General features: G+C 44.7%; 4 protein-coding genes, 1 long non-coding RNA gene and 2 pseudogenes across 9 annotated transcripts; 4 read left to right on the top strand and 3 right to left on the bottom strand.

The window, feature by feature from the left end:
* Positions 1–709: 709 nt before the first annotated feature.
* Positions 710–14,204, bottom strand: LOC110350933 (butyrophilin subfamily 2 member A2-like; annotated as a pseudogene). Its single transcript, XR_015439046.1, has 4 exons — positions 14,120–14,204; positions 3,069–3,349; positions 961–981; positions 710–867 (listed from the first exon to the last, which is right to left on the bottom strand). The product of XR_015439046.1 is annotated as a butyrophilin subfamily 2 member A2-like (transcript).
* A 13,780-nt stretch (positions 14,205–27,984) lies between these two features.
* Positions 27,985–60,565, bottom strand: Flvcr1 (FLVCR choline and heme transporter 1). 3 transcript variants are annotated; one of them, XM_087181865.1, is made up of 12 exons: positions 59,691–60,169; positions 58,455–58,536; positions 54,673–54,817; positions 54,038–54,163; positions 47,513–47,653; positions 42,847–42,914; positions 41,611–41,714; positions 39,730–39,840; positions 38,954–39,059; positions 38,623–38,734; positions 30,895–30,962; positions 27,985–30,732 (listed from the first exon to the last, which is right to left on the bottom strand). In XM_087181865.1, the coding sequence occupies exons 1-12, from the start codon at positions 60,029–60,031 to the stop codon at positions 30,658–30,660; spliced, it is 1,479 nt and encodes a 492-aa protein (XP_087037991.1). In that variant the 5' UTR covers positions 60,032–60,169; the 3' UTR covers positions 27,985–30,657. The 3 variants fall into 3 exon arrangements, with proteins under 3 accessions (XP_087037991.1, XP_004853604.3, XP_087037990.1); XM_004853547.4 differs by lacking the exon at positions 58,455–58,536 and having other exon boundaries at positions 59,691–60,565; XM_087181864.1 differs by lacking the exons at positions 54,038–54,163; positions 58,455–58,536 and having other exon boundaries at positions 59,691–60,470.
* Positions 37,410–47,747, top strand: LOC147826253 (uncharacterized). 2 transcript variants are annotated; one of them, XR_015439397.1, is made up of 4 exons: positions 37,410–37,948; positions 38,923–39,001; positions 42,152–42,230; positions 42,378–42,805. It is a non-coding gene; the product is annotated as an uncharacterized LOC147826253 (long non-coding RNA). The 2 variants fall into 2 exon arrangements; XR_015439396.1 differs by lacking the exons at positions 42,152–42,230; positions 42,378–42,805 and adding an exon at positions 47,578–47,747.
* A 15,779-nt stretch (positions 60,566–76,344) lies between the features above and the next one.
* On the top strand, positions 76,345–76,912 carry Spata45 (spermatogenesis associated 45). The gene has a single exon (XM_087181080.1). It carries the CDS (start codon positions 76,616–76,618, stop codon positions 76,910–76,912), a length of 297 nt encoding a protein of 98 aa, XP_087037206.1. The 5' UTR covers positions 76,345–76,615.
* Positions 76,913–80,380: 3,468 nt separating this feature from the next.
* LOC101711058 (dopamine receptor-interacting protein 1 pseudogene) lies at positions 80,381–83,950 on the bottom strand (annotated as a pseudogene).
* LOC101699096 (cyclic AMP-dependent transcription factor ATF-3) lies at positions 82,159–84,565 on the top strand. Its single transcript, XM_021260487.2, has 3 exons — positions 82,159–82,167; positions 82,879–82,986; positions 83,936–84,565. The coding sequence occupies exons 1-3, from the start codon at positions 82,159–82,161 to the stop codon at positions 84,131–84,133; spliced, it is 315 nt and encodes a 104-aa protein (XP_021116146.2). The 3' UTR covers positions 84,134–84,565.
* LOC147826251 (Golgi-associated RAB2 interactor protein 4-like) lies at positions 84,140–90,718 on the top strand. Its single transcript, XM_087181079.1, has 3 exons — positions 84,140–84,223; positions 89,416–89,578; positions 89,963–90,718. Exons 1-3 carry the CDS (start codon positions 84,140–84,142, stop codon positions 90,589–90,591), a joined length of 876 nt encoding a protein of 291 aa, XP_087037205.1. The 3' UTR covers positions 90,592–90,718.
* Positions 90,719–106,878: the final 16,160 nt, after the last annotated feature.

Here is a 106,878-nt window from a genome sequence, read left to right as displayed (position 1 = left end):
GATGCTCAGGCTAGCCTTGAACTCACTGCTATCCTCCTGGCTCAGCCTCCCAAGTGCTGGAATTACAGGTGTCCACCACCACTCCCAGCTACTGGCTACTTTTTTGGGGAAGGGGGGTTGAGACATGGTCTTGCTTTGTAGTTCAGGCTGGCCTTGAACTCAGTATGTAGCTCAGGCTGACCTCGAACTTGTGGTGGTCCTTCTGCCTCAGTCTGCTACTTTTCTTACTCTGTTAAAATGATTTCCAAATTAAAAATAAAGAAAAAAAAAATAAAATGATTTCCTCCTTTCCCCCAGGGTGATATATCTGATTGTGACAACTTGGAATGGTGTCCCAGGTTATTTTGACAATTTAAAATTTTCCCTAAAATAGAAAAGTCCACGTGGCATGGTATCTGGTAAAACATTTATTCTTTGGTGCTTTTGGCAGATGATGACAAATTTTAAAATGCAAGATGGTCATTAGGAGTAGGCAGATGGATTATGTGTCTCTCTTGTGCATGCCTTGCCTTCCCCAAAGACTGTTTATGGAGTACCAGTGCTCTCCTGGGAGCAGGAAGCCATTTTGAGACAGCTAATTATATACCCTTGAATCAGACTTAGGGATACTTACTGTCGCCCTCCCCCCTCCCATGCGTCTTCAATTGAGCAGAGTCTACACCACCTTCTAGGTTATAACTAGCTAAGACACTATTGTCTTTTTTCAAATCTGCTCCACTCTTCCCCACCTCCCCAACCCACCCCCACCCGAGCCAAGCCTTAGCCTCCTGTTTATCTCCTCTAGATGGCTTTCTAGTGGAAAGAAAGCTCAGGATCTGAGGGAGTGTCAAAGGCACTCACTAGCATGTACAAGGGTTCTTCTCCATCCTGCAAGTGACAGAGAGGTGAATGTCATGAGACAATGGCTACCCAAGAGGAACACAAATTGTGCATGGAATAGTTCAGGGAACTATTACTTACGTAGTTCTTCTTGAAGTTGCTCTGAAAAAGAAACAAAGTAAAGTCCTCAATAGAAGGAAGATAATTTGGATTCATATTAAATGATGTAAGGATTGACCCTTTGTCTAACATCAACATCTTCATCCCTTGAATTTAGGTCTTTTTTTTTTTTGGTACCGGGGATCGAACTCGGGTCTTTGTGCTTTTGCAGCAAGCGGCATCCCTTGAATTTAGGAACCAGAAATGATGTGCAATTGGGTGGCTGGATAGTATCGGTCCTTTTTTAGGCTTGCTTTAGTCAAATAGTACAGTGCCTCAGCCATCCTCAATAGTGAGTGAACTCAATAGTGAGTAATTGTATGGGGGTAAAGTATGGGGGTCATCTGCAAGGCTGTAGTTTCAATCTCTGTGCTGACTCTGGGAGGTTCCTCTCTGCTCCCCATGCTACTGCCTGCCAGAATGGAGCTCTCTCCATGACAGTGAACCGTCTCCCTACCCTTTTACCTCTTATTTGCTGTTCTTTCTCTTTTTCCACATGTTCTTGCCCTAGTTTCTTATGTGCAATTTCTCTTTCATCATATTCAGTATCTTTTTCCTCTGACAGACTCTTTTTCCCCCATGGAGTTTCTTAAGACAAATGATCCCAAACATGAAGAGTTATCAGAATAGGTAGGCTGACAGCCAGAGCCACTGCCCAGGGAGACAGGGTGGGTGTGAAGGATTCTGAAAAGGAGACCAGAAAAGTCCCCCTAAGTGACAAACAGGATGCCAGCGTCTGAAGTGCCCCCTTGGGTTCTCCCTGTGTGGTTTCTCCCCCAGAAGCTCCAGATTGGACAGAGAGGTGGGCTCAGCAGTAGCAGAGCCCAGGAGGCAGAAGAGCAGAAACACCAGAGTCCCTGTGGGGACTGTCAGTGAGTGTCCCTTAACTGCCACACTGAATCACCACAACCACCACCCTGGTGTGAGCCACCATCCCTCTTTGTCTAGAATAATCCCATTGCCTTCCATGTACAGACTATTCTCCATGGAAGAGCCTGACATCATGTCAATATTTTACTAAAACCCACTCAAACACTTTCCATCTCATTCAGACTAAAAGCCAAAGTCTGTTTCTGGCATGGTCTCACTGCCTCTCTGAAGTCCTCTCTTCTTACTTCCTGTACTCACTGGATTACAGCCACACCAGCATCGCTTCTAGAGATTCTTGCAATTGCCAGACACACTCCTGCCTCAGACCATTTCACACATTGTTCTGTTGACCCGGATCACTCAATCCTCAAATATCTGAAGCCTCGTTCCCTTGTTTGTTCAATTCCCATCTTTACAGCAAACTCTCTCTTGACCAAGCTGTTGATAATTGAAACATCCCACCTCCTTGGGATGTTTCAATCCCCTTTCCCCTCCTTGTTTAATTTTTCCTACAGTATTCATCATAGTCTCATATAACATACAGTTTAATTATTTAATCACTTGCTTTAATTAATCATTGCACACATTGCTCTCTGTCTCTCTAGAATATAACTTCTGTGAGTGCATGGATCTTCATATGTTGTGCCCAATGATTAACCCTCAGTTTCTAGAATAATATTTTGAAAATAGGCGATGCTTGTTGAGTATTTGTTGGTTGTTTGTTTTTGGTACCGGAGATCGAACTCCAGTCCTTGCCTTTTTGAGCCAGGCGGCGGAACCACTGAGCTAAATCCCCAGCCCCTGTTTAGTATTTGTTGAATGACTTTATGAGCATATGTAAATCCTTGAGAAATCCCCAGAGCAGGAAGAGAGGCCTTCAGCAGACAGCACGAACAAGTGCAGAGACTCACAATTCTTCTTTTTTTTTTCTTATACTTAATGATTTTTACTTACGATCAAAATTTGTTGCAGTACCAAGATCTTATTAGGGACAAGAGGGTCAGATTTTCACTGAGAGAAGAGGTTCCTACTCATATATTTTGAGAGTACTTCATTTTCTCTTTGTGACAAGGGAAGAGGGCTCAGCTTAACTGTGTCCAGCTCTTTAGGGCCCATGTCCCTTCCACCCACACTTGCATCCTCCACCCTGCTACAGGCTCCCCTCTGTTTATTAGGATCCTACCTTCATATGATGAGTCCCCAGAGAGCAAAAAACAAACCTGGGATGAAAATCACAGTTTTCACCTCCTGGCCGAGCAGAGTGTTACTGATGGAGCAGGTCATGTTCCTCACTGAAGAGTCTCTAATAATCACAACCATGGTGACTGTGAAGAGGCCTTCTCTGTCCACAGTGCAGGCCTCCTCCAAGGCAGGAGTGACATTACCATAGGGCTCCCTCCACACTGCAAGGGGCTCTGGATACCATCCTGAAGAAGTGCACTCTAGCCGGAGGCCCCGTCCTCATAGCCCTTCATTTCAATGAGGGGCTTGGAGCCCAGGCCTGGGGAGGGAGAACAAGGGCTCAGGTAAAAAGGCAGTGCTATGTCAGCCATCATGTCTTAGAAAATCAGTTTTCCTTTTTTTGGTACCAGGGATCAAACTCTCAACCTTGCACTTGTGAGGCAGGCAGTGGAACCACTGAGCTAAATCCCCAGCCCCTGAAAATCAGTTCTTTTTTTTTTGGTACCGGGCATCGAACTGAGGTCCTTGTGCTTGCATAGCAGGCAGCAAGACCACTGAGCTAAATCCCCAGCCCTTGAAAATCAGTTCTTAATGGTGGGACCACTAAGGGAAAAGGAGGAGAACCAGAGGCAGCACCCCGAGGGACTGAACACACACATTCCAAACATTCCTGCGGGACCCTTCTGTGAGGGAAGAAAGAGGAAGAAAGAAGCAGGAAGGAGGAAAGATGAAGGGAAAGAAAAAACCTTGACGTTGAAGAGACCAGGAGATCAGTATGCCAAGTAAACCTGAGATTTCTGAGAGCAAAGGATGATCCTGACTCTGCCCTCCACCTGCCCATCACAGCACCACCTAGCATTCATTGTCTTCTGTAAATGCTTGTTTTTTGGTTCATTCTACGAGAAGCTCTAATTTTCTCACTTCTCAGTGGTCCAACCCCAACAGGCAGACATAGGACTGTGCTTTTTGCTCCCAGGACTTCTCAGGGGCCTTGTCCTCCTGAGTTTCTAAGATAGAAACATGCTAAGCTGTCACATCTTTTTTTTTTTTTTTGGTACTGGGGATCGAACTCAGGACCTTGTGCTTGGGAAGCAGGTGAAGTGCCACTTAGCTAAATCCCCCGCCCAGCTGTCTCAATCTTAAGAAGCTTTTTGACCTCAAGACACTGTGTTTCTCTTCTGGTTCAGAGATTCCTGTCACAGTTTCCTTCTCTTGGCCAAGAAGAGTAAAAGAAACTCTGCAGAGCTGTTCACCATTAGAGGTGACTGCTTTTAGGAGTGAGGGTAACAATCATGCAGAGCCAACCCTTAGCCCAATTCAGAGATGTTTACCCACTAAGGGCTCAGTTCATTAGGTGATTTTTGTATCATGCCTCCTACAAAATACAACAGTGATCTATTGGAAAGATCTGAATGCACCCAAGATACTTAAAACAGCAATCTCATCTCATTGTATGTCATCAGAAAGCGTCCTGAAAAATCCTGTGAATCCAGATTCCTCTCATCCTCATGATCCAGCCATCTCTCCCAAAGTCTCTTAATGCAGTAAAGTTGACAAGTAAGAGTAACTGGCACTCTGATCCAGAGTGTTTTACGTGAGTAATATCAAACATTGAAGAAACAAATCTTATACAAAATATTTGAGAAAATAGAAAAAGAAAAACAGTGGTGTACAAACTGGTAAAATTTTGGTATGCAAATAAGACAAGAAAAGTATGAAAGGGGCCGGGGATTTAGCTCAGTGTTTCCGCCGCCTGCCCGGCAATCGCAAGGACCTGAGTTTGATCCCCGGTACCAAAAAAAAAAAAAGAAAAGTATGAAAGGAAATTTAGTAGCAATCTCTATTTTGAACATAAAGGAAAATATCCTAAACAAAATATCCGCAAGTTGAACCTAGCAATGTACAAGAGCTATTGTACACATCTTTTTTTTTTTTTTTTTTTTTTTTTGTTACCGGGGATCAAACTCAGGACCTCATCCTTGCAAGGCAGGCAGCGGAACCACTGAGCTAAATCCCCGGCCCTATTATACACATCTTAATCAAGTTGAAACTAGACTCCTGCTTCCCACTGTATAGAAAAATTATTGCCGTGTTGAGTTCATCAGTCTTAACATCACTGCTATGATTCTTTACTTGTTCTTTTTTTTTTTTTGGTACCAGGGATCGAACTCGGGTCCTTGCACTCAGGCAGCAGGCGGTGAAACCACTGGGCTAAATCCCCGGCCCACTGCTATGATTCTTATGGTGCCATGCTGTGGTAAATCTACAGCTGTATCCAGGAAGTATGCTTGCTTCAAAAAATTGAGCCTGACTGTTAAATCTGTGTGTTGACAGAGCAAGTCTTAGAAATGACAAAGAGTTTAAAAAAAAAAAAGTTAATTGACATCACAAGGAAGCAATTAGTAAAATCCAGAATGTAGGACAAATGATATCCTGCCTCTAACAAACCAATGGCAAATTAATGGCAATAAAAGTAGAATAAGGTAGAGTAGGAAAGAACCGGTAGAATTAGAAAGACAAGATATTTAGCAACTAAAGGCAATATGTTTATCTTGCTTTGAGTCTCTTTAAAATAAACAATTATAAAGCAGAAAACAAAAAAAAACCTGTTTGAGACAATTAAGGCAATCTGAATATAGATCTAGACATTATGTAATATTAAAGAGTTGTCATTTTGTCAGGCTTGATAGCAATATGGTGGTCATACCCATGTCTTATCAGAGACAGATAACAAAGTATGAGTGAAATGATACAGTGTTTACGATTTGCTTTATAATATTGATGTAAGAAAATTTAGCATAATTATTGAGCTGAAAGATGGGAACAGGCAAGTCATTAAGTTATTTTTTCAATTTTTGTGAGTGTTTGAAGTTTTCCATATAAATGAAGACATGCACCGAATTAGTAACATATTAATAGATGGACACATCTCATATCCACCTCACATTCCTTAGACCTCACCTTTCTCCTGGAACCAACATCCATCTCCGTGGCCATCCTCATCTGTGTAACTAACCAGCCACCTGGGACCCAGAAGTATTGGGCTGTCCCTCCAGGCTGTGGCTCCAGAGCCAGGCTGGCCAGCCACATGCTTCTGATTCTCCACCACCACTGGGCCCAGATGAAATACCACACCCCAGGATGTGGGCTCTGGCTTCCCAGCAGCCATCAAAGGGGCTCAGTGACACAATCTAGGGAAATCACCCCCATGGAGAGTATTTTGACAGATGAGAAGCAGGAAATGGCAGGGAACTGGGTGGAGAATCATTTCCTCTTCCCTCCGATGGACTGTTCCAATTGAGAGTTTTCCAATATGGTGGTCTGGAGATGTCCTGCATGGCCGAGCACATTCCTACTGAGCGGCCTGCCGGCCTCTTTGCAGTTGGGGATGAAGTAGTTGGCTGCCTAACACACCACCTTGCATTGCTTCTCATCTTATCTAACCTCATTTCCCTTTTTACTTATTCTTGCTGTCTCCCCCAACCAGCACTTAATCTCTGTTTCAGGTTCCGTTTTTAGGGAAATTTAGCTAAGACAACTGGTTCCACAAGTACCTCTAGAAAGCAAATCCTCAAGATGGGTTTTGGGGTTGTATTGCCCATCTACATAAGATCAGTAGAAACCCCTTTGCTAGTAGTAAGTGGGATGGTAATAACCCTGATGTGCAACAGCACCCCAGCTTTCACTAAGGTTCAGTTGGGTTGAATTGGGTAGCGAGCAAGACATTAGGACATTAATTAGTTGTTGTGTTTTTCTCAGTTTGGAAACGATAATTATATGGTACTAGGGAACTTTTTTACCTAGGTGGTGCTGAAAGTGAAGAAGGAAGCTCCCGTCCCTCCCAAATCCTAAGCCAAGGCAGAGGCTTTGAAGGCCACAAAGGCAGGGCTGAACAGTATCTACAGCCACACACAAAAGAAGATCCTACTCCTGGCAGCCCAGGACACTGAGGCTCTGAGCAGCCCACACATCCTGGCACCCTCAGGAGAGACACAGGTGGCCACTATGCCTTCATCCAGGTCCCCTGACCACAGAGTTGGCCCCGATGAAGACCGAAGACAAGAACACACTTGGCGGTCACCGTAGGTGTCAAGGCTGACAAGCACCAGAACAAGCAGGCTGTGAAGAAGCACTGTGACATGCAGGTGGTCAAGTCCATGCCCTGATCAGGCCTGGCAGAGAGAAGGAGCCTATGGTCCACGGGCTCCTGACTGTCATGCTTTGAATATTGCTAACAAAATTAGGACCATATAAATGGAGTCCAGTTGGATAATTCTAAATATACATTTCTTCACTGTGTTAAAAAAAAAGGAGAAGGTGTGAGATACCCAGGAAACACAAAATGACAGGCTCAGAGCAGTTAATTATCAACTCCCGAAATGCTCTGAAAGCCAGAGAGGCTATAGGGCAAGTTTAAAGGAGAGCATTCTTTCCTGCAGTCATAGGGTAAAGTCTTAAAATCAAACCCAAGCTCTGATCACAGTGGGGTGGGACAGCAAAGGAGACTAAATGCATGGCCCTCGCAAGCTGCCATGTCATAGTCAGAGCCCTAGGGGTAGGGAAGGCGTGGGACCCTTCAAGCTGGGATTGGAATATCTTGGTGGATGAACATCTTGCCTTCGAAACCCCTGAACTCTCCTGCTCTACCCGGACCCCTTTATTCATGACTTCCTCTCCTTATGACCTGGCCTGCCCACTTATCCCCTCTATCATTGCCCAGAGTCGTGTTGCAGGACAGCCTATATAGGGGAGCAAAAGTCCTGCTGCAGAGAGGAAAGACACAAGTGCCAAAGGTATGGGGGCCTTGGAAGTGAGCGCTGGCAGGAGCTGTGGACAGGTGTGGGAGGGCCCCTGAGGATGTTACGTAGTGAGCAGGGAGTGCAGTGGGGCAGAAAGCTCAGCTTGGAGGACTCACTGATTGGGGAGTACTCATGCAGAATTCAGGGTTTAATGTGTTAGCAAGAATGCCCAGGGCTCGTTCTAAATGTTGGCCAACATGGTAGTTTGAATCCTGGTCTTAACAATGGCCACAAGCAAGGTAGAGGAGCCAGACTTTTTGCATCGGGTTGAAAAACTCCAGAAGACTTGATCTGAAATATTAAAAGGGTTTATTCTGTAGGGTTCTAGAACCCACTAACTAGTTCCTTGAACCTTCCCAGGACACTGCCTTCACTAAGGCAAGAAAGAACGCATTTAGGAGGAGGCTTTCTGAGGACTTTACAATGACCATCCTGGTAGCCCAGAGTCGAAGGTGGGGGAGGGTGCTAAAGAGCTGGGCTCCTGTGGCTAGTGGAGATAATAAAAGTCCCAGAATTGTAGTGCCAGGTGGGAGCACATAGCTATAAAGGATGAGGTGGACATCTTACCACAGTGGACAGCCAGGTGGAGGGTGACTTTCTTTGCTGGGACTCACAGTGCTGGCTAATATGTCATGCTGTTCCTAGGGGAAGGGTAACCATAGAATTCATTATTCAAATTGAGCTACTTCTGAGAGCAAAGAGGAGTGCTAAGAATGATTACATGAGGAAGGTGGGTAACACCAGGAGTGCCTCAGTCAGTGGTACCTCTAGCCATCCTACCAAACTGTGAGATACAAATACAGGGAGCAACATATACACATATACATTAATATAAGTGCAATATGTTTGTTTGTTTCCCTCCCCACATAATATCAAACATCTGAAAGCTTTCAGAATATTTTCTCCATTGACATGTGATATAGTTTGGGTCTAGATATTCCCCCAAAGCTTGTGGTCATAGGCTTGATCTAGAGTGTGAAGCTGGAATTTATTCATGATGCAGTGCTAGGCTCAAGGGCACAAGGATGAAGGGTGTGAGTGCTCCCTGTCCTAAGTAGACTGGATAAGATAAAAGGGGCAGAAAGATGCTGGTAACACCTCCTGTTGCCTTTGCTGCCTTGTGTGCACCATGTAGTTTCTCCTCTCCAAAGCCTGTTTGTCATCCCTGCCTTGGAGCCAGCTGATTATGGACTGAAACCTCTACAAACTGTAAGCTAAATAAACCCTTTCCTTTCCAACTTTTGGTGTCGGGTATTTTGTCTCAGTAATGAGAGAAAAGTAACTAATACAACATGTTACCCCATGTTTCCTCAGAACAAAAGATCTACTTTACAGCTAAGGGGGGCGGTAATGATGGGCTCGTGACTGTGGCCTACTGGTCTTAGCATGTACCACATGCCTCAAAAAAGCAGCTGACCTGATAATATAGTAGAAAATCTCTTTGAAACTCAGATTCAGAAACATCTGCAGCTTATAATATGCTTTAAACAAATGACTGCTATATAGGCCTAAACTTCAATAGCTAGAAAAAATGAATCCAAATCCAAAGGATGGAAGTAGAAGTGACTCCTTTTACTCTAACGCTCAGTGAGCCACTTAATGAATTTGTGTTGGTTTTTTGTCTCCAGAACTTTGGACTCTGTTGTTAGAGGTTCTGGTTTCTAGGAAGATGTCTCTGCCAGTCAGATTCCACTGACCTGGAAATGGGTTACTACCTGGCTGCTTTGGACATTTCAGACCAAGGGCCAAAGAAAAGAGTTAAAGTATAATAATTATAATTTCCATGAGGAGCCTGGATTGTTCCTTCTGGATTCCAAGGATTCACTGGGGAATCTAGTTCTTCAATGCCTGGTGTTACTATTATTTAGATCTAGAATGTCCCTCAAAAGGTTCTCAGAGATAAAGGTGCTGTTGGGAAGTGGCACCTGGTCAGAAGAGGTGGGCTGCTGGGGGCATAACCTGGAAGGTTATATCTCCCTCCCCAGCCCCCACTTTCACCCTCTGCTTCCTGGCTGCCCTGGGATGAGCAGCTGTCCTCTGCCTATACCCTTGTGCCGTGTCCTTTCTGCTTCACTCAACCATGGACTGAATCCTCTAAAACTGGTGAGTCAAAATAAACCTCTCCTTCTTTAAGTTGTGAGTTTTGAGAATTTTGTCCCATTGATGGGAAAAGTAAGTAAGACAGGTTTTTTTTATACCAGAAAAGTGGGTTTATTGCTGTGACTGTACTTGACTATGTAGTCTAGAGGCTTTTGGAACTGGTTTGTGGGGTGAATTGGGAAAGTTTTGGAGATGATAGCTAGAAAAGACCTAAAATGCTATAAATTGAGCTTGGTGGTAGATTCTGATCAAAACTCAGAGAACCAAAATACTGATAGATATGCACACAGTAAAGGCCAGGCTCAGGCAATTTCATTTGGGAACTAGGACTCCATTAGCAGCTAGATTCAAGACCATCTGTGTTATGCTGTGTTAGAAAGTTTGTCTACATTCCGCTCATATTCTGAGATTTTGAGGGAAACTGAGATTAAGGGTGGCAGACTAACTAATCTGGCAGCAGTAACTTCAAGGCAGCACAATGTTCAAGATGTGGCATGAGTACTACCAGCTGCTTTTAGCCAGGTCTACAGAGAAACAAATATTAGAGACAAAAGAAGTGAAAAATGTAGTTTCAACAGAGAGAAAGTGCCCACAAAGCAAGGGCCATGGAGCCCATGGTTGCTAAAAAAATTAGCATTAAAATGAGCCAAGACAAGTCTTCTGCATCAGGATAATAGGAAAGATGGCTTCAGGGCATGCCATGAATCAGCAAAATCCCACTCTTTGCAGGCTCAAAGATGCAAAAGTGGAAGACTTTGCATTGAGAAGAAAGCACCAGGGAGCCCACCACATTTGGGGCAAAATAGGAAAGAGATTTCAGAGTTCAGCCATCTAGGCACGCAGAGGCCTCTACATCTACGGTCCTAAAAGGCTTGGCTACTGCTCAAGTTGACAGCAGACCTTGGTGTCAACAACATGGTGCTCATTTTTCAGGCATGCAGAATACAACATTTGTGCAGTCAGCAAGACTTCTCCTCAAATTTCAGAAAAGGCATGGGAGACCAGGCAATGTATCCCTGAGAGCAGTGCCTGAATCTGTGAGTGTGAAGTCAAAAGTGCATTGGAGACCCCAGGAAAATGGAGTTACCAGGAACATGGAGCATCTGTTGAGAAAAGCCCCAGGCAGTGAGCAGAGCTACCTCAAGAGAGTGGCTGTGAATGCTACAACCAGCAGTGCTGTTGGGTGGGGCTGCTCAAGTCCTTTGGAGCTCACATCTTGCCACAGCTTGCCACAGGTGCTGCAGGATTTAATATTCGCCCTGCTGGGTTTCAGTCTTGCTTTGGTCACATTCTTTCCCAACCCCCCTGGAGTGGTATGTTTACCCTGTGCCATTGTATGTTGGCAGGGTTTTACTTCCCTTTTGACTTTTACATGGGCTCACAGCTAAGAATATGCCTTGAGTCTCAGAGGAGACTTTGGACATGGATTTTTCAGCCATGCCAGAATGGTCAAGATTTTGGCAGCTCTTGAGATGGTCTAAATGCATTTTGCATAATGCACTGAACATGAGTCTTTTGGGGACCCGGGGTGGCATGTTATGGTTTAGATATAGAATGTTCCCTAAAAGGATCATGTGTTCAGAGGTGAGGTTTTTGGAAGGTGAAAGGGTCATGGGGGCACTATACTCACAATAGACTAATCCATGGGTACTAAAGGTCCTGGTCGAAAGAAGCAGGTCACTTGGGGTGCAACTGGAAGGTGTATCTCCCTTCCTAGACCCGTCATTCTTTCTTTCTTCCTGGCTGCCATGGGGCGAGCTGCTTTTCTCCACTATGCCTCCCACCATACCCTTTCTGCCTTAGACGTGGTATGAACTGAATCCTCTAAAAGCCATGATCCAAAATAAAGTTCTCCTCCTTTAAGTTGTGGGTATTGAGTATTTTGTCCCAGGGAGAAGAAAGTGACCAAGACACTTGGTAAAGCAATAATTTGGCAATGACAGCAATTACAATTTGATAAGGGCAGTTCAGCTAAGAGCTTCAGACCCATCTGCTCCAATCCCCAAGTAGGAAGATCATCCAGTCAGGCACCAATAGCAGCACCATAGTCTTGTACAGGAGCCATATACTGGAAGCACACACCTTCTAGCCTGGAAGGGGTAGTGATTTGTCTTTCTAGCACCCCAGTTCAAATGTTAATCTCTTCTGGCAGCACCCTCACAGAAGTTCCCGGAAATATTTTAGCAGGTGTCTAGGCATCCCTTAGCTCAGTCAAATTGACCCACAAAATTAACCTTTACAATCTTATTATGTCAGAAAGTAAGTTTTTTTTACTGATGAGAGCATTGCACAAGAACACAAGGACAAGGAGTTATCTTGAAGGGCTCCCACTGAGAGACCTAAATTAGCTTAGGAGACTCCATTTTGTCTGAACTGCCCCAGTCCTGATGGGAAAACTGTCCTCTGTACAAACTCTGAAAAGGGAGGAGAATCTTATCTCCCATTTGTACTCCTGTGTGATGTCTCAACACATCAGATGTTCTTATCTCGAGCCTATACTCCTGCTTTTAATTGATACTTAAGGGTTTAGACAAACCACCACAAGGGTGCACATGGAACCCACCCATTGTAAATAATGGGATGTGTGTTTACATTTTATAAGGGCTGGTTTTACATTATGTATCTGGTAAGCAGAGGTGCTAACCACGCATTCTTTCTCACTTTGGTAGATACGCTTACTGCAGGGCTAGGGAGCGGGGAGGAGGAAAGCGTTTTCTTTATAAAAACTGACCAAAAGTTCAGTCTGGGGCCAGTCTCCTGGCAGGGGATTTGGTCCTGGCCGGAAATAAAGTTCTCTATGGAATTTACATCGTCTCATGACTCGGGTGATTATTGCTGTTGGGGACTTAGGCCCAACACCACTGGTCAAATCCGGGACAATTTCAGTAACAAATAATTAACTTTAGTAATGAATTACAAAACCATTGGGAAAATGGAATCCATGAATCCATGTTGATTGTAAATACATAAGGAAGGAAGGGAGGCTTTAGTTTAGTGTCATGGGAATGTGGAGAGAGCTAGGATTAGAAAATCATCATTTGACAATCATGACAGTAAACATGAATTCAGGTAAAAACCGAACACAGATGCTAATTCTAGAGGGGAGTTTTGATGAGTAGGGTGTGCATGGTCTGAAAGTGTTTTCTAGATTTATTAATAGTTGCAAGGGGGAATATAGTAACTGATTGATGGCAGAATGTTGAGTAGGTGATCAAAATGAACATTGCCAGTGATGGACAAATGGGCGTCATGGGTGTTCAGAATTCACGTCCTGAGAAGGACACAACATCATCTATGCAACATTCTAGCCTAGAATTGTAACGTGAATGTAATTACGAAGAAACAGCAGACCAATCCAAACTAAGAATCTACTTCTAAAACCTTCATAGTTTCTAAACTGTGATTGCAATAAAAGATATAAGAGAATATCCTTAGCTTCAGGAAATACACACTGAAAAGGTCCACGGTATGTACAACTGGGTGCTCTTTGCACTATTTTTACTCTTGCCACTTTTCTGTAACCTTGAAATTGTTTCCAAATTAAAAGTTTAAATGAATAACCAGAAAATGCAACAAATTTCCATTATAATAACCCCATGAGAGAGGTATCTATATTTCTATTTCACAAAGGAAAAATACTGAGGTTTGGAAAGGTTAGGTAATTCGTGTAAGGTGATCCAACTGGTAAGTGTTGGAACTGGGAATTAGACCTAGATTCCCTTGGTCCAAGTCTTTCTCTTTCCTTTCTTTTTAACAGCAAAAAGAACAGGACGTAAATGATAATCACGGACACTTCCCAGAGGCCTTGCGATCAAAGGCCTCTGTCCTTTTACTGTTCTTTTATTGTCCTTTTATTGTCCTGTTGCTTCAACCTTTTACCTCCCAGGGAAGTGCCTGGAAGTTCACATTCACCCTTTCCTCTCACCCCTCCCTTGCAGAGGGGATGCGGCAGACTGGAAGAAAGTTAGAAACTAAATGACGGAGACCAGGGGAAAGGACCAGACCCAGGCCCAAATAATCTCCCAGCAGCACCTCAGGCCCTGGGCAATCCCCCTTCCTGAAGGCTCAGGGTTCTAAGGTGCTTTGAGGACATTTGGCCTGAGGAAGCAGAAATGTAAACCTTTCTTGGAGGAGGACTCCCCTTTGGCCAGAGACAAGGGTCCCATGTGTAAAATGACTGCTCCTCTTACCATGGCAGCCTGGCAGAAGCCTGTCACCTCTCTCCGCGGGGCACTCGCAGGCCTTACAGCCACTTCTTCCCTGGGAAGCAGCCATCTTGCAACCACAGGTGCTCCTTGGCTTACGATGAGGGTCTGACCCAGTCAGCCCATCCTAAACTGTAAACACTGGAAGTCAGAAATGTGCCCGAACCTATGGAACACTCACTCAGCCAAGCCTGCCTTATATATGCTCAGAACACTCTATTAGCCCACAGTTGGGCAAATCGTCCAACACAAAGCCTATTTTATAATAGGATATTGACTAACTCATGTAATTTATTGTCTTTTGCAGGTGGATTTTTGAGATAGGGTCTCACTATGCAGTTTCCCACTGGCTTTGAACCACTATGTAGCCCAGGCTGGCCTGAAACTCATGGTGAACCTCCTGCCTCAGCCTCCCGAGTGCTGGGATTACAGGTGTGGACCGCTCTGCCCAGTAATTTATTGAATACTATTCTATACTGCAGATTGTCAGTTGTTTACTAAACTGAAGAGCATTGGTTATTTCTGCTATTGATCAGCTGACTGAGGGCTGTCAGTTCACACAAGAATACAAAATGCAAAGTTCAATGTATAGTTTCTACTGAATGCATATCAATTTTGCAACTTTTTAAAGTTGAAAAGTTGTAAGTTGAACCATTTAAGTTGCAGACTGTCCTTGAGTTTGGCCTCTGCTGGGGTTTTCTGAAACGACACACAGAGAGAAGCAATTGCGCAGGCCCCTGGGGACAGCCAGGGTTGTGTGGGAAGCTCCCTTTCTGGCTTCCCAGCACTTTCCATGAAGTGCATTGAACAAAATAGTGTTGACGTCCCAGAGGAAAATGGGAACCCGTGGACACAGGCCTGCCCAGCAATGGACAAGACCTAAAGTGGTTGCCATGGAGGCACATGACTGGGATGGTACCCCAATTGCACAGGGACTTTCTGATGGTCTAGGAAACCATTTGCTATAAAGGGATTCTCACACCTGCTCAGCAGCCCCTATGTGGTGAATGCCAGAGGACCTGTCCCCTGGATGTTCATGGACTAGAGCTGCATACTCCTCCCTGAGCAGGATGGATGTGCACCCATCATTTAAGGCGGGTCAATCCCCCCATCTGTCTAGAGAGGGCACTGTGAGCGCTAAAGAAAGACTATAATAGAGCTGGAATTTCAAAGTACAGAGGGGGCTGGGAGGTCAGCGCCACAGTGGGAAAAGACAAGACACTCTGAGCTGGTCGCTATTTATTGGGCACACACAATAATTGGAGTGAGTATCAGTGACTCAGGGCAGCCATGATCTTATGCTGATGAGGGTTTTAGGTTGAAGAGGACAGTAAGAAGAGAAAAACATTCTTAAAATAGTAGGTGGGGCAAGGTGGCAGGCTAATAAGGAATTTGTCCTTTGCCCAGGTGAAACCTTTCTCTTTTTTTATTACTACTGGATTCTCAAAGAGCCAAGATGTCTTCAGCTGATGTAATGTTGCCCTTGAGCATCACAGCATCACTGAGGCCTCAGCTTGTGCTTCTGTGTACCATAGCCGGATCTTGGGCAAGGTGACATTGGGCCTTAGACAGTCCTAATCGTAATTTAATAATGAAATGATTGTTCCCAAAAATTATATGAATGGCTCTCATCCCTGGCTACTGAGCAGAGTTTTCTGGGTGCAGACTTCTCCATTGTCCCCCTGAAAACTAGGCATGAATTAGGTCCCTCCCATGTCAGGCATGGCCAAGCCGGAAATAAGGAAGTCAAGGAAAGGTTTAGTGAAATGTGTTTTCAAAAGGACAATAACCAAGAAATAAGCAGGATTAGGGGAGCAAAGCACCAAAGGTGGCAAAGCACTGAGCACTAGCAACCCCCAGCTGTTCCACCCCATGCTGAGGGTGCGCAGCAGAGAGGGAGCCCTGGGAGCCCAGTCCACCCAGGGCAACCCCTTCTGGGTGCAGAGCAGAGCAGAGCATAGATTTAGGGGGAAAATAGAGACTACCTAGGGAACCAACAGTCTTCAGGATCGGGGTACATGGCCCCTTCTAAGGCAATTTCCCATATAGAGACTAAAAGGAAAAACAGGCAAGATGTAACAAGGTCTTCAAACCAGAGGGAAACAGGACATGCTGCATTCAAACCATCCCCATAAGCACATTATTATAGCTTGTATCTAGATCCCCTCCCAGAGTTTCATGTGCTCTTTTTTTTTCTTTTATATATATATTTATTGGTACATTTTAGGTATAAAATACATTTACATTTATCATTGAGTGCTTGTACCTGAACATGATGTATCTCAGTCTTTATTTTTTCTCCCATTACCTGTGGACCCTTCACTCCCTCCACCCTTCCCTATTTACACAGAGTTTGTCATGTGCTGTTAAGTGTGGCTTTTCAGAGGTGGCTGGATCATGGGTGTGCGAATATGGATTATGGGTGCATGATAACTAGATTAGTGCACTGATTAGTTCTGGGTGTGGCTGAATGGATTTACTGAAGACAAGTCCCATCTGGGCACGGGTAGCTTGTAGTCTGCAATGAAAGGGGAAGAAAGGCTGGTTGTGGCTGCCTTCTGTCTGCCCTGCCATGGACTGTTTCCCCTCTGCAATGCTGTTCTGCCGTGCTGCCCTGCCTTCCAGTCAGCTGACTGTGGACTGAAACTTCTACAAATTGTGAACTAAAATAAACTTCTACAAATTGTAAACTAAACTAAAATAAATAAAACAAATTGTGTTCTTCCTTTAATTTATGGGTGTTGGGTATTTTGTCCCAGCAATGAGAAGGTAGCTAAGAAACACATTCAGAGACTGACCATTCCCCCTGGACATATTGAGAGACACTGGCTCAACTTCCATCCTGACACTCTGAGTACCCAGCGTGTGGATTGGATGAGCATTAGGAATGTGCTGACAGTTACACCTTCCCTCCTTTACCCAGTTCTTCCCCAAGCCTCACCAAAGATATAAGTGCTTTGGGAAGTGGAATGGATGCCATGACAAACATGTCTTCTAGCAGGAAGATGACAGCAAAGAGAAAGCCGCACCATGACATCATATATCACTGCTGACATTTCCTGAGCACACCCTAGATGCTGCTCCATGCTTGTACTGTCCTCATAGAGCAACGCGGGACATGGGTGCTGTGTAGACTGATTGTTTATGACATCCACAAATTTGTACATTGAAGCCCTAACCTCCAGTGTGGCTGTCTTTGGAGATGTAGACCACACGGAAGTAATTAAAGTTCAGTGAGGTCATAGGGTGGGGCCCTGATCCAACCTCTCCCTCTCCTTCTCTCCCTTCTCCCTGCTCTCCCTCCTCCATGTGCATATGCCAAGAAAAGGCCACGAGAGGACATGGCAGGAAGGTGATTCTCTTCCTGCAAGCTGGGAAGTCAGGCCTCTCCTGAAGCTGAATTTGCTGGCACTGTGATCATAATCTTGGGTCTGCAGAGTGGTAGAGGCTCATTGTCTGTTGTGGGAGCCACCAGACTCTGGGCTTTGCTGTGGCAGCTCCAGCAGACAAACACAGGCACTATGGAGAGCCTCATTTTATATGCAATGTGATCAAAATATGGTGAATGTGTATTTTTTAAAGAAAAATTAAAGTAAAAAACACATTGCCATTAATCTCCCTCAAAATCTATCCCCTCACTTTCAACACACTTATCCCATTATTCTTGTCACTTTCTGAAGCAGCTCTGAAAGTCGTTTTGCATGCCTTTAGTTGTACTGTAGTGGCTATGTCGATGTCCTTTGAATTGATTCAAAATGTTTATCTTTCCAGTTATTTCAAATTTAAGGAAGAGCCAGAAGTCACACAATGCCAGAGCTCATGAATAAGGTGGATGAGGACACAGCATGATGTTTTTACAAGCCTGCTGGATGACAGGGTCAGCAGCATTCACTGTATTTTTGATCACACCTCATAAAGACAGTCATAAAAGAGGGCTTCTAGAACTGCTTCAAAAGCAGGAATTAAGGAATAAGTGGGAAGCAAGGGGAAGAATTTTGGGAGAATTGATGGCAAGGGGTCTTTTATTGTAATAAATTCCACCACACATCTTTTTCTTTTCTTTTGAGACAGGGTCTCACTGTGTAGCTCAGTGGCCTTGAACTCACGGATAACAGAATCAAAGGAAGTGGGTTGAGTGGAGACACGATAGAAAGGACAGGGCCCCTGAGGAGGCCACTGTCAGCTTCGGGCAATTGTTGGCCAAAGGACCAGTGTTCTTGGACCTATAAGTTCTCAAGACAAACTTGGACAACTAGGTTTTGGGGGAGATTATCTAGTTTTTCAGTATTGACGACAAATTCCCTCATGAAACTGCATGGTGGAAGATGCACACATTTGGCATTCAGTGTCTGTCTGCCCCTTGGACTGGGTGATTTTCCTACCCTCTTCTGCCCAGCTGTGAACTCTGCCTTGGGCAGAGCTCCTGTGTGCAACTCCGGGACCCCACTTTTTAGGGAGACGAACCCCTGAATGATCTAGCGTGATTTGAAGGTACAATCAGTGCAAAGTGTAGACTTGGCCAACACCAGCAACTTTAAGTCTGGTTCCTCTTTTGAAAATTGGTCCAAAGCACCCAGCTAGTACATGAAGAAGCAATGGGTAATAGCTTTGTACACAGCCATCACTTTGGGCTCTCGGTCCTGAGCATCTGAGCTCCTTACATGGACTCAGCTGAGGGTTTCGCTGGTTGTCACAGGCTGGCTAAGTCCTTCCAGGCAGCAGAGGATGCTCTGCCTATTCAGGGCCACAGCTGGAGGGAGGAGAAAGGGTCAGGAATGGGGGAGACCAGCAGTGATTTCATAGGAACAAGACAGCCCCTCTGCTCACAAGGGATTGGGCGGCGTGATCCGTGTGAGTGTTTGTGATAATAATGTCCTGAGAGTACTGCTCAGTGTGCAGCAGCTGCATGTAAAAAATGTCCATGGCTTTAGCTGGAGCTGATGAGGGTTCAACTGTCCATTACCCAAAATGCTCTCAGCGAGGCTCCCTACACAGGGTGCTATTTATTGCTTTGCTGATTAAGGGACAGTTTATCTGCTTGGGATCATCTTTCTCTAAAGCCTTTATCAGTGTGTTTTTTTGGCTGCTGGTAGGTTTTTAAATAAATGAAAGCAGATTATTTGTGTTTCAAGGCGGTGACTCAAGTTTGCCTGTTGCCAGCTGTGAGGAAGACAGAGAAGGGTCCTCTGGGGCCAGCCCTCCCTTTGCAGAGCCGGAGAGCAGTGCCAGTGAGAAGAGACCAAGGAGGGGAAGGTCTAGCCGGGGAGCTGCTCAGTGGGGCAGGGATGCCCTGTGGAGAAGGCTGAGTGGGAGGAGGAAAGGCAGAAGCAAACCTGTGACGGTAGAGCAGAGGAGGTGTCGGGGCAGGTGCATCAGTGTCTTCCCCAAGAAACTGAATAGAGCACTGGGCTTGGTGGTACACCCCTGTATCCCAGTACTCTGGGAGGCTGAGGCAGGAGGATTGCAAGTTGGAACCCAGCTTTGGCAATTTAGCAACTTAGTGAGACCCTGTCTCAAAAAAATAATAATAATAAAAGAAGACTGGAGATGTAGCTTAATGTGAAGGCCCTGAGTTCAATCCCCAGTACTGGAAGAAAAAAAGAAGAAAGAAGAATGAAAAAAAGAAACTGGGCCGGGGATTTAGCTCAGTGGTTCTGCTGCCTGCCTTTCAAGTGCAAGGTCCCAAGTTTGATCCCCAGTACAAAAAAAAAAAAAGAAAGAAAAAGAAATCAATGCTCATGTGTGTAAAAGGATTAAAACTAAATCCACTCTGGGCAGGAAAAGGAGACACTGAATAGATGTAACTTCAGGAAGAACTTCCTTCCCTCAAAGCCAAGAGCCCTCAATGCATTTCCTGAACAGATGATGGAGATGCCTTCTGAGCGAAGAGGGTAACCTGGATTTGAGACTCAGCCCTGCAACTGACCAGCTGCATAACCCGGGCATGCACTGACCCTTCTCTATAACATGAGGGGTGGGTTAGAATCTAATGCTAAACCTTGGCTGTATTGAAGACCCCAGCCAAGAGTCTCGATCTCCTGAAAGGCAATACAACGGTAAGCGAAGGAGACAGAGAAACAAGACTTAAAAAGAAAGTGGGGAACTGGGATAGGCCACGGCAAGCATGTGGGGAGAACCCAAGCAACCAGCACGGTCGGTATTTATTGATTACACAAGCATGCGTAAGAATAGGGTAGGGGGCTGCATGTGGCAATGGTGATATCAGCTGAGACAGGCAAAGCTGTAGGCAAGGAGGGTAAGGCATTCTAGCAAAAGGAGTAGAACAGACCAAAGGTAGGTCATGGTTAACTATTAAGCTACTGAAACAAAGGAATGGTAGCTCTAGGAATGGAATGTGGATTGGAGCCACATAGTCCTTGCTGCAGTGTCATCTCACTTAGGAGACCTGCAACTTCACAAATCAGGACTTAGATCTCAGCTGCAGCCGCTGGCGTGGAAGCTGTACTAGCCTGAGGCACCATCCCACAGTGCTCCTGTGATCCTGTGAGTCACGTAGGCTTTGGTCCAGCTCTGAATGCGATGTGGCCAATTGTAAGGAAAGAATGCCTGCTCCATATGAGAGCCGGCTCTAAGCCTGGCCAGGGGGTCTGCCACACCCACTGCATATCCCGGGCATACACTCTCCCTTTTCTGTAATGTGAGGGGGTTGGGTTAGATTAATTCTAACCCCTGGCTGCACGGTAGAATCACCCGAAGAGCTGTTGAGACTCCCAGTACCAGGCTGCAACCCTGACCAAGTAGGGTCTAAGAGGGGGGTCTCCCTCTGAGAACTGCATGATTGAGTTTAGATGCACAGGGTAGGTGGTCTGCAGTCTCCATCATCTTCTGCAGCAAGTCCAGAGGGGGCCTCAGAAGCAACGCATGCATCCTTCCAAGAGTCCACCTTCTACAAAATTCAATGATTTGAGACCCCAAGTGGACAGGCTCCTGCCCCAAGTGCCAGCCAGCTGGTTCTCCTCATTCATCCACCCACAAATATTTACTGAGCGCCCACTGAATGCGGGGCTTCTTCTGGGTGCCCGAGAGTCCAACGGTGCCCAAGTCAGAACCTCTCTGTGTTAACTCTGGGACCGACCTGAAAGCAGAGTCGAGACAGAGGAGGGCAGGGTGGGACAGTGGCGGTGAAGGGAACGGGTGGTGGGCGTCTGCTGACCCCCACCTGCCCCCACACCCGCACCATTCCTCTGAGGTTACTACGCAGCTGGCCTTGCTAGCCAGCCTCTGCTCCTCTCCTTCCCCTTCTCCTCCAAGTCTGCCGGCTTAATATCTGGTTTCAGCAAACCATGCTAGGATCACAAAACCCCTGTTCCCTGCTCCCAAATGTGCTGTGTGTGCTCCCAAGGCATGAGCGAGCTCCCCGTGGGAGGCCTTGAGGCTCAGGGGCGCAGATGTAATTTCGAGGCGAAGGCCTGGGGTGGGACTGCCTCTCTGCCCTTCCAGGCGGACAGCGGTGCCGAACAGCGCATGCGCCCCGCGGCCCTCGGCTCTGCACCGCTAGCGGGGGGTGGTAACGGTTCCCCCTACTACCTTCCAGAGTGCAGTGCGGAGGAAACAAGCCAGCGAAGGCGTGGATGAAGCCCGGGGCGGGAGAAGTTCAGGCGCTTGTTCCGAGGCCCGCGGTGGGTGCCCGGTGTCGTCCTTCTTCCCCCTGCGAGCGAGCCGGGAGCCTTGTCACCCCGGCACTGTCCCGGCCGCCCACAGCAGCGAATATCTGGGGGCTTGTTAGAAATGTGAGGGTTTGGCCCCAGCGAAGCCAGGCTGAATCAGAAACTGAGCTCAGAAAGGTTAGTAACCCGCCCAAAGCCACACAGCGGGTAAGAAGCGGGGCGAAAGTGTTCTCCCTGTTACAGGGACGGGGCCCCAAGACCCGCCGGAAGACAGGAAAATGCTTCTCATCGCCCCCTGGTGGCCAGAGGGCGAACAACACCCAGCCTCCCGCTCGCCCAGATGACGAAGCGGGGCTGGAAGGCGTCAGGACCGCACAGAACCAGGCTCACCCAGGCCATGCTCAAGACTTGAACCGAGACCAGCCCGGAGCCAAACCCCCAAGTCCGTTTCCATAGGGACCAGGCACAGCCAGCCCATGACCTACCTCCTTGGGAATCAGCCTCCAAAATGCTGCTTCCATCCCAGGGTTCCGGGGGGCAGAGGCCCTCCCCTCGAGTTCAGCCCGGATCCCGCCAGTCAGCCTCTGTGGTCCCAGCCCCGTGGCCCCGCATGCCTTGGGAACCCGGTACAAATGCACATTCTCGGGCCCACTGGGTTCCTGGCCACCTGTAGGTGTGAGAGGCCCTAGGTTAAGGGGTCCTGTGGGGAGAGGGGCAGAGCAGCCAGGCCCTCCCTGGCTGAGTGGGAAGAGCGTCCTTGTCCCCTGAGGGCCACAGGAGAGACCTGAGGAGTGAGGCGCCTGCCAGGGTGGCGCTCAGCCTTGGGCACAGCGTGCTTAGCCCTGCCCCCTGCCGCAAGAGCTTGTTCGTGCAGCTGGCTGGTAGCCTGGCCCCAGGATAAGGTCACAGGCGAGGCCTCGGTGTCCCCCAGACCTGTGACCCGGAGGCCTGGGCCTCCACTTAGGATCTGCAGTCAGGCGGGATGGGGATGGGGAAAGCATGGGGCCCAGCTGCCTCTGCCCCGGGGTCCAGCGGAGGCGGGGCCGAGGGCACCCAGGTTGGGTCCTGGGAGCGTCTGGCTCCCGCGAGGCTCGGCACTGGGCTGTCACAGACCATCCCATTACTTCTCTTGGAGGAACCTGAACGGTTGTTGCCAGCCAATGCTTCCCCTAAGCTGTACTCTCGCGTAACACCGTGAGTGTGAGGATGTGCGTGTGCACGCGCGCGCGCCTGTGCTGAGGGTGGGGGACAGAGATGTGCCAGTGCATTCAGCGTATCTGCAAAGCCGTGGGAGACGTACTTTGCCCCAACGCGCACACGCACACACACCCTCAAGGCCCCCTTGAAATTCAAGTGGTCAGAAATAGTTCATAACGTCACCAGGAGAGGGCGTGCTTCCCCACTGTGGGGTGGAAGTGCCCCTGCTCCTGACTGCTGGCGGTTTTAGTGCTTAGGAACAGCCAGGTGTGCTTGTCAGCCAGAGTGATTTCAGGAACACAAAGAACACACTGGCCTCACCCAGGCTCCTCCGAGGCCGTCTGGGGATTCCCTGGCCCTAGGCCGGTTTCGAAGGCGAACACCCTGAGGATGACCTGGAAGGGAGGCCGCTGCCTCTTTTGTGACCCTGAGGCCGAAGGAGTTAAGGTTTGAGAAGCTGCAAGGTGAAGTGAACGCAGGGGCGGGCAGAGGCACAGGGAGCAGAAACGGCGAAGCCAGGCCTCCCGAGCCGAGCCCCCGAGTGTCCCCGTCCTCTGTCCCGGAGAGGAAAAAGCCTGGGCCAGGCAGGGGGCCCTTCTGTCCCAGTGCTGCGGGCGGGAGCGGCCCGGTGTCTTGCCATTGGTGTTCGCGAGCGGAAGCTATCTTGGTATCCCAGCTCCTAGCTCCGGGCCTGGCAAAGCTGCGGAGCTCGGCAGATGTGTAGTCCGTGAGGTCTGAGCGTCCGTACGAGGGGACCGCTCCGCGCTCCGCAGGGCAGCCTCGCGTTTGTCCTAATAGCGGTTCTGCAGCTCATGCCTCCACGTTACCACACAAGTTGCTTTTGCGCGATGCCCAGCGCTGCGCCCGCACGCAGGTGGACCCCGTGAGGCGGCTGTGTGTTGCTTGGCTAGTGGCTAGCCATCCCCCTAAAGCCTCATGCGAACGAGGTGGGACTATCGAGAAGGTGGCTGGATCCAGCGGGTGTGATTCATGCTGCAGTGCTAGGTCCCAGGGCAGTAGGACGAAGGGGGTGAGGGCTGACCGCCCTAAGGGGTCTGAATAAGATAAAAGGGGCAGAAAGACTGTTAAGGCCCCTTGTTGCTTTTGCTACCTTATGGGCGCCACGAACTGTTTCTCCTGTGTGACACCTCTCTGCTACGTGGCACACTGCCCTGGAGCAACCCGAGTGTGGACTGAAACCTCTACAAGTTGTGAGCTAAATAAACCCTTTCTCCTTTAACCTTGGGTGTCCGGTGTTGTCTCAGCAAGGAGAGGAAAGGTAACGGACATAACAGTACTGAGCCCCATGCTGCATCAGCACCGCGTCTTCCCAAATCAGCCACTCGCTTTCCAGTGGGTGTTATTGGAGCCAACGTTCTATTAAGACCGATTCTTAAAATGAGGGTTTTACCCACCTAACTTGTTGAGGACATATGTGACTTCTGCTTAAATTTAATCCTCACCGCAAACCTACAAGTTATTATTTACAACACTGGGGATTGAACCCAGAACCTTCAGACTGAGTCACATCCCCAGCCCTTATTATATATTTAATTTTTTTTTTTTTGAGACAGCGTCTCACTATGTAGTTCAGGCTGGCCTTGAATTCACAGAGATCCTCCTGCCTCAGCCTCCTGAGTGCTGGGAATACAGCCATGGGCTACCATGCTTGGCTATTCTTAAATTTTGAGACAGGGTCTCACTAAGTCACAAAGATGCCCAGGCTGGGCTCAAACTTGCCATCCTTCTGCTCAGCCCCCAGAGTACTGGTAATCACTACCTTGTTTAACAAAGAAACAGAAATCCAGAGGGTTTTCATTACTTTCCCGAGATCACAGACAGTCAAGTTTCAAATCTAAGATGTGTGGCTCCCAAAGGCCGTGTGGAAACAGCCTGCACACCATAATGGCTACTTCTGAAAGGCTCCTGGTGCAGCTGAGGCAGAGGTGACCCACACAAACAGCATAATCTAACCACGTAAGGAAGCTGTCTTAAGAATAATATCACCAAGCACTCTGCAGGTGTATCAGTCAGCTGCACGTTCCTATAATAAAGGACCTGAACCAAGTAACACATGAAAGGAAAAAGGTTATTTTGGCTCACGGTTCTGGAATCTCCAGACCAAGACTCTGCAGCCTGTTCCTTTGGCGTTGGGCAAAGGTGGCACATCGTGGAGGGAGCGGGGGGGCGGGGCACAGCAAGCCCTTGTATCACGAACCAGGAAGCAGAAATGAAGGTCCAGGCTGTCGGTGGCTTACAGGCCACGCCCCTAGTGACCTGAGGCCCTCCTACCAGGCCCCTCATCCTAGGGGTCTACAGCACCCCCACCAGCTCCACTCTCAGACAGAGCCTTTAACAGGTGGACCTTGGGAGACATTCAACATCTGAACTACTGCAGGGGACAAATTTACGCCACACGTGTGAGAACTAAACTCCTGATTCTGCAGCGGGAATCTTTGTGTGCCAATGAATCCCACCCCAACCGGTGCCCGTCTGTCTTGGTTTGGGGTCAAAATGTTTTGGAGCATTTAGGATTGAAACGGCTCTTGCCCTTACCTCAGTCTCATTATAACCTTTCTGAAAACTTAGTGCATCAGTTGGTCACAGGGTTTGGGGCCAGTTCAGTACCTGGAGTCACGTTGCCAGGAACAGAGATGAGCTCAAGCACCATCTGCCCACCAGCCTGTAGGGCCCAACCAGAATTCAGGTTTCTACTGGTTGCTGCCAGTTTATCCTCTTTGTAGTCAGCACTTCACCGTGAGCTTAACTAAGAGCAATGGAAAGACAAGTGCAGGTTCGAATCTATAGCCAGAAGGCCTATGGTGTCACCAGTCTAAATGGGAGGGGAGGTGGCGATGTCCTCCCTGAGCTAATCCTTTCTCCTTCTCTTGGGGCCCAGCCTGCTCTCCACACCTGCGATACTGGCAGATGCCGTGTGAGTTAAGGTGCCCCATCCCGCTTGGTTGCCGGTGTGCTTTGGTCTCACCTCTCCTGAGGGGCCCGCGACGCTGAATTCGCTCTGAAACATCATACAGCGACTTTCCACCCACGGGACCCTGTCCCAGCACCTGAAATCACCTCAGGGCAGGCTGCCACCTGAGTTTGATGCAGAGAGCAAGAAGAATGTGGAGGAGCAGGTGGCACGGGCCAGGAAGCTGAGACTGGCCGGGTTGGAAGGAGAGAAAACTTCTTTGCTTCTTTGCTTGAAAAGAATGGTAATTTTTTATTTTCCTGGATGGAAGTTTTTGCCACTGAAATGCTAAAATATAATTTTAGTGATTCTCAATGGGATCTGAGAAGTGTTAAAAGTTTCTATTTATTATATGGCAAGTGGTAACAGATAAAGTGCTGTTCACTTCAAATAGCTTCGTGATGTTTGTCTCACACATGTATTTCTAAAACTAAGCCATCCTGGAGCCCTTACCTTGAAATAGATTGATAATTTAAATGATATGCTAGCTTGCCGTCATGTGATGAAATACCTGGCTCATAGAGGAAAGGCTTATCTTGGCTCACAGTTTTGGAGGTTCAGTCCATGTGGCTTTTGGACCCGTGGTGGTACATCACGCTGGGAGTGTGTGGCCCAGAAAAACTGCACACCTTGTGGCTGGGAAGCCAGAGAGGAAGGGGCAGCTTCCCAGTCCCCTTCGAGGGCACGTGCCAGTGACCCCAAGGCCTCCTGCTAGGCCCCACCTCTTAAAAGTTCCTCTGAATAGCACTTCTCCAGTGGCCAAGTCTTTAACACATGGGGCTCCTGAGGACATTCAACCCCCAAACCACAGCAGAAGACACAGGCAGATGTGGCGGCGGCGTTTTTTCCCAGGCCTCTCATGTTAGGAAAATGCTCTACCACTGAGCTACATCCCCAGTGCTGGGATTTCTTTAGAGCTACCAATTACTCCGACTCACTAGAGACCTCTGATCCTCCTACTCCACCTGCTCCGTCCTCTCACAGTATCTATTATTGATCAACTGAATTCCAGGTCAAGTTATTTATTTTGTGGTGCTTGGGATTGAACCCACTCTGCACTGAGCTACATACCCAGCCCTTTTTATTTTTTAAGAGAGGATCTTGTTCAGTCGTTGAGTTGCCCAGGCTGTGACTGAACTTGGAATCCTCCTGCCTCAGCCTCCAGAGTGCTGGGATTACAGGCACGTGCCCCGAAGCCAGCTTCTAGTCAAGTAACTTACAGATGTTTCTTTGGACTGTTACTGGCATATAATTGTGTTCTTTTGCATATCATATTTACTTGCTGTTTTTGTGCTTCTTGGAGTCTGCTGCTGTCTTTATGAAGAAAACCCACCTCGTCTAGTCTTTGCTGACTGGCTGGCCAGGGGCACAGACTCTGGCTTTGCCTCCTCCACTGGCCGGGTGCTCAGAGCTCCCCGTTGTTTTCCCTGGGGTGCTTGATGCAGGAAACCCCCTGCAGCAAGGCACAGGGTGTGGGTCAGCCTGGGCCGCTTCCTGCCGCAGCCTGGGAGGAGCTAGCAGCTTCCTGTTCCCGCCTCTCCCACTCAGCCAGGCCAATCACCTCGGGGTCCGGGCTGGGAAGCAGGGAAGGTGGCCCCTTGGAAGCACCCTGCAAGGGAGGGAAATGCGGGTCGCTCAGGACTCTTCCCCCAGCAGGGAAAACAGACACTGACAAGCCTTTCTTGGCACCAGGCTGGGCCATGCTTTTAGCCTCTTCAGGGCATCTGCTGTGTTTTTCTTTTGCTCGAACTGTGGCTGCTGAAACCTCTGCCCAGGGAGGACCACTCCCACGGGTGGTCCTGCCGGTGGGCGGTCATCAGGTCAGTGTGAGAGCAGAGCGCTCCTACCTGGCCTCTCGCTGACGGTGCGCTCTCAAGTTATTTTAAAATGAATAAAATATTTTAGTTTCTGTTTTATCCCTGACCCTTGGAGGCCTTTGTTTCCTTGTGTTCCGTAAACGACCTCTTTTCCTCCTTGGCCCACTGTGAAATCATAATCCCTTTGACTCCAGGGAGTAACTAAATACCGGAACTTTTTTTTCAAGGCATACAAAATGAACATTAAAAAAATAAATTTATTTTTGAGTCTGAAATAATGAAGAACAAGCATACGGACAAACTGTAAAAGGAGCAAAAATTAGCACATGAATAATGACAGAAGACCCAAGCCTTCTTCCACCTAATACACACAAACATATTTTTACATATAGACATTGTGAAAAGATATTTCTAACACTGTCATAAAAACAAAAACTATATTTGGAACATTTACAAATGTAATAGCTTCTGAACGTATCCAGTGTTTCTTTCCTAAAACTCTTTGATTAAAATACACACAAGTGATGATTACCTATGCTATTTTTGAAAGTTAAACATACAATCATGACATTCTTGTCCAACACATTATAAATAACTTTCACAAAAAACAGACAATTACCAATTCATTTTATATTTTTGTCACTCATACTCTCTTTTGAACAAGGACAAAGAAAACATGTATGTATATGTTTCAGAAATAAAGTATTCCAACTTTTTATTTGTTCAAAATCTCAGAAACTCAGTAAGCATGTGATTATTTTAAACAATAAAAATAATTATTTGGGAGGAACTTTAAAATATATTTCTGGCCAATTTAATCCATGATGTAAATATCAAAAGAAGCTGGCGACTGGGCATATTCTGCCTGGGCTTCTGCTACCAACTAAAAAGAGCTGAAATCCCTTCTATCCAAGAGTAAAAATCACAATTGTTTATTCAACTGTCCAGGGAATTTTTTTCTGTTTGAGTTCTTGTGGTACACTGATTTAGTCTACTCCATAATGAATAGTATTTAACATTTTAAAAAGATCTTTGAGATCAAAGTGGACACATTTCACGGACTAGGAAAATTCTGCCTGGACAGGGTAAATGACTTGTCCAGAGTTACAGTGAGACAGAAACACGACCAGGGCATGGAACCAGAGTTCTTGATTCTTAGTTATGTTCTTCTGGTAACAGAATACATTCTCTAGGGTCAGATTCTATATAATTTATAGTCATTTGAATACAGATAACATAGTCTCAATTTAAATCAGCATACATATTCTGCTTTAATCAAAACTGTTATTCACATAAACATGTTCATTACCTGATTGGGTTTGTGTGCATGGACATAATGTAAATATTATGGTGGAGCAAACATCACTACTGTAAAGATACTTCATCTAAGCTTAGAGCCAGGACATCGACAAGATTTAGATTCTCACTGTAAACAGAATGCAGCGCTAGGCACTGTGGAGGAGCATTTGGCCCTGTTTCTCCCAACCCGAGCATGCGGAAAGCATCTGGGGCAGGTGGAGGAGCAGCCACCCAGTGCTGAAGGACAGACTGGGCCCCAGCGTACTGGGGGGCTCCTGCTGGGCACAGGCCTCCTCTGAGGAGAACGGACAGGCAAACGACACTGCACAATCAGGACAGTCAGCATTTCAAGGTCTCCACTAAATGGGGACACCCAGGCCATCTGAGGTTACGGATCTTCGAGGCAACATTGTAGGGCGTGATGTAAGAAATCATGAAATGGTCATAAAAAAACCTATCATGAATTTTCTTGCTAGAGAGTTACATACTGAATAAAAGGCAGTAAAAAAGGCCACTGGGTATAAAACTTCTCTGTTTCAAGCTGGACTGAAAATTATAGTGTTAGTATTTATCCACAATACGAAGGCACCCCAGAAAAGAACTCCAGACAATGTGCCCTGCGTCTGGCACACTTGCTTACCTAGGACACAATCCTATGACCAGTCGCGTGTAGACTTTGAACACAGACAGCTTCTGTGGTCTTTGACAGGACCTGCTACAAAGCACTATGCAACAAGTACAGGAACGGGGGTGTCCTCACAGCCCGCGCTTGGTGAGTGTGCACACTGCATACTCTGGAGGGCAGCACAGCAGAGCGCCTTGGTCCCACTGAATATTTCCTATGTAAGTTGCACGGACTCTTACGAGAACCATACCCCTCAGAATCACTGTAGAAAGTCTAAGCTTCCACTTTCTTCAAACAACAAAACAAAAGGGGGCTGGGGATTTGGCTCAGTGGTTCCGCCGCCTGCTGCGCAAGTGGAAGGATCCTAGTTCGATCCCCCGGCACCAAAAAAAAAAAAAAATCCAGCTAAAAAACAAAACAAAAGGGCCGGGGGCTTAGCTCAGTGGCACTTCGCCTGCCTTGCAGGCTCAAGGTCCTGAGTTCGATAGCCTATACCAAAAAAGCAAGACAAAACAAAACACCAGAATACGGGGGATTGAACCCTGGGCCTCGTGCCCACCAGGTGAGGACCCTAGTGCCAAGCTGCATCTCTAGCCCCTTTCTTCTGAGACAGTTGCCCAGACTGGCCTCAAACCTATAAATCCTCTTGTCTCAGAGTTTCCTAAGCAGCTGGGGTTACAGGCGTGCACCACCACACCCAGTACGAAAATAACCTTTGAATAATAAATGTCAGCAGATTACTTTCAGGCATGATATACCACTGAAAATGGGACACTAATGAGATGAGTGGGAGTGTTAACATAATGTAAACAAAATATTGCTTAAATAATTAAGCAAAATAATAATTGTTCATTTAGAGCTTACAAGTAATTTTCAAATAAACGCCTGTCCCTGTCACTTCTACTCTGAGCTTCACTGTTCACACCTCCCCACAAGTCAGCACACTGCATTCCACTGACCGAGGGACAGTAACTTTCCCTTCCACTTCAGATTGATGACTCTGACTGGACGGATAATGTGGCAACTTTTGGCTTCTGATCTGTGGGGCTTTCAACGGGCACCTGCAGAGAGAAGCAGAGTATAATAATTGTACTGTGCCTGCATACGCTATTTTAGCAGATCAACAGCTGACTCTGAAAGAAAACGCTGATAAATAAGAATGGCTTCACATTTACTCCATGTGTACTTTTCTCAGAACAGTCATAAAAGCAAATGTTACTTACAGCTTTAATTTCAGCATTTGTGATGCCTAGATTTATGTTGTGTCTTCTTAGGTCAGACTTGATTAATGCTAAAAGAGAGAATCGCAAATGGAGTTACCACAACCTGTGTCATATTTTTCCTCAAGCAGCACAGTCCTCTTCGGCATTACCAAACTGAAATAAAATACTATAAAGCTGTATTATTCAGTAGCACACTTGTAGCCTGGAAAAGATACCTAAGACTATCTTAATCAGTGAACAAATGGGGAATACCAAATGAAAAGCACATTCTTTGCACTGCAGAATTCTCTAAGGAAATATCAGCAGGTAAACAATTCTAACACTGTATGATCAATTGTGATACCGCAGACAAATACAAGTATAGAGGGAACATGGGAGAAAAATGCCTCCACAGCCAAAGGGAACCAGAGAAGGCTTGGCAGAGACACAGTGGGCCCCAAGTGACACTTCAGACCACTTGGGGAGGCAGCACAGCCTGACAGCAATGAGCCCAGAGGCCGAGGCCCAGCCTAGAGATGACCCTGCCGAGAGGCTGTAAGTGGCTGTGATTTGGTAGGATTTGGAGCCAACAGGATTTGGGGATTTGATGGGATATGAAAAAAATATGGGAGGGAGGAGAAAAACCGGGTAGCGTCAGTTTCCTCACTTGGGCAATCGCATGGATGGGAGCCCTAGTACAGTGGACCCTTGACTTACGAACTCAACTCGTTCACAAAGGCTGGTTGTAACTCAAGGTGGTCAATCAATGAAGGCTCAGGGTCCTCTACACAGCCCTCAGAGCCTCTCTCCTGTACACAGGCAGATCTCAGTGTCCTTAGAGACACTGGCCCAGGATTTCTCAATTAACCCCACACAGGAAAGGACTTGAGGTTCCTTCCAGAATTCTGTAAGAGTTAAATCTGTATCTGAGACCATCTGGAAGCACAGTGGCTGGCATTTGGGTCTTAACTCAGGACTTTGTTGGTAAGTTAAAACTAAAATTCCTGGGCATGTTGATTACGAGATGGCCACAGAACACGGAGGTCAGAAGATAGGACTGGACATATTGGTCGGAAATGTAACGGAGGTCAGGGCTGGAGACATGGATTTCTAAGTTACTAGCATTAAAGTGGTAGTGTGAAAGCCACAGATGGATCAAAGAGTATAAAATAAGACAAAAGTTTGTAGGCAGTAAATAAGAATTAGCCATAAAGCTAAGTAGAAACAAAGATGAAGACCAGTGGAACATCATGGTCATGTATGTACCACCAGTGGATGAAGCCAGTGGGGATGTGTTAACACAGTACACATCATCATCCAGTTCCATCCATGGTGTCACAATGACAGGATTTTTTCATTCTTTTTAATGGCTGAATAATATTCCACTGTATAGATACATTTTCTTTATCCACTCATCTGTATTGATGGGAATGTAGACTGAACTCATATTTTGAACTCCATTCTGTTTCCCATGATGGCTACACTAATACACACTCCAGCCAACAGTGCATGACAGTCCTCTTTTCTCCATAACCTTGTCATCACTGTTTTGTCCTTTTGGTAACAGCTATTGTACTTGGGGTATGATGAATCTCATTGTGGTTTGGACTTCTATTTCCCCATGATTAGTAATGTTAAGCATTTTTTCATATTCTTGGCCATTTATCTCCTTTTGAGAAATGTCTACTCAGACCATTTGCACATTTTTAATGATTTGTTATTTTGCTGTGGAATGTAGTTTCTTCTGCCTACTAATCCCTTGCCAGATGAAGTTTGCAATTATTTTCTATTCTGTAGGTTGTCTCTTTACTCTGTGGTTTACTTTCTGTGCAGAGCTTTGTAGCTGAATGTAATCTCACGTGTCAAGTTTTGCTTCTGTTGCTCGTTTTTGAGGATCATACAAAACAATCTTTGGCCCAGACCAATGTCCTAAAGAATTTCTCGTTCCTTTTTGTTTTCTAGTTTGGGTCTTACATTGAAGGCTTGGACTCACTGTGAGTTGGCTTTTGAATATTCTGTACTCTTGCACACATGGGCGTCCTGTTTCCCAGCGTCATTTACCACGACACTCTCGTCCCCACTGCACGTCTGGCTAGATGTGGTTTACTGCTGGGTTGCCTGCTCCGCCCTACTACCATGCTGGGTCCCTGTTGCCGTGCAGAACGTGTTGAAGTCAGGGATTGTGAGGCCTTCCATTTTATTCTGCTCAGTACTGCTTTGGTTATTGGGGTCTTTTGTGGGTCCATAAAAATTTTAGGAGTGTTTTCCCATTTCTGTGAACAGTCACCGCCATTACGATAGACAGCACTGACTCTGTAGACAGTTTTGGGTATTATGTTCATTTTAACAATTTCAACTCATCCAATTAATGAATATATGATATCTTTCCACCTTTTCATATCTTCTCCATTTTATTCATCAGCATTTTATGATTTTCATTGTAGAGTTCTTTCATCCCTATTTAATTTATTTTTATTTTTTTTGGTATTGAGGATCGAACTCAGGACTTTGCACTTACCAGGCAGCTGCAGTGCCAGGGAGCTACATCCCCAGCCCACATTTTTTGTAATTATAAATTAATTTCTGTTCATCTGATGTGAGCATAGCTATTTCTGTTCACTTAAAATTTGCTTATTCTATCCCTCACTTTGTCTTTACGTGTGTATTGTTAGTGAAACGAATTTCTTGTAGGCAACATATGATTGGATCTACTAAAAAACTAGTCTCTTAAATCCATTCAGTTTATCTAAATTTTTTAATTGGAGATTTTCAACTGTTCACAAAGTTACCTCTGCTAGTAACAAGCCACACCTGTCATTTGTTAAATGTTTTTCCCTCTGTATAGCCTTTGTTTTCTCCTTGCTCGCTGTTAATCTTTGTGGCTGAGTGGTTTTCCATAGTCACAGGTGTAATTCCTTTCTCTTTCTTGTGTGTCTATTCGAAGTAGTGAGTTTTATAATTCTGTGGTTTAATACAGGTAGTGTTCTTTTAAGCATTTCCTTTTTTTTTTTTGGTACCAGGGATTGAACTCACGTCCTTGCACTTTTGAGGCAGGCGGCGCGACCACTGAGCTAAATCCCCGGCACTTATGCATTTCCTTAGTAATGAGTGCCTTCAGTTTTCACATATCTGAAAAGGCACCATTTCCCCTTCAGTTCTGAAGGACAGCTTTACTGGGTACAGAATTCTTGGTTGGCAGTTTTTATCTTGTTTTGTTTTCTTTCAACGTTCTTGAATATACCATCCTATTCTTTCCTGGCTTGCAAATTTTGTTGAGAAATCTGCCATTAGTCCAATGGAGATTCCTTCACTTGATGTCATTTTTCTCTCGCTATGTTCACAATTCTTTGTCTTTGTTACCTTAATTATAATATGCCTTGGAGACAACAACTTCTTTGGGTTGAACCTAAATGGAGTTGAGTTTCATGATCTATACATCCATACCTCCCAAGACTTGGGAAATTTTTAGCTATTGTTAAATATGCTTAGCCTCCCAGAGTGTTGGGATTACAGGTGTGCTCCAGTACAACTGAAGAGATCTCTGGGTTTTTTAGTGGTAGCCTTTTTAGTATATGTGCTGCCGAAGCGAGCACAGCGGTACCCTTTCTGTTGAATTTCTTTCATATTATGAATTGTATTTTGTGTCTCACTCAACATCCCTCATATCATTAACTTTTCAAACATTTTATAAATTTCCTAATAATAGAGAATCACTGCATACTCTTGAGGGTTCCATATTTCCTTGTTTTCTCATGTTTGTGTCTTTGTGTTATATGTGCACATCTCACGCAACAGGCATCTTTTCCAACTTCATGGGCTTTTGAAACTTTTTTAGGAGAGGCTATTTCCTGTGAGGGGTGCTAGGCTGTCGGCAGGGTGTGGTTATATTAGCTTTGATTCTGGAAAGATTCTGTAGTGTGTTCCCTGCAGTTTCTCAGCTGTAATCCTTGTCAGCCATGTCAATGGTTGTGCTGGTGACCTAGACTACAGGTGCTTGTGACTATGGTGAGGTGGTAGTTTTGCTGGGATTGGGGTTGCTGCCTGGATGGCTGGCAGGCTGGTAGCTATGGGGCTCTCCACTGGTGGGGGCTGCCATCTGGCTGGCTGCTGGGCCAAGCATAGGTGCATGTGGGTATGGGGGACCATGGGCTTCATGTTGGCTTCTCCTCTGTGCTCATCTGCCTGTTCTTGGGGAATGGAGCACCTCATGGGTCTGAATGTTCTGTCTCAGCCTTTGTCTGGGGCTTTGGCTCTGTTATTACAGCCACCCACGAGCATGGTGGAATGATGGTGACACCTTAAGAATGGATCTGCTGTGACCACCAGCCACCAAAATGGACCACACTCTTGCACTGGGTCTGGTTTCAAGACAGTGCCAAGGACTGGCAGCTTAGGTCATGAGCCTCAAGAGTGTACAACGGTGGCGTTTACTCTGTGGCAATACAGCTCATGAATTATAACAGCTCTCTAAACTCTACTCAGGGTCTGTGACATCTGAAGGCTCCTGTGCAGTCATCTGCAGCAGCAGAGGGGATCTTGGGGTTCTCTACCTTACCTGTTCCCCATAAAGACAGGTCTCTCTTGGCTCCAAGCCAATCTGGGCAGAGGAGAGTGTGGGAGTGGCAGGGCACCTTGCTGTCCTCTTTCATCAAACTCCTTGAGGACCTTGCCACTCTGCTGCCACTCTGGTGTACTTTGTGTCCCGCTAGTAAGTTTGCTTGTGGTTTTTTGTGACGAGGATGAGCAACAGACCATTCTACTCAGCCATCTTGCTGATGTGGCAACCTAGACTGTTCCCTTTGGGTCCTCTTTCTCTTCACGTTTCAGTTTTAGAGGTTTCTTGTTTGATTGTTCTGCAATACTAGGGATAGAACCCAGGTGTTCTCTACCACTGAGCTACACTCCCCAGCCCTTTCAATTTTGAGATAGAGTCTTGCTAAGATGCTCAGGTGGGACTTGAACTTGTGATCCTCCTGCCTCAGCCTTCCTCCCGGTGTTGGTATTGGCTGTGGCCACCATATCCGTCTAGTTTTGGAGGTTTCTATGGCTATATCCTCAAGCCCAAAGATTCTTTCTCCAATCATTCTAGTCTACTAATAAATCCCTCAAAAGCATTCTTCATTTCTGTTACCATGTTTTGATTTTGAGCAGTTTTTGGCTTCTTAGACTTTCCATCTTTCTATACTACCCAGTTTTTCTTGCACAGTATTTTATTCATTACAGACCAAGCATAGTAATCATAGCTGTTTTAAGTTCCTAATCCGGTAATTCCAGCATCTGTACCATAGCTGAGTATGGTTATGCTACTTGCTCTTTTTTTTTTTTTTTTTGGTATTGGGGACTGAACTCGGGTCCTTACGCTTGCGAAGCAGGTGGCGGAACCACTGAGCTAAATCCCTGGCCCTATTTGCTCTTTCTTTAAATTGTGCTTTTTGCCTTGTAGTATGTCTTTTAATTTTTTTTTTTTTTTTGTGGTACACTGGGGTATCATGATACACTGGGGTAAAAAAGATGGCTGTAATGAGGCAATGTGGTGGTGAAGTGTGGGGGAGTGGAAGCCTTCTATCATCCTCTACGCAGGGCTGGGACTGTGCCTCTGAACTGTGAGCCTCACATGAGGTTCGCAGCCACGTAGCCCAGTGGGACAGGATGGCTAGAGGGGCCCGAAGGTGCACATTTCCTTCTCCCACATGGAAGTCTGGAGTGCACTGGACCTGGGCCTTTCCTTTCCCCCAGGTCAGCAAGGCTCAGATAAATCCTGGTAGGTTAGATGCTGGTTAAATAGTCCCCCCCTGGGGCACATCTACTAAGAAGACCAGACTACTCTGGCCTATCCCAGAAAGGCTCCTTTCCCCTACAAACAGGAGGTAAAATTCCCGAAGTGAGAGTCCCTGTGCAGGCTCCCTCTGGAGCTTTCTCAGGGTTTTCTGCACAGAGCCTCCAGCAACTCTTCAACCCATTCTGGTTTCCTACAGCAGCTGCACTCCTTCCCACTAGTTTCGGCTCTGATTTTCTGCTTCTGTTGTTCTCTCCAGTTTTGGAGGCCGTGTTCTGCACTATGATCTCACTTCTCTTTTGGACCTAAGAAGAGTTGTTGATTTTTCAGTTTGTTCAGCTTCCAATTTGTTGTTAGTGTAGAGTGGCAGTTTTCAAGCTTCTTATTTGCCGGACTGAAACCGCAAGTCCAGTGTTTTCTTTGAAATCCACACTGCCCCTCAGAATCCTCCATTACTGATATCAATATTTTAGAAAAACCCTCCATCTCTCTCCAACAAAATACTCAGCAAATCAGATAAATTAGCATTTTTAGATGGTGAAGGTCTCAATGTAAAACTAGTGTTAAATACTTTTTTTCACTTTTAAAATTAATTCTGCAGATTTGATTTGTTTGAATTAATGTTCATGAATTTTATATAAAAATCACACATGGGCCGGGGATTTAGCTCAGTGGTTCCACCACCTGCCTTGCAAGCGCAAGGTCCCAAGTTTGATCCCCAGTACCAAAAAAAAAAAAAAAAAAAAGAAATATCACACAAACAGGCACGGTGGCCCACCCATGTGATCGCAGCTCTCTGGGAGGCAGGAGGACTGCAAATTCGAGCTCTGCTCTGCAAACTTATCAACTTAGCAAGATCCTGTCTCAAAATACTACTAACAATAATAAATACAAAGACCTGGGCATACAGCTCAGTGTGAAGGCCCTGGGTTCAATCCCTGTACTGTACCTCTCCCCCAAATCTGGAAAAGAAGTATGAAACCGTTCCCTTTACTTTTAGTGCAACAATAATACTCTAGTTGATAGGTACATGGCTCTTGTCTGGAAATCAAGAACCAACAAATATTTACAACATAGCAGACAGTATTAGATATTCCACACTTTTCTGGGTTTTGTTTTGTTAACTAAAGATAGTAGGGTAAAAACTTCCTTTTGACAGGACATTTTTCTTTGGGAACAGGACACAATGACTTTGTCTGAGTATGATGAATGAATAGTAACCTTGGGTGGCTATGTGTATCCAAAATAAATGCTTATCACAGGGAAGCTTATCGTTGCAGCTTTACAAAGAATGACCAGGTAAGCAAATGTAAAACAAAGTTTTCATTCATACCCTTCTTATAGATTCTGTCCTCAAATTAAGTTATTACCAGATTTGTAAAAATTCCTCTTTGAATATCCATGGATTCCATCTCTCGTGTTGGTAAAGGGATGCAGAAAGAAATTGTCAAAGCAAAATAACAGCAGAGGGCAGCCTGGGCTTGGAAACACTACCGGGCGCCAACTGCCCAACTCATGTGAAAGGACGCCCAGCAGGGGTCTACTGGAAGGGCCTGCTCAATGGGGGAGAAACCCCCACTCTTTTGGGGGTCACAATAGTGATGTGTACTGTGAATGTACAGTGGAAAAGACGGAGCAAGCTGAAATTTCCTTCTAAGTCTCAGAGAGGTTAAGTAAGTCACCTAAGTCACACAGCTAGTGAGAAACAGAATCAGAGTTTGCAGCAGGGTCTGCCCAACTTCAGGTCTTTATTACTGTTACAACCGTTTTGTTTCCTATCACTGTTTTGATCATGAAACCTCCAACATAAATTAACAGATTTATATCCTTAGAAGAAAATAAACAATATCCTGCTTTTTATCTCATTTTTAACTCCTATGTTCTGCCAAGCCATTAGGAAGCAATACACACAAAAATTACATATAAAGACAACACAGTGCATATACTTCTGCCAGGCAAATCCCCTAACTCACCTGTTAAAATGATGCCCACAAACATCCACAAGCAGAGGAAAATGTTCCCTGCCCTGGGGCCATAATCTGTTATGAGCTTTCCTTGAGCCAATGTGAACAAAATTCCAAAAACCTGAAATAAGTGAAACAATTTTTATTAATTTTGCTTCTTTAAAACACATGTACATTTTCCCCCCAGGACCTTTTAAAACTAATATTCTTCACATATTTTGGCATCTAGAAACACTCACTGAAAAGTGAGATTGTTAAAACAAAAATTATGATCAAACTCATTATTCACTAGACTGTTTGGTACAACAGCCATCAAGACTAAGAGGAGCCAGAGGTTTACCTGGGCAGCAGCATTAAGAAGACCAGACGAAGTGCCCTCGGACTCAGGGTAAGTGATTTCCACAGCGAATTCAAACCCCAGCGGGAGGTAACCGGTCATGAAGAAACTAGGAAAACCAAGCCGGCATTATAGAAAGAACTATCAGAAGGACAACATCACACACTGACTCAACCATTCTATATCTCAGGCCTATTCCAATGCTTCATTCAGTGAGTATATTTTGGGGTTGTGATATGAAAGTGAGGAACTATTATTACTAACCAAGCAGCCCAAAGTCACAAGAACTGAAAATCCCAAAGATTTTTCCCCCCTCATTTTTTCCTTCTACTTTTCTAAGTCAGCTGTTTTTATTACCAATAATGTTACGTGGACTCAGTAAGGCTTATACATTTTCATCAACAGACTTTCTTTCCTCCTTACTTTTGCTTTTCTTTCTTACTAGGGATTATACCCACCAGGTCCCCTTAAAAATTTTTTTAAAAAATTTTTGAGACAAGGTCTTGTTAAATCACTGTTTCCCATGCAGGGCTTGAATTTGCAATCTTCCTGCCTCAGCCTCCTGGAAGGCTAGGGTTACAGGTGTGCACAAGCACACAAGGCTAAACTATTTTTTACAGTTTTGAAGAATTATACACTTACATGCACACAATGGGTCTTATAGGGTTAAACTACTAAAGGACTTTTGGATGAACTTAAAAGATTAGTAAATTAAAGTAATAATACTTCAGAATTATAACAGCATGGTATCATTTTTCCTAAATATATCTCATACTTACCCAAGTATCCCTCCAGTAACAAACACGATGATAATGTAGTCAAGGTCCAATGTGAAAGTAAATATAATCATTCCAATAAAAGACAAAATGTAAACTATCAGAGTAGTCTGTCTAAAACCAAACAACAAAATTGTTAAGAATTTTTCTAGGCATATAAAAATCATGTGACTAACCACTGCTCTATCCATACAGCAATAAATCTACATTTGAAAATTCACCCCTTCTTGTTTACAGAAAATGTATTCACCAAAACACAGACTTTAAAGATTAAATTTAAGATTCAATAGCGGCAGTCAACAAAACTCACGCCATATCCAATGCTCAAGCAGAAAAGGCTACTCATGAGTAGTTAAGAATCCCATTCCACATGAATCCTATTTCAAGATTCAAATCAAATTTCCCCTCTTCCAAACGCCTTCCCTAGCCCCTACAGCATACAAGATTCTCTTCCCATCTCCCTTATCACCTACACCTACATACCTGGCACTTATGAGTCAATGTTAGTCTGTTACTTTACCATTTAACTTTGCCTATGTGAGTGCCTTATTGGCCCCATTTAGAGCACAAGTCCCTTAGGGACCGAACTTGCCTACCGCTGGCCATAACCCCCCAGCAGGAGAGATGTGCACAACGGGACGGATGAGAAAGAGGCAGCTACCTTGGGAACCCAAGCTCCCCCAAGAACGTATTGTTGCCCCTGCCAAGTCTCCTAATCCATCATGGACCGAGACTACTAGGGAACTGAATCCTGTACACATGCTCCTTTCACCTACAAACTGAGCAGATTTCACTCTGAGCTGTAATTTTTTTGGGGGGGGGGATGGAACTCAGGACCTTGTACTTTCGAGGCAGGCAGCGGCACCACTGAGCTAAATCCCTGGCCCTGAACTGTAATTTTATAATAAAACCACAGACAGTGTTGTGTTAAATTATGGGAGAATTATCCTGGAGAATTTCAAGGTCGGGGTACTTCCGGAAGGATTTAGAATAATACAGTAGTTAAATGTAGCTGGACCTTGAAAAGTGTACATGACTTTTCTTTCTCTCAATAAATTTTTCCTACTCTTAAAAAAAAAAAAAAGAAAAATGTACATGACAGAGTTCCATATTTCACTCCATTCTTTTATTCACGAACAGTTCCATTCACTAATTCTCCCAAGCAGAGACAGGAGAAGCTTTAGCCCTTTAGATGTGCCCTGGGGCTAGGAGTGTAGTTCAGTGGGAAACCACTTGCCCAGCACTCGCAAGGTCCTGGCTTGGATCCCTAGCACCACAAAAAAATATGATAAAAGAGAAACTGGCTAATCTTTTAAGGCCAAAGCAGAAGAATGCTGCCACTGAAACCCTGCTCTGGTTTCCTAGTCGTATCACTTCCTCTTTCTTTTATATTAAAAACACTGTTTCCATATACAGGCACAATTAAAATAGCATCTTCATACTATGCATTGTATTATAGTTAAATGGTACTGTAGTTTTAGGGACATTTTGGTCAAAAGTTTTTTTACCAAAACAAAAGTCTTATCCTCAATGTTTTTTTTTTTTATAAGAACAGTATTTTGTATTTTAAGCCCACAGAAAAAGAAAAGAACAAGATCAAGTCTGTCAAAAGTCAAAGGTTCCTCAGAAGGAGCTTTTCTTTTTAAAATACAGATATGCTCCCTTCTAAAGTATGTATGGGTATTGTCAGAGGGGAAGAAGGTTCATATGGTATATCCAAATTCTCAAGGTTGAAATAAGTATGACCAATAAAATAAAACAATATGTAGGTTATTGAAACATTTACGAAATGAAAGGAGCCAGGACGTGTTTGGTAACACTTAGATCTCTGAAAATAAAAAAGGAAGTTCTACAATCCAAACTCCCCATATTCCCATCACTCACTTGTACGTTTTGGTGTAGTCCAGCCATAAGCCACACAGAATGGAGCCCAGCATTCCGGCCACCACCAGAGTGAGCCCAATCCTTCCCGCATTCACCTCCTGATCCTGAAAACCATGAGCATGAGAAGCTGATCAGACACGGACCCTGCACACCCCACCCTGTCCGCAGTCATGGGAATCATCAGGTAAACTGAGGCACACATTGGGAAGATTCAGTGCATGGATTAGAGTTGGTGAGCAGTGGCAAGTAAAAAACAAATAAAGCCAGAAAAAATAAAAATAATGGGAGAAATAAAAAAAATTTCTTTGGTCCTCTGTGATTAAAAGCACAATTTTTGTTAGGATTTGTACGTAATTTACAGATGTCTGAAAAGGGTTTATATAGTACAGCTCCCTTATTTTAGGAGCAGAAAGGCCACTCAGAACTTGGTATTTGCTTCTTATGTTGATTCCTTTGAAATGTTTTGCCGTTTTCCATATATCAATAACTTAATCCAAAACAAAACAAAACGGCATTGCCAGAGTGATAATTCTGCTTTCAGCTGGATGTGGCAGCATATGCCTGTAACCCCAGTGCTGAGGAAGGAGGCTTGAAAATCCAAGATCCACCTGAGCAACTCAGTAAGTTCCTGTTTCAAAAAATAAAAAGCATTGGGGATGTAGCGTAGTACAAAGGCCCTGCATTCAATCCTCCATACCACCAAAGGAAAAAAAGTCTGCTTTTAATGTTTTAGGAATTTAACTAAATGTGTTTAATAAAAATTACAGGCAATCACTGCTTTGGATTTAGCTCCTGCCCTGGGGCCAAGAGACCAGACAAATCCAGAATGGAATCACCTGTGCCAGGTGCCACAAGGCCACCACGAACATGAAAATGGCCCAAGAGTCACTGCAGCCCAAGAGAGGGAGCCCAGCCCTCTGCTCAGCCTGGTGAGGAAGCTGCAATGTGATCACCAGTCCACTCCAGGTCCTCGTTTCTGCTGCTTCTGCCCTTCTCCGCCTATAAAGCCCATCCACTCCTGTTTTCGGAGCACCTTTCCCCTCAGGAGGGACGTTGCCTGATCCCCAAGCTCTTTCAATTTGGTAAAATTTTGCTTCACAAATGTGTTCTCATTAAAAACAAAGGTAAATCTTTTACACAACAAGATTATAACCCTAAATCTTATGATTATGCTAACAGGAATTATATGGAATAATCCTAAGCGGGGTGTACAATATGATAAAAAGAGAAGCTTACCTTATAATATGTCAGTATCATTTGGTTTAATAATGTTGAGACTGCATAAAATGCTCCAGTCATGATACCTGAAATAATAAAGAAGAAATTATGTATGTATCATTTATCAGTTCATCAAGTGGCTCCGAGCACTGTGTGACAGCTGTGAAAATACAATGCAGTTTTTAGGCAGCTGAAAATTTAGTGACGACTGCCATTCCCTTCCGGGATGTGTACTGATCAATTTAACACTAAATTGACGAGGGATCAGTGCTATGGTTTGGCTGTGTTCCCCCAAGGATCGTGTGTCAGCTTGTCCCCAGTATGGTGGGGGTGAGGGGAGGGACCCTTCAGAGGCGGGGCCTAGAGCAAGGTCCCCAGGAGGGGTTAACACTGGGCTCCCAGAGGTGTCCCACAGCAGCTGCTCCTCTGTGCTGGCCCCTTAGCTCGTGCCACTGCCCATTTGCTCCTCTCCCACACTGGTGTAGCCAGGCCCTCAGCACCCACTGAGCAGACGGGGTCACCAGATCTTGGACTTTCAGCCTCCAAAGCTGAAGAGGCTAAACAGACCTCTTTTCTTTACGAAATTCTCAACCTCAGATGTTTTGTGATAGCAATAGAAAATGGATTGGGCCAGGGATTTAGCTCAGTGGTTCCACCACCTGCCTCGCAAGTGCAAGGTCCCGAGTTCGATCCCCGGTACCAAAAAAAGAAAATGGATTAATATGCTACATTAGCAGACTCCTGTCATAAGACTGTTGTTATTTAGATTCAGATATACCGACCATAAACCACATCCCCACACACGCCACTGTACACAGTGACCCCTCCAGCCACAGGTTATGTACTGAGCACCCACAGTACCTACAGCCAACAATGTTAAAAGCACAACAGAATCCCTATTTCAGAGAGATTACCTTGGATCAGATTTACAGGGTAATTTGTTACACAAGGCAACATTAACTGAAGAATATTCACAAAGACAAAATTAACAAGAGCAGGAATCACCTGCACAGGTTTAAACCCTAATGTATCCTTGAATGTACTGAATGAATTTTGGTAAGCTTCCTGACCTAGTTGAGATTTAGTCCAATCTCAATCTCAATCTCAATCAATCAATCTGTCTCTCAGGTTCCAGACACACAAACACTACAGAGAACACTATAACAAACAACCTTACTCACCACCCAGCTCCATCAAATATTAGTGCTCTGTCAACTTTCTTCAGATTCATGTTTTGTAGACCTTTCCCAATCCTATTCTTCTCTTCTTTCCCAAGGCTAACCCCAAGCTTGATACTGGTGTGCATAATTTTATATATTACTGTACATGTACATTTCAAACAATTACTAACTTTATATAAATACGATTATTTAAATCCATTTGTAACTTGCTCTTATGCTGTGACTCACTATTATGGCTTTGAGCTCTATCCGTGTTGACACTTTTCACCCTCATTCATTAGTTTTCTCTGTTCATTCCACTGTGGGAATATACTTAGATTTAGACATCTATAGTCCTATTAACAGACATCTAAGAGTTTTTTCCCAGTTTTCCATTATTTAAAACAAGACTGTAATGAGTATGTTTTTGTTCTTACATGCAAGCGTTCCTCCAAGAATGTATCTAGGAGAACTTCTACTTTTTTGATGTAATCCAATCACTTTTAAGGTAATTACCCATTTATACCACTAGCAGAGTTTCCATACCGTCATACCTTAGCCAAATTTGTCTTCATCAGATTTTTAGGATTTGTTTTGTTTTCTGGCAATCTGAACATGCATACTAGTCTATCTTACTCTGGTTTTGATGTATATGTCCTGTATTACTAGCATGGTGTAGCATCATGTATGAACAATACATGCATGTACACACGACTGCTTTCTGGTTTTCTTGGAATTGTGTTTTTATTGATCTGCCAGGGTTTTTTTGGTACCGGAGATTGAACTCAGGACCTTGTGCTTGCGAGGCAAGCAGCAGAACCACTGAACTAAATCCCCGGCCCTCCAAGAGTTATTTTTATGTTATGGATACTAATCCTTTATTGGTTATAAACACTGCAGACAATTTCTCATAATCAACTGTTTTGTCTTTTCATTTTTTTAATGGTGTCTTTTTAGAAAAGACTGTTATTTTGATGTAGTCATATTTATCAATATATTTCTTTAGGATTTATGTTAATTGCATTAAGAAATCCTTAAGAATATTACAGTCTGCTGTATTTGTTCCTAAAACTTTACAGTTCTGAGTTTTACTCTTTGATCTGCAACCCATTTTGACACATGATATGATATGGAGACCTCCAATTCCACCTTACTTTCCCCATATGGTCAATTACCCCAGACAATTTACTAAGTAAGTTCTCTTCTGCCAAACCTCAAGTTTTCATATGTTTATATTGGGCCAGTCACTGGATTGGTTTGTAAACATTCTAGTTTTTCTTTTTCCAGGCACGGCTGTGTGACTTTAAATGTGACCAAGGTCACACTCTCTATTTCCTGCCTCGGTAACTCTGGAATGGGGTAGAGATGTCAGAGTCGTGAGCAGAACCGTGCTGCCAACTGATACCTAAGAAGCACACTGGTGCTGTCAGGCCGCTAACCTGGCTCTGGTGGCCTCACTGCTCTAGTGTAACTTAGGCTATGACAAGTGATGGTCACACAGGCAGGCCCCGTGCTCTCTGGCGTTCCAGCAGTCTACCCTAGCCCTTGCTACTCTTGGCATCTCGTATCCTAGCTTTATAAATCTTGAGAGCTGAAAAGGAGCCCCCACCTGGTTCTTCATCAAAATTTTCTTTGTTGCTCTGGGCCCTTACTTCTGTCAAGGAATTTTGGAATTAGGTTCTATTACGATCCCTGCTTAAGCAAGGCTGCAGGAGATCTGCAGCTGGTCTGAATGGCACTGGCCTTTGTTAGTCACTCAGCGCCCGTAGTGCACAAAGCACCTAGACGACACGGGCTCACAGGGAAGGCTGAGGGTGCAAGTGAGGCTGGGCCAGGGCAGAGTGCATGCCGCTGTGCCACACCCTGTGGTACCTGGAATCTGGTCCAGACCCAGGAAGGACAGCAAGAGTCTGGATTTGTAGCAAGGCAGGCTTTGTGGTCTGAATTAGAGGATGGTATTATCTGCATTTTAGATAGCAAAAGACAACAGCTGGCATAGTGAGAAATTTTTTCTCTAAATAGCCTGGCCTCAACAAAGAAACAAACAAACAAATAAACTTGTCTTGGTTCCTTTGGTTCCTGAGTTTTGGACACTATGTATGCAATTCTGAAAAGCTGCTCCAGGAGTCCAGGTCCCCATCCAGACTGTTCCACGTGCAAGACTGCTGCAACCTCACATACCGAATACAAAGCACACAGAGGGACAAGTGTTTGCCCAAAAGGTGTGGCGCTACCTTCACTCAAACATTATGCTCCTGAGCTCTGAGCCCAAGAAACTTCCCATCCAACTGTAACGGAGCCATTGTTGGAACTCTTTGCCTGTGTAAACATGCTGAGAGGGTGAAAGAAATAGTGGCACAGAACTGCGGAGATCAGAAGGAAGGTGTTTGCACGCAGAGCCGTGTCTGCGTGCTGAGTATGTCTGGGACAGTGGCTGGTTCCAAGCCTGGTGGAGAGTTTTGTGGTAGAAAATAGTGAGGGATAAAAGAGCGATACAAGAAAGTCATCTTCAATGACAGCCTTAGGAAATCAATTTGGTGTCACACACAATAGTGAGCCAGGGCATTTCCCTGCTTCCTAGATTTGAATTTTAGGTTTAACCTAGACAGGGAAATCACCAGCAAAATTAAGAAAAATATTCAAGGATGAGAGGATATAACATAGGAGACTGGCTTTAAAATATTCCAGGAAAAAAATGGGGGAAATAGACAAAAGAAGAGTGACAGAAAGCTGGTGACCTGGGTGACTTCGGACACACTTGATGAGTCCAGAGGAGCTGCAGAGATTCAAGGTTCTACTTTTGTGGCTGGCAACGCCCATTAGAAAAAGAGGAACTAATCCTGGGAAAAGAATTAAGAGTTCAAGTAAGGACATGATTTGTTACAATTCTAAAACGTTATGTACTAGGATGCATGCCTGAAAACAGCAGCGAGTGACTTCTGAAGTGAAGCAGGACAGAAATGGGGTCCTGGTGGTCAACACGTGCAGCGTCAACGCAAGCGACAAAACCCAAACTGTCCAAAAACTCTGAAAAGAACCAATGTGTTTGTACCTGTAGTCAGGGTTACAGAGTTAAAGGTGAGGATAAATACATGTTAGCTATCCCAAAAGATCTAGAAAGATGAGAATTGTTTTTAAAATTAGGACTGGTTACAGTGACTTCCTTCATGTCTAGTTTTCACATGGGAGTCAAAAAAGACACTAGCTACACTTGGTGAAAGAAAGGAATTGTTGAAATTTCCCACATGTTTATAGCAGTCATAAATCCAGTCATAAATGGGCTAAGGTACTCTTTGAGAAATCACAAAAGACAGTATTTCTCTATTTGAGATCTATTTTTTCTTGTATTTTAAAACATGTGAAAAAAATCCACCTTAGCATTTTTGCATTTAGTTCAAAATATAAGTTCATGATTACGTTGTGGAGTTCGCAAACCAATCTCATTAAGATTCAAACCACCATGTTAAATGAAAACAATTCATGTTGCTCAGTGACTTCAAAGAAAATGCAAGAAAACCACTTACCATAAGAGATCAGCAGAAGGACAAAAGGAATGTTTTTAAACAGGTTTCTTATCGATTTCTTATAGGAGTACTCCTCTGGGGGACTGTCCTGAAGAGCTGCTTGAGCCTGACTCGGTGGGTATGGGGGTTTTTCCTTGAATGCTAGGAATGTACATGGAGAGAATAATATGGATCAATATATAGGTAATATATTGCCATATATATAACTGTATGTATCTTTCTTAGTGAACTGACAATTCAGCTTAAGTTTAAAGAGGTATAGAAGGCTTTCACAGTGAGGCTTCTCATTTTCACTCATTTCTACGTAAAAACCAGTTTGGCATTATCATCTCGGCCCTCTAAAACTTAAGAGATTTGGCCAGTTCCCATAGCTGAGCTGCAAAACCATCAGTAAAGTGCTACCAGCTTGACCACTGATTATTCCACTTTTAGGTAATCAAGATCAATTTTTACTACATCAAAGATTCTTTTAAATTCAGTTCAATTTATAATTAGAAGTAGACATTAGAGTAAGCCAATATACTGCTGAACTTTTAGAGGTCTCTCCTGAATTAGTAGCTATCTTCTCCTGAAACTTGTATAGAGTTAATCCCCAATCCAGTGACACCTTGGGCTGAAAGGTGCAGTGGATTCTGGGGCGAGGCTAGGCCTTTCTCCCTGACTCACTGGAGCTGCACAGGAAAATATAAGGGTAAAGCTAAGAGACAGGAAAGTGTAGGGTGTCTGATGCTGTAAACATCAGCAGTGTTTCTAGTTAGATTTCACACCATTCTCGGCCAGATATCAAGAACCTCCCCTACTTAAAAAAAAAAAATCATACTTACTAATTTATGTTAGAGAACTGGGGATTGAACCCAGGGCTTTGCCCATGTGAGGCAAGGGCTCCATCACTGAGCCACATTCCCGGCCTTAGAGATTCTCTTTCGGTGTGCCAGGAAGGGTCTGGCAACTTCCTACAACACGAGGTAAGAGGGAGACTTTGGTAGGGTTAGTGCTATGGTGTGGAAATTGTGTCCCAAAGGCCCAAGTGTTAAAGGCTCAGTCCCAAGGAGGCAGAAGACTCCCCAGAGTGGGTACCTTCCAGCATGGGCCTCAGGTTATGTTACGGGGTGTCCCCTTGGAGGGAGCTGCAGGACCCAGCCCCTTCCTCTTCGTCTCTTTTGCTTCCAGACTCATAAGCTGAGCAGCTTCCTCCACCACAGACTCCCCACCATTGCCGCCCAGCACATCCGTAAGAAGCCTAAAGCAATGAGTTGGGCCAACCATGGACTAGAACTTCCAAAATTATGAGTCAAAATAAACCATTTTTCTTTATAAGCTAGTTCTCTCAGGTATTCTTTTATAGTAGTGGAAAGCTGTCCAACAGTTAGCTGACCAGAAGTCATGAATAAGTGACAGAAAAGCTGAAGAGTTGAAAAGCTGAGAGAAGGTACGTCAGGAATTAAAATCTTATCTTTGTAGTTGCCGAAAATTCTAAATTATTCACTCCAGATTTTTAAGTACAATAGGAAGAAGATACTGTACCATGGAATGTAAGATACCTGCGCTCACTGATCTTGCCAGATATCAACAGGTTTCCACATAACAAAGTCTCCATTACCATAAATGTTTTTGTTTGTTTTGGTACCAGGGATCGAACTCGGGACCTTTCGCTTGTGAGGCTGGCACTGGAACCACTGAGCTAAATCCCTGGCCCTGTTTTTTGTTTTTTGGTACTGTGGATCGAACTGAGGACCCTGCACTTGCAAGGCAGGCTGTGGAACCACTGAGCCAAACCCCCAGCCCTCCATTACCATAAATGTTAGATGTCACTATTAAAAGTGTTTTGTTTTCAAAGATTTCATGAAAAAATGTATCCCTTAGAATTAATGAAACAGGGTAATTTTAAAAAGAAAAAAAACAAGGTAAACAGATTCAAGGAAAAAAATCTTTCTTGGGAAGATTTATAACTTCTGCTTTTCATCTTCTCTCACATTTCTGCCCTTCTTTTTCTTCCTCCTTTTGTTCATGACAAATTCTTTCTTCCAACAAGTGAGGTCCATCTTATAGCCTGAAAGTGGGCTAGATCTGATGAAACTCGCTGTCAATTGGAATCATTTGGAAATTTAAATATAATACAGATTCTGAGACTGTACGCAGGGTTTGATAATCAGAACCTCTAGACTGTAACTTGAAAATTGAATTGATAAAGGGTGATTAAATAGTGAGTGCTGAAAGTCTTTATTATGGTAAAAGACATGTTGCCATGAATCCCCCTCAAAATATTCTTCCTTGCTTCAAACATACTTACCCTATTGTTCTCATCACTGGAACAGTCTTTTACGTCTTAGTTGTAACGCTCTAGTTGCCTCAATGTCCTGACTTATTCCAAATGTTTACCTTTCACGGCCATTTTGACTTTGAGGAAGAGCTGAAAGTCACACAGTGCCAGATCCAGTGAATGAGGTGGATGAGGACACACTAATGTTTTTACGAGCTGCCTTTCTCTTGAATGGAACTCAGCAGCAACATTCACCCTATTGTTGATCACACCTTGTAAAGACACTCAGGAAAGAGGACTTGAAGAACTGCTTTAGAAAGTGGCAAAAATGATGTCATAAATGTGTTCAAAGTGAGGGGGAGTGTACTGAGGAGGATTAATATCAATGTGTCGTTCATTGTAATAAGTATTTTTAAATTATCCATTTTGATCACACCTTGTATATTAAACACAAAATTGTCCACATGATATCAATATATCCAACCAGGCTTAAAAAGTAAATCTTTTTTTTTTTTTTGGCACCCGGGATCGAACTCGGGACCTTGTGCTTTCGAGGCAGGTGGCAGAACCACTGAGCTAAATCCCCAGCCCTAAAAAGTATCTTTTATTGGGCCGGGGATTTAGCTCAGTGGTTCTGCCACCTGCTGCGCAAGCACAAGGACCCGAGTTCGATCCCGGGTACCAAAAAAAAAAGGGACTCATTACTTCCGCAAAATAATATGAATCTCTATAATTCTATTTGGTACTAAAAAAGAAAATTCCTTACTGACCCAAACATTAATTATGATATAACTTAAATTTATCAAACTAAAACATACTACTTCTATTTTTACATTCTTATACATCTCACAACTGATTCAAGAGTAGCTATAATTCATAAATATAGACTATGTAATATCCTTACATTGGAGCACTGGTAGATGTGAAACCTTTAAGCTGTTCCAATTCTTCCTCTTCCTCTCACCCTATCTGATCCTCACACTGCTAGGATGTCTGCCACCTTTCCCTGAGTCCCCTTGTACCCTAACTAGACAGGAGACATCTCTTTATTAACACTGGTAATACAGAACTCACAGTTGTAAACAGTGTCAGACTGTGAAAACTGCTCACAAGACACTCATGGGTAGTGACTGTCAAGTCCCCTTCTTAGGTTTTTATTTACTGTGGTAAAGTCAGTCTAAATGGCCCAAATCTGAACTCAAAATTTCGTGGAAAAATAAAAATAATTCTTACCAGTCTTTAACTCCACTAGATTTATTTTCTAAATACAAATATAATCTTTTAGTTTCAGATGATCTCTTGGCGAAAACAAGTCTCTATCTAGCTGCTACACTTAGTAAAGTCATATTTAAATCAGCATTAAAAAAAAGATGAACAGGGCCTGGGACTTAGCTCAGTGGTTTCGCCGCCTGCTGCGCAAGCGTAAGGACCTGACTTCGATCCCCAGTACCAAAAAAATAAAATAAAATATCTATCTTAAAAAAAAAAAAAAAAAGATGAACAAAAAGCCACTGATCTATGACCTTGTGATGGTGAATTACTATGATGAATATGGTTTCTCCTTTCTCTTTGAAACTGAGTAATGACAGCCTTCCACTCTTCTTCCCTAAAATACTTGTGCCACAAAAATAACTGACTACAGAAGCGGTCATTTTCTACCCTGGGTTAGGCATATAAAGTAGCCAAGTGATTCTTGGGCACCATATCTGAACTTTTCCTCCTAGCATGAGTATGTAGCATACCACTTGCTTGTACTTTCTGAAATCATATTGTAACAGTACCTTCTTATTTCATTTTGTATCCCTGTGTGGTTCGAACATTTACATATACTACCTTATTTTAGGCCAAATGTAGGTTTGAACACTGGCTCTGCCCTATCTCACTGTGTAATTTTAAGGAAGTAAATTCCTGTATCTTGGCTTTTAGCTTTCTAATCTATAGGATGGAAATAATAACACAATGTTATAAGGATTGCATGACATGAAATATGTAAAAGAATTTTGTAATTATACAATGATACACAAAATACATTACCTTTTCTGAGAAATATTATTTTTAAAAATTAGAGACTTTGCTTCAGGAGCTTAAAATTTTTAGTGTATAAAATATATTCCCGTTACAGTCATTTTGAATAGAAGACTCAAAATTAAATTGTGCATAAGTTATATATACCTGGGCTTAAATACAGTAATATTAAATATTTCTACTGCCATTACCTTTGGGTTCTGTCATTCACACACTACTGAATCAGGGAAGGATTTTAATTGACACATTTGAGTGAAATGATAAGCTTACTGCTCTGCTGCACAAGAACAGATTTTAAATACAACAGCACTACCACTTACACAAGCGGAATCTGAACTGGAACAGAAAACCAAAGCCAAAGAAAAATTAAAATAATCTACTTTTTAGGTAACATTTTATATATGGAGTGAGAGTGCCTAAGCATAAATCTGATTTTGAGTGTTTAGTAACTGTGATTTCTAGCAAATTAAATTTAAGTTCTGTGACCCAGTTCCCTCACGTGTAAAATGGAAGTGATAGCAACCGTACCTCCCACAAAGGGTTTTGAGATGCAGCACACCTGTGCCTCTACCCATGTTTGGCACGAATCAACCACCAGATGTGAGAGGGACAACAGAGTTTGCCCAAGAAGAACAGGGAATTCAGTGGAAAGCCTGGGTTAATTCCTAGAAATACCAGATGGATTACATTCACAAACATGTTCTGTAAGGGAGAGGAAAAAGTCCATGGCCTGAATCTTCAAGACAGTAGTTTACACATTGCTGGTATCTACTCAGTACATGTCATGTTGCTGAAAACTTCAGCTAACTTATTTTATAAAAATTTGGTTGGCTTTCCAAAGTAATTATGGGTAGAATTTAGAGGGGCACAGGGTCATCTCTTAGTAATTAAGGAATTTTAAATAAGTAAGGATCTTAAAAATAATCCGAATTTTCCTCAATAACAAATATGACCATACCTATTATTATTATTTGGCCCCTTCTTTCAGCAAATAAGTATCTTATATTTGAGGCAGTTTAAACAAATAAATACAATTACATATATATATATATATATATGTAGTATATATTCAATTTCATACTCATTCATAACTTACATATAGTTTATTATTCTTTCTTCTTCCAAAGAGAAAACCAATTGAAGATGATATAAAAAGAAAAACTGGAATTTATGGGATAATATATAAGCAAAGGAAAGAGAAGTTTATGCTTTAAAAATTCTTCTTGGTAGCACTGCACAGTGGCCTGTGTCTATAATTCCAGTTGCTCAAGAAGCTGAGGCAGAAAGATGTCAAGTCTGAAGCAACACAGCAAGGTCTTGTCCATAAAAAAATTCCTAATGGAAGGTCCATTTATGCAAATGTATATAAACAATAATTCCTATTTCATGTAACAAGTCAAATATAGCTACCAGAAAAGCAGATTTAAGAAAGTTTCCCACACATACAATATAGATTTTTTTTTTTGGTACCAGCAATCAAACTCAGGACCTCGTGCTTGCCAGGCAGGCACAGTGCGACTGAGCTACATCCCTGGCTCACAGATTTCTTTTAAAACTATTAAACTGCTAAAATGGTATAGGGATAATTAATCCTTTTGGTCCCTTTTCAGTAGTTTGCACACTGCCAATATGCCACTCCCTGACTAACTGAAGTATAAATACTAACCACAAGCAGACTGTCCATGTCAGAATACTTTACTTGCTACCCTGAGAACACTTTGTTCATTGTTGTAAGGGAAATTAAGTACGTGGGCTGAGCTTCCTATACCTGCATCCTGCAGTTCACCTACCAATGCAGTCTACTGAAACACGCTAGAGCAGCGATGGGGAAACCTTTAGAACTTTCAATGATACAAAGAGCTCACTGTGGCACTCGTACCAGCCACAGGTTTGGCACTACTGCTCTAGAGTCTTTAGCACACATTTCTCTCAAAACTGAGGATTTCACATCTGAGTATCATAAAATATAAATTTTTCATTACTATGATAGCCATGGTAAAAGTTGATGTATAAACTTAAAATCTCCAACTGTAATGCAGTTTAATTATAAATTTTAATGATTAGAAGATGGCTTTTCAATTTTATACTTCCTTTCCTCTTCAAATCCACTTAAGATACTATGTGCCTAAAGGACATTATTAAGTTATATTAGCAGTTCCATAACTTAAATCCATCTTACCTATCATTTCCCCCTGAAATCAAAACTGCTTCCCATTAAAAATAAACTTCAAAAAGCAGACCTTCCCAAGCTTCTTCCAAACTGGTGATGGCTGCTTGCAGGTGATTCTGACTGACTGCTTCAAGAGACAGGCCCAGGCGAGAGGACTCGGGGACGGGTGGCAGCAGCTGAGCCTTGCTGGAGTGGCCTAACAAGCAGACAGTTGCCACAGTTTGAAATTCTGCTGGACACTTGCTGCTGCCTAGGATCATTGCTGGTCAACATTTTCAGACCCAGTTAATCTTAAACTGGGCACCCTGGGGAGGATTTATTACTAAAAGGAAGATGGGCTCCTAACTGCATCAATTCAAAGCATGACAAGAACTTATTCTTGGCTAGGCAGGTGTAAGATGCCCATGTAGATGAACATGGGAAGAGGAGGCAGGAAGTATGTTTGAAACCAACACTTATCAGGAAGAAAAGTTAGTAGGGAGATAAATGAAACGGATTAGTCTTAAATCTCTTTACGATATTAAAATCATGTAGTGGGCCAGAACATACCCCAAGGGCTGTACCATTCATTACCTGAGCAACAGTTCCCAGCAAGAATGAAACAAGCAAATGGCATTTGAGATGTTATCGGTAAAAAATTTCCAGGATTAGTTACTCATATGTATCATGCATTTATCCAAGCTTTAGGGAAAATAATCCACTTACCAATTGCTGTTAAAATAAATAAAAGTGTGGAGACACCCGATGTCCCGTAAAACATGGTGCTGATACTATAAGTCAGGAGATCTGTATTATTCTGTGTGTTGGGGACTAAAACAGGTGGTAGCAAAAAGCCAACTGCAGTTCCAAGCTGTAAAATAAACAGTCCTGTTAACAGCTATTATCATTAGAGGAAAAAAGTAAATACTGGCACTTAGTAGAACATAAGGAGGACAAACTAGTGTTAAAACTATGTTTAAATGTCTCTGTTACTAGTGTATTGCTAAAAGGAATCTGCTGACAAATCCCTTTCCTATCCAACAAACACTGAGATCTACTATCTGAATGATTCTGTAAGACATAGCCTTGTTCTTCAGATGCTTACGATCAAAAAGAGGAGAAAGAGTATATTAACTAGGGCTGAGAAAAGAATGAGAAAAAAATACTAGCAAATGAGGGACTAGCATCCAGAATCAGGAACTCTTTCAACACCAAAAAGACAAAAACCCCAATTTAAAAATGGTTGAAGAATTTGAAGAGATCTTTTTCCAAAGAAGACACAAAAATGGCCAATGAATACTGTTGCATGAATAACAAAATTAGTCATCAGGGAAATGCAAATTGAAATGACAAGGCGATTCTACCTCCCACCCACTAGGAGGGTTATAATAACAATAGCAACAACAGAAAATAACAAGTATCGGAAGAACACGAAGAAGCTAGAAACCACGTTCACTGCTGATAGGTTTGTAAAATGGGGGGCAGCCACTGTGGACAAGTCTGGCAATTCCTCAGAAAGTTTTAACACATAGTTACCATATGACCTAGCAATTCCACAACTAGGTTTATATCTAAAAAACTGAAAACAGGTATTCAAATAAATATACACAAATGTTCACAGCAGCCCTATTCACAATATCCAAATGTGACAATATGGCAAATGTTTATCAGCGGATAAATGGATAAACAAAATGTGGCACATACAGTTATACATAAAAAAGTACTGAAGTACTGATACTGAAGTACTAGTACAACATGAACTTCAACAACATGGAAAGTGAGGGCCGAGGATTTAGCTCAGTGGTTTCACCGCCTGCTGTGCAAGTGCAAGGGTTCCCCGTACCAAAAAAAAAACATGGAAAGCGAAAGAAGCCAGGCATGAGCAGGTCATAGATTGTATAGTTCCACTTATACAAAATATTCAGAGAAAATATAGGTAAATCCATATAGAGAAAGCAGATTAGTGATTACCAGCGACAGATGGAGGAGGGAAGATGGAAGTGTTTTGGAACCCCACAGAGAGGATGGTTGCACAACACTGTGAATGCACTAAATGCCAGTGAAGTGAACACTTTAAAATTGTTAATTTCATGTTATGTGAATTTTATCTCAACTAAGAAGATAAGGCTGACTATGATAATCACAACATGAGAAATAAATCAAAATAATAAGAAAGTTCAGGGGTGGGAAATATGATTTTTGTGGGACATGGAAGTGAGCAGGAAGGGCCAAGGAAAGATTCTAAGGAAGCTGAGGTAGAAATAATACCATTTACCAAACATCTTATTTGTTCCTTTCCCCGCAAAAAGCTGGATAGAGACAAACGGGCAATTACAATCCTGTGACAGAGAAGTAGAGAGTTCAAGACTAGGCGATCATGTACTTAATCATCCAAACTGGAACACTGGAGAGAATGGGACTCCCAGGGTAGCTATGACAGACGACGGACGTACCCCGGGACCAACCCAAGTAGACCAGGACACAGGACCTTCTATCTCAGAGGACTGTGCAGACATACCTCCTACAGATCTGAGGCTCAAGAAAAACTTCTAGGCGGGCATCTAAGTCATTTCCTGATTGCTGAGACACAGCACCCAACAGCCATAAATTAAAAGAGAAGTTTATTGGGCTCAGAGTCTTAGAGGTCTCAGTCTATAGCTGGCTGGAGCTAAGGCAGGAAGGGCTTGGTGGAAGGGACTAGGTCCTCCAGGGAGGGCTAAGACCTCAGGGAGTCAGTACAGAGGATGAAAACTCATGAGGACTGTGGCTGGAGATGCATCTGTTAAAGGCTAGGCCTCAAGGTAAGGAGAGAAGGACCAGGCCTACATACCTCCCCAGGGGATAAGATCATTGGCAACTTCTGCTCCAATAAAATCTAGACAGACATCGTCACCCCAGTGGGTGACCAAGACCCCCGATCCATCCCTTCCTAGAGAAGGTCTTTGTCCCTTCCAATGCACACTTGCTACGTGACCGGCTTCCCCACTGGCTCATTACCTAAGCAGCTATACTTATAATCATATTGGTTGATCATAGTTTTGACCCATGTTGCATCCACCTCGTGATTTTGCTCTATTTATCTTCCTCTATAAAGTGAGGTCTGAAACAACCCACTTTCAGGTCCCCTCCTGTCTCTCAGGAGCTATCTCTCTTAATAAAATTTTCCTACTATTAATCTCCATTGTTTCTTAGAATTCATTCTTCGATTTTAGAAAACACAAACTCAGCATATCCAACATCTAACAGGTTGAGAGTTATATTTATCAAGAGTAAAAAGGGGCCGGGGATTTAGCTCAGTGGTTCCACCACTTGCCTTGCAAGCACAAGGACCCAAGTTTGATCCCCAGTACCAAAAAAAAAAAAAAAAGAGTAAAGAGTTTACATTTTAAATACTATGGGAAACCACTGGCAAGGCCAATGCAAGGCAGGGACATGATGTGATGTGTTTTAAAAGGTTCTTTCTGCTCAGACACCTACAGTATAGATATGAGGTTAAAAGGTAGATTTCAGAAACCAGACTTGAGTGTGAATGTCATCACTACTAGCTATGTGACCTTCAGAAAATACTTTGATCCCTTCAAGCTTCTGTTGTCCTATCTACCAAATGGGACTAATAGTTCATAGGTTAGAGTATTAAAGTAACGACAATGCACACAAAACACTCAGCATATTCCCAGGCTCTTAGCGCTCAGTAGAGCTCAACACTATTCTGAATGACCCTCTATAAACTAGGCTCAGAATATATACTTGGAGCTAGGTATGGAGGTGCATGCCTTATTAATCCTAGCACCCTGGGAGGCTAAAGCAGGAGTTCAAGCTCAGCCTGGGGAACTCAGGGAGACCTTTCTCAAAATAAAAAGGGCTGGATATGCAGCTAATGTGAAGGCCTTGGGTTCAATCACCGGTACTCCCCCCCAAAAAAAGCATACTTGGGAGTAGTGAGCAACTGCACAATTCTTAAAGGGAAGGAAAGGGTGAGAAAACCTAAAGAGAATGCAGAAAGAGGACCCAGAAGTGTGCTGTTGTACGGAAGTCTGCCTATACAGTGTGGTACACATTTCCACTTATCATCTGTAGAGCCAATAATCCATAAATAATGCAGCTGATGATATTTCTGTCACACTCCATGAAGTACTAATCTTGATTGCAGAAGCAACCAACTAAAGATTCAGTCATAAATTATTTGGGATGCACAGCAACTATGGTTCAAGCTACCCTTTTTTCTGTATTTGAGAAAGATAGTAAAGCAATGAGCATGTAATCTTTTAATGTATTTTAAATAAATCTTACTGTGATCTTCCAACTTTTTTTTTTTTTTGGTACTGTGGATCGAACTCGGGTCCTTGTGCTTGTGCAGCAGGCGGCGAAACCACTGAGCTAAATACCCAGCCCAATCTTCCTGTGATCTTGAAACAAGTGTGAGAGGGGAAGTAAGAAAGTGACGTTCTTTTGTTACATAGCTACATGTCGCAGCATTATATGTAGTGTGGTGAAGTGTTGGTGCTTACATTTTTGGGCTGAGGGTGTGGCTCAGCGGCAAAGCATTTGCCTAGCAACGCTTGAAGGCCTCGAATGATACCCCAGCACTGCCTAAAAATAAAAAATAAAGCATTTTAAAATGCTACTGTTCAGCAATTTAAATCTATTAAGTTTAAGGGTAAAGTGGTGTGGAGATTTTTAACTGGTGTCCCCTCTAGTTGAATGAACACCCAATATAATTTACAAAAAGTGTCACAGGACCTCATGTGCAGAATTTAAATTACAGTAAGAGAATCAGTCTGCAAAGAAGCACAGGCAAAAAACATTCTATCTAGTAGTGCTTCTGCAACGCGAAGGGCACTGGAATCCTGGTGTTGGGAAAGACTAGGTCACTTTTAGGAGACTTGGCAGATTCAGCCACCCTTGTGCAACACACTCCATGACCACTGATTGTTGTGCATTGTCCTACTGACAAAACTCAGTAACTGGACCCACTAATGCTTCGAAGTCTGTATCACTGGAACGTTTATTTAATGCTCCTTTACACATGTCCACTATGTGCAGGCTCTGCAATGACTGCTAACATATAAAAATATAAAACTAAATAGGGGCTGTTCACAATGACCACTCAACATGGCAACAAACTTCCCAGAATCCAATATACCTTCCTTTTGGAAACCACACTCTGGGGACAATAATTCCTGTGCAAGTCTGGCTCATTATTACACTGACAGGTTTTCTCTGACATTTGTACACACAGGCCAATCCAGTTAACTATTTTACAGATAATTTTCAAAGCAACACGACAGGGTGGTCACTTTAGACTGGTTTTGAAAGTTCCATCCTTACAAAGAAATCAAAAGCCACCTTTAAGACTGCCTCTTGCAGATATGGTGGTGCAAGCCTACAACCCCAGCACTCTGGAGGGGCTGAGACAAGAGGATGACTGGAGTTCCAGGACAGCCTGGGGTAGGTAATAAGTTCAAGGTCAGCCTGGACTACAGTGAGACCCTGTCTTTAAAAAAAACAAACCCCTAGGGCCAGGGATTTAGCTCAGTGGTTCCGCTGCCTGCCTGGAAAGCACAAGGACCCGAGTTCGATCGCCGGTACCAAAAAAACAAAACAAAACAAAAAAACCCTTACAACTACTCAGCCTCTCTTCCGGTAGATGCCTCCGGGGACCCATTCATATGCTTAGCTCACAGGGCCTACGGCTCTTTAGGGTCCTGTAAGCATCCTACTTCCCCTCGTGCCCCAGTCCTTACCTGATTGCCCAGCACGGCAGTGGCACAGGCTGTGGACACCTCCCTGGGTCCAAACCACACCGAGGCGATGCGGGAGGGAAGGCCAAGGATGAAGACCTGGGCCACGGAGCACAGGCACTGGCCGAGCATGGTGACCCAGAAGAGGTGCTGCCGCACGCTGCCGCACTTGACCCAGGCGCCCAGGCAGTTGAGGCCGGAGCCCAGCAGGGCGGTGAGGCGCAGGCCCCGGGTGTCCAGCAGCCAGGTGGCCGGGAAGATAAGCGGCACGTAGGCCAGCATGTACACCATGGACAGCCAGTCGATGTGCAGCAGCGACACGCCGTAGAAGCCCTCGAACACATTGCTGATGATGCTGTACTGGATCCACTGGAAGGCGTTCACCAGCGAGTAGAGGCTGAAGAGGAGCAGCACCACGAAGCGCCGCGCCGACAGTGCCGTCCGGGACCGCGCGCAGCCCTCGCCCCCCGGGGTCCCCGCGCCGGCGCCCGCGGGCAGCAGCCGCGCCCGCGTCTCCTCTTCCGGGGCCCGCGGCGTCTGCGCCCCCTCTGCGGCGGCCGCGCCCCGCCGGACGACCCCGTTCAGCGCCAGGCCGGCGGCCTTGGGCCCGTTCTGCGGCTCGCCGCGCCCCTCCGCGTCCATGGCGCCCCGGGGCACCGGCAGGTAGTCCTTCGCGAGCGGGTGCCCGGGCGCCACCGTGGCCCCCTCCTCATGGTCGGGACGCGCCATGTCCCGGCGCCCCACCGACGCCGCCTCGCGGTCTTGGCCTCCCCGCACACCCCAGCCCCCAGCCCCCAGCCCCCACCGCCGCCCGCCGCCCGCCGCCCGCGGGCCCCGCCCGGACTAAAATGAGCTCGCCGCCGGGCCGCGGGTCACTCAGGAGAGGCCCCGCCCCACAGCGCGCGTCTCGGCGGTCGTGGCCCTCTGGCCAATCAGCGCCCGCCCCCTTCCGGCGCGGGAGCCAATCCCAGGGCTGCCGGGGGGGCGGGGCTGGAGTGAACCGCCTGGTAGCGGGAGAGGAAGCCTGGCTGGGCGTGCTCCTCGAGAGAAGGACGGCGGGGTATTGCAGCCGGCCAGGCCACCTTTCTTCACTTCGTGCTGTCTCGCCGGAGGCAAAACGCCAGAGCGCGGTCCAGTCCAGCCAGAGACAGATCGCTGCCGTGGTGCCTGCATCCTGCTGGCTGAATGACTGGGCCCTGCTGTGCCCGGCACTGGTGCCTGTTAGACCAGCTCTGGGGTCAGCAGCAAGTGGACTCGCGTCCAGTAGGTCGCGGTTTCCAAACTTGTTTTCTGCATTCGTCCCGAATGAAACCAAGGGTGCTTTACTCCAGCGCGAGAACACAGAGCTTTGGGGTGTTCCTTTGAGAAACTGTATTGAAAAAAATTCTTAAAGCCAAAGTTGAAAGGTGCATGTAGGATTCCTATTACAGATCTGATCTTCAGAAGCGCTGACATCGAGAACCTTAAAACTTGTACACTTTTATTGCCTCTAACCTCATTATCTTAGTCATATATAAAACTGTAGGGAGCATCTTTCAGGACAAGCTCAGTGCTTCGATCCTGAACTCTTAAGGGCCACGTGCATTATGATGTCTTCTTTAGCCACCCTATGAAAATTGTCGCATGCTCTCCCCATCCCTTTCCTTGCTTAATTTCGATTTTTAGTGCTTACCACCACCTCAAATGCCCTATATTTTACTTTTTCTTTTTCTGGCTATTTTGTTTCCCCATTAGAGTGTAAGCTGGGAATGTTTTGTAGCTTTCTGCTTCTACTATTGAAAATCTGTGACAGGGCCTAGTATATCGTAGGTGTTAAATTTATTTACTGAATTAATGTAGTTATGAACATGCATTACTATTGAATATTTTAAATAATTATTTTGTAAAGAATCCATTTCTTTTCTTAAAAAAGATCTTGTAAATCCTACCCCCCCAATATGATTTTCTAAACATGATTGGAGATTACTGAACAGTGTTCTCTGAACAAAGAAAACAGCCTCAGTTACGGATATCTGAAAAATGAACTAATTGCATCGCTTAATATTCAGCACAATTTGCATTCAATATTCAGCAGCATTGTTTTTAATACTCTCATGTACTGCAAAACTTACATAGCCCCCCCATCCCCACCCCCACAAAACTATTCAAGCTGGGCCCAGGATTTAGCTCAGTAGCACCACACCTGCCTCACAAGTGCAAAGTCCTGAGTTAGATTCCCCAGTACCAAAAAAAACTATTCAATCTGGGCACAGTGGCATCTGCCAATAGACTCAGCTACTTAGGAGGCTGAGACAGAAGGATCTTGAGCCCAGGAGTTCAAGTCAAGCCTGGGCCCTTTGGGCTGATTGTTCAGGCCCCTGTGTTTAGAGCTCTCTCACCTTCCCTCTGTCCTGGGCAGAAGGGTTGAGACGATGGGAGTCCAGGTATCCTGCACAGCCAAGATTGGACCAGCTGGCACCTACCGTACCTTTGCCCACTTTACCATGTGCTTTCCCCAAACAGGACAAAGCACTGTGTCTGGGGAAGGGCTTGCAGATCCTGAGCTGGCACCTGCATCTGAATCCCAGCTTTCATGCTCCACAGCTGTGCAACCTTGGGGAAGTTACTAGGTGTTCTGTAATAGTATAGTACAACCCTGCTTTGTAGGATTGCTCAGAGGCTTAATGGACTGAACAATGCTTGGCACTCGATGGGCATTGTCAGTTAGCACAGTGATCTAATATGGTGGTTAAAGATCCAGTCTCCAAAGCCAAAAATGTGAGCTCAAATCCTAGGTCTTTCACTCTCTAGCTGCAGGAGTGTGGATTAGTTTCTCCCTCTCTCTCCCTGTCTCTCTCTCTCTCTTTCACTTTGTGTGTGTGTGTGTGAGTCTGTGCACAAACGCGCATGCACAAGCAGCTATGAAATGAGGGCAATGTTCTTCATGAGATTGTTAAGAGAGATAAATGGCTATTAAACATACAACACTTAAACAAGGTCTGGCCGCTTCTTATCTATATCAATACTCAGCAAATATTCCCTGTCAGCACTGTTACCAACTTTTTGTATGTTCAAGGAGGAGGGGTGTACGGGGGATTGAACCCAAGACCTTGCACTGAGCTACATCCCATTCCTTTTTTGAGACAGGCTTGCTTGTGATCCTCCTGCCTCAGCCTCCCAGAGTACCAGACTTACAGGTGTGTAACAACACCATGCCCGGCTCATTATTGACTCATATTTTTGTGTTTTCCAGAGTCTTGACTCATCCTCATTGTATGAACTTGAGCTTGACCTCCTCTTTTCTATTTATTTATGCAGTTGTTTACTCCAAACTCTTTCAGATTGAATTTATGATTGTAGGGCCCCGTCCCTGGAGGGTGTTCTCAGGGTAATCCTAAAGGACAGCATCCAGTGGCTTATTTGAAATACCCTTGGTCTACCAAGGGCAGTTTCTTATCATCAGAGGTGATCAGCAATTGAGCAGACCACCATGTGACATAGCTAGCCAATTAGATGACCCATATCACCCACCATTCCCTTACACATCGCAACGGACATGTCAAAGCAGGTATGGTGTGGATAGGATTCCTAAATTTATTTGAAAATTGAGCTACATGAGATCTAAGATTGCTTCTGGCTTTGTCGCTGTCTTCAAAAATGTGTCTAATGGAAAAATTTGACAAAATTCTTGTGCCTAATTCAACATAGTTCCTTAAAGAGTGGAGCACAGAAGCTGGGTGTGGTGGCACGTACCTGTAATCCCAGCATTTGGAAGACTGAAGCAGGAGGATTGCTGTGAGTTCAAGGACAGCCTTCACTACATAGCAAGACCCTGTCTCAAAAAACCAAAAAAAAAAGGGAATGGAGCCCAGAAGTGGACTCAGAGGTGGACCGCTCAGCAGCACCTCATAGTTTCATGCTAATCCCTAACCTTGTCTCCTCTAGCAGCCTCAGTGGTAGGTACTTATTAACCAACTTAGATATGAGTCCTACTTTGTACCGTGTGTTTGGATGTGTACGTTGTCCTGAGCCTTAATCACTGTCAGGACACTGCTGGGAACATCGCTTGGCAAGGAGTCAAGATGAAATTATGCTACAGGGCAAGTGTAGAATGCCAAGTCAGATTTAAATAAGTAACAACTCAAAGGTGGGAGATCTGAACAGCATGTAGGAGTCAAGTCAAAGGTGCCACTAGGAGTGATGTGGCTGTCCCCAAGCAAAGGTTTCCTGCAGCCCAAGAGCTTCAGAGGATAAGATGTGAGCGTATAATCCATGATGCTTTGCAGGGAGGTGGGTAGGTCTGGGCCGCCTGCCTTCACTTTGCAGGCCTCTCAGCGTGCTCTGTACACCTGGGCAGCAGAGGCTGTGCTGTTTTGATTTGCAGAAAGACCAAGTCGGAAGTGGAGGGGTGGAGGAGAAGACTGGAAATCAGAATGCCCTATGTGTGCTTTCCCTCACGTGGAGGCATTTCATTTGTTCTCATTTAGTACATTCCTAGGGGAAAACAGTTCCAGGGTTAACCCTTCTGTGTGTTTTTGTTTTTCTTCCTCTTGGTCCATGATGCCAGTGGAGGTCGTCAGCACAGGGAGACCAAGCTGACAAACGAGAGCAGATTATTCTACCATTTTTCTAGATCTCTGAGTTCCATGTCCAATCTGGGGCCCATTACTCCACGTTGTAACCTGCCTAGGAGGTTCACAGGAAGTTTTCCAGCTGCGAGTTCACTGATGACTTCAAATACCTTTAAACATTTTAATGCCATTCAGTCAAGCTTTAATATGCTTATTTCTGATGATTCTGAAATGTAATGTCCGATTTATAACAAGGCACCCTTACAAGCAGTGGTGTGCTGGAGACGGCTTGACCAGGCCTGGGGGAGTTGGCTGGAACTCTTTCTTCCCAAATTCCGCTTCAGCAACATCACCATTGGTAGCTTAAAATCATCTGTGATGAGAGCATTGTTTATACAGTGGACGTTGGCAAATGCTGCATTTACCAATGAGACTGCTGCAAATCTGACAAAACCAGTCATCTATGGCTTGGATCCTAAATGTCTTACAAAGGCTCATGTGTTGAAGGCCTGAAGCCCAGCAGTAGATGGTGGGACTTAAGAGATGGGGCTGCTGGGAGGAAGTTAGGACACTGGGCATCTTGAAAGGGACATTGGGACCTGCTCCTTCCTCTGTCTCTCTGCTTCACAGCCACCATGAGGTGAGCAGCTTTACCCTGAAATGTGCTCCCCACTATGAGGTTCTGACTGTCAACAGGACCAAGGAATCATGGACTGAAGTTTCTGAAATCATGAACCAAAACAACCTTTTTCTCCCTTAAGTTGATTTTTCTGACGTGTTCTGTCACAGTGACAGAAAACTAATGTGCCATTCAAAGCACCTGACTCACTACTTACAAGTTTAATAAGTCAGAACTTCTGGAAAAAGATTTGAAGCAGCAAAATATGGTTTATAAGCAAACCCTTTCAGAGCTTTTGAATAAAAAATACAGGTGGAATTAAATATAAATTAAAATGACAAGTCTAGCAAATTAGATTCTAATTTGTAATTCCAGGCCTTGTAAAATGTTTAAACATCTCAGAAAACAAAATACATACCAATTATTATGATGATAAATGCTACCAAAAGCATTATAAGTTTGATTTCATCAACTTCTTTGTTTTATTAGTATATGTTTACAGTGCATAGTGAATATATTATAGACAGCAAAGTTAGGTAGAAATATCCTAGGCAGTCAGACAGGGCTAGGGCCCCAAGGGAGTCAGTGCAGACGGTGAGAGGAGCATCACAGCTGTGGCTGGAGACGCATCTGTTAAAGGCCAGGCCTCAAGATAAAGATGGAAGGATCAGGCCTACATACCTCCCCAGGGGATAAGATCATTGGCATCAGCTGGTCCAATATAGTCTAGACAGACATCAGTCACCCCAGTGGGTTACCAAGACCCTTGATCCATCCCTTCCTAAAGGTCTTTGTTCCTTCCATGCACCATTGCTACATGACCTACTTGTCCATTGGCTCAATATTACCTGAGCGGCTATACTTGTAATCTTATTGGTTAATCATAGTTTTGACCCATGTTGTACCCACCTCGTGATTTTGCTCTATGAAACTTTGAGAAGTGGACTTATTGGCAGCCCACTTTCAGCACCCCTCCTGTCTCTGAGAAGCTATCTCTTTCAATAAATTTGTCCTATTCTTAACCTCCGTTGTTCCTTAGAATTCATTCTTCGATTTGGGGGAACACAAACTTGGTGTATCTGATATCCAGCAGGTTGGGAGTTATATTATTGCCCCTATATCAATTACATTCATTTTGGAGAATTAGTACATATATCACATCATGATCATTTTTGATCCCCCTGACCCCCTGTCTTTCCTGTGCCCCCTCCATTTCTTATACAATCATTTATTCAAGTAAGGGAACAGACTTCTTAGCTCAGTTTGGTTGAGTTTATGGCCAAGGCCACAGGCAGGGATTTAGGACCTGAGCATTATATACCAAGTTGATTCCTCTCAAGTCACAGGTTAGCAAAAAATTCCTTTCTTAAAGTACGAGCAGCACTGCTAAAACCCACATTTTCTCTGTAGTGTTCTTTCTCAACTTTTAATTACCCAAATTCAATTGAAATTTGTACTGTCTCTTCTCAACCTCTTTATGCCCTGGATTTGGTCCAGGTTTTTAAATTATCTTGAGGGGGAGGAGTTCTTTAAGAAACTGACCTCAAAATTAAAATACAAAATGACATACAAGATCTTCAAAGACACTCTGAAGCTTAAGCCTTATTAATGTTAACAATAAATCTGCTTCTATAAACCCTTTCCATCTAAAGCAATTAAATCTTCATCGACAGATTTATGCTAAAAAGATTGTGCAACCTCTTTACACATTACCTGCTGATTCACTACTTTGAAATTCACTTCCTGAAACCATAATGAAGGGCCCCGGGCCAACAGAAACAGATCTCTAATCTCCCTCCAGTCCACCCCACAGGAAACTTCAGCGTTGTATCTGCTAAGAGTGGAGCGAACAAATAACTCCTGAAAATGTGTTTGGAGGAAAGGCCAGGTGGAACCAGGCCAGACTGAGAAGTCAAGCTCCTAATCCCAAGCAGTCTTGGCACAGAAGGAGAGAACAAGAATGAACCCAGACAGCAGCTATGTGGGACAGCAGATCTGAAATAAAGGGAGAGAGTGGAGTGGGGTGGCACTGAGAGTGAACATGGTAAATCCAGGGAATGCAGAGACACATACACTGTATGTCCTAGTTACTTTCTCACTGCTGAGACACATACCCAACACCAGAACCGTAAGGAGGAGAGGTTTACTTTGGCTCACAGTATGTAGAGCTTTCAGTCCATAATCACCTGGCTCCAAGGCAGGGCAGCATGACAAAGGGGCATCACAGAGAAAAAACAGCCCATGGCAGGGCAGGCAGGAAACAGAAATCAAGGGAGGAGGAGGGAGATAAATCCTAGGCCACTCCCCCAGTGATCCACCTTCCCTAACTAGGCTTCACCTCCCAACATCACATTTAGCTATGAACTTGTCAGTGGACTATTCCACAGATGATCACACCACCATGATCCAGTCTCCTCCCCAAAGTGTCATGCACTTATGAGGCTTTGGGGGACATCTAGATATAAACCACAGCACAGTATGATGAAAATACCCAGTATGTGTTTACATAAAAATTTATTACAGCAAAGGACATTGCCATTAATCTCCCTCAAATATTCGGAAACAATTCAGAGTTTATAAGTATATCTTGCTTTGAATACACTTATTCCATTGTTATTACCACTTTCTGAAACACTTCTGGAAGTCCTCTTGTGAGTGTCTTTACAAGGTGTGATCAAAAATAGGGTGAAAGCTGCTGCTGAGTGCCATTCAACAGAAAGGCAGGCTCCTAAAAACATCATGCTGTGTCCTCATCCACCTTATTCCCTGGATCTGGCACCCTGTGACTTCTGGCTCTTCCCCAAAGTCCAAATGACCATGAAAGAAAAATGTTTTTAGTTGATTCAGGACACTGAGGCAGCCACAACCACACAACCAAAGACATTCAGGAAAGAGGACTTCCAAAACTGTTTCAGAAAGTGGCAAGAGCAATGGGGTAAGTATGTTCAAAGTGAGGGGGAGGTTTTTGAGACAGGCAGCAGAACCACTGAGCTAAATTCCTGGCCCCTTGGGGGAGGTTTTTGAGGGGGATTAAGGGCAATGTGTCTTTTACTGTAATACATTTTTAAAAATTTAATAATTTGCTGTAGATCACACCACATACATACTATGTGCACCTCTACACATCCTTGGTGTGGTGCAGATTTCGGACCAAGGGAGATAAAGTCCCTGCAGCTTTGGGAGGGAGAGTGTGGCGGTGTGGGTTGGAGACTGGATGGTGGAAAAGTGGAATCAGTGATGACCGTCACAAGTTTGGTTTTTTTCCATGAACTAGACCGGCCAGTTAGGTTGGGGGAAAGGAGGTCATGGGAAACAAAACAAAACAGCTCCACATGGTTGGAGAGCAAGAGGACACTGGAAGGGGAGAAAATAGGTGAGCGTGTGAATGGTATCTGGGGCCAACTTGTGTGAGGCCTTGAATTTTAAGTTAAGACACTTCAATTTCAACTTTAGTCTCCAAAAACACTGAAATTCTTGTCTGGAGAAGCAGAATGATCAAAATGTTTTAGTGTGCAAGATGAATTTGTGATAGAGAAACAAGGCAAAGGCATCAGTTAAGCAATATAATGTACAACATATATTTACTTTTGGTTTATTGAATGTCCTGCATTATTCCAACAAGAGCTTGGGGGGACTAACAGTTTAACAGTTATAGAGAGTAGATATATTTATAAATTCTGAATTGTTTCCAAAATGACTAGAAGCAGCTTCTGAAGAAACATATTCAGACTCATTGTGTGTCTCTTCTCTGCCCTATCCTATCAGTGTTTTTAGCAGTAACAATGAACATTTGTCTCTATCAAACAGATCTTTAAGTTTCTTGGGGGCAACAATTCTCAAAGTCATCTGTAAATCTCCTGCCCCTGGCTTCATATCTGGAAAATAATGCTCAATAACTATTCCATGAATGAATGAGGATCATTCAGTACAGTAGCAGACATTTATAAACTGCCACAGTGAATCTATTTCCTAATCTCCAGGCCTGAAGTAGGAGCTGGCTGGAACATCACCTTTTGGTCAGGGTGGGTGAAGGAGCTGGGTGTGGCTCGGTGTATACGTACTGGGGACAGAGCATGATGAAATTGTTCCACACGGTTTACTCTTTGCTTCCAGTATGCTGTGTGCATGTTTACCACGCAGCCTTCCTTGAATTATCTGCCAGGAAATGCTTACCCATCTTCTCTCATCTTAGCCAAATCCTATGCATCCTTTATGGTCCAGGTCAGCTCAATTTCTACCTCCTTCCTTGGACTTTCTTCATCATTGGAGCCCAAGTGACCTTTTCCTTTTCTGGCCCTGAAATCATCCCATCAATACCACGCACTGAACTCCTGGCAATGTAACTGATCTTCTTCCACCTTTTATTTCTTAGAGCTAAGCCTTTTGTTTTGGTTTGGTTTTGGATTTTTTTTTTTTTTTTTTTTTTTTTTTTGGTACCAGGGATCGAGCTCGGGTCCTTGCGCTTGCGCAGCAGGCGGCGAAACCAGTGAGCTAAATCCCTGGCCCTGGTTTTGGATTTTTTGAAACAGGGCCTCACTATGGAATTCAGGCTGGTCTTGACCTCACTATGTAGCCCAGATTGGCCTAAAACTCACAGCAATCCTTCTGCCATAGTGACAAATAAGGTGATCACCTCTGTGATTGCAATTTTTAAATTTTAATTTATATCACAAGTTAAGTCAGGTCCTTCTCCCCTCTCAAAGCTAACTTAAACATAGTTTATTTATTTATTTATTTTTGGTACTGGGGATTGAACTCGGGTCCTTGTGCTTGCACAGCAGGTGGCGAAACCACTGAGCTAAATCCCCGGTTCACTTAAACATAGTTTAAATTCAGCTTTATAGAGCTGGTCACAAGGGTGCATGTCTAGTATTATATCCTACAACTTCAGTGTTGGAATGTTGTGAGACCTTGGTAAAGTTTGAGGTGGTAGCAAAGCAGAAATGGGGATAAGGGGACCTCTAGAATGCAGACTATGGGAAGAGTAAGAATAATCTGTGAATAAGGAAAGACAATTTTGCTAAAGAATGATCCAGGCTGGCACTGGGGATGCACGCCTGTAATTCCACCACTTGGGAGGCTGAGACAGGAGGACTGCCACAAATCTGAGGCCAGCCTGGGCTACAGAGTGAGTTCATGGCCAGCCTAGAATACATAGTGAGACCCTGTCTCAACCCCCTCATAAAAAGAGTAATCCAAATTGGGCTTCATAGATGACACATTATCGTATTATAAAATAATGATACACCACTACTCTTGGAGACAGCATGCGTAACTGTGAATTAATAACCTTGTCTAAGGCGCATTTCAGAAAAGCCAATACTGCTTAATGTCTCTTCTTATTTAGCTACCACCACAGCTCTGTAATGATGTTGGGCCTAGTTGACAGCAAAGGAAGCCAAAGATCACAGTGTAGAACTCTTCTGTCACTTCCCTGGAAGGACCGAGCATCTGGGTACAGTGCCAGCCCTGAAGGTGCCAGAGTTGTGTCTGAAGAATTAGGTCTCCTTGGCTGGGGATTTAGCTCAGTGGTTTCACCCCCTGTGCATTATCTAGGGAGCTTTCTTACAAACAAAAGACAGTGACAGATGCCCCCTGGTCCAGAGCCCTGCGTCTCCATAGTTACTGAGGCCCGCTTAGCAGGCATGGATGGCCTAGTACTCTGTTTTGGGACTGCTGTGTTTTGTAGAGAACTGAGTTCTTTGGCCTTGTGAAGTGCTTCCTTCAACACCAGCCTTCTTTCCCCTGGCACTAGTTCCTGGAAAGATATCATGACTTTTGTATTTCTGAAATTTATTTCTGAAATTTTTAAAAAGCTATACTACTGCTGGGTGTGGAGGCACACACCTGTCATCTCAGCATTCAGGAGGCTGAGACAGGACTGCCACAAGTTTGAGGCCACCCTGAACCACATAGTGAGACCCTGTCTCAAAAAATAAAATAAAATAAAATAAAAGCTATAATCTTCTCCTGAGAAAATATATATATTAATAAAATACTTCTCTGTGTAAAATGTAAAGTGGTCTTTTTTTTCATTTTTGTAATGGGATCTTGTTATGTTGTTCAGGCTGGCCTTAAACTCCTCAACTCAGCTATCCTCCTACCTCAGTCTCCCAAGTAATTGGGACTTACAGGTGTAATAAAAGTAGCTATGGGGCCAGGGATTTAGCTCAGTGGTTTGCCGCCTAACTCACAAGCACAAGGTCCTGAGTTCAATCCCTGGTAACAACCCCCCCCCACCACCAAAAAACCTAGCTGTTGTTTACTGAGAAACTACAATAAACCCTTAGATTAAAAGATCAAGATGTAATCTGTATAAGTACCAATGTATGTATTTAATACATATTGCAAACATATACTAATAAAGGGAAAAGAAAAATACCCGCCCCCATTAGAACTTCTCTTCAAGAGGACAAGACTGTTTGTCCTAAATCTGCACAGCAGCACCAGGCACAGAGTAGCTGCTCCAGAAATACGTGTTTCTGGGGTGCTATTGTATTTTGTTTTGTTTTGAGAAGAGGTCTCACTGTATTTCCCAGGCTATCCCATAATTCCTAGGATTAAGAGTTTCTCTTGCCTCAGCCTCCTGAGTGGAATAACAGGAATGCACCACCATACCTGTTAAGGCCTGTTTAAACACATCTTATTTATTTTACATTGTTGATTCATTAACAATCGATTGAGTTCACTGCCAGCAGCACAATAGCTCACACCTGTACAGAGCTTTCTCCACCCTGCACATCCCTGCCTTCTTGTGCTCATGAACACTTGAAAGAGTCTCCGTACTACACTTAGGAGCCATTTTAAACAGCAAAATCCACCCCAGAACGCGCCACAAAAATGTGAAAAATATGGCACTAAATACACCACAAAAGGACACTTGTTTCAAGCCTGAGAGCTGGAACAAGAAGGCAGAGGGAGCTTTATCAATCCGAGCTGGTAATGTGGGCATCACATTTGCTGATTTGGACACAGCTCAAATAGCTGAAGGTGCCACACATGTTAATTTCATGCAACAAATTTTAGTGTTTGTCTTAGTTACTTTCCCATTGTTGGGACAAAATACCTGCAACTTAACAGAGAAGAGGTTTATTCTGGCTCAGTTTCAGTCCATGCTCACTGGCTTCAAGGCAGAAATAAGATGGCAGAGCGGCCTGGCAGAGGAAAAGGTGCTCAACCCATGGCGGCCAGGAAGCAGAGAGAGAAGAGAGGAGCCTGGCACAGGGACGCACAGCACCTCCTGGCCCACCCCCAATGGGCCGCCACCTCTAAGAGCACATAAGGGGAGGGGTCCCCTGATGCGTATGGCACCCCCATGACCCAATCAGTTCCCACACACAGAGAATTTGGGACATTTTAGATCCAAACCACAGCAGTGGGTAAACTCACAAGTACTCACATACATGCTTACTATTTCCAGATTCCTTTCCACAGCCATGGGTTAGACATATAATTTGTCTTTTTTCTTTCTTTTTTTTGCATCTCACTAGCAGTTAAGAATGCCCTTGAACTCACTATGTAGCCCAGGCTGGCCTCAGACTTGTGTGATCCTCCTTGCTCAGCCTCCTGAGTGCCAGGAATACAGGCATGCACCACTATGCCTGGCTGGAAGTCTCAACTGTTTTGTTTTTTTCTTTTTTTTGGTACCAGGGATCGAACTCTAGACCTTACGCCAAGTGGCGGAACCACTGAGCTAAATCCCCGGCCCTCTCAACTGTTTTTTAACAAAGGTCCAGCATTTCATTTTCATTGGGCCCCACAAATTATGCCACCAATTCTCATCACACAGGAAGTAAACAGATTAGTAACCTGGGAGACAAAATACCTTCCAATTTGAACAAATCCTTTCTTTCAAAAGGCCTAAATAATATGATAAAATGACCACTTATTGAGGTTGGAGGTAGTACACTCTTGGTTTGTGTGACACCATCTAGTCCTATGACACTCTGAGTTGGACATTATGCCCACTGAACAGAGAAAGAAACTGAGGCCCAGAGGTAGTGACAATCACAGTGAGACAGTAGGTAGCATAACTAGTAGTTGGACCAAATGACTCTAGATTCTAGATTCTATGGCTGAGTTATTTTATTGGGCTTCGGTTTTCAAGTTATTTGTAGTATAAGTTTGAGTTTCCTGATCTCAATGAACTTTTAATTAAGACATTTGGGCTTCATTTGCAGTAGACCTATAAAATTGTTGAGGTTTTTTTCCCCGTCAGCACCAAGAATGGATCCCAGGGCCTCATGAATGCTGGGCAAGCTCTCTACCACAGAACTCCATCTGAGAGTCAAGTTGTCTGGACTGGAACTTGTGATTCTCCTGCCTCACCCTCCTGAGTAGATGGGATTAGAGGCTTGTGCCACCACACTCAGATAAAATGGACTTTTAGCAAAATATAAGGGAGCTCAAAAGTGCATGAAAGATAATTACCATGCTTCTCTTTCCTTTCCTTTCATCAGATCCCTGCTTGTTTTTCATTTATAGACTCCCCAGAGCAGATGGTGAAAGTATTAAAGGTTTTTTTTGTTTGTTTTTTGTTTTTGGTACCTGGGATTGAACTCATGACCTTGTGCTTGTGAGGCAGGCATGGTGCCACTGAGCTAAATCCCTGGCCCAAAAGTATTAAAGTTTAATTTGTGATGAATTCGTATTTTTAGTAAAAGAAAGTTTAACTGAGATATTTGGACTAACTAGATTTGTTCCATCCATATTATTCTTGATTTCCTTATATCAGATCATTAATTGGTGATTGGAACCATGAACTTTATTGAGACCAACATAATTCTTTAGAGCATCTGAAACATTTTGTCATCTTTGATTTAAGCTTGCCAGATCCAGTGTTGAAAAGGAGTATTTTCACGTCTGCGATTGACATCTAAAGATATCTAATTAAATCACTTGAGTACTAAGAGGGTCTTTCCACATGGATTGTATATTATCTTTTGTATTTATGCCCAAATATGAATGGATTTATATCTTTAAGAAAGTTTGTCAGCTGCTGCTTATTGGGTTCTGCCACTATACTGGGTCCAAACTCTAAAGTTACTGGGCAAGATGTGGCTCTAAACTTAAGGACTTCCCAAGGGAGACAAAAAATATAAACCTAGAAAGATGCACATGTTAGAGATGGAAAAATTAAATTGTGGTTCAGTTAAAAAAGCTTCTTCCTTATCTTATGTTGTTTTCAGAGTTTCCCTTATTTTGTTCAAATTCCCAGGGACAAAATGAATATAGGAGAGTTAGTTTGGCTTGAAACACTAGATTAGTGAAAAATAGTTCTTTTTGTTTCTCCTAGTCCCAAACTGACCTTGGGATCAGAGCCAAGGTCAACCCTAGGCAGGAAGTGAGCCCTGCTGAGATAGGAGATTAGGGCATGGCAAAACTGACTGGGAAAGTGGGTGTGACCTGTTATTTACAAGATCCTGGACACATGGAAGAACAGTTCCCAAAGCCCTGCAGGTGGATTTCTCTGGAAAATTCCAGCCAGTTTTCAATAGGGTGCCTAGACCTGACTCAGTGGAGGTGTGGGATCCCAGCACCACCTCTCAGGACCCACATATAGAAGTTCTCTCGGGTTTCATTGAGATTTGAACAGCATAAAAGGACACATTGAGGCCATGAAGGCAAAGGCTATCAAAACTTTCTATGGTACCCCATGTCATGTTTCCCAGATGCAGCATGTACTTTTATCTTTGGTCTCACCCCTTTTTTTATTTACTTGGACCAAGCTCACTCTGCAGAACCAGTTTCTCTCCCACTTTTCATTTTTCACTTTCTAGAATAAACTTTGCCACTCCTTTCCACTTGTTTCATTGAATTCTTTGTTCAAGGTGAGAAGAACCCTAGAATCCAATGCCAGAAGGAGAGGGGAGCAATCCAGAACCCAGTAATAGTTGGCGAGCCACTTTTTAGAAACAAGCTACTAATATCACAGCCACACCCCAGCCAGAAGGGGAAGCGGGGTTCTCAGGTAACTGACTGAGATCCACCGGTCCTCTATGGAGTAGAAGAAATCGTGTGATTCTTAAGCACTTCAGATACTGCAAAGACACATTCATGACCTAACAAGCAAAAAATTCTTCCTAAATACCTGCTACTTACACATCTGTAAATTTACCCCAGCCAATTTAATTAATTTTTCTGGGGTTTTTTTGGTACCGGGGATCGAACAGCAGGCAGCGAAACCACTGAGCTAAATCCCCGGCCCTTTCTGTACTTTCTTAACAATGAAATCCCTGTAGATATTCACTGGGAAAGGAACACCCAAACGCTAATGTTGGCTGCCTCTATATCAACAGTGATTGTTATTTTTCTGCCTTATTCTTTTCAGTGTTTTCTTAATTTTCTACAATGAATATGCATTATTTTTATAGTAAGAGGGAACAATAAATATTTCCTTTTTTTACAATAAATATTTCTATAAGCAAGAATCAATGCATACTATTTTCAGAAATAACATATATTCTTTTGCTATAACCTATGAACTTTCTTCTCACTGAAGGAACTCTAAAAAAACCAAAAAGAGCTTAGGAGGCAATAGTAAAATTGCACTGCAAGAGAAACCACCAACAGAGCTAAGAGACAACCTACAATGTGGGAAAAAAATTTTATCAGCTGTGCCTTAGACAAAGGTCTACTATCTAGAATATATGAAGAACTGAAAAAAATCAGAGCCCCCCCAAATATAAAGACCCAGTTCAAAAATGGGTGTCTGAAATGAACAGACATTTCTCAGACAAACAAGAAAAAGCAGCAAACAAACGTGAAAAAAGTTCAACATCACTGGTCATTTGAGAGATGCAGATGAAAACAACACTGAGATTCCACCTCACCCCAGAAAGAATGGCTGCTATCATGAAATCAACCAATAACAAATGCTGGTGAAGTTGTGGGGAGAAAGGAACCCTTCTCCATTTTTGGTGGGAGTGCAGACTGGTACAACCACTGTGGAAATTAACATGGAGATACCTCAAAGAACTAGGATTTGAACTCCCATTTGACCCAGCTATTCCTCTGCTGGGTATCTTCCCAAAAGAATTTATACCACAGTAATATATGTGCACCCATGTTCATAGCAGCACAATTTGTAATAGCTAAAACTTGGAAACAATTTCCCATCAACTGGAGGCTGGATAAAGATGTGGGGGTTTTTTATAAAGTGGAGTACTACTCAGCCATAAAGAATGAGAAACTAGACACATTTATAGCTAAGTGGATGCACATTGAGGCCATACTCTGAAGTGAAATAAATAGGATACACATATGTAAATACAGAATAGTTTCTCTGGTGTGAAAAACTAAAAGTGTAAATAAGGATCAAAATGTATAATTGATTCTGTGAAATAGGAAGAAAACATCTAAAGGAATAGGGGAAGTGGGAGGGGTAGGGGAAAGGAAAGAAGGGAAAAGAAAAAATAAGAGAAGAGGAAAAACATGGAAACAAAGTCTTTGCAAATAGGGAAGGGTGGAGGGGGTAAAGGGAGGCCAGGGGAATGGGGGAAAAATAACCAAGATGCATCATGTACAGGTACAAGTTCCCAATGATGAATGTAACTGAATTATATACCTAAAGTGTAACAATAAATTTAATGCAAAAAAAAGTTAGGTTGAGGTGTGGAGTGGAGGCCATTAGTGGTGGGGTGGTGGGAGTATTTTGCAGAAGGAGAGAGGGTCTGCTTAATATCATAGTGGACACTGGCTTCTAATACTCAATATATTTTGTTTGTTTCCAGGGCAGCAAGAACTGGTTTGTTAGCATAATGGCAATTGCAAACAGAACCAGTGAAAAAATGAAAAAATCTAAAGGAATCAGACAGCATCTCCTACAGGAGATAAATGAAAAGCATGAATCCAATTGTTTAGTGGAAAGAAGCAATCAAGTCAGCTTCCTGAGGGTTCAAAAGAGGCATTTCAGTGGCACCTATCAGTCCTTTGCCCACACCCAGTTTAAAGAACCCGTCCCTGTTCCTGACAGCGGGAGGAACTCTTGGGTCCAACTGAGTCTCCATGTTCACAGAGAGAGAAAGTACTTTCCACCAAAAAGTAAGATGTCATAGTAGTGTTCCTAGCCAACCAATAAGCGGGGTTTATAAGAAAATTTAGGAAGAATTTCTGCAGCTGAAAGAGATTCCTAGGCATCACCCTGGGGTAGTTGCAATCTGGAAGCTGTGCGTGGTGGCACATATTTGTAATCCCAGCACTCAGGAGGCTGAGGCAGGAGTATCACTGTGAGTTTGTGGCCAGCTTGGGCTACACAGTGAGTTCAAGTCCAGCCTGAACTACACCAAGACCTTGTCTCAAAAATCAAACAAACAAGAGCCGGGGATGTAGCTCAGTGGCGCTGCACCTGCCTGGCAAGTGCAAGGTCCTGAGTTCGATACTCAGTACTGAAAAAAAAAATCAAACAAACAATAAAAGGCAAACCACCTGTAGGCAAAAACCTCAGTAAACTACAGTGGCCCCTTGACATGAATTCTATCAGTTCTCCAGGGCTGGTTGTAACTCAAGTTGGTTGTAAGTCAGTACAGCTGATATCTGGTGTTTACCTGGGTACACACTATAGATAACAAGAGGCAGATGACTCTTCCATTAACCTACTTAACCAAGTTGTTCATGAGTTGGGACAGTCATAACTTGAGAGTCCACTGTAGTTGGTTTAGGTCCACTATAGATTAGAGACTCATTTTCTTATGCCTGAAGAATACCCGGCCCCAGCTACAGGCTGGTCCATGCAATAGGCTCTTCTGTGGGGCCTACAATCACCTTAGCAGGCCCAGGTGATTCTGATGCTGATCGCTCAAGACCCAGATTTTGAGAAAAGCTGTTACACAGTTATGATAAACACAGAAACTACAGAGACCACCCGACTCACCAATTTCTGCTGCCTTTGCAAACATTTCCTGGGCAAAGCTGAAGTAAAATGGAGATAGTTGTGATGACAAACAGCCCTGAGAAGATAAAAATGTGGAGGGAGGTTTGGTGGAGGAGAGAGGTGTGGGGTGGTGATATTATTTAGAAGGAGAAGAACAGGTAAGTTCCGGTTATTTTGATACTGCTATAAATATTGGTTGTGGATACTTGTTTCTTGGTCAAGGCAGGCAACCAATGATACATTTATCTAAAACAGTATGTGTAGCGGGTATTGGGGCACACCAGTAATCCCAGCACTTGGGAAGATGAGGCAGGAGGACTGACATGAGTTCGAGGCCAGCCTGGGCTGTACAGTGAGCTCAAGGGCAGCCTAGGATACATAGTGAGCTCCTGTTTCAAAAAAAAAGTATAATTATATTCAATACAACAAATGCATTAGTAATTTGTTCAGAAACAAATAATGGCCCCCATTAGAGAGTTAACTTCTCAGATGTGGCTGTGACTCTGAATCCAGCCAGTGCTCCTATTAAGCTGTATAGGGCGATGACACAGTGTGACATGGGAAGCCAAAATGCTTCGCTGCATGTTAAGGTTAGTCTGCAACAATCATCTGTTGTTAAAAAAAAAAATTTAATTCTAAAAAGAAGGATGTCTTTCATGTTCTTAACTCTAAGAGGAAAAAAGCGTAATCTTTTATTCTGGTGGAATCATTTGGAACTAGAAGAGTGAAATCTTTACTTATATGTTAGTTCTCCTAATTTTGATGACAGAGGGGAAAAAAATCTTCTTCCTAGGACAAACATGGTAGGTATCCACTTTTACAGAAAGTTATGTAATTTTCTGTAGAACAGAGTCTGACACATGTTTTCCCATAACCAACACTCATGGTATCAAGGTTATCAGCCAACTGTAGGAGGAGAGTAAAACAAACTTCAATATTTTGGAAAAACTCTTTGCCCCCCCCCTTTTTTTATATGCTAGAGGTAGAAAAGTATGTTGTTGTTTTTTTAATAAATGAAATCAAGTTTTTAATGTTTACAATTAATTCAGTATTCTAGAAATTATATAGTCTGAATACCAGTTTTAACTTTGGTATATGTCTTTCATAAACTCTAATCTAGATTCAGGTGTTGGGAAAAATATGTTTATTAGCATGTTCAAGTTAATCAAGATTTGAACAAACATCATAATCCCCACCACAGCCCTGTGAGGTAGGTTAAGTCATTGTTTTGTGATAAACTAATATTCCAAATAAAGTGCAATTCTTAAAAGAATAAATCTGCATTGGGAATAACTTACCAATAATTTGTTATTTCACTTATATATGCTCTAGTATTTGTGTTCTTATATATTTTGACTCATGCAATACAGTAATATTTTACAGATTAAGTTTACTGTAAACCAAATGCTATTTTTTGTATTTGGGGGACTATTTAAATGTTGGGATTTTTTTGTAAAATAAATCACATTTTATCATAGGTATAAAAGTACTTCTCATGGTATTCACTCAGAGTGAGGAATTCTCAGTAATGTTTCACCCACACTTATCTATTCTATAGAAAGTTATCTCAACACGGCACCAAGGCAATGTAAGATTTAATTTATTGAATGAAACCTTAGCAATTTGGTATAGGCAGTGAACTGAGTAGTCATTTAGACGTCTTCAAATATATTGCACCTAATCTCAACCCCACACCTAAAGCAGATTGTGTTGAAATGTAAACACTAAAATGAACAGGGATAAGTTCCAAAAAGTGTTTTCCCTTGAGAATTTTCACTGTTTTCCTTTAAAAGGAAAAGCAATATTGAGGTCCTTATAAAAAAAAATTCCAATCACTATAAAATTCTCATGACTTACATTGCAAATAAAAACTTCATACTACCAATTACTACCTACAAGAGAGCTAGCAAGTATTACTCTAAAAATTAATTTTTTCTTCTGTCCCAATATAATACTGAAGCGATATGGGCTGGGGATATAGTTCAGTAGTCAGACACTTGCTCACATATTTAAAGTACGTTTTTGTTAGCCCAATGTTAGGAAGCATCCAGTTGCATATTATTTTTAATAGTTGGTTTTTCTGTAAAAATGACTTTATTTTAGCAAGTACTTACAGAAATTTACCATTATAAAGAAATCATTTAAGCCCAGACAAAACAATTCTCACATGACTATTTTTTAAAAATTGGAGCAAGGAAATTAGGCAAAGCAATAGGTAAAATTAACTAAGTCATCCATAAATTGTACATTCAAATCCATACTAAATCCCAATAGTGCACTTTGGATTACAGTTGAGGTAGGACAAAGAAATATAGTCAGATATATCTTAAACTTTTAAATTTATATAAATTAAAATACTGACTTTTACCCAGGTTTTACTTGGATATCCAAAAAAAAAATAATTTAGAATTCAAGTGACAAAGTATTTTCTTAGATTTAAGGATACAACTGTAAAAATGTTTGTGGTACATATTAACAAAATACAAAGACTACAGATATATTTTATTTAACATAAAATATGCTTGTATGAAAATAATCCAGGAAATATAAAAAAAGAAATACAATTTTTTTTTGCATAGATCTTTGATATAAAACATTTACCTGGAGCTAAACACTGGGAAATACACCTTTGAAACTAGTATAGTTGAACTCTTTCCTTGGATACCAAGTATACACAAAATAAAAGTCCTTCATCTTGGGGGAGCATGGGCAGGTGGGAAAACAATTTAATTTAGCATCAGTCTCTATTTATTTCTCTGTCGCTCGAATATAAACCAATGATGACAAGACGAGAAACTCTGAGAAACTCTCTTTATTTAACAAAATTAAATTCACATTTCTGAGGCCATCATAGTGCATCCAATGTCCATCAATCTGGAAAGCTGCAGAAGAATGATGTTTCTTTGTTAAATAACATGGCACCTTCCAACAAGTATTTGTGACCAGATAAATCCAAGTAATAGGGTACATATGCCAGATCTTCAGATTTCCAATGTTGCATATTTAAGACAACAAAAGGCAATGCTCCATGGCAGAAAACTCGTTGGGAAAATTCTTTTAAGCCGCCACACCCATGCTCTTCACATAATTCAATCTTGGAACAGAATAACCCATCCACAGCCAGTTGTATCAAATTTCCACTTGGAATTTCTTGGGGAGGATTTCTATTAATTCAGCACTGCTGATCTTTCTGCACTTGAATCGGGCATCAGCAGTTGGAACAGTAACTTTCTTGAATGGTAGACATGAGATTTTTGAGATTTTTTTGTAAAATTATCATGCTTATTCCCAATCAATTACTAATGAAGCTTTATGAACTTCAGATTTGTATTGCTGTTTTTCCATCTTGTCCCAAATCCAAAGTAGCTTCACAGTTGTAAAACTGTAGGTGTCCATTAAATAAAGAAAACAGTCTACAAACTCTCTATCAAAATGAAGAGAGACTTCCCTGGGGAAATTTTCATTCTCATTAAGAATGACATACAACAACATCAAGAATCCATCTATGGTGCAGGTACTTTTCAGTCTTATTTCTATATAGAGTGGTCTACAAGATACTGCTTTGCGGCCAGCTTTGATAGTAAAAACACCTCCCCAAGGAAGAATGGGACTCCAAAATGATCAATCTTGGTTATAGTTATTTTTAATTGATGCTTTGATCTCTTCAAACAATGTCTTCATCCTTGTTATGAAATGGTCAGCTGTGGCTGTAGCAAAGAGCTTCCTCTTGAACCTCTCTCAAGGAGTCTGGTGGACAGAGGGAGGAGTTCGTAGAGGTTTCAGTCCATAATTGGCTAGCGCCAAGGCAGGATGGCAGAGGGACAATAGTTCATGGTGACCAGAAACAGCAAAAAACCATGAGCATCTTTGCCCCTTTTAAGACTTTAAACAACTCAACTTTATGATGACAAAATACACAATAAGCATAGGCCTGATTTAAATGTTTTAGTAAGTGGTATGTAAATTAGTGGTTCTCAAAGTGTGGCTTGGGGAATCCTTGGGTATTCAAATGTTTTTCAGGTCCATGAGGTCAAAGCTACTTTCACAATAATATTGAGATATTATTTGTCTTTTGCACTCCCCTGCCTGCCTGAGAGTAACAGCATGCGAGGACATCATTACTCCAACATTAGTTGAATGTGGCCTGAACTTCTCGAACATTAAAAACTCCTCAATTTTAGGGGTTCGTGCAGTGTAGCTCAGTGGTAGAGCACTTGGTCTTTGATGGAGGCTCCCTGGGTACAGCTTCTTGGAGAAGCCATTGGTTAGGATGTGTCAAAGTCCTCACCTACAAGCCCCGTAGTTCAGTCCCTTCACTCGGGTCGCCCAGCTCACCACGAGTGCTTCATTCCAGCTCAACTCTGGTCTCTAAGCTAAGCCCAGTGGTCAGATGCCAGTCCCTTATCAGTCCAGACAAAGCCAGGGACTGCCATGGACACTGTATCCCAAAGCAGCAGGACAGGGTTTTGTTCTCCGGGAGCTCCAGGCTGGCTCACGGGGAGGCACAGGTTTGGAGGCCAGTATAGATTTATTGGCTCAGTCAGTGGATGCTTCTGGTTCCCCACCCACATACAGTGCCCAGCCATGGGCTGATTTATGCCACCTTGGTTGGGATGGACTCAAGTCCCTCTTCTGCAGGAGCTCCACAGGCATCTTCCAAATTCAGGAAGTTGGTGCCACAGTGCTTCACATGAACATAGAGAAGAGTGGAGTTGCCCTTGGGTCTTGGATCAGAGAAGAGACAGGCAGAGAGGGTGGCCACATGATGGTCTGGAGGCCCCTCCACATTTAGGGGAAAGGGACATTCTTACCAGAATCTGTTTCCTGTTCTAAATGACTATAGTCAGTCTCAATAATTATCAATATCCAAAGTCCAAATCCATATCTAGAATAGGTTAAGATTTTGCTTTACCAATAGTGCCAGGACCGTCGTATTTTCACAGTTGGCTTTCGTTATTCATTCTCAAGTATGCACAGGTGCGTGCCTGTGTGCAGGGGTTCCGTGTAAAAGCCTAGGGCTTTGGGTGTCCTGGGTCCCTTGAGCATGGAGGCTGCTCCGCTTTCCAGACTCTGCTGGCAGTGAAAGACAGTGAATTTGAAATGCATGTCATTTTGTGGTAGCACTGAATGTGAGCCTTTGGGGTTTGATAGGTAGCCCCTGAAGAAGATGAAAGGAAAAAGAGGCGACGGGAACGAAATAAGATTGCAGCCGCTAAGTGCCAAAACAAGAAGAAGGAGAAGACAGAGTGCCTGCAGAAAGTGAGTGCTCCTCGTCTTCCCCACTCCTGCCCCCTGCCAGCCTGTGTGGCTGTCAGAAGGGGAGTTACAAAGCCTGGTAGTTGGTACCAGAAATGCCAGGTCCAGAATGAGGAGGTAGCCAAGCTGTTAGCACAGTGGATGGGACGCTGGGTGCAGGAAAAGCAGGTATGAATTAAAATCCTCCCACGCACTCCCAGCAGCCTTGGCCATTCCTCACAGATGCAGCACCCTCCTGGCCAGTGCAGCTGAAGAGGCTTCACCTGCTTGTTTTCCCACAAGGAAATTGGCAGCTCTCATTTGGCTCCATATGAGAAGCCTTTCATTAATCTCCTCAAACAAGTTCTTTCCTGGATCCGAAAGCTGTGGTTACGCTTTCTTTGGGTTCCTGTCTTCTGCCTCACATAGGCTTTTGAGCCCTGGCTCCTTGGGATCACTGTGGGGCAGTCCATGTGGGCCTCAGAGCCCTGTGTCTTCCCAGTAGCCACGTCACTCCCCCAGTGTGGACAGGCCAGAGCAGAGTACCAACCCAGGTGCCATAGGGCCCTGAAGCCCTTGCTGTTGCTTCAGTGAGTCCATAGAAATGAAGAAATTTGTGTTTGCCGAGTACGTTTTTTCTGGGAAGGTGAGCTTCTCAGTGAGGTCAGTGACTCCCAGACTTAACACCATGAGACTGGATTTCTCCCTAGCCCTTTGGGTCTCGGTGCCCTGCATGTGGGCTGTTAGAGCCATGCAGAGATCTCTGAACTATTGATCCTATTGCAGCTTTGGCCTTGGTAGCATCAAAGCCTCCTTGGTGGCATCGCCAGAGCTTCTCTGAAGAGGCCCCCAGGTTTAAAGGCTTCTCCAGGTCTGCACACTCCCCTCCCTAGTCTTCATGGGGACAAGGTTCCCTCTGCAGGTGTCCCCCGAGGTGGCTTCCTTCCTCATGCCTCTGCCGCTTGTCCCTCAGAAGTCAGAGAAGCTGGAGAGTGTGAATGCCGAGCTGAAGGCGCAGATAGAGGAGCTGAAGAATGAGAAGCAGCATTTGATATACATGCTCAACCTGCACCGGCCCACATGCATTGTCCGGGCCCAGAATGGGCGGACTCCAGAAGATGAGAGAAACCTATTCCTCCAACAGATAAAAGAAGGAACACTGCAGAGCTAAGCAACCATGGTGTGGGGCAACGGGGGAGTCCTCATCGAATCCTCCTTTTCCACCCCAAACCCTGAAATCATTGGAAAGCTGACTTCTGGTGTACCTCTAGAATCCCAGCATTGAGGCAAGAGGGCCCATGGCAACTCCGCTGGGCCTCCCCACTTTGGCCCAGGGCGAGCGCATCCTTTGCCTCAACTCCAGGATTTAGGTCTTAACATACTGGCCATTCTTTGCCGTCCAAATGGCCCCTGGTTAGGGTCCTGCCCATCCGTCAGGATTCACACAGAAGTGTCTGTACCTTGGGTGGGCGGGGTGGAGCCATCTCCTCCTCAGCGGCTGCCCAGCGTTACTCAGGGCATATGGAGCGAGAGCGGCAGGCATCCAAGTGTGATGGCCAGGGCTGTGCTTTCTAGCGGATACGCTGCTGTGTCCCAGAATTACTGTGCGCAAGGCATTCGTTTCCAAACTAGGCATCATGCTCTTTTGATGTCTCTTTCCGTGATTATCCTCAGGCTGACGTCTGAGAGTCTGGGGTCTGTTGCCGTGGACGGTGTCTCAAGAGTGTTCAGGAGGCCCGAAGACCTTGGAAGCCCCAGAGAGCAGAACCGTCCTGCAGGCCAGTAGGGTGAGGCCTCCTTTCCCATGGCGCCCAGGCATTAGGAGCAGTCAGGGACAGGGCTGCAAGTCCTGTTCAAACTCAGTTCTGGTGTCATGGGAAGAAAACAAAGAAAGTCCAACTTGCAAGAGCTGAGGACTCTCCACTCAGTGACGTAGGTCAGGATTTATTTCTAGGCCAGAAGGCCTGAAGACTATTGCGTTCTCCTTTTCTGGTGGTCAGAAGCCAGTCGGTGGAGGCATATGGTGGGAGCCAGTGATGGCCGGACCTTCATGTTACTGGACGCTCACGCGTTGTTCTTGTCAAGTAGCTGTGTGAAGAAACCCAGGCTGGAGCATTTGCAGCTGTGAGTGGTCACTCACTCACACTGGCTGCAGGACTCTGGTTACTGTCTGTTAAAATTCTGATGTTTCTGTGAAATCCTCCTCAGTACTATCATTACAATTTTCTGTAAGAGAAAATATTACTTATTTATCCCAGTATTCCTGTCAGTGTAATAAATGTTGGAACCAAGACATGGTAAATGTAAATGTTGTGCTGGCTTCTGTTTTTCTAAATCTGTGGGTGGTTGGAACCTAGTCTCTCCCCACCTGTCCCCTCTTCATGACGCGGATGATTCCCTTTGAACATCTTGGGGTGTGAGCCTTTGTTTCTTGGGGCACCACCAGGTGGGATGGTTGATTTTCAATTCTGTTCCTCAGTCTATGGCATTGACACCCTGAAACATGTCATCAAGCATATCCTTTAGATCAGCTGTTTGGTGCTAAGATATAAAGTCTGAATCGCTGAATACTTCAACTGTCAGTTTCTCTGAAGGTACAAGTGTCTGTAACACCTGTTGTCCGACTCTAGCCTCTGACACCATCCTTTCCGGCACTGCGCTCCTCTGAAGGAATTATCTGCTTGGATTACAAGTGCTGTGACATCCAAATGTGTGTCTCCATATTGTAAGTGTATTCCATATATCACTAAAAAGAATGGGAAGGGGATGGGGGAGAGAGAACAGCGTGGGGCAGGATGGATGTGGTAGTTCCCAGAAAGGTATTCCACTTAATTTTCTGGACTTCCCAGGCCAGATGACCCCTCGGGTCTGGAATAGAAGCAGGGTCCCTTGCTCTCTGCCTGAGCACATACATACCACTCCCAGGCCAGAGATGAAACTGACCACTCTGCTGCTCTCACTGTGATGTTCTGCGCACTGACTTCATTCTTCGGCCTGAACGGTGTGCCTGCTTCTCTGAACTCATGGATAGTTCCTTTCAATGACCGCGTATGATGCAGGCTTACTAATTTTGCTGTTTGAATTGCCCATGGGGGCTGTTCCTCTGTAGAGAGTCACCCGATGCCAGCACCATTCCCCGTTCTTTCATTTGTAATCTGTGTGTCTTATCTGGGTGGAGGGGAAAGTTCCCTTCTGGTTAAGCTTGACTATGTCAGTTTGATTGGCTTGGGAGCCACCCAGGGGATTAGGAAAGCACACTTCTGAGTGGGTCACAAAGGTGTGAAATTAGGGACTCTACCTGATCCCAGCTCCTGCCTCTGCACTGTTCCCCTGCTCTGCTGCCCCACTGCCATCCGCTGAACATCTTTGTCCTGCCATGCCCTTCCACTATGATGTTTCTCCTTTAGAGCTAGCCAACCATGGACTGAATCCCTTAAAACCAGGAACCAAAGTAAACTCCTTTAAATCGTGGGTGTTGGGTATTGTGTCTTCGTGTCAGGAAGGCTAATACACCCTGCATCAACCCTCTGGCCACGGGTAGAGTTGCCTGTGCCAGCCGCTGTGAGACTCAACACCACTGTAAACTGCCACGGACAGCAGGGGATTAGGGGAAGGGAGAATTGGTGATGGCAAGGACACCTAACCTGGGAATTGCACTGTGTGGTTAGTGTGACCATGAGTTCTTTTAACAAATGCATTTAAGTTAGTTGTTTTGTGTATCCAGGTTTATGTTTTGATACCTTAATAAAAAGATGAATGTGCATCTACCATAAGTCACTTGGTTTATCTTCACATCTGAAGGAGAAGGGAAGCTGAGGAGGGTAGGCGGGGGTCCGGGGGTGTAAATGCAGATGCAGGAGCCACCAGGATAATTAAACACCAGCCTTCAGGTGCCTCCTGTGGTGACATCACACTGGCAGGGCCTCGAAGGCCACCCTCCCTCTCTCACTGGTTGCCCTGACATATATCCCGTCATCTGTTTCAGAATAAAGAGTCTGATGAGGTCTGGCTCGGGGTGGGGGCTTTGGAATTGAGTCCTTCCCATCAAGAAGTAAAGTGGTGGGCCAGGGATTTAGCTCAGTGGTTCCACCGCCTGCCTCGCAAACGCAAGGACCTGAGTTCGATCCCCGGTACCAAAAAAAACAAACAAAAACAAAAACAAACGAACAAAGAAGTAAAGTGGCAACTGTTTCCCAACTGGATCCTCATCTCTTCCCAGGAGCTTTGAATAAACCTTTGCCCCTCAAACCCACATTACGCTCTCTCCTCTTCCCCACCACACGCTCCTGAAAGGAGGCCTGGGCAGCGTGCCGAGTATCCTGTGTCTCATGGTGACTCTGATTCTGGAAGCTTTTCCAGGTCTCTTATGAAAAACTGCACTCGGGAAGGAATTCCTGAAAAGCACTGCTAAGGACTAATAGTAGCTCACGTTTATCAAATAGGCAATGTGCTAGCACTTTATATATATCACCCCATGTGTTAGTTAGCTGTCACTGTAGCAAAATACCTGAGAGAATCAGTGTATAAAGAGGGAAGGTTTATTCTGGCTCACAGTTTTGGCAGTTCCAGTCAATGGTCAATTGACCTCATTGCTTTGGCTGTGGGTGGCAGCACATTATGGTGGGCATGGGGGGCCTAGCAAAACCATTCACATCCTAGCCAGGAAGCAGGAAAGTAGATGAGGAAGGGGCCAGAGTCCCACAGTCTCCCTCCAGGGCCCCCCCAGTAACCTAAGCACTTTGCTTGGAGTGTCACCTCCCAAGGGTCCCCCCACCTCCCAATAGCCCCATGCTAGGACTAAGCCTGTGACACAGGCCTTCAAGAGACACTCCAGATCCAAACTGGCATCCCATTCAGTGCTCACCACAGCCGTTACCCCCATCCTGCAGGAGAGTAAGTGGAGAGAGAGAGATCAGCAGCCTGCTCAAGGTCACACAGTTGAACTTTCTATAATAGAAGCCTATTTTTTAACCATAAACAGCCCCTGGGCAGTCATCCCCTCTCCTCCTCCAGCCCCTGGCTGCCACTTGGCTGTCCTGAGCACCCCATAGACACAGAATCATACAATCTGCGGCCTTTTGTGTTTGGTGTCTTTCCCTTAGCATGCGGTGAAGGTGCATCCGAGTGGAAGCTCACACCAGCACTCTGTTCCTGCTTCCAGCTGAATAATGCTGCAGCAAATGCATACTCTACATCCTGTGTGTCCATCCATCCAGGGGAGAGAGAGAGCCTTTGTCCTCAAGCAGTGACTGAGGCAGGGCTTCAGGCATAACAGTCCCGAGAAGTGAGTTGGAAACAGGAGCTTCTCCCAGCTTTCATTATTCTGTGGCTTGCTGAGTGCCATGGCATCAAAGCAGCAGCCATAATGGCACATGCTCCCCGCCAGTGTACACGGCTCCAAACCACTGGGGCATGGCAGGGAAGTTATGACCAGAGGGTGTTTGACAGGATCCTGGAGTTTAAACTGACACCTCCAGTCCTCCTCCCACAGCCCAGTATTTCACTGAGTAGAAGATGGGAAAACAGGGAGCAAAAAATGGGAGCCTTAAGAGAATAACCGGGCTCCTACACGCTGGGTATACATGGAGGGGAGGAACTGAGGGCACCCACTGGGTAATTGAATCCCCAACTCAAAGTCAGAAGTGGTCCTGGGTTCTCTATTACACACACACACACACACACACACACACACACACACAAACACACACACGATTTGTTATGCAACTTCTCATAATGCACCAAACTGCTCTCTTTCAGCAATCAAATCAATCCTCTTTGAACACATTTAACGGGCCCAAGCTCCTTGGAAGACAGAGTACTCCAGCAGTCTAGAACAGAGGTCTTGGATCAGCTGGACCTGGATTTGCAAAATAGCATTAATTTGTGAATGCGGGTAAATGATACAACCTCAGTTTGTTTACCTGTAAAATGAGAATGGTAACAACAGTATCAAACTCAGTAGGTTCTCACAATAGCATGCAAACCACACAGTACAGTGCCTGGGAAAAGCAACCCTTAATTATGAATTTAAATATTAATTATTGAAGGTCAGAATTATTGTTAAAGCTCACAATCATCTAGATTTACTGAGATCCATGGTAGGCTAAGGAGCAAGACCACCAATTCTAGGTTATCTCATAAAATTAAACCATGATGGTTAAAATCTACCCCATCGTCTTACATTTTTATACTTTGTGTAGTTGTTGAATCTTTTTGTTTCGTTCTAAGGATTGAACCCCAGACTTTACACTGAGCTACATATTGGCCTTTTTTAAAAACGTGACTTTTTGAGACAAGGTCTTGCTAAGTCACTAAGTTGTCCAGTCCGGGCTCAAACTTGTGATCCTCCTGCCTCAGCCTCCCAGAGTACTGGGATTACAGAAATGTGCTAATGTCCCTGGCCAGTTGGTGAATCTTTCGAATTTGGAGCTCACCAGGCTCCTCCCCTTGAAGTTTGTTTGGATCTCCGTTCATGACCGCGAGAAACAACAGCTTCGCCTGAAGTTCGCCACGGGCCGCTCTTTCTACCTGCAGCTGTGCGCCCCCCTGGATGCGAGGGAAGACCTCTTCACCTGCTGGGAGCGCCTCATTTACCTCCTGCAGCTGCCCTTTGAAAGTAACAGCGGCACCTAAGCCACCCCGCCCGAGGACATTCTCTGCCTGCCTGCGCTGGCCGATGCTGACAGCTCCAGCCTGGCCACCTCGGACACCCACGGCAGAGACGACTGGGACCAGGTCAGCACCCGGAATATCTACGTGGTCGCCGAGCTCACCGGGGCCACCTCTGCTGCTCATGCCAGTGGGGAGGGAGACCAGCCTAGCTCTCGTACATCCACTGCCACTCCCAAAGTATGCACCCCAGAAACAAGATCCGTGGGTTCTGCTGAAGCGTCAGCACCAGGGACAAAAAGAGAGGCGGCGGCAGCTGGGGTGGTATCAGGCATGCCAAGTGTGGAAGCTAGCTAGGTGAACACAGCCCTGGCCCAGGCCGCCTTTATAGGGGAAGGAGGAAGCAAAAGCCCCGTGGCAGGCCCCGGGGCTGCAGAGGCCGGACAGCAGGGCACCCCCCGGGCCAGCAAGGCCTCCCGCAAAGAGCACAGGGAAAGGAAGGAGAGGAGGGAGGACAGACCCCTCAGTAGGAGTTCCTATCACTGCAGGACACGCGAAGGTCGCCACAAGACAGAGGGGGACAAGATGGCCCAGAAGTCGTCCAGCCGGTCCTTATCGGGCCACAGGACACACAGAGTCAATAAAAATGAAGAAGGCGGCCACCGCAGAGCCAAGAGCAGCAGGCACTGCCACAGCCCCAAAGGCATCAGCCACAGCCCCCTTGAGAAGGAGTCCAGGAGCTGGAAGAAATCCGGGAGGAGCTTATCTGCCCTGAGCTCGGAGTCCACGCCCAAGAGACTCAGCTCCTTAAACTCTTGCCTGAGGAACATCAGGACTAACCTTGGCATGAAGGGGGCGGCCTCACTGCATGGTGGCAACGTGGACACGGTGCCCAAGAGGGTGGAAGAGACCGACCTGGAGGCCATGGTGGAGATGGCAGAGTGTGGCCAGGGAGTAGAAGTCGGTTCTGTGACATCTGAGGTCATGAAGACCTCAGAAGACCTCTTTAGAAGCCCATGAAACAGCACCCAGAGCCAGAAGCCGCAAAGGGCCCCAGGAGCACCCCAACAGAGCCTACTCTACTTTTCTTACTTCGGGTGAAATAAAGAGCTATTCAACCTGAGAACGGTTTGCCAGGGTCTGTCTGAGCGTGAGTCCATCAGCTCAGTGGCGACCTCACAGAGGACTCTGTGACGTCAACTGCACTGCAGGCTGAGGCCTCCAGATCCAGTCAAGGGGCCCCCTCACCCCTGCTCAGCAGAGCTGAGGTGACTGCTCCTCTTGCCTGGAACCTTCCTGGCTTTGGTGACCCTGGGCTCTGGCTGGGAGGCATGGTTCTACCTCCATGGTTTCCCACCCTTTTGATACACTTTTCTGGAGAACAGGGCCACTCAGAGGTCAGGACGGGGAGCAGCAGCAGCACTGGCAATCGGAACAGGGAGGTCACGGTCTGACTGAGCCACTCCACTCCTTGGCATACACCCCAGAGAAACACACACATGTCCTAGGGGAGAGGTATGAGAATGTTTACAGCAAAACACTGGAGACAGACCAGGTCCTACCTCAGAGCAGACATGACAGAGAGGTTGGGGAGGTGCTCACGGGGACGAGTGAGGGGCAGTGACACGCTCACAGAGATACAGGTGTGCATCATAATATATCACAGGATATAATTCCACGAGGCCAAATACCATATTGCATACATGCTTGGTAAACCTGGAGTCAAAAACCAAGGCGTGGTGAGTACTGGATTCGGACCAGTGGCTTTCTCTAAGGTGGAGAAGCCAGTGGTGGGAACAAGGAGGTGGCAGCAAAACACCTGGTGGCGTTGGGAATTCATTTCTTAAGCAAGGAGGCGGGGCCGAGTGTTTATTATTGTTTCACCGTTGCACACTCTCACATCTCTGAAATCAGCCTGGCCCTACAGCCATGGTGACAGATGTGAGGAAGTCGCTGTTGCCCCAGACAGGCCTTACCCAATCCCTTTCCCTTCTGTGTGTGCACAAAGTGACACGGAAGCCTCCTTTCTTAAGGCTCAAATTTTAAATGATGCGTCCACGAAGCCACAGTTGGCTACTAGGACAGGAAGGGATGGGCACCCTACTTTACAGATGAGGACACTGGGGCTCAAGATGGTAGCTGGCCCTGGCCCTGTGGGGCCTTTGCAAAGCATTGTTACGCAGCCCACTTCTTACACAGAGTCTGGGGCTTGGGGCGAAGGCAAAGTGAACAGGTGCAGAGAGACAGCAGCGGCAGAAACTTGGATCTCTCCAGAGCCGAGCACTGAATTTACTGAATTCAGATCGGGGAAAGATGGGCAGGGAGACTCCTGAGCCCCTGGGAGCTGGGGCCCGGGTCTTGGGGAGCCTGGCTTCCCTCCAGCTGTGCCTGCCCATTACACACCACAGCTGGAAATATTCCTCCTCCTGCTTGAGTTTGGGGCCCCACTGGCACTGGGTTGCTCCTGACCAGACTCCAAAGCCCAGTCCTCCCAGCTGCTAATTACATGCTGGAAAAGTCAGGACCAGAAGTCTTTCCTTCTCTTTTATTTTTTATTTATTTTTATTTTTTTGGTACTGGGGATCGAACTCTGCTCCTTGTGCTTGCGCAGCAGGTGGCAAAACCACTGAGCTAACTCCCCGGCCCCAGTCTTTCCTTCTCTATGCCAGACCTGCAGGAACTTTCTTCTGAAGTTCCCACAACAAATCCACCTTATTCCGCACGCTTATTCCTAAAGGTGTTGTGGGGGGAAGGCACAGACTTCAGGGAGCCAGTGAGGAGAGGGCACTTCTGTCCCTTGAGGGAATGGCAGGCACTGGGTGGGTGCCCTGTGGAGAAAGGACCAGGGCCCACGGACTACCCACATCCACATCTCCCACAAATCAAAGTTCCTGACCCCAGGATGAAGAATTACTGGAGTGAGTCAAGTTTTTCTTAAGAAAGGAGGGAACATGCCAGAGATGAGATACAAATCAGCCCTGGGAGGAAAACAACCTCGGAATCATTAACCCAGAGGTCCAGGGCAGGAGGCGGGGTGTCAGGGAGGTGAATTAATGGTTTACTCTGGACCACCTTTCCCTTTGGAAGGTGGGGAAATTACAAAAGGATCACACTGCATTCCTCCAATCTGAGATTTCCACACAGGCAAGTGCGGGTAAATACCTTAGTCACCTGTAGAGTTCTTGAATGTCCCTGCTCTCTTCCAGCGTGCACGCTACTCCAGTTAGCTGGTCAGCAAACTGGGGTTCTGTACACCCAAGGCACTCCAGCGTACGCCTATTGTGCAGCACCCACTGTGCACTAGCCCTGGGTCCCCCACAGCTCTACAGACCCAGTGGAGGAGACAGGGCAGGGGTGTGGGCAGTATTACAATGCTTGGGCACGGACGCAAGGAGAGATACGTGCTGGGGAAGAGGAGCCATGCACAGGAGGGGTTCCAGGTATGGGCAGGAGTCTTGGGTCAGAAAAAGCTTCAGAGAGGAACTGGGGGTTCTGAAAAATGAATAGGGTCAGGGACAGGGGTGAGGGAAAGGCTGGAGGAGGTACCCAGAGACATGGGGAGAGGGGATCAGGCTGTGGAAAGAATGCGTCTCAAGTACACAGGCTTTGAAACATCACGGTGTGTTGGGACAATTGCAAGTATGAGGTGTGATTAAAATATACGGCGAGGGTTTAAAATATGTATGATAGGAAAAGACACATTGCTGTGACTCCTCCTCAGAAGCACTGCCCCTTGCTTTGAACACATTTCTCCCACGGTTCCTGCCACTTTCTGAAGCAGTTCTGGAAGTCCTCTTTCCTGAGGATCTTTTACAAGACATGATAAAAAATACAAGGGCCAGGGATGTAGCTCAGTGGCGCTGCACCTGCCTTGCAAGCACACGGTTCTGACTTTGATCCCCGGTACCGCCAAAAAAAAAAAAAAATTACAGTGAACGCTGCTGCCCAGTGACAGCCAACAGAAAGGCAGGCTCCTAAACAGATGACAGTGTCCTCCCCTCGTGCACCTTATTCACTGGATCTGCCACTGTGTGACTTCTGGCTCTTCCCTAAAGTCAAAATGACCATGAAAGGGAAATGTTTGGAATCAATTAGGTCACAAAAGAATTCCAGGACTATTTCAGAAAGTGGTAAGAACCACGAGATAAGTGTGTTTAAAGGGGGTGTGGGGGTGCCAGTATTCTGAGGGAGATTTTGGCAATGTGTCTTTTACTGCAATACATTTTTAAAAATTTAAACATTCACAGTTTTTTGGGGGGGTACCAGGGATCGAACTCTGGACGTTGTGCTTGTGAGGCAGGCGAGTAACTCCTGAGCTACATCCCTGGCTCCATTCGCTGTATTTTTTGGCCACACCTCACATTTTGGCCTTGACCGCTGAAGGGCCAGGAGAGAGGAAGGAGAGGAGGCAGAGGATTGGACAGTGGCCCCTGGGGGTTTGGGTGCCCAGTGACTGTCCCAGCCTTTGGCAGTCACCAAGGACCTTGTCTGATGGCAGGAAGATCCCGAGGCTCCAGGATGCAGAGGAGGGCGGGGGCTGTCAGGGCAGGAGATCCCTCAGGATTCCCGGCAGAAAGGGGCAGCCTGTGACTTGGATGCTGAGGGCAGGTAGAAGGGGCGGGCGTCAGATGTGGAAGCAGTGAGACAGGACAGTCGTCCACAGTTTAGTTTAAAGTACTTTCCAATGTAAAACGACATGTTAGCATTTATCTGAAGTCATGTAAGAAAGTACCTGAACTTGGGAAAAATCATTTAGCAGCACATAAACCATCTTCATTAAGGATTTTCAAAAATGAGGTTTTTTTGGTACCAGGGAATGAACTTGGGACCTTGCGCTTGTAAGGCAGGCACTGGAACCACTGAGCTAAATCCCTGGCCTCAAAAATGACTTTCTAACATAACTATGCCTAAACATTCTCATGGTTTATCTTCCAATTTTTCCATCCCCTAGTGAGGCTCTTCTCACCTTGGGTGAAAGATCACCACTTTAGGATGCTCCGTGCATCTTCACATTTAGCCATTTTCACAATAAAGGCATTTTTAGATTACACATGAACTAGTTCTTAAGTGTTAAAAAGAAAATATAATTGTAAGAAGTTTCTTAATTCATATCTTTGAAAGATTTGACAGCAAATCATTTTCCTCTGTCATGAAAGTGGTCCAACTCATTCAGCTAGAAATGAACAGCTGGCTTCTATCACTCAGCTCAATGAATGGGATTAGTCCTGTAGGCACATCCCTCCTCACCTCTCTCTGTCTCTGAGAGGGATCTGGGCATCAGTGGTCTGTGATCACTGTCTTGCAAACTTGACCTCAAGGTGGATAAGAAGCTTTCCCTGTCCTGCTGTTCGGCCCCGCTAAAAATAACTTGTAATCTTAATCATCTCTGTGTTCCACAGGGCTGATTTCTCAGCTTGACTGTGTGTCCTGATTTACTGGTCAGGACCCATGCCTCTTGCTTTTTATGTCTCTTTTTCCTGGTTCCTGGGACATCCATGATGCTAAGGACAGCTGACAGCCAGTACAGAGCCCTACGCTTGGATGTAGATTCTTGCTCCGTGTATGAAAGAGCTCAAGGCTTCCAGCTTCGGCCCCACGGTGTCCCCCAGACCAGCCATGCCCTGGACACTCCCAGTCCCTTGACAGGGCCTCTGCCACACCGGAAAGAGCAGCTCAGGGCCTCGTGAGGACCCTTCCTGGGATGGCAGCCAGAGGGAACTCAGTGTTGCCTAAGAATTTGGGTTTATAGCTCCGTCTCACCCCTCAGGCCACGAAGGTGGGCAGAATGAGGGCTCTCACAAAGCCAGGTTTCAGAGGCCACCTACACCTGGAAAGTACTCTCTACTCTGTCTCCTTGCCCAAAATGGGATCATTTTCCAAACAGCTAATTTGAGACTTTTCTCCCTCAGAGTAGACTCTCCACGTTAGCATCAGCCTGAGGCACATGTGGTAAGAAAGGCAAATCAACTTCTCTCTCTCCCTAACGGGCTGCACTTCTAGAAAATTCAGTAATCCAAAATTCCACCAGTTTAGGGTGTGTGTAGCTCAGTGGCAGAGTACTCACCTAGCATGTTTGAGGGCCTGGATTCCATCCCCAGTACCCAAAACCAAAAATTCACTTACACGTATTCTTTGTTTTAGAAAAGGACTAAATACAGGTCATTTCCCACAGCAACTAACATATGATTTCCACACCTCCTGTCTTGGCATTGTAACTATGAAAGCACATACTCCTTTACCCAAAGATTAACTGCACCTGCATCAGTTGAAACAATCGGTTAGTGGCCCATCAACATCTACTTTCCCCTTTTTTTAGGAACTCCCACCCCAAGTTTTAGCCAAATACATGGCTGCCTGGAGTATAAACCATTTCCCAGACTCCCTGCGGCCAGGCCTGACCTGTGGGTGACCATCGAGAGTGCAGTGAGGGTGTGGTGTGGCAGCTGTCACCAGGACACCTCTTGAAAAGACACCTGGCATGCGCCTTCATCTTTTCCTTTCCCTTCTCTTCCCGCTGAGGGGAAGGGGAAGTGATGGCGGAGCTTGGACCTCACGGTGGTCACCAAACTGCAGAGCAGGTGAACCCATTCTCACCTCTGCTCAGCTGCTTTGACACCACAAATCGAATCACATTTACACCCATCCTTACCCACAGCCCACCTTCATCCTGACCGGAACCAATTACTTCCTTTACTCACGAATACACTGCTAATTCATTCGTGCACAGTGCGAGTAGCAAGCAGAGGTGGAGGCAGCCTGAGGAAGGTTCTAGTGGAATAAGAACATGCTCCTGCAAGTTCTGATTGCTCAGGAGAAATGGCCACCCCCAAGCAAAGTTGGGAGTCACTGCTAAGCAGGCCTCTGCTGCAATCCTGCAGATTCAGACCCAAGCCATGGGGATTCTAGATCTCCTACTGTCTCTGAAAAGTACCCAAGTCCTGTGGGTAACCAGGGAGCCTCTTGCCCTGGGGTCCTTCTAGGACTCCCCAAGTGGCTCCCTGCTCCTGAGCCTTTCTTGCACAAACTTCTTCCTGGCCTGGCATCCTCCTCAACACCGAGTCCCACCTTCTCTGCCCGACGCTGAGCAAGGAAAACACTGCCAAGAAGTTGCTGCCCTGTGCTGGCCTTTTCTCTCTCAGCCTCATGACCAGCAGCCGCTCCTGGGATGTCCACAGCCAGCCCAGGCTGCAGGGAGGTCTGGTTCTGGGCTCCTTGTGGATTTGGACACAGCACCCAGTGCCAAGGCTGCCTGAGTGTGTGAAGGACCATGTGCCACTGTCCAAGTTCAGGTGGCTGCAGGGAGGCTGGCCCCAAGGGCCCAAGGCTCACTGCTTAGCAGGGTCCCTCCTGATCTGTCCCCCATCCGTCTGTGTCTCTTGGCCCAGGAAATCGCCGCAGGTCAGGCGGAAGCTGCTCCTCCTGTCATCCTGGCCTTTGCTTTCCCTCTGAAGCCCTCCCAATCCCTCCCCTCTTTTCTGGTTTTCACTCTATGCTTCACAGGAAGGAAGTTTTCTTCTTCAGCCCTGGAGATATTTTCCTGTTTAGGATCTAAGGAGAGGGACTCCTTTGACTGATCCCATTTCGTGTAACTAAACTATGGACTCTGTGACTTCATTAAACAGCTGCTGTTCCCAGGCAGCCACACGCCTGGGGGGGCGTCTCCTCCCGACACAGGGCCCAGTGTCCAGTGTCCCGCTTGTGGCCCTGGGACGAAAGGAGGCCTTGTGTTGAGGCAGGGCTTATTAGCCCTGGGACACTGAGGGTCCTCAGCAAGGCAGCCACATGCTAGCACAAGAGGATGCCGAAGGGCGAAATCAGAGAGGGAGAAAGGGAAGGAGATGTGACAGCAAAGAGAGCGGGAGGGACAGAGGGGGAAAAGAGCCACTGGGGCAGGGAAGGGAAAGAGGTTCCCTGGGGTACTGGGAGCCGCTGGCCTTAGAAGAGTGTCCCACAAGGCTGCTCCAGTGGCACGGGCTGCTCTCATGGCAACACAGGCAGCCACACCAGAAAACCACTGTCTAGCCAGCCATGGCGGTACACAGCTGTAACCCCAGCACTTTGGGAGGCTGAGGCAGGAAGACTGCAAGTTAAGAGTCCTACCTGGGCAATTTAGTAACTTAGCCAGCTCCTGCCTCAAAATAGAAAATAAAGGCCTGGGGATATGTAGCTTAGTGCAAAGGCCCTGGGTTCAATCCCTAGTAGTACCACGAAACCAAACCAGACCAAACCCAACCAAAGCAAAACAAAACAACTGCTGCCTCGTCTTTCCTATTCTCTCAGGCCCGGGCCCAGCCAGCAAGCCAGGCTTTGTGACCTGTCAGACATGGAAAAGACCTGAGAGAGTACATGTGCTCCTCAGGGGCACTATGGGCATCTGTGGTGGAAGGCTCTTCGTTGTGCAGAGTGCTCCTGGGCCTGGCGGATACTGAGCATCCTCAGCCTCCAACACCTTTCTCTCAGAACCACAGGGAACCCCTGAGTGTGACTCAGAGGATGCCCAGGACGGGTGGGCCTGTCGCCCCCTGGAAGCCTGGTTTCAGCTGATGCCCTCACCTTCGCCGCTGCTCACTGCCCCCTCAGCTGGCTGTGTCAACCGGTGACACGGATCCTCCTCGCTAAAGGGATTATTATTCAGGCGGGTGTAAAAATGGAGTGGAATTCAGGGCTTTGGTCCCATTCCTTTCTATGCCCCATTTATATTTTTTGGAATGGAAATGTCTATCTTTGACATTGAATGTTGGAGGTGTTTAACTTTCTTTTCATTTGTACAGAGGCTCAAAGCTAAGAGTTTGCCTAAAATCTCAGAGGAGTCTTTGAATTTGGACTTTTCAGCAAGAAAATGTTAGCACTCTGGCAACCCTTGAAGATGGACTAAATGGTTTTTTTTGCATAAAGGGATGTGTATGAGCCTTTGGGGGGCCAGGGGGAGAATTTTATGGCTTGTGTTTAGATGTTCCCCCAAAGCCTTATCCAGTCATAGGTTCAACTTTTTCAGCGGTATCTAGGATGTATGATTGATTTGTGGTGCAATGCTAGGATTAAGGGTGGGGAATTATTAAATCAGTCCACTGAATGGTTTGGCACCATCCTAATCCCAGTAGCCTGGATACCATATAAGGGACAGAAAGAGGCTTGTCTGCTTTCTTGCTTGGTTTGCTACCTTCTGCCCACCATGAACTGTTTCTCCTCTGCAATGCCTATCTGCCATGCCGCCCTGCCTTGGAGCTAGCTGATTATGCACTGAACACTCTACAAACTGTGAGCCAAATAAACCTTTCCTCCTTTAACTTTAGGTATTGAGTATTTTGTCTCAGCAATGAGAAAAGTAACTAAGATAGTCAGATAGTGATAATGGTTACATGCTACAGGGAAACATAAAGAAGCAGAGGTGGGGGCTTAGGAAATGCTGGGTGGGGATGCATTGCTGCCCAAAGAACTAGATAGATAAGGATTAGTACCCAAGGCATAGAAAGTAGTGGTCTAACCTGGTGGTGGTCAAAGCCAGTGAGGAGGTATGTTGACCTAAACATGATCTTCTCACATAATACATTCTCCAGCAGTTAGCTCAAATGTATCATCTCCTGCAACAAATTATTCATTCATCCATCCATCCATTTATTCAATAAGTACTAGGTATTCAGTGCCAGGCATTGGAGAAGATAATCTGAATAAGAAATCATGGGTCAGCTTTCAGTTACTATAACAAATAGCTGAGATGATCAACTTATAAAAAGAAAAGGTAGGGCCGGGGATTTAGCTCAGTGGTTTCGTCGCCTGCTGCGCAAGCTCAAGGACCCGAGTTCGATCCCTGGTACCAAAAAAAAAAAAAGAAAAGGTTATTTTGGCTCACAGTTTTAGTGCTGGAAATCTAACCCAGGGTCTTACACATCCTAAGCAAGAACTCTCTCTGGGGCTGGGGATTTAGCTCAGTGGTTCCGCCACCTGCCTTGCAAGCTCAAGGACCCAAGTTCAATCCCCAGGACCAAAAAAAAAAAAAAGAGCTCTCTCATGGAGCTACATCCCCAGCCTTAAAGTGAGGTTAAGAATAAAGAGATAAAATAAGATAAAATGCCTAAAAGTATCAGATTAGTTAATGGCAGAGTCCAAGATCAGGTAGATCCATTGCTTTTGGGTCTCTGGTAGGCCTGCCAGATGGGAATAGAGGGGAATGTATGGTGGAGCAAAACTGCTCACTTCATGGCCAAATTGCAAAACAGAAAAGGGTCAGGGCCCCACAGTCCCTATGGAAGGGCACACTCCTAATGACCTAAAGGCTTCTGGCTGGGCCCCACCCTTCAAGGTTCCACCTCTTCCCAGTAGTGCCACTGTGGGGGGTGGGATCAAACTTTTATTTAACACAAGGGCCTCTGGGGAAATTTGAAATCCAAACCACAGCAAGGTCCCTGAGTGTTGAAGGGAAGGGAGGCTAGGGTTTTGACAAGAGCACCTGGCGCTCTGGTGGCTTCCATTTGTTTCTGTCTATAGTGATGTGAAGGCCAGGGAAGGATTTTTCTTGGCCAGAGATGTCCAAGCTCTTGCTTTGAGTCTCCATGTGGAGATTCGGAGGCCAAAGGAGATGGTGTTACTTAGACATAAACCCTTAAGAGCCAAAGACTTGGGTCCAAGTTCTGCCTCTGCCATTAACTAGTCTCATGTATTTAGTCATTTATTGTCTCTAAACTTCAGTTTCTGTGGGTGAAGTTCCGTGATAGAGCACTTTCTCAGTAAGCGTGAGGCTCTGGGTTAGATCTTCAGCACTGCAAACAAAACAAAACACTCAGTCCTTAACCTTAGTTTTTTTAACTATAAAATAGTATTTGTCCCATCTACCCTTCATGTAATTTTGGAAACTACAAAATATATTATGTTATATAACATGTATTTTTATTTTTTTATTTTTTAGATAATGCTATATTTGGATAAAGTACATCTCCGGAGACACACAAATACATTCTCTTTGATCCTTCAATGTCTGTGTGAATTATTTGGAAATATTAATTATAAAGGAAGCTGAACAAATTAGTTAACCAGACCATAAAATATTTGAGTCATATAAAACATATACATCTTCATTCGTTCCATTCCATCATTTAAACTTCAGTGTTTTGAGTACTTGAGAGACTTTGAATCATTAGAGACACTTTCAAAGGTGAACTACCCAAAGTTTATAGTGATCTCTTTACTAATTTTAAATGTTTAAGTATAAGTTTACTTTTGTTTCTGTAAGTCAGAAAAACATGTTGACCGGTTATTCTGGTCAGGTAGAAAGCTGGTCGCTCAAAGTTAATGCCACCAATTGCTTAATTACATTAACTGATTTGTCAGACCTACGATTTTGATGATTTAAATAAGTGCATACCTGATAGGCAAAATAAGGCGCCCATTGTTAGAGGTTTTGGTTATATTTCATTGTCCATCCCTAAAATGAGCTTAGAATCGTCTGGTGGCCAAACCCCATCTGGCTCTTGTCACCTTGGTCTCATTGCTTCGTGGGCAGCAGAATTTCACCTTCAGCTTGGCTTGGCTTCCTTTTTGGAGCTAACAACATATTCTATGGGACAAGCAGAGTACTGCCTGGCTGGGACCCGGTGGCTTCTTGTGATCCATCTTTACATGGATAAAATATTAACCTTTATTTAGATACTGCGCCTCTGTAGAAAGCTCAGATCCGCGGAAAGTCAACACATTCTGACGCGGGGAGGGATCTGGCCTACAAGCCAGCCTCAGCCACCATGGCCCGAGGGCACCCTTGGATGAGGGGAGAAAGAGGCAGAGCTGGAACCGAACTTGGACTTCGCAAAAGGCAAATGTCTCATTTCAAGGACAGTGAAGGGTTGCCTGTCACCGTTTCATGGGCGGTGACAGAGATGAGACCCGCGGTCCCACGGTCGGGGGCATGAGTCCTCCTCGTCCCCACCCTCCAGACACGGGCCACACATAGGCCTCGCCTCACAGGGAGCATCCCGGGATTGTGAACCCGGCCTTGGCCTGCAAGGAGACGTGGTCTTCATTACCCCAGACAGAGGGTGCGCTGCAACTGAACCCCCTAATTCCAGGCGGAAGATCTGGAAGGAGGCCCAGCACCTCTGCTCGCTACATCTGCAGAGACACAGAGACTAGGGAGAAGCCTCTCAACACGGGAGCACCCCCACTCGGATGATCAAATGTGGGTTATTTGGGCTCAATGCATCTGGGTCACAGGTGATAAGCACCCGGCGAATGTGCCAGGTTGTACACAATGACCCGCTTCCCTTGCCTGCCTCTTCTGTAAGCTCAGCCTGTTTCCCCCGCACCACCTCTGGCTTCATGGGGCCACTCGGGGTCTCTGAACTTGTCTGCTTCTCTTACCTCTCCTTTACCCGACTTCACCCTAGGTGAGACTTGGCTGAAAGAGAAGCCCCTCCAGGGAGGAGGCCTTCCCTCTTGCCCTGCCACCCACCGCTGCAGGTTTCTGCCCTGTCCACTGTCTGCCCCACGACAGACCTGGGCTAAAACCAGAGACTCACAAGTCACCAAACAGTATTTGGACTTTGATCCCACCGGCAAAGGCAGGAAGTTGAGCCACCCTCTCCCCGTCAGTCAGGGCACAGGTTCCCTCTGTAAACACTGGGCAGCCGCTTTCCTCCCTTTCTGCCTGGCTTCCGGTCAGGCTATTGATGGCCCTGGAGGCTTCAGGAGGCGCCCGGGACCCCAGGAAAGGTGTCAGCCCCTCCCCCATTGTTGCTGCAGCCACAGGCTGCTCCCCAAGAGGTTCCTGCAGGCCCGGAGTCCTTTCCTGTCACTGCCTAGTGTCATAGGACTGCCTGGCAGAGTTAGGAGCCAAGCAGTATCAATCAGCCTGTGGCCATCTACAGAAGGCCTCCTGGGGTTTTGTTTGGTTGGTTTTTATTTTGGTACTGGGGATTGAACCCAAGGCCTTTGCACTGAGCTATGTCTCCAGCCCTTTTTTATTTCGAGACAGAGTCTTATTAAATCCCTAAGTTGCCCAGGCTGGGCTCAAACTTGCAATTTGCCTGCCTCAGCCTTCCAGAATGCTAGGATTACAGGTGTATACTATTACCGCACTAGGCCATATGAACAAGAAGGGCCCGAGGCAATAGGAGGACTGTATTGTACCCAGAAAGAAGGGGTGTGGTGGGCAGGTTGAGGACGCACTTACCCAAGCCTGTACTTTTCTGTCCTTCCTACAGAATGGTGGGCGAGTGAAATGGCCAGAGGAGGGTCAGAGACCCAAGAATGTTCAGTTCCTGTGGTGATTTTAATCCTAGAACTCTTCCCTTTGCAGGCTCCTTGCGCTCATCTTTGAGGCTGAACGCTACAGGGTCAGAACCACACCATCCGAGCCTGTACAACAGTAGCACAGTTCTTGCACAAAGCAAGTCTTTCCCTCCTCTTCTTTTTCTTTCTGGCACTAGGATTGAATCCAGGGCCTTGCACATGCTGCACAAGCAGCACTGAGCTATATCCCCACCTCTTTTTATTTTTGAGACAGAGGCTCCACTAAGTCACCCAGACTGGCCTTGAACTTGCAGTTCTGTCTCTGCCTCCCAAAAAGCTAGGAATACAGGCTATTGAGTTTCTGTGTGGGGTGCCAATGACCCAGGCCTGGCTGGCTGGTCCAGTGCACTCACCTGCTTCGTATTCAGAAGCCCACCCCAGAAAGGGATCCCCAAGGTGCTCCAGGGAGAGGTGCATAGCTTTTCTTTCTTATCTTTCTAGAGCACTTTCTCCCTGGCAATTTTCTGTCTGAGGAAAATGAAATCTTTTGGCTCATTAATTCTGCAGATCATTTCCTTTAAATCTCATTTACTTCTTTATTCTATTTATTTTTGTCATTATTTTTTTTCCCATTAAGTTTATTGGTACATTTTAGGTATAAAATATAGTTACATTCATCATTGGGATCTTGCACCATTACATAAGTCTCTTGGTTCTTATTTTTTTTCCCCTTCCCTTGCCCTCCCTTCACCCCTTCCACCCTTCCCTATTTGCAAAGACCTTGTTTCCATTTTTTTTCCTCTTCTCATATTTTTTCCTTTCCCTTTTTACCCTTCCCCTACCCTTCCCAATTCCCCTGCTCTTTTAGACCTTTTCTTCCTGTTACACAATATCAGTTATACATTTTTTAAATTACAATATTAAGATCTAGGAGACATTACCACAGATTTTACAGAATTTAAAAGGATATAGAAAGGATATTACAAAAATCTTTTTTGAAATAAATTTGCCAACTTCTAAGAAGTACCTTGGAAGACAAATTAATGAAACTAACTCTGGAGGAAATATAAAATTTGAATAGCACCTATTAAAGAAAGTATATTCCTAGCTTGAAAACCTACCTATATGACAACAGCAGGCTCATAAACATTTTAACTGATAAATTATATCAAACAATTAAAGAGAAAAAGAAGAAAGAACACTTCTCCCCTCATTTTAGGGACTCAACATTGTGCTAATCCTAAAACTGAATAAAGATAATAGAAGAAAAAAGTATGAACACAGATAGAAATTTGTTTAACAAAACAAACTATTGGAAGTCAGATCTGGCAGGATGTAGAAAGTGGTTTTATAATAGGGATGGCAGTGTTGGTTCAGCATTGGAAGATCCACCCCCAAAAGTCATCATTTTAACAGAGGAAAGGAAAAAGCCATATGATCCTGTCACTAGTTGGAGAAAAAGTATTGGACTAAATTCTACAGCTGTTCATGGTAAAAGCTATCAAGAAACTAGAAGTAGAACAGAACCTTCTCAACAGATTAAAGACATGTACTCCATACTTCCAGTGAGAACGCCTTATATAAATGGAGAAGATACAATGCTTTCTCCTTAAGGTGGGGAACAAGGGAAGATATGCTTACTCTTCATCTGTCCATTAAATGTTGAAACCTAGTCCCCACCAAAATAGTCTGGTAATAAAATGACACAACTAGGATGGGATTGGCACGGTAGAAGCAAAATCTTTATATGTAGATGAAATGATCATCTACAGAGAAAATACTAAGAAATCTCTAGGAGCCCCTAGAACTTGTACTTGAATGTAGCAGGATTAGAAAACACAAGGTATATATAAAAATTCAGGTCTGTGTATACTTGCTATAAATGAAGAATCGGATATTGAAATTTAAAAGTTATGTAGGAGTACAAAGGACCTAGAAAAGTTAAAAACAAAAACAAAAACAGTGTTGGAAGACATTTAGTACCTAATTTTAAGACTTCTTCTAAAGCTACAGTAATCAAGGCAGTGTTGGTGTAAGGAAAGACTATAGATCATTTGAATAAAACAGAGAATCTAGAAATAGAACCACACATATATGGTCCACTGAGTTTTGAAAGATTATTTAACATTAGCATGTTATAGAATATAAACTGAATTCAAGAGCTGAGGAAGAGATAGTGTTTTCAGCAAACAGCACTAGAACACCTGGTATCCATATATAAAAAATTAACCTCAACCCTTTATTTCCATACATGAAAATAACTTGAAGGGATCTATGAACCTAAATAAGAAAGCCTAAAAATATAAAATTTTAAGAAGAAATTATAAGGGAAAATGTTTATGAATTCAGGGTAGGCAAGAACTACCTAGGATACAAAAAACATGATGTATAAAAGAAAAAAATTGATAAATGAGATTCCATCAGAATTTGGAACTTTAAATGTTTGTCATTATTTTTAGGATTAGAATGCACACTACCCCCATGACACACATCTGATCTCTTTCAGCCATGGCAGAGAGGATGGCATCACCATTTGTCAGTCATGATGTGGAAATGAGAAAGGAATTCTTAAACTCATTATGCATGAAAATAACCAAAATATTCTGCCCCCATATATAAAGGATTGTTGAGCTAAAGACAATCCAAATGCAGGGGAGCTCTCTGTTCCCATTTCCCTAACAAAGGGACAGAGATTCACAAAGACAAACCATCTTTCTAGCTCTCTACCCAGCTGTCTTTCCTGCCTAAAGACTGGAGATCTATATCTATATATTTTATATATAAAATTAAAAAAATATATATATATACACACTTTTCAGTACTGTGGATTGAATCCAAGGCCTTTGCACTGAGTCACGTCCCTACCCACCCCCTTTTTTATTTTTTATTTTGAGACAGGGTCTCACTAAGTCAATACATTGCTCAAGCTGAGATCAAACATGCAATCCTCTTGCCTCAGCCTCCCAGAGGGCTGGGATTACAGATGTGCACTACCACACCTAGCTTTTGATATACAGATTCTTCAAGTGTTTGCTTATTAGTTCAGGATAGCGGCACCAGAGGAATCTGTGAGGGCACTTTCTGCTCATAAACTTCTTCTGAGTTTTTCTGCTTCTGAAGCCTGAGACCGCTTTCTTTTGTCATTTCTGTAAAATGTATTCTTTGTTGAAATACTCTTTAAGGCAGACCCTAACTCGCTGACCTGAGTGACTTTTATTCCATGTGATGTCCACTGCAAGCGTTAATAAACTTGCTAGTTTTTCTCTTATACTCTTTGCTATAGGAGTCTAACTCAGCTACGCATTTATGAGTTGAAGAAAATTATATTTTATCTTTCTTACCTTTCAGATTCCTAGATAACCAATACTTTTTCCTTAGGATAAAATAAGTCTTGTTTTACTCCCAATCCCTAAAATTTGTCCTTTTATAGTTTAAGGAAAAATGAATCAGATATGTACGACATTGGCAACAAAAACGTTGGTTGGGTTTCATAAGGTTTCTACTTAATTTGGAGGTCATTGGGAACATCATTCTGTGAAAGTTTTTCCAAATTGGACAGATATTTTAGAACAGATAGAGTAATTTTGATTTTATTCTCCTAGAGGTGTTGGGATACGTTGGGTGACTTTTAAATAGCCCTTTCAGATGTGACTCCCCCCCGCCCCGAAAATCTCTATTGAGCAACCTGTGCACAGCTACAAAACGTTTCTCCATCTTCTACTTGTCTTTAATGTTACTTTTAACCATTTTTATCCCTGTCCCTGAAAGTCCTGTCAGAGGTTGGGAAGGGACAGCAAGACGTCAGAACAGGGATGATTTCTATACACACCGTCATGGTTAGTGTCAATGTTAAGGTAATGGCTGCGTTTGAGTTCTTCAGAGAAACAAGCAATTCTGTGCATGTGGGCAGAGGGGAGAAGGAGAGAAGGGAAGAGAGGAGGAGGAAGAGAGATTTATTTTCAAAGAATTGGTTTACAGTTGCCGAGGCTGGCAAGTCCACAATCTGCAGGGCAGCGAGGTCAGAAAAGAATTGATACTTCAGTTGGAGGGCCAGGCAGACAGCTGGCAGACTTCCTTCTTGCTTGGGGA

This window comes from Heterocephalus glaber, unplaced genomic scaffold, assembly GCF_053883595.1.
Source record: "Heterocephalus glaber isolate CG9 unplaced genomic scaffold, H.glaber_assembly_v1.0 deba00001472, whole genome shotgun sequence".
Classification (NCBI taxonomy): domain Eukaryota; kingdom Metazoa; phylum Chordata; class Mammalia; order Rodentia; family Bathyergidae; genus Heterocephalus; species Heterocephalus glaber.
This window is presented reverse-complemented; position numbering and strand designations above follow the sequence as displayed.

Coding starts and splice junctions, on each gene's coding strand:
- Flvcr1 (XM_004853547.4), bottom strand. CDS start 60,416: ATGGCGCGTCCCGACCATGAGGAGGGGGCCACGGTGGCGCCCGGGCAC. Junction 41,715..42,846: donor TGATACTGACATATTATAAG/GTAAGCTTCTCT, acceptor CATGGTTTTCAG/GATCAGGAGGTGAATGCGGG. Junction 30,963..38,622: donor TGTGGGCATCATTTTAACAG/GTGAGTTAGGGG, acceptor TCTCTCTTTTAG/CATTAATCAAGTCTGACCTA.
- Spata45 (XM_087181080.1), top strand. CDS start 76,616: ATGGCAATTGCAAACAGAACCAGTGAAAAAATGAAAAAATCTAAAGGA.
- LOC101699096 (XM_021260487.2), top strand. Junction 82,987..83,935: donor AGACAGAGTGCCTGCAGAAA/GTGAGTGCTCCT, acceptor CTTGTCCCTCAG/AAGTCAGAGAAGCTGGAGAG.
- LOC147826251 (XM_087181079.1), top strand. CDS start 84,140: ATGGTGTGGGGCAACGGGGGAGTCCTCATCGAATCCTCCTTTTCCACC. Junction 84,224..89,415: donor TTGGAAAGCTGACTTCTGGT/GTACCTCTAGAA, acceptor CTCCCCTTGAAG/TTTGTTTGGATCTCCGTTCA. Junction 89,579..89,962: donor CCTGCAGCTGCCCTTTGAAA/GTAACAGCGGCA, acceptor CCGCCTTTATAG/GGGAAGGAGGAAGCAAAAGC.